We start from the raw sequence: 144,179 nt of genomic DNA on the forward strand, positions 1-144,179 counted from the left end.
TTTATTAATGGCAGGATAAGTGGGAAGAACTTGTTGACAAGAATGTGTGGAATTTTCTCTTTTGTTACTGCCACCACTCATTCTCCTTGCTTCCAGGCCTGAATTCATTATTTCCTTTCAACTCAGACCTCTTATTCATTCACTATTGGAATAACTGCCATATGTAGCATTGCCGCTGATCACATTCACACAAATAAGCACCAGCACCACAGGCACCATATGAACTGTTCCAGCTCTGGACCTCAGCCGAAACTATCTTAAATATCATATCATAAAGAGATAAAATATGTGTGTTGTCCCTGTTAATCAGCTGGCTCATTGGTAAGAATAGATTTAAATCAGAAGAAGCAACTATCCAGGCATCTTCAAAAATCTTGTCTAAATACACTGTTGCATTCAAGGGCAAATTGTATACTGCACACAAGAACTTCTATATTATAGTATACAGAGAGAGAGAAGCAGCTGATATGATCTATTTCAATGAAATGATGAGAATTGATTTTTAAATCATGACAAAGAATAACAATGGAAATGAAGAGGTATCGATATCAAAAAAGAATATCAGAATATCAATCAATAAAGGTATGCCTCTGTTGTCCTGGAGCAATTGGTAAACAACAACCTGCTTCATCCGGAAGTGATGCAGTAACACGTCCCAGAGCGATTCCACTGCTTTTCCGAAAGCTCTTGTTGCATGCTGGGTAAGGGACTAGACTCCGAGAGGGAAGGGGAAAACTGCAAATTCAAGCCGGTTGTGTTAACCTTCATCTAGCTACACTGAAATAAAGTCCAAGAATAACTCATCTCACTTTCTGTTTTTACTGTCAGCACATGACGGGTGTCTACTGCATCTGAACCATGAGACGTAACCTCCAAGGTCTGAAGGTACGCTAAAATGTTTCTTTGTGTACTGTTAGCCCGGGCAGCGTAGCCCCGGAGAGGTAACGTTAGCTAGGTAGCTATCTCGCTAGCCAGTGTTAGATTGGGGGCGAGTGAGGGAGTTGTCGTTCCCGAAATCTGACCTGAAGAATCTCATTAAAAATGAAAGACATACTCCTCTGTTCGGAGTTTAGATTTCAGGTTGAGGGAAAGGCTTTATTGTAGTGAGTGCCGAGTTTCTTTGCACTGTCTACTGCCATTAGTTACGTTTTGCTGTACGTTAGCAAGCTACGTCGTTAGCTATCCCCTTCCCCATCCGAAGCGAGGTCCTGATCTGGGCCTATTCTCACATAGCTAACTAGGTAGCTGAATTGGCGTACGCTTCCGCTTTTTGTGTTGTTCGTTGTTGTCTGTGCTGAAAGGTTAACACAGCAAGTTAGCCAACTGCGACTTTATCGTTTTGTAGTACAATATCCACTGTGGTTCGCATGAGTGCTAAATGATACCATGTAGCCAGCTAGCTATGACAGCTGTCACCGAGTAGGCTAGCTGGCTAGTTTCTTGTTTTCGTTAGCAAGCTAACTAGCAAGCAAACCATAGATGCCTACCTGTGTGTTAGCTATATATAATTCTTTTAAGGAACTGAAATATTATTGAATTTTAAGTAGTGTTGTCTTAATTGGCGACAGTTAGGTCGCTAGCTACCCAGCCAGCTAACTTGCCAACTTGCCATTAGCCAGGTAGCTAATGCTTTCGGGAATGTTTTCCTTAGTGTATAGCTAACGCCATGACTAGATAGGTAACTGAGACTTTATCTAGCGAGCTATCTTGAAAAAGTGTCAAGGGGGCACATCGTCTGACACTTCAGTTGAATAGAAATGTTCTCAAAGAGGAACTAAATATCGTAGACACATAAAATGATCTCGTTATACATGGAAGACATTTGTTTACATACGGCGTGGTGTCGTACAAAATCTATTGATGTGTATTTTACTTGTTCTACTGACAAATCCAGGTGATTCTATAAAAAAATAACAGTCTAAAGCAATTTATACATTTGTCTACCGAATAATATGAATATGTCGATATCCAGTCTTGTGTGTTTACAACGAAGTCCTTCCCAAGCGACTGGAAACCTATCTGTAATAATGGAAAGAGTTGAGGTTTTTCGGTAGGCCTTTTTGTTTGTTGTTAGTCTACATGGTTCGTAAAACGTAAATGGGGGGCCTCTCCCGTTCATGTTAATAATTACTAGGGAAATGACTGGAATCAAAATCCATGAAGTCAAATACGAATGGAGTTTTGCGTGTAGAGGTTTTATTTCTTCTGAGGTGCCTTTTTAAGTGATCGCACCTGTTAGTGTTTGCCTCTGAGCAGAATGATTTTTTTTTTTCTTCCGTTTTCCTCATCCTTTAGCAGGGCTGATGGCTGAAGACACGCAATGTAAGACCTATTAAATGTTGGAAAAAAAACAGCAAAATCGCGAATGCAGGAAGTTGCACGGCACTTGTACTGTAAGCTTCAAAGCCACATGCAGTGCATGTAACTCCGGCAAGTATCCTGTTCCAGGATTCTCCCCTGCGCTCGTTTTCATCTCCCAAAGCTGCAGAGAGCAGTCCTTAGCAGACGCAATGAAGTCATCCAGCACTTCCAGATACTCGAAGACGGGTGTGACGTGGGAATCTGTTAAACTGCTGGCATTTTAGATCACTGGAGCAACACCTTACCTGACTTGCCCCTATGAAAAATGTCGTTATTTTCAGCTTGTGGGCATAGCTGCAGAACAGATGTTGCCTCAAGGATAACTGAACAGAATAAAGGTGCAGGAACAGAACAAATGTATTTAGTGAACAGTGAGCTTACTACTGGTAATGAACTACTACTGATCCCTTAGTAGAAATTTGTAGCAAGTCAGGTAAACCATAGTAACCACTATATTTACATAGTGTCATACATAAATGTCTCGTGACCTCTGAAAACTTCTAAAAGAACAGTTTGCTCCGTGTGTTTGTGTAGGCTAATCTTTTATTCCACAACGTCTAATGATAACGTGCTGATGTCTTAAGTGGCCATTGTGAAAGGTCTATGTTTGAATAATTACTTCTGCAAATTTTAATACCAGTATTGAAAACTTGAGGGCAGTCCTGTCAAGGTGTGATCTGTGTTATGTTTTTTTTTTCTTTCTTGCATCTGTCCTTGGGCACATAGGAATGAGATGGCAGGATACTACTGCCTCCTGGGAATGCATATATCTACCAGATGATCTGCTGCTCTCTTTCTTCTGAACTTGCTGTAGCATGGAAAATGCCTTTTAAATCTCAAGTGTACAAAGACAGTCCTGTAACCTAGACAAGCAACGTGCAGCAGTTATGACCATGGAATGAAGGGCATTTTTTTTTTGTTTCGGTTTCTCTCCGTGATTGGCAGTTACCGCGGTGATTGTGTTTTCTGCAGTCGGTGGGCAGTAAACAGGAAGTGAGGGGAAAGTTCAGCTGCAGCAGTTAAACGTGACGCTCACCCTGGTGTCTGGGCTTTCACCACTTGATAGCTCTTTACAGAGTGAAAAGGCCTGTTGTATTGATTGTTCTCTGACCTCATTTGCTTCTTCAGTCCCCTGTTCTGCTCCTTGCGGGCCTGCTACTTCTCGAGGTTTTTCCACTTGAGCACAGAGCTACCGCATTATCACTTAATTACTGTCTAATTGAAAACAATCTATCTGTTCCCTAGGTCTCAGGGCTTCAGGAATTTAAATTGAGCACAGAAAAATGTTGGACCAAGTTCAGAATACAGAATGGCATCAGGAACCCCCTTCTTTTTGGTGTGAATAAAATGGGTGGTGGTTAGCTTCAGAACGGGCTGTCATTTTGTACCTGCAGGAAGTGGACCTCTTATGGGGGTAAAGTGCTCTCCTGTATGTGCCTCATTGTGCCTCTCTTGTACCAGACGAGTCTCCAAACCCACAAAACATCAAGAGAACAGCACCATTGTAGTCGCAAAGTGTGCTTTATCTGGATTGTCTCGGGCGGGTGGTTCTCCCGAAGCACAGATTCAACGACACTAATTTTAAAACCAGCCATTTTGCCCGAAAAAGCAGAAATGATGCAGGGCTTTAATGCAGTCAGAAAAGGCCACTGTTCCTTGTCTCAGAAACTGCGAGCAGCCTAAGTCATTTGTCAGTGTGAACAAAAAGGTCATTCCGGGACGGGGGGGCTGGACTGTATTGCAAAGGTCTTGTCAAGATGGATTTTTCTCGCTGGCACTCAGGACGTACATGTGGGTCTTCTGTTCTACCTCCCGAAAATAAAATGAGCTTCCACAACAATCTTTAGTATTATTATTATTATTATTATTTTTGTTCAGGGGCATCGCTCCTCGCTCTCCCCCTGTGAAACAGGAGCTGCTGGGTTCCTGTTTTCCAGAAAGCGTGTTAGTGAGAATGTGACGGAGCACAGTTTGGGTTGTGCAGCCAGCCTGTGAGCCCACACCTTAACCGCTGCCATACACTGCCACACATAAAATGACTGCTGGGGTACTCTCACGGAACGCCAGGGAATTTCGCATACTCCACGAGCTCGGACATGGCTGTTACAAAGTGTCCATAAGGCATGCCTCGTAGCCCTTTCCTCAGTCCAAAGTCCGAAGCGCTCCAAGGCTGCGAATCAGCTACTGCTAATCCTCAAGGTTTCTTTTCATTATCTCATGTACGTTATTGGGACACTCACTTTTTTTTTTCTGAAAACCCACAATATTTTTGCTGCATATTCCATCAGACATTGGGAAAGTCATATTTATGTCAATGTCAATTTCACCTTCATCTTCTGTGGCCATGTTCCAACCTTGTTAGGTTTATATAGGCTTCAGTATGAGTGTTCAGTTAGGGGGCAGGGCAACTTCATCAGGCCTAATTGAAGTGATGGTCATTTTTGTTCACTTGTCTGCACTCAATAAGTATGTAGGTACCTTTTAAAATTAAGTCAATGTCATGGAATTGTCAGTTTGTTTGGCAGAATTAATGTCATACATATTATTAAAATGTTGGAAATAAGGGTAGTCATCAGGCAGTCGTGTGCCAACCACATATAAAGAGATGTTTTGAAAATGTTAATAGTTGCCAAAACATGTAACTGTTTTCGCCACGCCACAAATTAGGTTCGAGTGATAAAACTAATAGCTACACGGACACATCCACACTTAACCACAAAATGCCCAGGTGTCCCAATAATTCTGGACCCTAGTGTATATACAGTGTGTCTTCCATTGGGGAAGCGGTAGTGCCCGTTGACATTATATGACGTGACGTGTAGCCTAGGTCTGTACCTTGATGTGAGGGCATGATCATTGCTCTGATGGCTCCAGCTCTTGAGCTCTCTTTTTCTTTTAAAGCTGACGGGATGACACACCGTCCATGCACACTCAGCACTGCTCGGCTTTAAAGGGAAATGGATGATGCGTGCTTCCTCTGTGGAGAGAACACAATAGCATGATTTCTGTTTCTTTTCTTTTTAAAGGGTAACCGTTTTATGGTTTTTTTTTTCTTTTTCTGATGGCAGATGCAGGTCAGGGCCTGTGGTGGAAATGACATTAGATAAATACAATTTGGAGATTTAATCTGACAGCCCTGACCAGTGCCGTAGAACAGATTTGTTCTCGAGGTTCCTGTTGTCTGAGCATGCCAAATCATGCAACCATCACTGAGTCATGTCACTCAGCTTCCGGGGCCCTGCGTGACTCTACGGTCCTGAAGTTAGAGATTGTGTTGCTGGAATTGGTATGTTTTTTCAAAAACGTTGGAACAATTTTGAGTTTTTCTTGGTCATGCAGAGAGCTGGTGTTTTCCAATCCAGCTGGTAAACATTAATTCTGTGTCGATCTGCTGTAATGTAGAAGCTCAGCCAGTAATAAAAAGTTCAGTAAATAATGTGATATGTCATGCCTGTTTGAATGTTCCTGCTTTGGAAACATCACACAGGCTAAGCTCTGGAATGAAGATGTGTCCTCCTGTTGATTTGGGCTAAAGAGCACATTTGGACATACTGCTCCAACCATCTGTACAAACTGAAATGTCCAGTCTTTCTACCATTTGCAAAACCCGCTTTACATTTTACCTGTAACAATATTCATTAATATTCTTGGCACAAGGGTGCTACGTGTAGTATTTTAATGCCACATTTGGTATACCGTTTCATTTTGGCCACAAGGGTTTGAGATGAGTGAATATGACAAATACATAACAGGTATTATAGACTTAAAAGACTTTTCAGTTACACAGATCAGTCAGTTCCAGCACAGAGTTGAGGCCTGTTATTACTTACATTATTTTAGAATTGGATTTGTAAATTTCCAAGCTCATATTCAACAGTCTTTTTGGCCTTTTAAGTGACTGCTTCCTGTGACTTCCTTGTTAAAGAAGTATACATTTATTAAAACCAGGTTTTATTACTGAGTCATACATAAGATCATGGACTTTGGAGTCTAGTTGTGTCAGTTATTAAAACAAAAAAGATTTACTTAAAATTATTCCTAAAGCACTTTTCTGAAAATGAAAGTAAGGAATGCTGTCACACAATTCAAACGCAGTGTCCGATTGTTTAATTTTCCATTATCTAATCTGAGATAATTCTTCATGAAACAGAGGAAGGAAAGCCCAAAATGCTTGCATTTTGTGTGCGTGTGTGTGTGTGCGTGTGTGTGTGTGTGCGTGCGTGCGTGCGTGCGTGCGTGTGCGTGCGTGCGTGTGCATGCGTGCGTGTGTGTGTGTGTGTGTTCCCATGTGTGCGTGTGTGTGTGCACCATTTTTAAGAATTATAACCGATGGATGGTTAATGAGTGATAGAATGGTAGTGGGAGTGTTAGTAATATGAGGTTACTTGTGTGTTGTGAGTGATTGGATGTACTTCTGTGCTACCCTGCTGATCCACATGCTGTCCCCGCAGGTGTGAGAGTGAGGCCCTGAGAGACCACCGTGGGACCATGGAGCCTGATGTGATCCGCCTGTACTCCTCCTCCCCGCCCCCCCTGGACGATGGGGCCGAGGAGGACGACGACGACTTCGGGGATTTCGGGGGCTTCTCGGGGGTGCCCTCCAGCGTCAGCTTCACCGAGTTCGACACCCCGTCCGCCTTCGGCCAGTCCCAGACGGCGACAGCGGCAGACACCTCACCTCCAAACCACTTCGACAGCAGCAGCAGCACCGGGCTCACAGAGCTCAGCCCAGGACCTCTGGGCAGGGTGTCTATAGAGGACGTTTCTCCGTTCCCAGGCCCTGACAGCCAGGGGCCGGAGTTTGACGGCAGCCGCGATGGCTGTCCTCCTGGGAAGACCGTTAGTGCCGAGGAGCTGAAAAAGCTGGTTGACCAAACCAGACCCGCCCCTTACTTGAACTCTTCTGACCCGGAGGCGGGCAGCGGTCGGACTGAGGTCGAGGCCTACGACTGCAACGGCGGTTTCGCGGTTGCAGGTGAGGTCCTCACGAATGGGTTCGCGGCCTTCGACACACAGGACGCCCCCTCCTGCCCTGAGACCGATCACCCCAAAAACAAAGGGACCGCCGCTCCCACGCCGGACTGCTCCCCTGAGGACGAGTTTGACGATTTCTTTGCCTTTTCTGGCACTGACGCTCCTAGGGACGATGGCCAGTCCGCGGGCGTGAGAGAGCACAGAGACGAGGGGGCGTGGCCTGCTGCTGGCGAGGGCGGGTCAGCAGGGGCAGGCATAGAGGAGAACGGGGTCAGGGATTCTCACTCTGTAGGCCCTGACCCCCACGATTACCCCGCCGCGGAAAGCCTGGCCAACGGGCACAGTGACTCACTCGTAGACGAGGACTCGGAGCAAAGGGACGTGAAGCCCTGGGGCGCACATCGGGAATCCGCAGCGGAAGGCCATGCCGAGGGACCCGCTGCCCAGAACGGCACTGAGCAGGCAGAAGAGGGGGTGGAACAGGAGGAGGAGGAGGAGGAGGAGGAGGAGTCGGGCATGAGCGAAGGAGGGGCATCGCCCTCAGGCCCGGAGGACGGAGGGGAGGGCACGGAAGGAGGGGAGTGTGTCGCCCCCTCTGGCACGGGCGTGTCGGTCAGCGAGAGCTTTGCCTCCTTCTGCCAGGCCGTGTCCCCGGACGGAGAGGAGGACTTCGGGGACTTCAGCACGTCAGGCTTCGTCCCGCCGGTGTGCCCGGAGGAAGACCTGACAGAGGAGACCGAAGACTTTGGGGACTTTGGGGACGCCAGCTCCTCCGGCGGTCAGGGCTTCGCCGACTTCGAGCGGACGGAGCTCAAGCGGCCGTCTGGGTCCACCGATTCCGCCAAGGAGTCCGGGGACGAGGTGGACGAGGGGGACTTCGGCGACTTCAGCGCCCCGCAGGACGGCAGCGAAGGGAAGGACAGTCAGGGTTTCGCGGATTTCCCCGGCAGTGACAGTTTCGCGGACTTCAGCTCGGCGCCTGCAGGGGGCGCTGACGTGGACGCAGGCGCAGGGTGGAGCGCCTTTGGGGACCAGGAGCAGGAGCAGGGCGGAGACGATTCCTGGGCTGCGTTCGGCCAGGAGCAGAGCACTACACATTCAGAGAGCGAGGAGAGGCCGCAGGACAGCGCCGCTGCCGCAGCGCCCCCCTCTGGCAGCCCGCAGACCTGCAGGAGGGACAGTCTGTCGGTAAGTTCTGCTTTCTTTGTTTTGTGAAAGATCTCAGAAGATTTTGTAGCTATGAGGTTAAACTTGCCCTATGGAATGCGCACGAGTTGCTGACATACTACGCTTATTGGACCTCACAGATGTGAAAATGCAGGTCTGACGTAAGCGAGCAGCACTGACGCGCTGAATGGATGCCAGCCCTCTCTCAGGTGCCTCAAACTGTCACTGCACCTGAGGAATGTGGCCTAACTGGCTGCTAAAGGCAACAAAACCATGCAGGCACACCTTACTGAACACAGCAGGGCAGGTTTCCCTCATGGCTTTGTGAGAGCCGGAATGAACCGTTTCACCCTTCCCCCTCCGGCCGCTGGAGCAGGTTTGGAGCGCATCCGTTTCCTCATGAATGATCTTCTGTTAGGAGGGGAACCCAGTTTTTCTAGAGGCTGATTGATTTGTATTTGCTTACAACACTAAAAAGAACCGCTTTCCTTCCTTTCCTGTTTCTGTTACAGCAGATTTGATTTTGGAGTCAGACTGAATCAAGCTGAACATATGAACCGTGGCTAGCTTTTTTATATCTGAAACGGCAGCGTTGAGAAGCGGTTTGAAGACCGTGTCAAATTGAACAGACATTCCGCCTGTTAATGAGACTCTCTGTCAGCCACAGGAGTGTATGTTAGTGGTATTTGTGTGTTGGCACTAAAGAAACACACCTGTTTCTTAGACAGGCAGCGGCCCCTTTATCACAGACCTTAGCTACATTCAGCAGGTTGAGTGAAACAAAGATGTGCAGAGGGAATCGTGGGAGATGCAGTCCAGTATTATTTAAACGTACTCCACAACAATCCCGCTCTGGGCTTCACCTTCCACCAGCCCTCTCTCCATTGGGCAAGGTCCCAATGGCGGCATTGATCTGTTGCCATGGCAGCACGCAGTCATTGACATTGTCCCACTCTTGAGCGGCAGTGACGGGCACCTCCAGTTCTCCCAGGCAGCTGACGAGGCTAATTCTCACATCCCATGTCTTTTCAGCGCCTCACCAAAATCATTAGGTCCCTCAGCACAAGCCGTTCTCCATTTTCCCCTGTTCGTAATTATTTTTTTTTCTGTTGAGCCCTTAACTCTCAGTGAAGTCCTGTGCCGTCAGATACAGTACCTCCCTGTTGTGGAGTCATTTGCGCCTTTTTCCTCATGAGTTTGGGGTTTAAAGTGAAAGATCCAAGAAGTACAGAATGGCAACTTAAGACTGTAAAGTGAACAAATCTATTAGATTGTGCTCCGAGGTTCAGTCACGTGAGGAGTAGGACACAATAGCAACAGGTTTTTAACGTGCAGCGCCGTTGAAAAATGCAAATGCCTTTTTTTCTTGATATTTATCTGAAAGCTAGATGAAAGATGAAAACGCCCACATGGTTTTTTTTTTTTTCCCATATCTCATTATCAACTTAAAACACCGTAAAGCACTGCTTTTGAATAAACAAATTCCTGCCAGTTTGAAACATGAGGTCTCTCCAGACCCCGTGGAGGTAGACACTCCCTGCGGGAGGGAACATTTCGCACCGAGGGTGTGGAGGTTCAGACCGAGGTGCGCACAAAACTCAAAACACATTACACTAATGTTAGCCTTCTTACAGCAATTTACAATTTGGACATGTCTGTTTTTGAAAATGGATGTGCCCCCTGAAATCATAACGTTAGTGGTATAATTTATCAAGTTTTCAGAGAGCAGGCCGAGCAGCTGTGACCAGCGAGTAGGCCTCAGACATGGAAGGCAATTTTCTAAATTTGAACGGCTTTACAAACAGACGTTAGAATAGCAGCTGCCGACATCCACTGAAAATCTACCATTTGATTACGTGTAAGCAATAATCATTATCAGCATTCCTCAGCCAGACAATCATGATTTACAGAGACATCAAGACTTTCATTTTTATATATGGCAGCCAATAATACAATTAACCCAGCATAATAACCTTTTAGTGAAATAAATGACTTCCTGTAACCCAGTGGAGCATTTCATTTGCGTGCAAATGTAACTGCGTAAACAGTGGTAGAAATAACTGTGAACAAGAGGGCAGTAAGCAGTTAAAATCAGCTGCCCCTACCATTCTGTGCACCCAGCAGATAGGCTTTTCTGTAGCTGGTCTCGCAGCTGTGTAGGTTGTGTTTCCAGCTTTTTCTGCGTCTGCACAGATAGGGTCAGTATGGGGAGCCCAGAGGGACAAAACTAGCAGGGATGACTGACATTGCCGCATTTCGAAACGCACGGCCTTCAGAAAATGATTAGTTGTCCCATACTGTTGTTAGTAAAAGTTCGGAACACCAAAAAGTGTTTCGTTACGACAAGAAGCAGATTTGAAGTTCGTAGCAAAAGACAGGAAGTTTATTAGCACAGCCGGCCGTGGGAACATCAGCATTGAGCAGAAGTTCAACAGGTATAGAATTCAGTTCATTTTTTATACAGTTAATAGCAGTCACATTTGCATATGAGCTATGATAACCAGCAGGGGTGCTGTTTCTGATTGGTCTTGTGGAGCTGTGCATAGCTAAACAGCTCCCTCTCTAATTGGGTATTTCCTGAGCCCTGTAACCTAATTGGCTCCATAGGGTTCACAAGAGGCGCCGTTTGGCTCCGGTCGGATGTAGCGACATCGCTTTGTATTCAAATCCGGAACAAAACGCTATGCCATTCCACAAAACTGTCTCCTAACACTGTGATGAGGCTTTCTCTGGCTGTGGTCTCTTTCTTGTAATGATGTCGTAGGGGTTCTCCTGAGTTAGGAGTAGTATTTCCTGCTCGGGGGGGGGGGGGGCATGAACACTCGAAAAGCACAGCGGAATCTGGGAAGGAACTCTTCCGACGCTGGTGTCAGGTCTTTCCTGAGTCCTGGTTATCACACACCAAGCAGCATGCCGAGGGCCTGCCCCCTGACAGCATTCTGTGGTGTTCGCGGGTGGAGATAAGCTAATTGACTGAACAGGAACGTTTCACTGCAGCTGAACTTTGATAATAAAAGGAAGGGGGGTGTTTGAAAGGACTCGTTGAGAAAACACTGATAAGAGCTGTTCCAGCCAGCTGAGCGTCTGCACTCTGTCACTCCCAGGGGGATGTGGGGGATTCACCTGTCAGCGACTCCTGACCCATGGCTGAGGAGCATTCCTGTATCCGCCAGCTCATTAGGACTGTTCTCCTTCCTGTTCATTCACAGCCCCCCTTAAGCAGCCTGTTCAGCATATGCCATGCATAAGCATTTTCATAAAGTGCCTTCCATGTAGCGTTAGGTACAGGGTAGCCGCTTCACTGCTCTCTGATGGATAGGTACGTTCGATTTAAATCAATATTCATGGATCAACAGCGCAATTCAAGGCTTTTCTGTGAACAGAAAAGATCTTTACGTTTCATCTCAATTTAGATGGAAGTTGAGATGCAAGGAAACGGCAGTGAAATTAAGCATAGGATATAAAACACTTACATACACAGGCAAGATATTCTCTGATCATACCCAGCACCAGCATTTCCCTGCACACCCAGAGAAGGGAAATGAGAGTAGTATGTGATTATGGCCCTCTGCAGGGCTCTGCTGTGTGTTTGCTCTGTCCCCCCCCCGTCACTGCCCTGATCCTTCACTCCTGGCCCCGATCAAACAGCCTTACCGTTGCCAGCCCAGATGCACTTCGGCATTTTTCAAATCAAGCCATAAAAGAAAACCCCGGGGGGGGGGTTGGTGGCCGGGTAATATAAATTGAAGATCGTCGCAGGGTTGGACTGGACCGTTGCACAGAGCTGAAGAGGCAGAGAGGGCCGGGACGAACGTCCCACGCTGACGGGAGGCAAGACTGCTGGGGGAGCATCGCTATGACAACCTGTAGCTAGCCAGTTAAAATGGCACCAGGAAAGGATTTCTTTGTTCTTTATTTCCGGAACATCTGAATAGCTGCTGTGCGAAATGGGGGGGAGAAAAGAAACAGGAATTATTTTATTAATGAACTGGTCAATTGAAATGTAAATTATATTTTGAAAAAATAAGCTACCGTTTTGAAATTCTGCTGGTGAGGACATTGAGGAAGTAAACATTGGGAGCACACAGCACAGGACAGAGTCTTTTTGCCTGCCTGGTTGCTGCTGAGGGAGGTGAGATCAGCCGGGTCAGTCCCAGGAGTCATTAAGAGATTAGGGATGGGGTGATATAAACAGGCATTAAGCCCTGTTCACACCACGCTGGTTTCCCTTAGATCCCCACAGTATCTCTTGGCTTTTTACTCGCCTCACTAAGTGTACATCCGTTCTAAGCAGCCAGTTAGGAAAGCTTCCTGATGTTGCTCCTGACAATTTCACCTGCTGTTTTTCCCTTGTGAGCGGGTTTTCCTTTTGCCGCTGCAGATACGTGTTTTGCTTGCTGCATTTTCCTTCATCAGAATTAGATTAAGGGATGTGAGGAGTGTGAAAATGTCCCATGAGAGTGCCAGAGAAGAGAGAATTGATGGACGCTCGTGTGTTAATGTCATGCAGAATAGAACAGGACTCTCCCCCACAGCCCTGTCTCAGGGACCACCCAATTGTATTACTCCATGTGTGGGAGATTACAGGGGTTACAGTTTCTGGTAAAATACATTACCATGGGGGCAGTAGGAAAAAAAAAAACTGTTGTATGAGTAGGTTTTCAGTATGGTGTCAGATAAACAGACCGACCACACGCATAGGTGATCTTGGCTCTCCCTCTACTATATATAGATTCAAGGATAGTTGGTGCCCCCTAGTGGCTAAAGTAACGGCTCCTTGATATGATATTGCTGTGGAACGGATGAAATTGCGTCAGAGGCGGACGCCAATAAGCTGTTAATGACCTGAAGATAAAATGGTCTGTGGCTTAATTCGTTTTATCTCCTTGTTCTTAAGAACATTACAAACGCACGCTGCCGTCTGATTATTTCATTCAAATACGCATTTGGCAGCGAAACACTTTTTTCCTCTAATGCAGGCTTTGGAAGTAAACCATTTTTCCTTCTCATGCAGAGTAATACTCATTTTTCTGTATTAAAGCGGTAAAGTAGGGATTACTGCAAAGGGAAAGAACAAATCAAAACTGAGGTATTTTCTTAAAACGGCCAATGGTGTGTTCTAATCTAAGTGCATATTTTCTGATAAATTCTGTAATTGGGTGAAAAACAAAAATGTGAAATCTTAAATGTGGAATTTTAAAAGACTTTTAAAAGTGTATTGTCCAACTGAGAGATTCTAGGCTTAAACCGACAAATGTGCGGATCTCTCAGCTATATAATATTTTGCAATAAGAGCAGATTTAGGACTGATCGAATAAGTATCGACCCATATTGAAAACGGCTATACTACTATAATGTAGCTGTTCTGAACCTGTGAAAACCTGGGGAACCTGCACTTGGCTCTAGTGCTACAGTGTATCTTAGCTGATGAGGTCTGTGGGAAACCTACATTAGGCTATAGCGCTACATTGCAGCTTAGGTGTTGATGTCTATGGGGACCCTGTACCAGGCTATAGCGCTACATTGCAGCTTAGGTGTTGATGTCTATGGGGAACCTATACCAGGCTATAGCGCTACATTGCAGTTTAGGTGTTGATGTCTGTGGGGACCCTGTACCAGGCTATAGCGCTACATTGCAGCTTAGGTGTTGATGTCTATGGGGAACCTATGCCAGGCTATGGTGCTACATTGCAGCTTAGGTGTTGATGTCTATGGGGAACCTATGCCAGGCTATAGTGCTACATTGCAGCTTAGGTGTTGATGTCTATGGGGAACCTATGCCAGGCTATGGTGCTACATTGCAGCTTAGGTGTTGATGTCTATGGGGAACCTATGCCAGGCTATAGCGCTACATTGCAGCTTAGGTGTTGATGTCTATGGGGACCCTGTACCAGGCTATAGCGCTACATTGCAGCTTAGGTGTTGATGTCTATGGGGACCCTATGCCAGGCTATGGTGCTACAGTGTACCTTAGCTGATGATGTCCATGGCAAACCTGAATCAGGCTATAGCTGCTACAGTGTACCTTCGCTGATGTTTTCTGTGGGGAAACTTGCATTAGGCTGTAGTGCTAGAGTGGTTACTCCGATGCACAGCAGTGAACTGCATGCATGCACACTGATGCCGCCGTGCAGCTCCTCCCTCTGTCCCTAGAATCCTCCTTGTCTGTTTACACAGACGGGATGCCCGCTCAGAGCCATTTATAAAGTGTAAATGAGTCCATTCACGGCATCTACTGATGGGTGATGAAATTAGCTTATACCACAATGGCTAAACATTATCCCTCAGGATGGGCGGTGGGTTTGGTCAGCAGCAGTTTTAATTATCTCCCTTTGCTGTCCCAAAATATTTTGTAATCGAATTTACTGAGTACCGTTTAAAATGTCAGGCGGTCTCAAAAAAAAAAAAAAGATCAGCTGAATTCATCATCACCAGATGGTTGGGTAAAAAGAAGGCACGCGTGTTCATGCCCTAGTTTGGCCCCTGTAACCCAGTTTTCCAGGCATCGTTCACCCAGCGCTTTCCGTGGGTGTGGGATAGAGCCGCGGGGCAGCGTGCAGCCTAATGACACACCCAGGGGCAGGATGCGGAAAGTCCGGCTACCCCAGGGGAGCGTGGCATTTTGGGGGCTCCCTGCTTCCACCCCACTCTCCCCCCTTCAGCCTTTAATCCCCATTAAGCCCGTAGTCCTGCTGCCCCAATCCTCTCAAGCTTGTCTCTAACGCTGGAGCCCTGCATTTCCTCCCGTCTCTACACTGCTGGCTTTAGTGTGGAGGAGGTAGATTGTTGGCGTCTGGACTCTGCCATTCAGTACAGTAACAGATCGCTCTCCGAGGTTTTTGCGGAGCTCCCTCTGGCTTTGTGTGTCGTTGGTGATGCCTTAATACCCGTGCTCTTGAATTGCACCGGTCGTGATTGCTTTCGTGTGGCGTTCTGTGTCTGAGGTCTGTAGGAAACCCGCAGCGTTAATAAGGCACGTCGTTTTTCTCATCCTTTGGCTGCCATCAGTGCGAGCCGCACGTCAGCCCACACGCACGGTTTCCGGTGCCTTCGGTAATCCGCGCGGTCTTTGTTTCCGGAGTTAAGCGGCACCGCTCGCTACCAGCTGTCTCTCTCACATGGCTGCAGAAGCACATTGGGTGTAAATCTTCCGGGGGTTTACCGGGCGGGGATGGAGAGAGCCCCTCCACAGAGCAGGGCAAGGCCCCAGGATATGTGCACCGATCCCCTCTGTGGGTCTGCTCCCCCCAGGCGGCGCTGGCCAGCCGGCTGGAGCGGCTCTTCCGGGCCAGTTTCCCCGAGGCGCCCGCCCCGGAGGCCCAGGAGGAGGTGCTCTCCCTCAAGGCCCTGCTGGAGCCCCCGGAGTCGGAGGAGCAGAGGGAGGAGGCGAAGGAGGAGCAGAGCGTCGCGCCCCACGGGTGAGTCTGCCACGCTCCTCTCTGTGACCCTGCCCCCCACCCCCCCAACACACAAACACACACAAACACACACATCATATTATCCACAAGCTGATGCGGAGATGAGGCAACACCCTGCTCTCAAACCAGCGTTCCCAAGATTTTTATGTTTTGCTTATAGTATAACGCATACAACATGCACCCCCCTAGAGGCGCAGGGCCGCTAGGTCTGACAGTGCTGCAGACACTCTGAGATGGGTAAAGCAGGCTCTGCATGCTCTGAGAACCTCTGGCTGCTGTAGTGATCACATGATGTCAGAAAGGGAGTGGGATGGATGCTGCTTTGGCTAACACTGACACCACACAAGGAGTTAGCCTAAGCGTGACAGTTTCTTACCCTGACCCACCTCTTGGGTAAGAGCTGTGTGCGTGTGGTTGCGGGGAACGCGGGTCATGTGACCGCGCTCTTCTCCCTGGGTTGCTGTGCAGGGATTTGCGGGCCGTGTGGCGGCAGCTGCAGGAGATCCACGACGCCCTCGGCCTGAGGTACCAGTGGGGCGGCTCCCACAGCAACAAAGCGCTGCTCTGCTCGCTGGGCATCGACACCCGCAACATCGTAAGTCAGCCCTCAGCCCCGCCCCGCCACTAAACCCCATATTTCAGACATTGCACTCTAACCCACTTAGACATCAGAGGGGCCACGTGGGAGCTGGAATGTTAGCCAGTGAAAACGTTCTAGCCTTTAATCAAGTTTCGCAGCGCACGTTTCATCAAAGCAAGTTGGACAAGAGTGTATTTTACCCATTTGAGAGGAATGAGGTGATGCCTTAAGTTGTCTGTCTCCACACAGCTGTTCACAGGCCAGAAGAAGCAGCCCGTGATCGTGCCCATGTATGCTGCAAGTCTGGTGAGTTCTGAAGCGGAGAGCTCCAGTATGCCACTGTGTAGAAAGCCGACCTCCGTACCCCTGCCACTGACTACCTGCAGCGGATACGCTAATTGCACATCCTTTACTTTCAGCCGTTAGCGCAGGGCTGTTTGACACTCCCCTATTTCTGGCTCGGTCTTTCTTCTCTTCTCACTCTGCCCGTTCTTTGATTGACAGGGTATGCTAGAGCCCACCAAAGAGCCCGTGAAACCGATTTCGGCGGCGGAAAAGATCGCTTCCATAGCACAAGCACCTCCTGTGTCCCCAGAGATGAGCGCGTGTTCACCCGATCCGAGCCAGGTGTGACAGTTTAAGTAGACTTAACTAGTCTCTCCTTCCCTGTGTCATTAAACGTCGTTTGATGCCTTTGTATCATGATATGGTTCACGATTGCATCATGCTGGTGGCTCAAAGCCTCATTTTACACTGGTCTTATGTGAAATTGTTTTAGATATGACAAAAGAAGGCTTGTTACAGAAACCCACCGGTGCGGTCTCACGTTTTTTTTGTGTGTTGCTTTTCATTTCTCCCTTGACCAGGAGGTGCTCCCGCCTGTCCAGTTTGACTGGAGCAGCAGTGGCCTTACTAACCCCCTTGATGGTACGTCCCCCGCATCGAGCCTCCGGTTCCAGGGCTTTAACTTTCCTCAGTTTGGGAAGAGCTTCCTCTGCTCTCCAGCTGCGGAACCCAGGCTTTCCTTCCAAGCACCCTGTCAGTGTCGCAACCTTGTGCACCTGTCTCTCCTGTGCATCTCTGCACTCTTTTAAACCCCTTGATCGCTCCGCCCCTGTCAGACCAGATAGCACCAGCTATCCTCCCATCTTAGCAATCACGTGCTCTGAAACATTAGTTGTGGATATACACACACATCCCGTCAGCGGAAGGAAAGCCTGGGTTATCTCATGTCTTGTGTGTTAAAAATACTATCTTGAGTTCTGTAACAAGTCTGTTCTCGGTTCTTTTAATCTAGATTTGCATCGTTTCCTTTTAATGATACGAGCGTAGTCGTTAGGTTCGCCAAGTCCAGTCTCTGTAACTGCGCGCTCTCAAACGCAGCAGATCCGAGTGGCTTCGTTTCAGACCGAGCCCTGCAGCTCAGGCCTGGGCTCGAGTCTGAGGTGTGTCCTTTGTAGCAGCAGGACACAGCTGGCTCCATTCTGCTGGGGTTGGGTGCATTTTGCCGACTAGGGCTCCGTTCCGGAGCCCTGCGACTCCCCAGACACCTCAGAGTCACTCAGTCAATATCGAATCGATGCCAAATCCTCCGTCCAGCATTTGCTCTGCTGTAGGTTGTTGGACTAGTGTGGAAAAAACAGCCACAGCTGGCGACTCCAAAAAGTCAGGGGCAAAAGGAGAAGTGCTAATCTTAAGTATTGAATCGTATTATCTTTGTATGTGTGAAAATCTTTAATAACACGTGATACAGAGATATCATGACTTCCTCTGCCTTCTGACTGATGTGAATGTTACTCAGCACTAATGAATTTTCTTGCTGCGTAGAATCTTCTTGATTAACATGGCTAGCCTGTCTTTGTTGTTCACCCGTTCTTCCTGTACTAATGACAAGCTGCATGTGTAAAGTGCGTCTCTTCCCACTCTTCTGCACATAACCCCTCTCCATCGTCCTTGTCGCCCGCGCTGGCCGCTCAATCTCCAGCTAGCGGAGGCTCCTCTCTGCTCAACCTCGATTTCTTTGGACCTGTGGAAGACTCTAGCTCTAGCAGCGCCACCACTATCCCAGGTCAGCAAGCGTTGTTCTCTTCCGTCTCTTCTCTACCCTCACAAGTCCCGTCTCTGTCACGTCCTCCTCTCAAACTTTGTGAGACCTCACTTCATCTGACAAGCACATGGCCTCTCCACAGCACAAAGGTCATTGGCTCTTACCATCAGACATGACAAAGCATGACACTCGTTCTTTAAGTGTCATGACCAAAACAGTTGCTGTGCACGTGTGTGTGTGTGTGCGTGTGCGCGCGTATAGTTGACTTAAATTTTACTGAGGTCATGTAGTTCTCTTGAAGTGAAGTCTCGGTCTCCTTAATGATGAGTGCTATATTCAAACTAACAGTGCGTAAATTTGGACAAATTGGTTGTTATAGCTTGTTACCCCATTCATGCTAGACAGTTTGAAGTCATAAAGTTTTGGAAAAAGAATGGTTCCGCTTGTTTGTTTTTTTTTTTAATTAATGGAAATGTAGTGTGTTGTCTTGATTATGGTTCTTTTTAAATGAATAGGAGTTAATTTTCCATTCTTTCCTGGTAATTTAGCCCAGGCTGTAATTGTTTAGCTTTCCATGTTGATGTTTCTGAGGGTCATGAATCAATGAAGTCTTAGCTATTCGGCAAGTATATACTCTGATTAATAAAACAGCTGTTTGATCTGGGTTTTAAAGTGGCACAGCAAAGATACTGCTCTGTGTGTGTGCGCGCCTCTTTCCTGAGTGCTTATTGGATCCTGGCCCAATAGGCAGTAACTTGCATCTCTTCTTGATTTTTCTGATTGAGATATCCTTGCACCAGCTCTACGGTACAATGAAAGAACAAAATCAAAATGAAGGTACTTGATGGGTCTGTGTAGAGACAGCAGTTGGGTTTTTTTTTACTGTTTGTTCTGCAATAATGTAGCAACAGCTTGTGAATAATCTTTTTTTTTGGATCTGGTGAAATATAGCCTATAAACGCGTGTGTGAAGAATGTGATACTGGAGGGTTTAAATACTATGACTTCACTTTATGCACTCATGTAAACACATTCCTGATGCTACTTTTTCTTTGAACTACTCATAATACAGACACAGGACTATTAAGGTAGTTTGGTTGCAGGAAGATCTGTGTAACGTGTTTTTTGGCAGTTGATACTGAAAAATCCAGTCAACATGTGACATGACATAACATATTAGAAAATTAGAATTCTTTGTTTCGTGTCTTTTTTTGTGATTGCAGGGTCAATACCAACAGTGATTTACATTGAGAAAGAAAGTGCTGATATTTTACTGTTAAGTTCCCAAAAAATGAGCATTTATCACCTGTGTTGCCAACAATAAGAATCATAAATCAACAAAATTGATATTCATCCTCAGAAAATTCAGGGATTGTTTCATATTCCACCTGGAGTTGCAATTTTAATCACCCAGTAGAATTTTTTCAAGTGTTAGGTCATTGAAATTTCCTTTTCCCCGCAGGAGTTAAGAACAGTGTTTGTGTCAATATTATACTGTAGTTCTAACATTTGAATGAAATTAGATATTTGTTTTCCTTCACATCATGTTGTTAGCATGACACACAGCAGTGTACTCACAGTATGCAAACTGTGTGAAACCACGAGACTGTGTAAAGGTGTATACGTCATGACTGAATCAGTAACCTTGTTATTCTATAAATATTTTACGTTCAAGAGACATTTTTATGTATTTATGAATCTCTAAAGCTGTTTCCCTTTACGCCTCGAACGTTTCTAAATTGCTCTCAATAAAGTTTGCCTAAATTTAATATCTTTGGAAGCTTTCTTCCATTAAATACCAACTAGTTTACATGTCCCTCCTGTGCTGTAGCAAATACCCCTTGGAATGAACAATTCATCACCGGCTCAATGCTTTTAAAAGCACAGTGCAGTGTGTAAGAGAAACAAACATGTTGGTTACGTTTGGGAGATAATTAATTAAGGTTACACACACTACTGTTTCTGTCATACCGTAAGTTTGTTCTAATGGCAAATGGTATAATGCATAGTTAATGGTTCATGAATAGATATTTTTGCTGCCATTGTTCTTGGAAGCAGGAGAAAGCCCACAGTGTACAAAAATATCCCTTTTTATAAACGAATAGTTTGCAAGGTCAGAAATCCTTCTTTCTTAGCTTGCATTGTGGAATAACACATTATAACATATTTCATCCTTTTTCATAATATGGACCAGGCAACCTAAGGTTACCTTTCTGTTGATTCGCCAAATGGACTGTAATGTTAAATTCGTACGGGGGAAAGACGTTGCAGTATTTAGTTGTTGATTTGTATGGGATGCAGTTTGTTTAATTTAGCATCTAAGGGGCGTTATTCTTGGATTGTGTGAGAAGATTGCGAGGGAAGAAAGCATCCCCACGGGCGTGTGGTGCTTTGTGCGCTGTGTCCTGCATCTTGTGTGGTTTGGCCTGCGAGAGTGGCATCATAGCTGTGCCCACGAGCACTGACCGTGTCTCTCTCCCCCCCGCCCCACACGCTGAAGGTGTGGACCCAGAGCTGTACGAGCTGACCACCGCTAAACTGGACACCAGCAACACGGGCAGCCGCATAGCCGACGCCTTCGCCCGCCTCATGTCCACCGTGGAGAAGACCAGCACCTCCACCAGGTCAGCCTCCTTCACAGCACGCCCATAAATACACCCAAGCAAGGTGTTGATAGGGAGGGGAAAAATCTGTACTAGGGTCACGATTCAAGCTGGATTTGGGAATGTTTTGGTTAGTGCGTTATGTCATTCACATGGCCAGCATTAGTCAGCGTGAATGCATGTGAGTCATTCATAATGTTTGGCCAGTTTATCATCTTATCCCTGGGTGGCCATTGTTATTGAATTTCTACAGCAATTGTTAATGGAGTCCTGGATGCTTCTTAAAAAATTTTTGAACCCCCCCCCCCCCCTTTTTTTTTTTGGTGTTTATCTTGATCACAGACACATTCTTGCTCTTTGCGGTGCTGTTGGTTGAGCCACTGCAAGAGAATACTTGCTGTGCGCTGTTTAACTGTTGTCCACTAGGTGGCAGCAGACATTAGTTAAATTCCCATTGTGCAGTGGCGCCAAACATGGGCTTCCGCACACCAGAGAGAAACGAGGTGTTTGTGAATTCACCAGAAGCAGCAGACTCCGGAAGAAAGGCGAATGAAGACGCAGAATTTCGATCCAGCAAGACGAGCGTGCAGGAGAGGGAGGGGCGGGAAGCCCGGCTCGGGTTCCAAAGGGATTCATAATGTCTAGCGGAGGTGTAGAAGAGGGTCATGTGGGTGGTCTGCAGTGCACTTTCAGGTAACAGCAGGGCCTCTCTCTCTCGTATTTGCTAACAGGAAGCCCAAGAAGGAGGAGCACCTGAGCGAGGAGGCGGCCAAGGTGATCGCGGGGCTGCCAGACCTGTCCTTCATGCAGGCCAAGGTGCTGATGTTCCCCGCTACGCTGACCCCGCTGGGCTGCTCCGCCCCCACGCCCGACTGACCTCCTCTCCTCCTGCCCGTCACCGTCTCCCCTCACTCGCCTCGCCGGCTTTCCCACCTCATCCTCCTAACCCTCCACTCGGCCCTGTTGGATTCAGTTTCTGCTTTTTCATTCACAACATTGCTTTAATGAAGTTACCCACTTGCCCATTTCGCTCTGAATGAAGAAGGGTAGGGCAGAGACCCGGGAAGTGTCTGTGTCCTTAAACAAGCTCTGCAAATGATGTAATAATGATGATCATGACAGATGAAAGCATATATTTATTTATAGGTCGAAGTCCTACGAAATAAGTCTTGTTTATAATAGGGGAATCAATCTGTAAATAATCAGGGATGAACTTCAGTTTTTTTTTTGGTTTCTGGAGTTTTTTTGAGAGATTGTTCATTTTTTTCTGTGCTGGGGGTGTGTAAATGTTTGTCATTGTTTGATAACACTGGTTGAAGTCCTTGCGAGGCGCAAGTAAAGTGAATTTGAAATATATAAAGACATATGACAACTTGAAACCACACTGCCTGCAAAATCCAGTTGAATGTTTCCCATCGTGTTGATTGCCTTAGTTTTTATTCCCAACTTGTTTTTGCCCTGTGTAGATTTTTATCCCTGAAGTTTAATTTCTTCATCTGTACAATTTCCGTCTTTAATCATATTCTTTTGTTTGTTTTGCTGTTTGTCCGAGTGTGTGTCAGTTTAATACGTGAATAATGGTCCGCCCTGTGGCTGTGAACACGGCCAGTTGGTACGGATACATGTTTTTGTGCTTCGTTTTTTTCTCTTTTTGGGGCGGGGGGGGTCTTTTTATGGTTCAAACCACTGACATAGCGTACTTTAGAAGAATTAAAATTTGAAGGAGCTGAAGGCAGTGATAATCAACCCAAATCACAAGGAATGAGGGACCAATATCTGCTTCCATGTTTCCGGTTACTTAAATGTTACAAGTGCTTTTGCTCTACTTGTTTTTGTTTTTTCCCCCCCACATTTCTTTCCCTGTTTTACCACTGTAAACCTGTTAAAAGGAGGATTTTGCACATTGTAAAGATGAAATGGATGTAATCATAGTTCGCTGTGGCTTCAGACTGTGTACAGTAAAACTATGGACTGTAAAATGTATGGGAAAATTCCTATGGAAAAAGACAATACACTTGAAGAGCCTGTAAAAAGGTTAATATGCATGCCCAGGTTCTTTTCAGACTTTAGTGTGTAAATTTACTTTTAGTGTACACAACAAATTAAAATAATTTAAGAGAAAGTGACTCCTTTGCATTTTTTTTTTAATTTCACATGGTTATGAAATATTATCCCCTCCAGCTCAGCCCACGGCTTCAGCAGTCGTTTTGGGTTGCGCTACAGAGGGGAGATTAAGATTCCCCTTCATTTCATTACCGGCGCGGGACATCCTCCCTCACGCGAGCTCACCCCCGCCCGTCGGCTCCCCTCAGCTCCGTGCAGCTCGGTGTAATGTAAGCTGCAAGAAGACACTGGGCCTCTTTAAATATTCATGTGCGGACTGGAGGCTTGAGCTCCAGTCTGACAGAAGCACCGGTAATGCTGGAGGAATCCTCCACCCTGGCCCTGAGGAGGATGGGTGCAGAAGAGCTCTCTCTTTGCATTTTAAGGTGTGCACCATGCCAGGTGTATAGAAACTTATTGCCCTGTAGCTGCAGTTCTACTCACTCTCTCACTCTCTCTCTCTCTCTCACTCACTCACTCTCTCTCTCTCTCTCTCTCTCTCTCTCTCTCTCTCTCTCTCTCTCTCTCTGTCTCTCTCTCTCACTCTCTCTCTCACTCTCTCTCTCTCTCTCTCTCTCTCTCTCTTCTCTCTCTTCTCTCTCTCTCATTATGCATGCGCACACACACAATACTTTTATGTATAACCATACAACCTTTACAGATTTACTATTTTGTATTATGTGCCATCTGCCACATTTAAATATATTGCATACAATGAGTATGTGTAGCACACTTTGGTGTGTGGCTGCAATGCAAATTCGGATGCTCAGCTGAGGAGTCTGTATGGTGGACAAATCCTCTTCCGGGGGCAAGAGGACTGCTCTTTGGAAGAGGGGAAACATGATTCCACAGTGGAAAATCAGTGTTACATTGATACGTTTATGCGTTGTCAGGTACAAGTATTGCTTGATGGCTTGGAGGACAAACAATATTGAGAATATACTATAGAAATACAGGCTCACAGATAATCCCACTATGATGATTTCTGTTAATGAAAATTTGGGACAGAAATGAAATGTAGAAAGCCAAAACAAACAGCTATCTTCAAATATGGCACTCAACCTACAGCCTTTCTATTTTATGTAAATGCAAATGCAACTGTTGTCTATATGTATATACATATACAAAATAAAGGTATTTTCAACTTATTACTTTGATTGATAGGAACTGGCACTTGAAGTCCTAGTTGTGCCTGAGTGTATTTAGGCATGCAAATTTAATGTGTCTGCTTAACTAGAGCACAGTGTAATTAGGCTAATGCCACAGCCAGGGCGTGCATGCTCTCCAATGCTCCACCCTCACCCTCATTCAGGTAGAAGGCCTTTACACTTGCCTGCAGAGTGGTGATGGCTTACACAATAGCCTGAGTCGAGCATCTGGAACCTCCCCCCCGTGATGTGGATGCCCAAAGACCAATCTCCCATGGTTCCCGAAGCGCATGGTTCCTACAGGGTGCCTGACGAGGGGAGTGCATTAGTCTTCCCTAAATTACACTGCTGGGTCTTGAGGAGAACACCACATCACAAGTCAAGAAGAACTCTCCAACCACAGTTTTAAATGTCGTATTGTACACGTATTTACACACACTGGACACGCTTGAATATAGCTTGATCACTGTGGTCTGAGTAGCGCTGACCTGTCTGGTGCCGAAGTGGTGGACAAGAAAGCAAGCGGCGGCCGAACAGCCAAGGTTTGTGTGGCGTCACGTTTCCCACAATGCATCCTGTGAGGTTCCTGCTCCCGGCGCTGAGAGACAGCGGGCCCTGTGGTTACTCTTGAGTCTTTTCTTGTGGTTGGCACTCTTGAGTAAAATTGTTCCCCTTGCCGCCTTCCTGCTCTTGAGCGAAACCTTTCATAGAGACATTCTGTTCTTTGTTTTTTTTTTTTTTTCCTCCTGCGTTCATAAATGAAAAAAGGGCTGGTTGAGGGCCCAGGTTTTCTGCCCGACAATATTGTGTTGTTTTCTAATGTGAATTCGCTGCTCCCACACACATCCGCCACCCACGGCCGAGCTCCCACAATGCACCTCTCTGGAGCCTGATTTCCCTTACACAGCATTCTCTCCTCCTAAGCTCAGTCCCTCTCTGGCCCCCTCTGTGGTGTCATGCTCACACATTAGCACAGTAACTGCACGCAGTGAGAGCATGCAGCGGCATCCCTGCCGTTTCCAGTGCAGCCGCACGCTGCTGAGCTTTAGCGTGCAACAAAACGGGGAACACAGGAGTCTGCACAGCATTGTGGGATAGCAAGGCCATTTGTCATGAAGACTACATGTGCTCTGCAATACCTATGAGCCTGCTAGTCATTGCTAGTGTCTCTCGGCCCCAGGCACAATCGTACGTGTCCCTTTGAATGATTAACTGTAACTGAACTTTAGCACAGGCCCAGATTGACTGTACTTTGTGTTGCAGGCTGTCTCTTCCAACTGCCAAAATGACGTCAAAGGCAGTGAGCCACATATCTGAGGTAGCGGGAGAAATATGCCTTCCTTTTGCCATGGATATCATGGAATCCTTTGCACACCTGAGTGTGAATATGTTTGCGGTGTTTTCTGAAGTAGATTGGAAACCGATATTGGTCTTCGCAGTTATATGAGCCATCCAATACACACTGAATTAAATTCACCTTTCGTTTGCATGAGCCCACATATATACGTATATACACATATATATGTAATTATATATTTTTAGGTCATTTTGACATATTGCAATATTTTCTGCTGTATTATTAAATTATAAATGTATTCTTATTCTTAGGTTGATCAACATATTTCTCAGTATATTACAATATATTTAATTTCTGTATGGAGAAGATCCTTTTATTACACCAGTCTAAGCCAAAGTTGCTATGTGTACATTCTTCTTTCCAGCTATTGAAAATAAAAGCATTCTATCCACATTGATTTTATTTCCGCATATCTATGCTTAGGTATATTAATAATGTATATCAACCACGCTATCACCGGTTTCATTGGCTGTTGTTTACTGTATGTAGTGAGTGTTCATATGTGCATAAATTGCTGTGCGATGATTCGGTGGGTGATTATGCAAGATAGCTGAGATGCTTGTATTGGTGTTTAAAAATATGGCAAAAAAGCAAATCAGTGTTTTTATTTACTCACAATAAATGTTTATAATCCCGTTTTCATGTTTCTGATATTTTTAAAAATGTATTATTTTAGAAGCCCATATCTAAGGTTTAATTAACTAGGATACATACATGTTGCATTTTAATTATTTGTGGGAAAACCAAATTCCCCCCCAAAAAATCTAGGAGGTAACACCTGCAGATGTGATGATATTTTATGTCATTTTGCTCTCCACAACAGCGCGACACAAGGCGCTTCTCTCTTTATGTAAAGCGATTGTTCCTTTTCTGGCCAGCAGAGGCAGCAGTGAGTCAGAGAGCGCGTTACATAAACGTACGTCTGTGTGGGTCCGCTGAGTACAGACACGGGCTGCCGGCAGGGCTTGTGGCTGGGGAGAGTGGGAGTGGCTCTGCTCCCTTATCAGCTGCTGTTGGAGGAGAGGTGTAGGATCATTCAGAGATCGGCTACACAAAACAAGCCTGACAGCACCAGGAGGGAGGAGTGGGGGGGGGCGAAAGGGGTGTGTCGGGGGGAGGAGGCAGGCAGACTGTTAACTGCTGAAAGCTGTCTCCACACAACCAAGGAACCGAATGTCTGAATGTCAGACTACTTTTCCCCCTCAATGAATTGTTCCGAATAAAGAATTAGCTGCTTCTCTCCACTTCTAAAACTGTCAGCACAAGAAGACTTGCTTCTTCCTTAGGAGTGCTGGTGGTGTCCAGTGCAGTGTGCACTGTCAATATGGTAGGACAGGGGACCCCAGAGGCAGTTATACCAGCTATTTCTAATTTGCTAGTTCCCTAGTTGTGGAGGAAAAAAAAAACTTGTGCACACGTGATATTCAGTCTCTAGGGGTAAAACTGTGCAATAAGCAAACTTAGCTGGTGCCACCGCACTTGACTTGATAGCTGAGCTGTGTCTTATGGAGTGATGTCTAGAGGGACAGGAAGGAAGAGAGCAACTGACAAGACAGGTCTGTTTGGTCTGTGTCGAAAACTGCATAATTATCCAGTTGTCCATTATCCATTAAATGGAATTCCCATATATCAGAAATTACTGGTGAAATTACATTAATTTATTTTACTCCTTCCAAAAGAGAATTTGTGGAATTTTTTTAAAACAGAGAGAACTAACAACATTTCGCTTTTAAATCATACAGACAACACACGTATAAAATTCAAGCTACCAAATGTGACGAAGGACAGTCCTATACATACCAGCAAAGTGGCAAGATGTTGTACTATGTACTGTTGACCCAGAGACACACACTTAACTGGACAGGCCAACCCCTGCAAAAGGTGAACACTTCATACAGAAGAGCATCTTGATTTTTATACACTGTGTGTCTGGTCGTGGTCATCAACCAGTGTGAGACTGAATCAATGACTCGCCTTTGATTCACTGACATTTTCGGTCTGAGAGATCCCCTCCCACCAGCCTCTGGCTGCTGCTTCTGGAACAAGTGAGACAGCCAAACCACCAACAGCACAATGGCATAAAAAAATCAACACAATACTTTTTTTTTTTTTTTGCCCGTTAAGCACCCGTGTTTCTTTAATGTGTCTGAGAGACAGCTATATATAAGGGGTCCCGTAAGCAATGCAATTGACAGAATTTCCATTTTAATGCAGGGTCTCGCAGCCACAAGACAGAGCTCACAGTAATGAATGGTGACAATCTCAACTCTCCTGCTCCTTGCTCCCTCCCCACATCAGGTATGCCTGGATTTATGCATGGGATGAAGGGGGCGATGGGGGCTCCCACAAGACGGGCTTAATTTATTTCCATTTGGAAAAAAAATCATTCATAGGTGCACGCTTTGAGACCCATAAGCAGACTATCCCAGCACTGCTCTCTCTTATAATTTTTAAAAATGAGAATAATTGGGTCATGTGACTAGTTCATTTCCGTAACTGTACCGGTACTAGTAGGTACAATTCTAAAATTCCAGATTTCAGAAAAATTCGCGGACTTCCTGTTCAATTAAGGCAATCTGATCATCAAAACCTTTGCCAAAGCGCCGCCAGAGAAGAATGATCTGATAACTCGTGACCAAAATGGCACTGATGACCTCAGAGCACTGCGTCAGACCCCACAGCATTCCTCAATGTGGCGGAATGCACCTTATGACATTCTGCGTGTTATCTGAGGCCGCTCTTCACGCTTCTGAAACATCAGAGAGAGGGGGGGGGGGCTGCACCCTCTCGTTCCTGTACGTTGAAGTGGCCACGTGCGGACGGCTCCGAAACGGTCAGCTCAGGCCCAGCGCTAAGGGCACGCATCTCCCCGACAGATTCTGGGTCAGGTTTACTGCTCTCCACATGCCTGCCTGAGTAAGACAGTGAGTAAGTCAGTTGAGAAAGCACTTAACTGCGACTCTCACTAAAAAAAAAAAAACACTCAACACAATCCCTTCAAGGAACAATGCTGGTGACTTTGAGTTGTGATCAAGAATACCTCTACAGACAATTTTTAAAAATGTGGGAAATATTAGTTACATGTGAATGTCAATCAAACTCATGTAAGAGTCTTGTTTAGAAAATTAATGTATGTACATCTAGAGACAATAGTGGTCTTTATCAGAGTGGGTGTGGCTAGGTATGGTCAGGGACATAAAGCTGGTATAAACAGTGCATCTATGGTCAATACCTGATGAACTTTTTGAATGTTTGATGATGTCAGATGTTATTGAGTTTGCCTTGGGCTTGGGGCAGTATTAACTATTTTATGTACATTGGATGACTATGCCAAAACTGAGGAAATCAGGCAATGCTGTCAAAAATTACAGGAGGATGGCAAACAGGAATATGAAAATTCATAAGGCTTCCAAACTGAAATATATACTAAATGTATGAATAACATGTATGTAGTTAGGCTATCAAAGCATGTGTTCTAGCCAGAAGATATCTGTGTCACATGATGATCATATCCAGAAAATCCAAAGGTAATGTGTCAGTGCATAATTTGACTGACAGTCTAAAGAGAAATTCAGTTCCTTTGAATATATATTATTGGCATTTTAGCACTTATTGGCATTTTAGCACTTTGGCACTTACATCAGTTACAACGTTATCCGTGAATACACCTGGATATTTACTGAGGCAATTTGGGGTTAAGTACCCTGCCCAAGGATACAGCAGCAGTGCCCCAGTGGGGAATCAAACCAGCAACCTTTTGGTCACGAGTGCTCCTTAACCACTATGCTACACTGCCATATACATGTATATATTTATAATATTTATATTTCTCATACACCATATGGTTACCATAAGTTTCACATGGTTTCATATATATATGGGTATACCCCAGTAAGTGTAGCATCTAAGAATAAAGCCCCTGTATTACAAAGATATATTTTTTATGATGTTTAAAAATGTTAGAGGTGTTTAATCCCCAGGAACCACAGGAAGATTCCAAAGTAGTGCAAATGCATTTGTTTTTCAAGGTAATTTGTTTGTTTACATTATTCAACTCCACCCAGTAACAAAGCTTGCTGTTTCTACCTTTCACATCTACATTCATTCATTTTGCAGACACTTGTACCCAGAGCAACTTACAAAAAGGGTTTCAGTACAGTTAGGCAAGTAGCCACAAAGATAAAAAATCGTTAGTGCCATCCTTAAAATACACCTTAAACTTCCACATGAGGATATGAGAAACCCACATTAGATGAATTAAACTAATGCCTGCTGTCTCAGTGCTCACTTTAACATTTCTCAACAGCTGTGTTAAGTCACTCTAACATTCAATTTGGAAATGTTACATAATTAATCTCTTTACTAGATATAAGCTTATGCAAGTGAAATTATCATGTATTGACCACACACAAGATGGTTGTCACATCACATGACACTAAAAAGAACGAAAGTAATAAGACAGCCACCATGTGAAATACTTTCTATCACTAAAGAACATGTCACAACAGAGCAACCATTACATTACTGGCATTTAGCAGGCTCTTATCCAGAGCAACTTACATAGGTTAGTTTTTTTTTTAAACAACGCTATCCATTTACACAGCAGGATACTTAGCAGGCAATTGTGGGTTAAGTACCTTGCCCAAGGATACAGCAGCAGTCCCCCAGTGGGGAGTTGAACTGGGAACCTTTTGGTTATGAGTTCTGCTGTTTAACCACTATGCTACACAACCCCCCACCCAACCCTGGGAAATGCTTTCAAGCATTAATAAATGCCAGAAAAACAGAGTGCCTAACGTTCAGTAGGTTGCTGTGTGTCAAGGGGCCTGGCCACCACACAGACCACACTCCAATTTTTTGTTTTCACTTTACATCAGGTCATCAACAATAGTACAGTATATAACAAGCGAGAGAGACAGGCTTGTGTCACCTTCCCCTTGACAATACAGAAGGCAACGGGGGGAAAAAAGGAGAGCCTAAGGTTTCCAGCCACTTAGTCACAAAGCCCCTTTGGCCCAGAGCAGTGCAGCCGTGGTCTGATTGGGCCTCCCTCCTCCCTTAAACAGTGAGCTGATGCCGCTTTCTAAAATCGGCCACTGCACTACCAACAGCATGGCCCCAAAGCCGAAAATAGACGCCAGCATGCAATGACTCATGGGTGCAAAACGGTAGCAACTGTTGACACTGGAAGGGAGGTGTGTGTGTGTGTGTGTGTGTGTGGTGTAGTTATGAGACTTACATAGAGTACACTCAGAAATGATGGAGAGTGTAAGGTAAAAAAAAAAAAAATCAATAAATCCCTCTAAGGTTTTTTTTGTCAGAACTGTGACAGTAGAAAACATAAGATGATGCTGCTTGCATGTGAGCTTCTAAAACTTATTCTCACTAACACTATGCAGCAAAGAGGCCATCCCAGGAACACCAAACCAATCACAGCAACTTACTCTTTTTTTAATAGTTTATTGTATAATATAAAACTACAAAAGTAAGACTGCTTCAAATTCATATACACATCTCCATATATATATATATACATATATATATACACATATATATATACATATATATATACACATATATATATACATATATATATACACATATATATATACATATATATATACACATATATATATACATATATATATACACATATATATATATATATATATATATATATATATATATATATATATATATATATATATATATATATATATATATATTTATTTATATAGTACAGTCCATACCTTGATGTGAGTACAGTATTCAGTTTTGATGTCTCTTTTCTTCAGATGAATATGTTGGTAATATTGCATAGAAAAAGGCACAGCTCAAAGGTCTGTGGAAAAAAATACAGCCTTTTCAAACAGAAGAGGAGCCCCCATCCCCCACCCTGACGTACAGAGCGCTCTGGCCCGGTGATCACACTGCCCCAGTGATCCAGCGCACTGCAGCCCGCCAAGTTCGGAACACAAGGAAACGCAGCTCAAAATGAGAAGGTAGGGAACCAGACAGTATTTAGATATCCTCTCCTTTTTTGAACACACAGTTTGGCATCAACGTCTGACAACATAGTTTTGTTTATATAAGCTTTGGATCACGAACCTCTTTGAAGTCTGAGAAGTGAAACTGCTTGCCGTGCCAACCTTTTCCCCAAAAGTGTGCACATGCGCACTTGCGCACACTCTCTCACGCAAACACACACACCCTCACACGCATAAACACACACACACACTCTCTCTCACACACACACACACACACACACACACACACACCACACACACACACACACACACACACACACACCAGGGGTTGGGCATGTAAACTATGAACACCGCCACCCCCAAAGAAAAAAAAAAAAAAAGAAAAACAGACAAAAAAATGACACAGTCATAAACATGGCTTCCACCCCAGTTCCAATACAAAATATACATTCCTAACAATACATTCCTACCATACATTCTGTACACATTACAATCCGGATGTTAGCGTCACATTAAAATAAATATATTTACACAGGAGATGAAGAATAAATAACAAGACAAACAAAAAAAAAATCACTTCAAAACCAAAGATTTTAAAATCATTAATTCTGAATCAATACATTTGTCTGCTCAGCTCCCCTTGCCCTCTGGCAGAGATAAGTACGCCCCGGTTCCCTCAGCAGTTTCACTCCCTTCTCTCTGGCTGCGCCGTGTTGCGGCGGCCTTGGGCTCGCTGCAGGCCGGTACTCCCTCTTCCCTGACTTGAATAATGCATGGTCAGGTGGTATGCTCCGTCTCTCAGCTAGCGCTAGCGATAGCGCAGGTATGCTGCTCCGTGAGGCCTGCCAAGCCCTCCCAACGCCGTGGAACTAAGGCAAGTGGCAGGACGGACGCGTGTGCTGGTTCATGGGTAGCACGGCTTCCCAGCAAATGATCACCCATTCCCTTGTCACCAAAGGAAGTGACAGCTACACTTCTGGATCAAAGGGAAACAAGTTGTTGAAAAAGTAGCTGAGAAAATTTTTTACATTGAGTGAATTAAGCGATTTGAAGCTGCAGCTAAGTGCTGGCCTTTGGTTCAACTTGGAATGGATGACGCTTGTCAACCCACGGCGATTGCTGGATGTGTGTCACAAACTGGAAAATGGTCCCTGGAACACCCTCTACGCAACGGCGACACACAGCCTCTGAGACCGCGACCGAGGCAGCTGACGAATGCCTCTGACGCATGTGGTGACTGGATGATCGCCAGATCTGTTAGTTGCTAGCGTGCTACAGTTTTCATCCCTATGCAAACACTGCGTGATCGAGCAGCAGAGGGTCGGGAGAACCGCTTCAGATATGCCTTCACTGTCTAACACAAGGAGCACCTTAATTCCTGATCTCCCCACAGTCCTTCCACTGTGAAACAGCCCTAAACCAATCTATGACAAGGAGAGCAGACAGCATTCCTGGATAACAAAAAAACAAAAAACAAAATTTGAATAAATTAATATAAAAAATTCCTCCTACAGAAGCCATATTTAATCTTCCACAAGAATAATAATAGGTTGTATTCCTGCACAGAGAATATGCATAAGTACCGATAAAAAGCTACAAATGCCAGAGCAACATTTGGCAACAGGTTTGAAGAGATGTTACAAAATGGTTTCTGGAGAGTAAACGGAAAGTTTTTTTTTTTTTTCCCCCTCGTGTCTCGAAGAACAAAGCATGTTTTGGTGCAGCTGGGAGTCGAGAGAGGAGTTTCTGCTTGTAGACGAGGGTATGCACAGGACAGCAGCGGTTTGCAACACGGGTTCAGAAATGCACAGGAAATGCATCACCGGAAGAGAGCTGCAGACACTGCAAGAATGTTGCCCCGGCTCTGGCTAAAACAATTTAGCGCAGTGGCGTCGCGCCCGTCCTCCGAGGTCTGCACCCCACCCCTCACCCCCAAACCCCACGACAGAGGTGCAGCCTTGCCGCTGGAAGAAGGCTGGGAATGGTTGGAAGGGGGAGGGAGGGCTACCGTGTACTGCCGCCTCTTCTCCACGCTCTTCACAGCCGCCAACCTCTCTGCCAACAACGGACAACCCATCCCGGGATTTGCACTGGCTGTAATGCTCCGTGAACGGAGCATCGCTCACACTTGTTTCAAACAAGAGACAAAAAAGTGGCAAATTCAGTCAGAGTCTGCGAATGCATACTATATATTCCTTTTATATTCGCATATTCTTAACTTCTCTGGGGAAATGGGAAAACAAATTGTGGTAAATGCAAATAAATGCAATGACCTTATGGCTCACTTTTTTTTTTGGAGGGTGAGGAAATTAATCTCTTAGCTGATCAAAAATCACTTTCCACAAAAAGCTGTTTTTGTGGTGATTTTTTTAAATCACGGCCAATTTAACCTACAATGCAAGCGCTGGCTTCTTATAAAAAAGGAGATCATTGACATCATAATACAATGGCTCAGGAGGCACGGGGGCCTCTCCAGTGAGGGATCTCCTGTCCGTTAGTACGGCGTCACAGTGACAGGTTGGTGGGTGAGCGTTTATTGCCAGGTGAGATGCAGGCAAACCGGGCGTCGCCGGCTCCGTCCGTCTTTCACAAGCCGTGAGCGCTCGCGGATTACCAGCGACCATCTGACTGAACTCTCCTGCGTGGCCGAATGTGTGAAGATCGGCACCCAGTAAAGCTATCACAGATTCCTTTGCGCCCCCAGACACATCTGTCCAGCACTGTGTGTCTTATTGTACAAACACACAGGAATTATTCGCACACAGGAAACCAGGATCTCTAAGAATGTTCTGTCAAAATACTTAATCTATATGTGTACTTCTTTCTTATAGAAAATGACATCAGTTTGGAGAGCTGCTATAAATATGCAAAATTTGGGCAGCAGTTTGGAAAAGCTATTTCATGTAACACAACAGTCCATAATATCATGCCAGTGTTGATAGAATGGATGAATTGAGAAGAGAACAGCAAAAAAAAGACCTTCCTATACACTTCTCAAAGAAAAACTATATACAGAAAGGCAAATGTAACTCAATATGCTTCTCTGTATACATCTTTGTGCTTAACAATTAAATGTTCATTCTTTGCACCGCTAGGAAAACTGTCCATACATAGTTATGAGTCTTTTTGCAGGTAATCATGCCTGTTCAAGGACAATTAGAAAAAAAAAAAGGAAGAAAAAAAAGAAAAACAAACCGGAATTTACAAAGTGGTCATACATGGATGAAGGCACTCAAATCTGCTAGAAGCCAGGTGTGTTCCTCATTTTCTTTTTGGAAAGGCAAGCAAAATGCATGCACAGTGTTGTGAAGTAGTACTGGGTGTCATCACCATTCCTTTTCTTACAATTGCCAGACATTTAAAAAACTGTACAAAAAACAGTCAGAGAAGTATTGATTTTTTGTTCTTGTATAAAGTTTTCTTTGATTTGCGTCTGTTGAAATCAAGAGCCGACCAAGACCTCCATGATGTGGTCCAGCTCGGCAAGGTCCATTTTGAAAGGCTGGCTCGGGGTGACCGAGGACGCGCCGCCACCATAGGGGGACAGAGTCTTGACGAGGTCGTCCGCCGTCACCACGGGGGCCATTTTGGAGGCGGTGGCCCCCGAGGCAGAGGTGCAGGGGTCAAAGTCATACATGGAGGTGTCGATGTCCGCGAACAGGATGTCGTCCAGGGCCAGGTCTGTGAGGAAGCCCGAGGAAGAGGAGGTGGACGAGCTCATGTCCAGGCCACTAGGGGGCAGCGTGTCCATCAGCCTGGACTCGTCCGTCGCGGCCCGGCTCTCCGGCTGCGAGACCGGCCCCTCGAGCTTTTGGCCACAGGTCTTGCTGCAGTCTTTTGAGTCTATCCCCGGGGGGGTCGAGGGCAGATGGGGCACGGCCTCGGGCGAGGGGGGGGGGGAGGTAGTTGTCGTCGTCGTAGCCGGACAGAGCTCGTCGATCTCCTCCAGGGCCGAGGAGAAGCTGTCTTTCGTGGCCGGGGGGGGCGACCTGGGCGGGCCGTGCTGCTGGTGGGCGAGGTGGGGGGACGGAGAAGTGCAAAACAGGGAGGCGTCGTCCTCCAGCAGGGAGGCGGGGGTGAGGCAGGAGTCCGGCGGCGCGGGGGCCGAGGGGGGCGGCGGCGGCGGGGGCGGCGACGGTGGCGGCGGGGCCGCGGCGGACAGCGCCCCGAAGGTGGGCTGGGCCTCCCGGAAGCCCTCGTCCACGGGGTCGTCGGGCGGGGCGGAGGCGGGGAAGAAGAGCGGCCGCAGGCTGCCCTCCTGCTTGAGCTCCTCCTGGATGCGGCGCAGCACGTTGTTGATGAGCACGCGCCTCTCCAGGCTGGGCTCCGTTGGCGCGCGCTGGTTGTACAGCTTCATCAGCGAGATGTTGAAGATGGTCTGCCTCTGCAGGGTGTAGGACACCTTGGACGGCCCGTCCGCCGCCTCCGCCGACGCCAGCGCTTTGCCTTCCAGCCCGTCTTCATCCTCGTCCAGTTTCCGCTTTTCACCTTTACCCAACATATATCTGTAGCGGAGAGAGAGAGAGAGAGAGAGAGAGAGAGAGAGAGAGAGAGAGAGAGAGGCGGGCGTCAGACACACTGCACCAAAAAGGACACAGAGAGGATAAACACCCCAGCCCACCCCCAATCCAATCCAGCCGTTTGAATGGACACGCCAATTTACACACCTGCCATTAACCAAGTCAATGATCCAATCACTGCGGCTCCCCAGGGCCTGGGTCTAGCGCAGCATCACACACATCAACAACTTACGCGATGTAGAAAACAGCAAAATATTGACAAAAATACATACAATCCCATATGCACTGGGAGCTGAATGTATGTCGAATGTAAAGTAATGGCCAAACAAACACGCATCTGGCACACCTTATGTAGCACAGGATCCCCCATCCCGAAGTGAGAAAACCAACCTCCCCCCGAGCGTCACCCCGCGGACATGACGCGACCCGAGTTCGACCCTCACCCATCTGTCCCTGTGGCTGCCGCGCAGGAAGCCGCAGGAAGCCCCAGTCTGCTGCGCAGATTCTGAAGGACAGCGGGCCGGGGCGCGGCCCGACGCTCTCAACAGCCCCGCCGAGTTTCCTGAAAGCCAGCGCCCTTCCACTCAGCGTGACTCAACACGCATCGGGGGGGGGGAGGTGCGTGCCGAGAGCGGGGAAAGCCGCGGCCAGTTCGCGAGCGCCGCGGCTTCGGCCTCTGTCTCGCGCAACACGCGGCTCTCGTCTGAACAGGGACTGACGCGTACCGGCGACGAGGGCCCGTGACAGACCGCCGCTCGGGGGGGACTGCCCTCGAGACTTCGACGCGCGAACCTGGGTGCAGCCGCGGCGTCGCAGTGAGTCACTGTCTCAAGGGCCTCGCAACGGGACCGGAGCCAATCAAACAAAAACAGGAAAATAAGCAGGCTTTCACTGAGGTCATGTGACTTACAGGACAGCTTCCCAGAACCACAGGCTTTTTAGTTTGAGTTTTGCTTCTCTTTCAAGTAACATTACATGCAGACGAGTGGGAGACTTTTTTTTTTTTTTTTTTTTTTTTATAAAAATGATGAAACAGAGAACAGGCTTTCAGTTTTAACATTCTACAAATGCTGTTAAAAATAAGCTTAAAAAAAAAAAGAAAACAACTCAACTCTTGAAGCTAAAAAACTTCCAAAAGCTGAAACCCCTTGTCCCTACCCCCAAATTTTTCTCCAAAATGATATTCAATCCAAAAAAAAAAAAAAAAAACTGTCCTTACTAGTCTTTCCAAAAGCATCTCTGGTGAGCGTAGCCCTGTACCAGCGGCAGTGCTGCAGCATGCATGAAGCTAATCCAGGCTGACAGCCTCACGCTCTCTGCCCCCGTCTCCCCCCCAGTGCGCCTGCGCTGCACCTCCGGGCTGCCCGCTTTTTCAGGAAGTACGAGCGGCCGGGCCAGTTGCCCCGCCGCCTGTTACCATGACAAACACGGTCAGCTGGGAATCCACCCAGAGAGGTGGGAGCAGGGGGGGGGGGGTGGCAGCGGAGTGCGGGGTTTTACAGAGAAAAGAAAGAACGAACTGTTTCTGCGCTTTGTGCTGCTTGCAGTTGCGGGCTGGCAGCTGAAAGGAGTGCAGGGCCGGTGGCCATCCCCGTCCAAAATCAGAAACGATCAGAGAGCAGACTTCTTTTTGCCTGTAGTGACTTTCTGCCTCCTGGTGACAGCCCGACCGCACTGCCAGGTCCGCGCCTGAGGGGGGGCGGGGGGGAGCGCTGCTGAACTCTGCCCTGGCCCTGCTGCGGCAGGGTCCCTACGCGAAAAGGCTGGGACGCCCCCAGAGCCCCACCCCGAAATGGTCTCTTTGCTCCCCCTGCGCGCTCTGCCTCCTTGTGCATGTGGGGCCCCGTCACACCCCTGCTGTCTGACAGGGTCCATGCGCCGGGGTGGTGGTGGGGGCTGCCGGAGCGCTGCCAGGAGCGGGCCCAGCGCCCCTGCTTACGCCCCCTCCCTGATGGAGAGGAGCAGGATACAACGACAGGACAGAGGATCTGCTGCTGAATCATTTCGAAACTCCGAGTCTCGTTTCCAACTATTCTGCAAGTGCACATTGTACTTCCTGTCATGATCCAGAAGATTACTGCTTCTGCTCCAGATGCAGCCTGAAGAGGGTTTCAACAGCGAGATGCTGCTGCTCGACTAGCTACGCACATCTACGAACAGAACAAAAAGTGTTGTGTGCCAATTCTTCTGATGTTTTCTTTTTCGGAGGTTTGCAGGTAGGCTCTTGAGGGTAGATCCCAGTTTTCCTACTGTCAGTATGTCAGTGTGCAGCAGGAAAACTCAGCTAAATCTGATCTCCCCCAGTGCAGGGCAAAGCCACGTTCAAAGGAAACCCAGGGCAAAGACACAGCAGCTGAGAGAAGTACAGTGCTTATATTCAGTGCATGCCCTGTGAACGAACGGCAAAATGAAAGGGGCAACCCTCTGTGTCAGCTAAGCGGAGCCAAGCTCGGCTGTGAAAAGCTGTGCGCGAAAAAAACGGCGAGACTTTTTCTGCAGGACGATGAAAAACTATTTTTAAATTGGCGCGAGCCCTTTGAAGAGCATTATGAAGCGCTTGGCAAACGCCCAAAACTACAGCGCAGTACAAAAGCACAGCTAAGCTCCCTCGCTTCCTGGACAGAATCTCCAGCGCCCCCTGTCTGATATCTGGGACCCGACACAGAACCAAGATGTGGAAGGCACTTTCAGGTGCCGTTCTGCACAATGCTGTCTCACCCTTTGAAACTCACGCAAGTTTTCAACAAGGCCCAGTTTGTGTTCGGCCAACGCTGTGGCAAGGCACCCGCGACACTCTCCGTTTCTGTAGCTGTACAGAGCTACGCTGCTACATCCTGGCAGCTGTACAGCGTTAGCACCAATAAGCATTTACTAGGCAACCGGACAACACACAAATACAAACGCTTTTTTTTTTTGGACGCGTTTTGCAGAAGACGGCTTTCTGCAGGCGCTTCCGAGGTGTGCTGCCGGTTAGACGACACAGAGGCAGGACAGAAGATGGAGCTTCCAATGATATCATGATCCAGTAACTGGATATCCCTGTTTCCATGCCTGCACGGAGGCCTCCCCTCCCCCTCCTCTCTGGGCTGTGCTATTTCAGGTCCTGGGGGCACATACAAATACACACACGCACGCACACACACACTCCCAGTGTCGTTCCACAGTACTGCACCCTACTGCACCCCCCCCCCCCCCCTTTTTTTACCTCCCTCCACAAACACACGTGCAGGCAGGCCACGGCAGCTCCACACCGACTGAACACACTTTACAAATTCTGGCACTAGAACAGCCCGTACACGCAGCCCTATTAAACAAAAGAAAAAAAAAAAAAAAAAAAAACACCCTCCCGTGTCATATTACAGTGCCATTATGGTCACACAATGCCTCCTCATCCTCCTGTCCTGCGTCATTTTGTACTCACGCTGCAGGCTTCAGTCACACCGCTTGAAGACACAAAGAGAGAGTGCGTGCCATTAGTGCAGGAGCCCCCGGTGGACCCTCTGCCTCTGTTCACGGGGAACAGGGTTCAGGACGTGCTGTACGCAGGAGCTCCTGAGCAGCAGCTCTGAAGCCGATCGCAGAAGGGCCGGCGTTTATCTGGACCGAAGAGCAGATCCGCACTCAGCGGCCGGCGGAGGACCCTTCAGGGCCCCCCGAAACCAGCCAGGTATCCACATCCGCGAAAACTAACATCCTGGGGTAAAGGAAATCCGCAATCCAAAGACGGGGCTTACTGTCGGAGTCCGGCCACGCCGTCTATAGCGCGCTCGGTGATCCGTGCGGCCCGGTAAATGCGAGGTTAGCGCTCCTGGCTTCCTTGGACAGGTAAACGCAGCAGCTGGCTTTGATTTTAGTCTGTTTGTTTGGGATGAGTTACAAGTTATTTCGATTCTTCCCGGCGCAAATGATTTTGAAGCAAATCTGCCAAATCGTTTTGCTGGCCCTTCCTCTGGCATTTAAAAAAAAAAAACAGGAACTGAAACTGCCCCAGCTAGATAATGCGTTGGAACGAGGGCGAGAGACAGGAGGTACATCTTAGCTGTTCAGGAGGAGTTGCGGAGGTCTGGGAGAGAGGATGGCTCTGAACACACCTGACAGGCTGTGTCACTGAGCGAGGGCTTTACCACAGGTCGGCGGCGCCAGCTCTACACCAGAGGGCAAGAAACACAAAACAACCAATGAATAATTAAGACCAGGGAAGGCTGTGAATGAGAGAACGACAACGCTAACGAGAGAAGTCGACTTAGCCCACTCCGCCACTAGTAGCTCGCCCGATCCCACAGAGACTGAGTTCTGTACCTCGCCTTTAATGTATCTCAAATACAACCCAGTTGTCTTCTAGGGCACAGGGTTTCAGGCTGGCTGAATTGCTGATGTGAGACTATTTTTGGGGGTGAAAAACCACGTTTGAGCTGTGGTCCATAAAACAGGCAAACACCGTAAAAAAGGCAAATTACCTTCCTCAGAACAGTCACGCATGCAGAACTTCTGCTTTTCTTTTGAATAGGACTGAACTATGTAAAACAGGAGTCAAGAGTCTGGTGCAGGGTTAGTATTTGCCTAATTGAAACAACTGGGGTCAAATCATCAATCAATGATTTGCTGATAAGAAACAGCACACCATACTCCCATGGCAACCTGATTTTCTTTGTGAACCCAGAGTGCAAATCTGTACCCACAGCGAGTCCTCTGAAGCCATGCGGCTTGAGAAAGGGAAGAAAGGCGAATCTCTAGCAATACACTAAACTTTGAGGCAAAACTGAAAAACACTGGCATTTGAGCTGCAGTAGATGCTTACAGTCATTCGTAATTCTACGGTTTAAGGAGTGCTGGCAGCATGAAAATTGCATAAAACCATACATACTCAGTGAGTAAGAAACACACTATCAGCTCCATGTTTTAGCTGTACAATGTTTCTTTTTAATCATCAATGCAAGCATACTAAAATCTACCCTAAGCGCACCGATGCTAAGCTCAGAAGCAGCTGTTCACAATGCCGTAAACTCCAGATACTGACAGTGATGCCACAGTCCTATTCAAATCATGATACAGAGAATGTGGGAGGCTACCCTGTCATGTCTGTGAAAAGACAGGGGCGCAGCCATGATCTGATAGGGTTCACGGCATTAACGATAATGTTCTTTTGTATAAACCACACATGAAACCAAACCCAGCAAACAGAACCGCTAATTAAAGGGCCGGGAGCAGAACAAAAAAAAAAAAAAAGACTGGCGGCAAGCTTGAGGAACAGTTAACGCACAACATACAAAGACGAATTACAACTCAACGGGGGCGGGACCGAAGCTCCAGTCTAACAGGTCCTTTGGCTGCGGTGACAAGTGCTCTGCGTCGCGCCGGTGATGGAGCCGGCGACGGGGACGCGTGCGCACGCAGGTGTCCCGTGTCCCCCCTCGCGGGGGAGCCGGGTTTGGGCGGCGTCCAGGTCCCGCCGTTGCCAACGAGAGGGGAACGCTGCTGGAACCGGTCGGACGAGAGGAGCAGGCTGCGGGGGGGACGCGGCGTGTGGCGGAGCGAGAGTCGCAAAAGCTCCGATCCCTACCACGCTGATCTGAAGTCGCCTCCCCCCCCCCACCAAAAATTCATCTGCACTGCTAGCTTTAACCTTTAACCTAACCTAGTTTTTCCTCCAGGACTGATGAGCCGATATTTTCTCACGTGCATTTCAGCATACGCCGGAGGAATTCGGCCAATCGGTTTGAAGGCCGCAGGAGCCACAAAACACACGGCTGGCAATTTTAAAAACTTATAACTTCCATTTGCATTTCATTTGGTGATGCAATTACAAGCGTGTGAAATCTATGACCTATACCTGACCGAAGCACTGAATGAAACCACACTGTGCTACTGCTGGTGTCACCAACCCATTTCACAGATTTCCTAAGCCAAGGCCATTCATGATGCACATAAACATAACACGAACATTAAAAACCTGAAACTGCTTGAATCCGATTTAAAAAAATGAAACCTTTGGCAACATACTTTTAAATGGAAGACTCAATACCCAAAGGGAATTTTGACTGTTCAAGAACAATGCTAGGAGAAAAAAGGCTTTAATAAAAGAAAAATCAAAGTATGTAAGAGACAGAAGTAAGCAAAATAATGCGTCTCAAATAAAAAAAAGAAGTATGTCTAAATGAGCTGAGTCTTTCAGAGACTGTGACCTGCATTTCTTTTGCACATACAAAATATTCTGTGTATGGATCAGACTCCCCAATGCTTGTGTCTATGCTGAGCGCAGCTTTGAGGTGGAGGTGTATGAAGTGTAGCACTTGATGGAATCAGAGCAGCGAGGCAGAGAATATGTGTCAAAGTCCTCCGCGGTGACGTGCGTGGCTTTCCTCGAGGGAACAGGCTGGAGGAAAACATGCAATCAGCAACATCCATGACAGACTAGCATCTGCTGGCCTGAGCTGGCCCGCTGTGTCACACTACAGTTACATCACGTATCACACACACACACACACACGCACACGCACGCAGTGACACAGTCACGTCACACCACACACAACAGTAGTGATTCTATATCTACGCATTACAAAATCCTCCTCACAGGGAACTTGAAACGTCACACAGTAACCCTCATCCCCGCTGAGAGAAAGCCTTTAAAAATAGAACTAAAAAAAAAAAGAACACAAGCCTCAGTGCAGGGAAGCATTTTGTAAAGTGTGAATCGGTGAGATCCTCCCTGAACGGTGGAATGTTACTACAGAGCATATTATGACACAGAACTCTAATGTAACCTTGAACCCGCCGACAACCAAACTGCTTCTTGCTGCCCGTTTTAATACAAACTGCTGTTGCCTCCATTCTTATCCATGCCAGTCAACTGCAGCACAACAACACCCATAAAGTGTGCATTTGCAGTGGTGCAAATGAAGTAAGTTCTGAAGAAAAGCTCGCCCGGGGTACTGTCATAAACTCGTAATGGGACTCCAAAAAAGAATTTCAGAAGGAGGAATGCCAACACTGTCAACTATTACTGATGTGATATTATCTATCTATTATTATCTATGCCATGAAGTAGTTCGCAACATTTTTTGTCCTAGGGACACCAAAGTAGTTATTTTGAGGTGCAGCATCATATTCTGTCGAAAGACTGAATCATACTTTCACATTTTCATGCGATTATCTTGTTACAAACAGCAGCCCCCACCCACAGTTTCTGCAGAGATCTGTAGTAATTTTGGGTGGGGCTTGTTGTTTGTTGCATTACCGTTGTATTCAGAAACTACATTAAAAGCGGGATAATTTGACAGTAGTTGACAGAACTCTGAGAAACCTAGAAAACGTGTTCCAATGTTCAGCTCTAGGAATACTGCTGTTTTGGGGATTACTTTGTGCAATTATGTGCATGTGACATATAAACAGGTGTAAAATCTGTATTTGGCAGACTAGATGATAAAACTGAAAATACATACACAGCACACTAATGAGTTCTGACCCGTATCCAAAGAACTGAACACTAAGCCCGGGGGGAGGAAAAAAAAAAAAAAAACAACTCGGTCACACTGACTGCCAGCAATACAGGAGTCTAAATGAGGTGTTGATATGTGATCCTATTTCATACAAATTACTGTTTCCATTAGCAATATGTTACACGCGCTACAATGCATTCACAGTCCACAACAGACTGGATGAGACTTTGTGCTCCTTGTTCTCACTGGCTACTTTCAGGTGGAGGTAGGCCATGCCATGTCGGCGCAAAGCCATTCAAAATGGTCAAGGTTGTTTTTGTTTTTTTTTTTTAAACAGAATTTGGCAGGTACAGACCTACTTGCCCTCGGATCCATTCCAGCATTGTCAGAGGTAAACTGCTCCAGCTGTTACTACTACCCAAATGTAACAGAGCTTGCAAATAACAATGTGCCTGCGTATCATTTACTAATACGCATATTACAATTATAGCTTCTATGTGGAGACTAGCTTGAAAATGAACAAGACCTGGAAACTGAAGGTCATGAAATGAGTATTCTAACTCTCCTCTACGATGGTTTTCCTAATCTTCTGATAGCCGTTTTCTCTTTATTGACTACAGCCACCATACTCCAGCTCTTGCTAGTGGTATTTAAATACGTGGAGACGAAAATCACACACAGCATTTGAATTCAGCGCAACAATATCTAAGTCAATTAAAATGTGTTTAAATCCGCTCGTTTGAGGAAATTAAAGGTTTAATGTTAGGCAATTAGTTACGTCAATATGTTATTGAATGACATTTCCCCAGCGGGTGTGAATTGCGCACTGCCTACAGCAGTTGGTTTTCACTGCATCTGCACCCCCCCTAGCAGCACAGGCCCAATCCATGGGAATGCAGCTTGTTAAGGTGCGCAGTGCTCTCGCATGTGGTCAGGGAAATGTCATTCATCACCATATAACTCTGGAATAGCAGAAATGGCAGTTATCAAACGCATTTCCCCCATACATTCTCCTTTATTTAGAGGTGATTCTGGCTCTGGGGCTATAAAACAAACAGCAAAACCCATCCTGAATTATCATCCAGCAAGGGCAAAAACACGCCCGCCTCCACCCGGGTCACGCTGAGTACCGTGTTGAAAAGTGAGTCAAGGGAGGTGGGTCCAGGCATGGGCCAAGGTATACCTGGCCGTAGACAGCACAAACATGACAAAAACACTGGGCGTATTGAGGTTTAACTGAATCCACTGCGATGTGCAGGGTGACACAATGCACAAGGCTGGTTTGAGAGACGGCCTTCCACACAGCGCAGCTGCTCACACTGGGTAGCACTGCAGCAGATCCATAGGTCCACTGGGGGCGAGGGCCAAAGGTGAGGGGGAGTGTCAGGACCACCAGAGGGAGGGGCAAGGCCTGTTCAGCATGGAGACCAGGGGGAACAGTGCACCGCTATGCTTGCTGGAACGGATCAAAAACCTGCCCCCAAATCAGAGCCGTCGGAGCATTGAGCACAGACCGGGAGGGGGGTGAAAAGAGCACCAGCTCTGTCGCAAAACGTTGCAGCAAAAAAAATAGAACTAATAGGGAAAAATAGAAAAAATAGGGATTTTTTTTCCCCCTCTCTTTCAACATATTACAAAAACGACCGTGTTTGAAAGACACTGGATGTGAGGTAGTCTGATGGACCTAGACATGGGGTGTGTGTGTGTGTGTGGTGGGGGGGGGGCGGAATAATCTCCCTTGGTTCGGAGGCGAGCGTGCTGCTGGTTAGCCAATCTCCAGGACCCTTGAACCTGCTCTGACATGTGCTGTGTGTGTTCTTTGGACTGTGAAATCGCAGGTCGGTGCGTCTGACAGGGACCCTGCCTTGCTGCCAAGCAACTTTTGCAACCGCAGATCTCCCGAGCCCCACATATGGAGGCTTCCAGAAATAAGAAGCAGAGGGGGGAAAAAAAGGGGGAAAGTAACCTGGAACATAATTAGGTCACCAAACGCTGTCTCAATCTGAGCCTTACAATTGTTCTTTAAGAGGAATAACTAATCGGTGCTTGGAATTTAATTCTCTAGAAAAAGTCAACTCATATTTGAGAAAGTAAGATGTACAAAGCACGCACCAATTCAATGGTCCTTACAAAGTTGAGTTACAACCGTGGTATGTCCAAACACAGGCCCTAAGTTTCATTTTCTCAAAAAGGAAACGTAGGTGGATTTAAATACCAATGAAGAGCGGAGGTTTCACTTCGGCCAGCTTTATCCACCATTTGGAGTGAGCGAAGTTTTTGGGATTCCAAACATGTCAACAAAGGGGATAGATTTATTAAGCCCTTCTCAGGAGTTGCAATTTGTAAGTGTTCTCATACTATAAACAAATCATGTCTATGGAGCCACTACAAGATAAGCAGGGACATTTTCCTGTACAAACACAAGAATGTTTGAGAAGAGAATGAATTCCATAGTGGAAATGCAAATAAACTTTGACCAAATTCTTCTTGCGCACCTACAGTTGAGTGGAACAAGTCGTCTACAGAGAAATTTAACCCATAGCTATCTGGAACAACAGCCGCTCTGTAACCCTGCTTGCCCTTTCTTAGCCCTTTCCAAGGTAAGAACCTGCAAACTCTCTAAAGCTGCACACAGCAACACAAGCAGCACTGCTTCTGAGTATGACAGGCTGCTTTCAGCTGGATTCCTGGCCTATGCTTAGTCAGTGAGCTGTTGCCTGTAAAGTGTGAGCTGGCCTCCACAACCCAAGCTTATCTAAAAATCAAAATGACTCATACTACCAAACGCCTCAGCTAAGGTCTGGGCAGTCTGTCTCAACCACCTTCAAAAGGTGAAGACTAACATCTCACCACTAGTATCTCCTTTATTTGACCAAAAAAAGAGTAACACGGCGGTTTTATCGATCAGTTTTAGCAAGTCAATATACCCCAGGCGTCACCACAACTTCACATGACATTTATGCTTAACTTTTCCTGTATGAAAATACGGCGGAACAAGATGATGAAAAAAATCAAACCACACGCCTACACTTCTGTTTGATTTATTTTATCCCCATACGGAGTTAAGTAGTCGGTAATAATAATATTTAAGGTGAAAGAACAGTCTTCTAGAGCTAACATAATTGTCAGTCTGCAGGGAGAGAAGCTGCAGTGACACGCTCCTCCTACTTCCACCAAAGTTAAATGTCACGGAGAAACTTCACAATAAGGTTATCGTCGTGCGGTTCTAGTACAATTAGCTATACTGAAAGTAACGTCTAGCAGTGCGTGGGCGTATTTCATGATTAAAAATGAATTTGCGATAGAATACGAGTGAAACGTGACAAGTCCATGAGCTGGAAGTGCAAATGTAATGTCACAGACGTGCACAACAAGTTTGGCGCAGAAATCCGCATATAGTCAGATGACAAAAGTGTTCCAACGCTCACGAACAAGATGAGCATGAATCATTCGCATTCCACAACCTTCATTACTCAAATAATGGCACGATCTATTTTCAGAAGCCAACGGCAGAATGAACGTGTTAAAAAGGCACACCAGAACTAAAGTCAATAGCCATTGACCTACATGCGGCTAAACTTAACACACCAGCTGTGCTTTGCGAGAATCGTCTGAAAACAATGTTTGCTAGCCAGCTTCACGCAACATCGTAACAAGTTAGATTTGGGCTTTAGCTTGCCAGCTAGCCAGCTACCTTTAGAGCCGATTTACGCACGACAAAGGGAACAGCCAGCTGGTTCAAATGGTTCTGCCTTCATTCAGTCTCAGCCTGCTCGATGTGTTGAATTAGTATTGCTTTGTTTCACGTTCGGATGATCTAGCTACTGGGCAGTTCGTTTCAAATAGGGATCCAGACTACAGACGAGAGACCGGCTTTCGTTTTATTCAAAAACATCGACTTGAGTGACATTAATCATTTCTATTCACATGCTAAAATAAAAGCATCCTTTTCCGATATACATTTTTTTACAAAGACTCGGTGGGTTATAACATAAATATCAACTTACCACATGTAGTTGCACCTGAGGTTTTAAATAAAGCATCGGGTCACTGTCTCACTAGACTGGCGTTAGTTCCATGTCTAGAAGGGGGGCATCAACCAAACTCCTCACACCGTCTTCGGCACTTTCATTTTCCTCGGGTAAATTCCTATCGACTGAGGGAGGACCGTCACACAATGGCGTGCTGGAGAGGAGACAGACAATTCCCAGCCACTGCTTACCAGTGATCGAAAAAAGCCGAGACACTGCTGCCCCTGTTCCGACAGCCCTGCTGTCCCTGAAAAAGAATGACGTAAAGTGAAGCTTCTGCTACGCCGCGAGCCGACTACACTGTCTAGCTCCGGAGAGGTCCGCCCCTCGCACACACACAGGCACACGCACACACAATCGCGCAGCGCACTCCGCTCTCGCCCTCCCTCATCCACCCCCACCTCTATCTCTCTCCCTCTACACTTGGCAGCTGGGACCAAGCAGTTGCTAAAGCCAGCTAGCTAGGCTACACATGTACTTACTTCAGATAAGTAGCCAATCAGATGGAGGGCTCCTGGCTATCCGCTTCTCGTCTCTCATGGCTCCTGCATGTGCCTTTCCCCCCCCAAAGGGAACAGAAACGCTAATAAAAATTAAGTGCCACTGCCAAAAGCCCAGTCTGCGCAATATCAGGGTTGTGCAAAAGCTACGCTGGACGCCAAAACAGGTATATACTTAGAGTAAATATGCATTTAAATTAAACAGACCGTATTACAAAAAACACATATCCCTGCATGACCACTCGTCAGCGAAGCACAACCCCGCTGTTAGAGCGAGCAACCGCAAATATTTGAAGCATTCAAGTTATTCAACAATTTCAGATCGGTCCTCACGACTTCACCTAGTAGACAATACTTTCTGTACGACGTAGATCAGCCAAATCGTAGCAGTCATTTAGGAAACAAATTTGTAGGCTACTTTTCTTGTTGGTTTATCTGCAACTGTGTGTGAGGAATGTTTGCGTTTCAGTAACTTTGAAGATGTTAAAATAGTGGATAGTCTGTATATTGTGCCAACAGTTTACGAACGTTGACAGGATCCTGCCTACCGTTTCCGACAGAAGAAAAAGACTAAAATACTCATACAACGATTCCTGCGACAATTTTCTTTTCGGCCAAACGATAACTCATGGATATCTTACTGAATGGTGTTAATCGGACTTTTCTGATCAATACAGACACTTTTCCATACAACGGCTACGTTAATTCGTTGTGTGAAGAAAAAAAACCATTCACATTGCTCAGCCTTGTCTTGTGCCTTTCCCTGTTAAAATGTCTTCTGTCTAGGCTCAATGCCTTTGGGGTTATGATCAGAAGACCTCAGGCTACTAAAATTGTCGAAGTGGACGTCCTTGTTCTGATAAAACCGTTGCATACACGAGTTGAACACTGAACTTCAGTAGGATGTGCCATCATACTGATTAATAGACAAATACGCCTGTCAATTCACAGCCCATTTTGAAATGGCTGACCATATCTGTTTTACAGGTTATATCCAAGTACAGTAATGAGGAAAAATATGGCCTTTCACAGACTTGCGTTGATGAGTTGGGGTTACATGTATATAAGTGCGGTTTGGTTATAAGTGACATTACATTACATTATTGGCTAAGTGTTCTTCCGCTTCTGGAATAAATATAATAGACTGAAACATGTTAAGGAGGTACTGATAAAGTTTGGCAACACTGCTCTCATTTGCCTCGCTAATTAATTGCTGTGGTGCTAATTATGCACAACTGAACTGCGAATGTATCATAAATCCTGAGACAAATACAATAGTACGCAATTGTTACATTTACATTTATTCATTTGGCAGATGCTTTTATCCAAAGCAACTTACAAGTGAGGCAGAGTACAACACAAGTGAAAGCCATACATGGAGTCACAATTAGAAGTGCTGAATGACCAAGTTTCAATAGTTGGCCAGAGCACATGGTGTCTGTAACATGACAAGATACTTGCTAAAAGAACAAACTTCCAAGAAAATATTCATTTTAAAGTCCAAAGACTTTAAAATTCAAGGCTAACCCATTCACAGGGAGAAAACAAAAATGGAAATTCAAAAAACAAAACCAGTTCAAGGCACTATTACTCAAAATTTATTTCTATTTTACAAAAGTGTAATATCAATTATTACAGAAACTAAAACACTGTCTTCCATGTGATGAACAATTTTTGCTTGGATTGAATTGTCTACCACAAATGATGTTTATACAAGTTCATCAGTATCCATCACACATATTGTGATACCAGTTGAGGAAAACAACATTTATGTATTTTATATTTGTTCACCATCTCTGCCAAACAAATCAAGGACAGCTGCCGTAACCAAATAAAACCATTTATGAAAACTGAATAAGTCTTCATGAATTGATGGTGGCCTGAAAATATGTGCAACCATATGGATGTCAGTCCTATGATTTATCCTTGAATAACAACAAAAACTATGCAGAGAATGGTATCCCTCAATACCTCAGTTATCAATAACCAGTTTGCCCAGACTTAACTATAAGACTATAAACACAGAGACGTCTTCATTCTCTGGTCTTTCAAAGAGCTCTTTCTCTGCACAGCTCCCATGGCGACTTGCATGCGCTGTCCTCACAGGTATCCTGACACGTGTCGCACCTGGGAGAAACTGGCCGGACAGGTATTTTCCAAGCGCAGCGTTTCAAGATCAATGCTGGCTGAGGCGCAGGATCGAGCCCATGCAAATGAGACACCTCCAAGACTCCCCAGATGCAGACGACAGGGTGTGGGCTGCTTCGATGTGCGCTGGAGTCCGGTGAGCTTTACTTGGCTTCCAACGGCAGGTAGATCCAGAGGGCTTATGGGTTGGTGGTCAGGAGGTGCAAGAAGCAGAGCTGACAGCAGTGGCAGCAGTGGCAGAGACAGCAGGGTGCTGATCGCGCTTGTCGTTTCGCTGTATGGTTTTGTCAGTTCCTCCTGTTCTTGCGGAGGTCTGCAAGAAGGTGGACGGTGGTTTGGCAGAACAGTAGAATTTATGTTTGGGTTCAAGGAATGAATGTAAACTTTGTTCTCACAAGGTTGCCACCTTGGTCTGCATTTATTTGGGCTTTGAGAAATCCAGAAACCACATTATCATTTCTACTCCAAGATGCGTTTTCCAAGTCATTTCCACTGCAATACGGAATGAAATGGTGTGAAAGGGACATTGTTTCTCCCATTTTGCTTTGCCAAGTCCAAGTTAAGTATTTTTTCAACATGATCTCCAAAGTGTTGCTGAGCACGTATTTGCTGCATTTTAGGTAGATGTCACCACCGCTTTTTACCTTTTCCGCAATAATTAACCACTATTTTTACTTTCATCACAACAAGTTATAAGATTCGGCTGAGAAATAAATTGTTTTCAAAATGGCATGTTAATTACCTTAAGGCTTTCATCTGGCATGAGAGCACTTTAGAGCAGTGCCGAGCTGAGAGCGTGACAGGGATTTGAGGAGGGGCGTGTACTGTGCGCAAGTGTTTATTACGCTCTCTAAATGCTGTACTGTCAGTGGGCTCCTCTCCAGGCCCGGGCAGGGTGCGTGTCCAGGAGCATTGTGGGAAGAGAGCCTGCATGCATCACCTCGCCCCATTCACAGACATCTGTTCAGTGATGTCAATCGTTAACCCTGGGCTATGCGGACCAGGAAATAAACTGCAACCAGATGGTAAAAAAGAAAACCAGCACGCTTTCGAATAATGGCAGCTGATGCCTCACTAATTAATGTGTGAACACCCCAGATAAAAATCGCCCCCCCCCCTCCCCCTGTAAACTGCACGCAGACCTCTGCCTGGACACTGGTCTGAAAACTCAGGAGGAGCAGAAAGCGTGAAACAGCTGATCCACTGCAGGGTTCTGGGCAGCGTGGTCACCACTGAAGGGGCTCTCTACCTCTACAGTGTAGACTGTGGCATTCCCGCAGTCCGGTTTCCAGTGTGCCGCTACGCGCTCCTCTCCTGGGAGGGTTTCTCGCTGCTCCGGGGCCACAGGCACGAGCCGTTTAACAAGTTCTGCCGCCGTTTTGTGCCTCACTCTGACGGGGTTGGGGGGGGGTTGGAGGGGGCAGGCGGAGACAGTCTCCAGACAGCAGGACTGTCGCTCTGGCTCCTCTCTCCAGCTTTGCAGTGGATAATCCACAGCAGCAGGGACTGCCAGCTGCGGCGTGGGGGGGGGGGGGGGGGGGCGTCGCACATCGGCGCCCTCCCAGCTCGGCCGCTCAGAACGCCAGCATGCCGCCGGGCGCACAGAGAGACACTTCACTGTCCCGCCGCACTAGTAAACCCATTCTTCACGAGGGAAACACTCAAACTCTTCTCTTGTTGCAGCTGCTGAGTGGGTCAGATCATAATCAAGACTTCACCAAGGCACTACAGGGGTAGGGGGTTAATTCAGCGCAGTGCAAACAAAGCCGGTCAGTCAATCTGCGCATCGCGATAATGTGTGCGCCGTGTCTGCGGCACACTGCCACACTGCTGGCATCGGTATTGTTTGCGCGATCCCCCTAATGACGGTACAGCTCTAATAACAGTGGCAGCAGGAGTGCTCTGTCAGGTCTGGGACTGTGTTGTGTCTCGTGCCGGAGCGTGAGAAAGGCCGAAGGTGCGCTCACCTGTCTGCAGCCTGGCTTGTTCTCTGACGACAGGCACAGGGCTCCAGCTCCCCTTCTCTCTCCTGCTTCAGCGCTCCTCAGCCAGATCTGCTCAGAGGATGCGACTCCACCAAAGCCCATAACTCAAACCCAATCAAAGCACTTTCAGGCAATTACCGTGCTGTGAGCTGCTTTAATTACATATAAAAAGGGAAAATTAAAGATATATGAGCTTGAAGCGCACAGCCTAATAAAACACTCAAAAGTATCCTGCTGGTGCTTTTTTTTTTTTTTTTTTTTTTTTTACAGGGGTTTTGAATAGGATGCCTTTGTCTGGGAAAGGTTTCCCCGCTAATTTTTACCCCTGCTTTTTTTGCCTTTTAAACAGTCAGCAGCTACTGTATGCATGTGGCTACTGGAAGGTGGGTCTAAATAAAGAATTCAACATTGTAACAACAGGAAATGACTCGCTGAGCAGACAGGGCAGAACTGAGAGCCATGCTGGCTCCTGGGTTACACTAACAACAGCTCTCTGTTACCCATAGCCATGGTGTTCTGCTTCATGAGGGACCTCCGCTACTGGGAGACTCGCAAATTTGCACGTAATTCGAATGTTCCACCAGAGCTGTCCGTCACATGACTGAAACCACTGACTGTTTCTGAGTGGTTAGGGGATGGGTCTGATTGCCACTCACTAACGTCTTGCAAAGGCACTCCCAAAACCTACAATATACAAACTTGTTTTTTTTTTTTTTTCAGTGACAGAATTTTCAACAAACTCGGCTGACATGAGATTTCTGGGGCATCTGCTAGTCTTATTAGATTTCCACCAATTAAACAGGTTTGCTGTAGGGACAAGGGAATTCTACCCCACCAACATTCGCACTAAAACCACAAGAGTTTCCCTGACAAAGAGACTCGGTTTGATTACGGTGCACATAATTACATCCCTTTTCAGGGCGCAGGCCTGTCACTTCTCTTAAGGCTGGGGACGTTTCGGCACCCCCTCCACCCTAGCAAACAGCCGTGGCACACCTCATTCCCTCATTATCCAATTAGAGTCAACAACCGCGCAGCCACAGAGGGGACTGGAAAGGACGCCCCAACTTTACGTCAGAGACCACCAAACAAAAATCAGCAGCTCTGCCATGGGAACTCTGAGTTTATGGAAAACTTCCAGAATTTTATTTCATTTAACTTTATCCTTATTTATGCTTTACGTATTAAGTCATCTGCAGAAAATCCCCAGTGTGTGGGATGATGAAATTTATGCGGTAAATGGACTCTCCGAGACTCAGCAGCAACATGGCCAGATGCTAGGTCAGGGACCACTGACCGGTTGGCTAAGGGTACTCTTACGGACGACTGGATCATCAGCCATGTGTGTGATACAGTCACCAGGTTTTGTTTAGGAGTTAGGAGTTAGTTTAGAAGCCACAGACTGCACAACACTGACACAATAAACCCCGGACTGTGGAGCCAGCTCACAGCACGGCCTCCGTCCCCAGGCTTACAGTGGCTCCAGTCGGAGGGGGCTTGGTGGAGGCACGGTACAGGGGAACGCGGACCGATCTTCACCCCAGAGGACCTGCTACTGTCCCCTCTGGCTCTTGGAGGCCAAACACAGACCCCGTCTATTTCAACATTCCCTGCTCTGGCTCAGACAAATAGCAATCTGAGCAAATAAAGCCCAGGGGCGACATTTATTCAAGGCACATTTTTACATCTGGGTGTCCTTACATTGCCTTCAGTCTCAAGTCCGGACTTTCTGTCTGTACTCTGATTATAACAAAATGACTGTAAACAGCCCGTCTGGATCCTTATATCATACAAGCTAGCTTGCTCACTCTGCACTGTAAGTGCACTCCACCACTTCTCTTAAGGCCCTAACAAAACCAGCAAGACAACACGAAGAAATTCAAGACAGTGGCATTTTACGGTTGTCAGAGATGATAAAGTGTGAACATCCAATTCCTTTTAAAACCCACATACCGCAGAGATGTTAAACTGTTCATTCATTGGTCATTCTGTGTTTCTTTAGGCATTTTTTCAGCTTTAGATTTTGATGATTGCAAAAAACATTCAAAGCTGACTACCTGCTAAGATTTATGTCGAATCACCACAAACTGTTGAGAACGGTTGCTGAAAGTCATAAAGCAATGCTACACTGGCTCGATGTGTGGATGTTCTAAAACATCAGCACACATACTAGAGGTATGGAGGTACTATCTGTGCACCCTGCATGCTGGGATGTTAGTAGACAAGGGTGGTTCGGGGCAGCAGTGGCAGCAACAGTTAAGCTGTTCCTGGCACCCAACTATTTGCCATGGCAGCTTCCAGGCAACCGACTTACTCAATGACTAACTGACCGACCGATAACACAGGGGAGACAGGGGATGGTCTATGGGACAGGGAGAGGACGTGGAGAGACCAGAGATATATACATTCAGTCAGCAGAGACAAGCAGTGAGAAAGGCAGGGAGGTTATCAAACAGCTCAATCAGGCAGAGAGCCAGTCAATTGCCGTGACAGAAAGACAGAAGCCCCTTTCACACATGCACTGGACGCCGGAACGTGTCCGACCCTTACCCGGAGGAGCTGTATGTGAGAACGCAAATGTCCGGATCAGTCGGACCGGACATGTGACGGACTTCTTTCTGCCAGCTCCCTAGTAAAAAGTCTGCCTCATGTCGGAGTGAGCCCATGTGTGAACAGAGCAGGCAACGTTCCGGAGAATCCACCGCGAGCGAGTGGGCGTGTTGATGACGTTTCTGTCATGTGACTGGCGTGAAACCGGAAGAACACAAACATCTGCCTCGTACTCTTTTCCGCGTGCCTGTACATTGCTTTCTACTCTTTCGTTGACATTGCGGATGTCCAAATACATGTTATTTTGAGTCCAATGATCATTAAAGAGATAGTTAGCTATAGCTATACTGCCAAAACCTGTCTCTTACGATGATTAATAACGTTGGTTAGTAGTTTATTATCTGGTTAGTAGCTAGCTAAGCTGTAGCTAAGTAATAGTGATAGGTATAGTGAGATAGGTGAACTAGTGACCTAACATTACATAGCGAGCAACAAAAACTTACCTTATTGTTATAATAATTGTATAATTCATAATAAATTATGTGTACCAGTAGCACCATTTGGATGGTTATGTGATTTTTTTATAGGCTACTCAAAAGTATAATAGCTATGTTCGCCTTCTCCTCCTCTGTGCCACATTATGTACCCATACCACCAAAAGGTAAGACATTGAAAAGAAAAAAACTGAAAATACTTCAACTCGCGAATACTTTAGGTGATCTCCTCAATACTTTTCACTTGTGAGAATGCAAGTGGCGTGGAAATTGGAAAATACCACGAGGAAATCTGGACGTTTCTAAACTTGCAATGATTTCAAGCGACAATGTAATATACTACAAATGTAATTATTAATGGTCACATACTGGTTACTACACTGAAAAATAGCATGCAGTGTACAGTATATAGCCTACTTGTGTAGCACGCAGTACACAGTATGCAGTAGGCGGTTTCGAATACAGCCACTGCGATTTCTGCAGCGTACTTTTTGCGTCATGTCCTCCCTCCTGCACGCTCTACCCAGGCGCCGCCCCTCACCTAAACCAAAGCGGAGTATTTCCTGTAGGTGAGAACGCGTCTGTCACGGACAATCTCCTGTTGCATGCTACATATGTGAAAGGGCAATTCCCGCCAAGTTGCGGACCTGATTCTCCGCACTTTGTCCAGAGTTCATATGTGAAAACGGCTAGAGAGACTGGCAGAGACACCACTACTCAAGCTCTGTTGAGTTCAGACTGACTCAACCCCCCAAAGCAAATGGAAACAATTTAGAAAGTCTTTTTTTTTTAGGGGGGGGCATTTCTCTCACAGCCATAGCACAGAGCTTCACTTGCTAGATACTCACCCTTTCGTTCAGAAACAATAAGGGAAAGAGAAAATAGAAAAAAAAAAACAAGGAAAATGATAATGGAATCATCTTTACAAGTACAGCAGCCCTGCTACAGGGAGCTATTTTAGTCCTTGTGCCGGCCACTGCTTCCTGACTTATTACAGTGGGTCTTGGCTGCGACCAAGTGTTTGGGGGTTTTACGGAGACTCGCTGGTGCCTGTTCCGCTCAAGAGGAGAGGTGGACGACATAGAACACAATTTTATTTCGTCCTGTTGTCATGGTTATTAAACAGAACACGAAGATGACTTACCACCAAGACTGGCCTTCTCCCAACTAACCCCCCCCCCCCCCCTTTCCACCAACCCCACCTCCCCCGGCCTTCAAAACACTCGCTGGACTGGGACCAAGAAACTAACGGTTGTGGTTTTGGAAGTTGACTCCTAATAAGACAGCCGTACATCCATCACTGTGTTTTTCTTTTTCATTTCATTTCTCCTGGCGCAGTATCGTAAGCAACCCTTTATACAGAGCTCGCCTTTGGAGACCAAATTTTGAGAGGGGACAAAGAGGGGAAAAAAAAGGTTTTACACGAAAGGAGAGGGGGTAGAAAGGGTCCTGGCACAGACTTTAATGTCAATACCATGTTGAAAAATACAAGGAAGGAGGCTTCCAATTAAATGTTTGCTGAGCTAGAATAGGCCATTTTATGCTTCATGTTTTATCACTGAGGGAATAAGACTGCTCCCAAGGCGAAGGAAAAGAACAATGATTTTCTGTTGGGGGGGGGGGGGGGGGTGTACACGTGTTTGGAGTCTGATGAATCACATGGACACTCTGTCACTCTGCCCTAGACACACACACACGCACACACATGTATCCACACGCATGTGTGCACACGCACCTCATCCTAACAGGAAATTCTATTACCATTTACTCACGGTAGGCAGCCTGACTACAAGAAGCCAACAGCCTGTACAGTGATGAATCAGTTAACTGTGAGAAGCACACAGTATGCTATGACTGGGAAAACTGAATGCCGTAGTACCATGATATCAGGCGTCATTCAGAGGCACTGGGGACAGGCAGTGTATAGGCTATACAAACGCTTCCGTCGACACAAAGGGTTTCTCTGCACTTCGACGGCAGATAACATGTACTGGGTTAATTCAGGCTGCTCGCTTGCCCTACATTCCACAGCACATGAAAAGATAATAAGTGTCAGTTGAGGTTAAGGCAAAGGAGTCAACATGAGTCGCAAACACTGTCCCTCACACAGCGTTTCTGATGTCAATAGTGGTCTCGACGGGACCGTCTGACACCTGGCAGAGACCACAGACATGTAGAGCTGGTATGCAGTAAATAAACGGACATTCAAAAGCCTTCCACACGGAAACACATTAAAGGCTTACGAAGCACTTGCATTTACTCAAAATACTACAGTATCTAAGTAATTAATATGTACAGTTTGAAGAGGGGGAGCATGGACCGATAGTTTTGGAGCTGGGCTCACTGGAGGTTTGTAGGGTCAAATCCTGGATGGGCCACTGCTGTGTGCTTGAACCATTTAATACATAACCTGAACTGCTTCAGTAAATGTGCTACTGTATTTATAGATAATGTATAAAATATAAACCCTGCAAAAGGTCACCTATGGAACAATGAGCAATGACAATGCTGCCACGCACTTCTTCGAAATTGGCTTACTCCACTGAAAGAAAGGGGCAAGATAAACATGTTGGTTTCTTATTTTCTGAGGTTCAGCGCACTATTTCACAGGCACTTCACTGTCTATTTACAGTCAATATACAGCATTCACAGTGTCTGGGCTCAGCTATATACTGTGTGGCACTCGGTACTCTGCACTCTGCACTTGCCACTGGTGACAAAGTGGAACAGACAAAACAGGAGCAGTGGACACAAATGAAAAAAAGAGCAAGTGTCCTGGTGGAAAAAAAAACTGCTCACATGGAAGGCAATGGCTGTGGTATTTATTGGTCCTGGAAGCCTCCTCCTCCTTGCTGAAAACTGTTTCTTGTGTTTCCAAACTGTGGGCTCCGGGGGAATGCTATTCATGCCCATTTTGACTTGCCCTCTGTCTGTTTTGTTTTGCTACTTTGTGGTCAACCGTTCCAGTTATTTATGCACTTGGCTTGCTGCAGTTAGCCGGCGTCCTTGTGCCTCGCTGCACGGTCACGTGTCCCTGTCCGGAAGGGCGTCTGTTCATCGCTGTGATCCGGCCTCACCTTTCACGGAGATACGGAGTCTCGCCCACTGCTTTGCGGTGGAGGCGCAGCTCACGAAACGCTGAGCTACAGCTGCACACACTGACCACACCCCCCAACCGCCCCCCCCCCCCTTTTCCCACTCCCTCCTCCTCCTCCTCCTCCTCCTTATTCGGTTGCTGTCCTGCAAGCTGCTCAGCTGATCCGGGGACACGTCTGGCAGCACAATAGCTTCCTGGGGGCTCGGCGGCCGGAGCAGGGCTACGGCATGTGCCGCGCCGTTGGGGGGGGTGCAACCCTGCGGCGCGTGCGGAGGGAACGTCTGCCATACGCGTCTGGGTCTTGTGCGGGGCGGCCAGCCCACCCGCCACGCCACTGCCTCTCTCCCTCCATCTCCCCCTCAGCCAAAATATTCCATCCATGTCCTCCCCAGACAGCTCCTCTCTCTCTGTCACCGTTATTTGCTTTTACCCCACTTTTTGAAAATGTCCTTTTACTTTGCGGAAAAGAGGAAGGGGACTTGCCGTGACAGCGACAACGCATTAAAATGATGATTCCCAAAAAACGCCACGCGTAGATGATGCAGACCAAGCAGCTCTGCGGTTTACAAGGCACAATGTCTGTGTAGTCAAGTTAAAACGAGAAATCGCTTGCTTGCGGTCAGCTCTCCCCGAGTCAGTAATCCAGCTCTCTCTCGCTCTTCTCCCTCAGTGAGCCGGGATGCGTGAACTTCAGAGAACTCTGGCCCCTGGGCTAACCCCCCCCCCCGCCCCCCCGCCTCCGGGTCGCCTTTGCTCTCTACCTTCAGGGTGTCTCCAGCAGAGCAAGCGAAAGGCTTCGGCCCCCACAGCTGTTACCGAGGCTTTAGCCCCCATCGCCCAGCAACAGAGAACAATAAAAGCCAGCAAATGTCCAACCCAACCCCCCCCCCCCCACCACCACCACCACCTCCCCAGTCATATCTACACCCCCCCCACTCCTGCCCCCTTGCACCCTCCCTCTACTCCACACCACAGACAAACACCAAGTCCTTTGTCTGCATTTGCTGGCTATATGTGAATTCCAAAATAACAGCGAATTAGGGGCTGGCAGAAAGAGCAGTGGTTATGGATGAAAAACATGAAATCATAACACTGCCTTTCTACCAGCAACCCAGTAAGCACAACTGATTTTTAAATCGCATCTCCCTATGACTCATTTTCAGCACTGGATTTTTCTTTGCTGGTGAAGTGCAGTTAAGTTACATAGCGTGAAACTCTCTCTCTTTATTAACACAGAAGGGAATTGGTGGAACAGTTTCAGCAACTGATACGTTAAGAGCCAGGAGAGAAAACCCTTTGATAATAATATAACAAAACAATATGGCTGATCCGGCAGTCATTTCCGAAAGATGTTTCACTGAGCGCTGTCCACGTTCTGCAGCAGCTGCCCTGTGGAACAGGCCAGGGTGGGAGTGGCGGCCGGGCAGGAGTTTGGCACAGTGGACCGGTCGGCTGAGGCGGGGAGCAGGCAGCTGGGTGCGCGTCCTTTGCCCCTTCCTTAACTGCCGCAAGCTCCTTAATTTGCAGTCGTGTGACTGAGACAGACAAGCTGCCCCCCCCCCCCACCCCCCACAGCTGTAAGGCACTCGAATTTGGAACAGCAGCAGACAATGGCACGGAGCTGTCGCTGTTAAGTGGAGAAAGACCACTCCAGGTGATCGGATACCCCCTTCTCCGTGGCAGCCATGAAACTGACTGTGAACCTGACAACTGCCTGAAAGGAAAAGGGAAGTGTGTGTTTTTGAGGGGGGTTGGAGTTGGGGTGCATATTTCTTGTAGCAGGCTGTAACCATGGTTTCTCATGCAAATCTGGTCATTTTGTCAAACTCACTCAACAGTCACTCATAGAATGTCCCTCTCACACAGCTGCTACATACACAGAGCTGAGTGTAACTTAAGTGAATAGAACATGGAAACTAATTATAGACATGACTTGTTCAATGGCATCTTTTAAAAAGTTTTATCTACTGCTAGCATAATTTTAGAGATTATGAAAACCAATGTAAACCAATATAAAACATTTTATATGGCTAGGCCTCCGTTGTGCAAGAAAAAGCAACAAACTTACAATAATTATATTTACAGAAAATACACTTTTTTGCATTGCTAAACCAACCTAACATGACAGAACATAACCTATAATGGCTTTTACTGAAGAATCACCCTTGTGTTGAACAGGGTGTTCAACCACAGTAAAAAAAAGAAAAAAAAAAAACTAGTCACAAGATCTGTCCTTTATTACTGCAAAATAGACAGTCATTGTATTAAAATGTGAGTTGAAAGCTGGCGCTCAGGAGCCGGTTTATGGCAGTGTCATAATGGACAGCTTTATGATAAGGGTGGAGCAGGGTTTACTGCACTCCATTGACATAATTGGGGGGTACGGCTCATGCCAAGGGCTGGAGAATGTGCCCTTTCTTCTGACCGAGCCCTGCCTGAGAGCGCCTCTGTTCTGCGCTCCTGGCACGCGCTCACAACAGCGGGCACCCCACCAGAGGTGCCCGGGCAGCCACCATTACACCAGGGAGGACAGATGTCGATGAATGGGGGGGGCACAATGGGCGCCAATCGCCGGCAGATCGGGAGGTGGCCCGGGCAGACACCGGTAAGAGCCGCCGCGTATGGGGCCTTTTGTGCCGCGGAGGGCCGTGCTCCTTTGAAGCGGCCGAGGGCTGAATTACAGCCAAGGTATTCCAGTGCGCGGCAGTAGCGCCAGGTAGCAGCACGTTCTGTTAACTGCACCTGACCCATCAACGCACCTTTAAGACTCCCGGCACGAGGGCCGTCCAAAACAGTTATCAACACAGCGTCCCCAACGGAGCTCTCCGGAAAGATTTACCATTTTCCCTAGGGGTAAATAATTGAGCAGAACAATACGGGGAGCACAACGGAATGGAGAAGCGTTACCTGCGCTCACACTCGGCTGTAACCTCGCGAGGCACAGCTCTTTCCTACTTAATGTCTACACCAGAGGGCAGCCACAGGTTCACTCCCTCCTGATGTCAGGGGTAAGTTGAGGTAAGTTGTGTGTGTACGGGTGGAGTGGGAACATGAAGAGAACATGACATAGCAGTTTGAGACACATCACAAATTTCATGTACTGTCATCCATTTGGCTGGCATTGTTATTCAGTATTCATTCTCATACTGTGTACATGATTGATGATACATGCGGAAAAAGACAGAGCACATCTAGATGCATTTCAGACTAATTTAATGACTAAAGAAAGAAGTGAGAACATCATCTCCTCAAGCAATGGAGGATGTCAAGGCATTACTGACTGATCCATACACTAATACAGATCCATTACCTCCTTATTATGGAAGCCTTATGACATGGTGGTACTAAGATCATAACCAGGTTTCAGGCTCAAATACTGGCTGGGGGTGTTATTGTTGTATCTTTGAACAAGGCACTTGATCCAATTTGCTCAGGACACATCCAGGTGTATACATGGATAATATATAAACTATGTGAGCTGCTGTCGTTAATTTCACAAGATGAGAACAGACACAGGTTATGCGGTGTGCTCAGACCGCCACTGCAAACTTCCCTTCCCTACTTCTTCACTGCCCGTTTACGCCTTAAGTTATGGGGAAGTCAATGTCATTACTGACACAGAGAAGAAAACTCCCCAGCAGGTTTCACCTAAAAGCCCTGAATATCTCGGAGCTTGTGACAATGAGGTCACTTGACTAGGGTAGCCATGATTAATCCAGCGTTACAGTGAAAGCATGACCCTGTGGGCTGGAAATAGCATTCCTTTAAATACCAAATTGCATAATCGTAGTTGCACTGTAGTCAGGACCAGCAACATACCCTCCACTTGTACTGTAGATCAATCCAAATCTGCTTTCACAAACAGGGATTGTTCAAGCAAAGCTCGGACTCTAAGAAACCACTTTTTCATCTTAATGCCTGCACTACTCCTGCTATCAAATTAACCTTTACCCCTCTGGGAGCTGTCAAGTAGAACTATTACTGTGAAGGCCTTTGTCAGCCAGAATTTGCACAATTATTAACAACTAATTTGAGTGATGGTTTCATTCATAGCATGATAGTTGCATTTTTCATCTTGGATACAGTAGGGAAGGTACTCACTGCACAGGTGCAGTGACCTACCCGTCATTCCACTGCGACTCCACGGCTAACAGCTCCTTTATGACGCTTTAAAGGTTTTGACAAAGGCAGTCTGCCAGGACACTGGGAGTGGCAGGGGTGGCTCCATTAGATGGTTCTGTCAAGCGGGCCTCAAGATACAGGCAGGTTTTCAGGCCCAACGATGGGAACCACTTGGCCACAGACCTCATAGCCATAGTCTAAGCCCAGCTACGCCCATCCCCCACACAGCAGTGCCTCAACAGCAGCTGCACCCTCCCACGTTGAGCTCTGCCTCCAAACGCTGACCTTAAGCCCCACCACAAGGGTCAGAGAATAAAAGGAAAGCGTGAACACTTGGAGCGATCACATGAATAATCACCGGTCGTTCCCATATATTACGTATGTGGATATATATGTATATCCATACTACTTTCCATATATATCCATATTACAATGATGTACATCCACACACAGACACATGCATACCGACATACATGCATCCATGCATCCATGCATACAGTACATAGCTTGAGCTAAATATATGTGGAGTTGGGTTTCAAAGAGACATATGTCTGGCAGCGCATTCACTTTTTAGACTGTCCCTTAATGTTTGGCAGCATTCATTCATTCATTCATCTATCTCATGCTTGGCATCCCTTTCTTGGATGTATTCTTGGCCATACCTCAAGGTCACCAGCCATTTGGCCTGAAAGCCCTGCGTTTGCTTGCAACCTCCAGTTATAGACGTTCCATCCCAACACGCTGTGGAGGGACTCTCCGGAAGGGCTTAGTTGAAGTTTGCTGGTGTAGGTTGTCGGTGCAAGATCAAGAATGTCTGCATAAGAGTGCATGCACTCTGCATGTACAAAGATTTACAGCCAGTATATCAGCCTTAACCCATCCCAGGCCTTGAGCCATCGCCAACAAAAATACCCATTACTAATACAACCAAAGTGCAGCTGCGAGATGGATTTCGGCCTTCCTCCGCCCACGTTCCTATGATCTACAAAAGGCCGTTCTGGAGCTGGCAGGCACTTCCTGCCTTCCGTTTCCCCTCCATTTCCCCCCACCTGCCCCGCCTTACCTGCCCTGCAGCTGGTGACACTGCCCAGTGAAAAGCAAAAGCAGGCCCTTCCTCCCCACTTCCACTCTGGCAGACGCGGCGGGAGCGCGAGGGAGAGGGGAATTCCAGGGCAGAGCCCGTGCGACGGGGCCGCGTAGTTGGCCGAGGATAGAGGAGCGTGATGCAACGCGGAGCAAGCAGGGCGAGCGCAGCAGCTCAGCACTGTCTGAGCTCACCCCCCCCCCCCGACTCCCCCCGCCCCGCCCCCGCTGCTGGGGTCTTCCTGCACGCCTCCACCTGCTGGCAGCCTGTTCTCACCCAAAAACAGACAGCGCATAATGAGACCTCGAAGTGCTCAAAGAGGTTCACCAGGAGGAGAGAAGGGCAGGAGGGGATGCTGCACTAAGGACTTTCTCTATGCAGTGTGCACTGGTCCATGTTTACAAACATATAATAGTGTGGATGTGTATATAGATGTGCCTATATACATGTCTTTCTACACATTTTATTGTGAAGTGTGCATGGATGTTTGGCTGTGACTACCATAATGGTATGTGTGTGTGTGTGTGTGTGTGTGTGTGTGTGTGTGTGTGTGTGTGTGTGTGTGTGTGTGTGTGTGTGTGTGTGTGTGTCTGCCTCTGCCTGCCTTTCACAGTCTGGGAGTATTCCTGCAGGACCAGGGAAAAAGAACACAGAGTCTCTCACTCCAGGGCGTCAGCCTCTGCCTCACTCCTCTCCTTGTTCTTTTTTTTTCTCCCCCCTGTTAAAAGGTGGGTGTATGAAATATTAATGCACCTGCAGAGGAGGCTAACGCTGTGCTGCTGGCTCTGGGAGGTAATCCTTGCGTGCGGGCGCTCTGCCCCCCCCCCCCGGGCTCTAACGCTGATGCGCGGACACCTGATCTGCTCGCTCTCTCCCTCTCTCTCTCTCCCTCGCTTCCCCTTCCCGTTACACTCTGCCACTCTCCCCCTTCCGCCCGTGCAGATACCCTGAAGGCATGCTTCGGGACAGAACGTTCGCCGCGGCGACGCCGGCTGGGCCGCCGTGCAGAGGACCGGAATCCAGCTAGAGGCCAATCAAATGAACGCAGCAAACCGACGAGCTACACACCCTGATGCAGAGCACACGCGTGTGCTGGGGTGCGACTGTGCGAACGCGAGGGGAACCTTCGATCAGGGTGTGCAGGGTGGCTCCAGGTGGTTGCTGTGAGATGTGCGCTTCAGTCAGTAGATGGAGGCTCTATAGAGAAGGAGATTGGTACACTAAGTGCAATGCCGGACTGGTGCACAGGCTGAGAGAGGGCTGGCAGCTTGCATATTTGTGCTGTGTGTGGCCGTGTGCAAATCTCGCCGGTCACTGAGCTGCGGGGCTAACGAGTCCACTGGCCCTTGCTTTAACGGCACTCTCAGTAAAACACTGACCTTACAGCTGACAACAGCCGGCTAAACGGCGATGAGGGCACGAGCGTCATGCGCTACTCCGGCCGTGGGTTCATGTTACAAGACTGCGTGCGGCAGAGTGCAGCCCCCGAAGCAGGGAGCAGGAGGAACATGTCAAAATGTCAGGTGCCACGTTAACCTAACTGTCCTGTGTAACAAAGAGGATATCACGATCCGACATCATCGCCAAATGGTTAAACCCCACGGGTGCATTCAGTTACACTTCCATCCAGCCTCAGCTAAGATTGAAACGTGCAATTCACACAAGCAGCAACACTGGAGTGAAAATGAGGCTGTATAAGCATCAGTAAGGATGGCGGGAACTGAGGTTAACGGCTGGACAATGAATAAGTGAGAGCAATTTACAAGTGGGCTGAAGGTGGCAGCAAACTTGCTCTGAAAAAACTCAGGGCTACTGCAGGGGTACAACAGTTTCATATGTTGTTCTGTTACCAACAAAACAGAAGAGGACTTCAAACATTTTGTCCTGCTGGCAGACTGTTTTGCCAGCTAAAGAAACCAAGTGAGCCAGCTACCAAAACTGAGAGCTACAAAAAAAAAAAAAAGACTTGGCTATACTTGCAATTGATTGTGGGTTTAAGCTTAGTTTAAACTGTGTTAAATTCAATTAAATGTAAATTTTAACTTAATGGTGAGTTAAGCCTCGGTTTGTGAACATGCAAGCACCTATATACAAAAAGCAAGGCTTGCTAGTATGGCAAAATTTCAAACATTAATTTTTAAATCAGTAACTACGAAGGTCAGTTCGGATGGTGATGAAATAAGAGCTGTGGTTTGTTCCTTTTTCATACTTCTATGGTGTTGTGCCACTGAGTTTTGTTCCAAAAACTAAAGACATCTGAAATTACTTTTTGTCCCTGTGCGACTGTTTTCTCAAACTGCAGAGAATTGGGTGAATGAATGAATCTAAGATTTTATTTTAAGTATCAAAAAGAGCAACTTCTGTTCTTATCGTTCTGCCGTTTAGGTGGCGAGCCCAATTAAAAAGCCATTCAAACCAGATTACAGAATAGCCAACAATGGCCAGCAAACTAACCAACTAGTTAGTTATAAAAACAACTACAAAGCTGTCATAATGTACTAGCTATCAAGCTATAACAAGTACAAACAAACTATATGCAGCCGCAATTAACTATAGCCAGGAGATAACCACATACCTAGCCGTTTACTATACTTGATCTGCTATAACCAACAGCTAGACATTGTTAGCTGTAGCTAGCCAGATGGCTATTGCAATGTAGCACATTCATAGCAAGATAAACCCTTGCTTTTATTCTACCTGGTATCCTAAGCGTGTTTAGGGACACAGCAGTGGCACGAAGCCATTGCAACAGTGTTCAGTGTGCCAAAGGATGTTTCACTAGTTTTTAGTCTAGCGGGGCCAGCAAATAAGACCCATTGCTCCTGTTAGCTGTTTGTACACATATGGTTAATAACCCTAGGGCAAAGACACTTATTCACACAGATGCCAATCTTAAAGAGTTGTAGGAGTTCAAATTTCAATCGTGTAAGCCTTCAAAGTTAAATGCAATAGTTGCCCACATAGACATGGTTTTTACGGGTTTGCTTAAACAGACCCAACAGGGATGTTTTTTGGTGTTTGTAGCACATTTAAAAGCACAGTTTTTTTAATGTGGCGGTCAATGCAGTGTGTTTGTACGGGAAGAGCAAAGCAGGGCACAAGTAGGACTGTAAACACAGCTAGTGTAATAACACATAAAGATCTTCACTACAAGGACTTTACTGAGTCAGGCTGTAAGACACATACATACGCGTGCTGAGCAAACTAAACTGTATTAAAAGGGTTTTTGCACCTGGCTCCTTGACGGTAGTCATGTCCACTAGTGAAGAGCAGAGGGAGGTCCTGTGTGCGTGGACAGAAAAATATTTAGTATGAAAAGGCATGGAAGAATGTACTCTACATGCATTTAGGTAGGCGTAAAACATCATTATTGTGTGATTGATCTAATTTCACCTTAGATTTGGTTTACCTTCACACTATTGGGACCAGGAGTGTAATGAAGTGTAAGCACATAGGCTGACAGAGTGCGTGTATTAAACCAGATTATAGGAAGAATTCTGCTTGGCAAAACATTCCTGACGTTATTTTAAAGCAGCTAAGAAAACCGAGAGCTTGAATGTGCATTTCTCTTCCACCGTGCAGTGCGCCATTATGGATCAATCACAGATGTCACTGCGACCTACTAAAGCAGGGGCCACTAATTGTCTAGGAGGTATTGGCCTCATAAACCATTCTGATCTCTGCTGATTCAGATATTAATTTCATTTAATTAATCCTACTGGACTCATATTTTATCTTAGTCAGAGGAAATTCCATGGAAGAAGGGAATGCAAAATCTCTGCACTCAAGAGGCAGTGGACACCTATTACGCTTTTCCTAGTTATTCCACAAGACACTGACAGTTAGGTAATAGCAGGGAAAATGTACAGTTGCAATCTAGTTTCACCCAGTTTCTCATGGCACATTGCAGAGTGTCTCAGCGACTTCTTAGACATTAAAAATGTCCATCAAATATTGCAATAAATACAGGGTTGGGGGGGAAAGTGTGTTTTCCAAAGCCTGGTCTTTATATACTAGCATCCTCAAGGTAAATCAACCAAAAACTGTTCCCATTGACTCACCTTAACTAAAGTTCAAGGTATACACAACACAAGCTGACAATGTTCCCACAGCAAATTTACACATGCAGACTATATTGGTCAAACCCACATATGCTGTTAGCAAGCTCTTACGATATCATCCATAAACTGGAAAATTAAAAGTATATATTATATATATACTTATATATATATATATGTATGTATATACACACACATATATATATATATATATATACACTTTTATATATATAAAAATATACATATATTTTCCAGCCATATTTTATGCTAGATCTTTACACAGAAAGGAAAGTCAGGCTCTAGGATTTCTTTCTCAATAACATTGAGCAAACAAACTAATCTGGGGAGCCTTGCCCCTCGCAACCAGCCTGTACATTTCAAGCCCCGTTTTCATCGCAGTGACTGGGATAATACACACTGGATGGTATGTGCAGCATACTAAAATCCAAGCATTTACAAACACTATGACAGAAGCCGGCAAATGGTGTCCATTACCAAAGAATCCACACTTCCTGAGGATCATTGAGCGATCTCCTCCTTTTCCTCCATTTTGATTGTACAATGCCTGAAAACCTTGCAGAAAATGCAGGAGGTAATTGTGACCATTGAAAACAACTCCTGGCCAAATTAAAGACAAGTTAATGAATTATGCTTTGCAAATCCTGAGAGAAATCATGGACGCACACTCAAACATGAGCATCTGAACATGCATAAGATCTTCACATTGACACATTTGCAGGGCAGCAGTGTGCCAACCCAACAAATAACCAACTGATTACATAGTTACATAACTGAATACATAAAGATGTCACCCTGGATGAGATTGTAGGGTAAGAAAAAAGGAACGGCCTTTGAGATTTAAAAAAAATGAAGCTTCAGACATTCTATGCAATGATCTAACAGCGATGCAAATATCACCTTCATATGTAAGGTGATGCAGCAGTGGAAGGTGTCCAGAGAAGCTGATGCCAACATTCTCAAATTCACAGCCATGATTCCTTGAATGCGAGTTCAAAACACAAACATATCAGATAAAATTCTAACTGCTACTAGCAATTACACATAATTCAATTGCTCATTTAGTTGCCTCATTTTCCTTGATTGTTGCATCTCTACAGAAAGCAGTAGAGACTTAATATAGACATAACAGTCAAAGTGTACATTTAATGTACAGAAAATAATATGTAATTCCATTCCATTTTTCACTGCCTGTGTTATTAAGCCATATTACTTTCTCTTAGCATGTACTTATTCTAAGCAGGCTTTCATTGTAAATAGTTTCTTTTTTAAGAGATATTTACTTTTATTAAATGTACGATCTTCTTGACATTTCAAATGCAATACAATGCAAATGCAATGATGACACAAATGATGTACACTATATGGACAAAAGTATTTGGCCACACCTGTTTTTCAGGGTTTGGGCTAGACACCTTATCTCCAGTGAAGGGCAATCTTAATGCTTCAGCATACCAAGACATTTTGGACAATGCTATGCTTCCAACTTTGTGGCAACAGTTTGGGGAAGGCCCTTTTCTATTCCAACATGACTGTGCCCCAGTGCACAAAGCAAGGACTATAAAGACATGGTTTGATGAGTTCGGTGTGGAAGAACTTGACTGGCCCGCACACAGCCCTGACCTCAACCCCATCCAGCACCTTTGGGATGAACTGGAACGGAGATTGCAAGCCAGGCCTTCTCGTCCAACATCAGTGCCTGACCTCATAAATGCTCTACAGAATGAATGGGCACAAATTTCCACAGAAACACTCCAAAATCTTGTGGAAAGCCTTCCAAGAAGACTGGAAGCCGTTATAGCTCAAAAGGGGGACCAACTCCATATTAAAGTATATGTATTTGAATACAATGTCATTACAATGTAACGGTCAGGCGTGCGAATACTTTTGTCCATATAGTGTATGTTGTTAGAGTCAGTCTTGTGAGGGCAGCCATTTTAATCTACCCTGGATAAGGGCCTTTGCAAAAATAACAATCTAAAGTAACAAAACAGACATCTAATGGAGTTAGGATGTCGTGAAGTAAAAATTTCTAATGCTTGTAGCCAAAATGAATCATGTGTACATGAAAACCAAGAGTCCTTAAATTTGCAGTGACTTAAGCAGTGGCAGCCTTTTGAGGGCTTGAAGTCTTAGCTATGCATGGCCTCCATGCAACAGCATCCCTACAGCACACACAGCCCTAATCTGGATTAACAGCAAAATTAGAAGTGCCTGTCTAATCTGCCATTGACCAGCCCTGGCCTGAGCTATTTGACAACAAACCATTCATAATGGCCTGTACAGAGGGACAGGGTAGGGGTGTGCTTCTCAAAACCACCTGAGCTGGTTTAAAACAGTATTTTCAACCATGTCCTGAAGGACTTGGTGGTTAAGAACAGAAGCTCCAGTCTGAATGCTGTGTCCTGGGCTATATAAACACATATTTGAGGATTGCAAGCTTTGTGAAACTACAATGGCCCGTTATCAAATTTAACCTACAAACTTATAACAATGGGAATTTTCCTGAGATAGAGAGGTACCCAGTTCTAAATAGTAAAAACACCTTGTTTAGTCTATGGACCACATTGCTGTTCTCCTCCCTTCTCCTCCATCTACTGGTCATTCAACAAAACTCACATAAGGCAATTCTAAACAGTTACAATGTAAAGAGTATGGTTACAACAAGAGATACAGAGCACTGCTGAGCATGCAGTTGGGATCAGATCACAACAAGGCAACACATACTGCTGTTAATCTTAGCATAAAAAATACAACAGCTTGTTTGCAGCCCTCTGTCACAAGTAAAACAATGTACACAAAGGATAAATGGCAATCCCAACATTATGGATGTGATATTTCCATTCAAAACACGAAAGGCAAAAATCTATGGGGAAGGAATAATTTAAACATCAAGGTTGACATGAAGGAATATTATTGAAATGTATATTTAGAAAAGTGAAAAAATTAGTATTTCAGTCTTATCAACTTTGGGGAAAAACGTGCAATTTGGACATGGCATAATACAGGAATTCTTAGATGATCCAATAGTGTATTGTCAAAAGCCTCATCTTCAACCAATACATTTCACTTAATTTTACAGGGAGGACTTGGCAGTACCCCAGAATTGTGTATCAACGACATTATTAAAAACGATCAAGCTAAAAACAGGAAGTGAATATACAACATTTATTGTATGATCAAAAAACGGAAACTGAAGTTGAAACAATTTTAAATCACTTGAATGCAAGGGAGACATTGGAGAAAGAGAAATAATTAAATACCTAAATGTGAGTCAAAAAAGTAGGGTATTGGTTCTTACTTCTAGCAGTTAGTGTGCATAACAGAAGTAGTGTTATGCTAGCTAAAATACCATATTGGCAAAGTTTTTGTCCGTTTTAGTTTCTGAGAGTTCTAGTTTAGCCACCTCAGTTCACATACTATATTCTATTTTTCACATTAGCTTTGTAGTTTGCCCTATTCCTTGAATGTTACTAATCAGCAATTTATTAATTGGCGAATACAGTAAACAAAACCATCAACCTGATGCTAGATGCTAACTTACATGCTTACTTGCTAATGTAACACAATATATGTCAAGGTGACAGCTGCTTTAAAAATCTATTTCTTGCCATTCACAGACTAACCCCTGGGTTGAAGGACATACAACTAACTTACTTCATTTTCAGAACTCAACCCCAGCCACGTGGAAATAAACAGCAGACAGTCTGGCGATATGGATTTTCAGTAACATACTGTAGGGCCAAATAAAAACAAAATAAAGACTTTCTCAATAACCCCTGCCCCCTATACTCAGAGCTATGTCTCACGTGTCTCCCCTCCAAATCCACACCAACAACCATGAAAGACACAAAACAAAGGGACGAGGAGACAACGTACAAATACAAAGAGATTAACAGTTATGCCAGTTCCTGTGCATGACATTAAGGGACTTGTGTATTAAACCCAAATTAATTTCTATTAAAAACTGTTGTCAATTAAAACATCAGTTGATTACCCAGTCTGCTCAATCAATGAATTGCTACTGCCGTCATATACATGGCTCGACAGTATGAAAATGATTCATGTCATCTTTTAAGTTCTGCTTTTTGCCTATATATCTGGATGAAATTACTGTTCCATAGGCAGTCTAGCCACACTATGTTATTAATGTTTGCCAGGTGTATAATATGCTAGTAGTATGCAAGCTAGCTACCATGATGAAATTACTGTTAAGCAGGCTTGACAGTTTACCTTGACAGCTTATGATAAATTTAAATAGTACATCAGTACTTCTAAGAACATTTTCTACCTGTAGGTTAGCTATGGCCGTGCTATGTGCCATTTGTAGCTAGTTAGCTAATTAACCATTGACATCGTTGATATTCACTGGATAACGCTGCTAACTTAATAGCCATCCATAATAACTGACAAAGCATGGCAGAGTGTTGCAAGTATGGGTCCATAATGACTGATATTCAGGTTCCTTTGGCACAGCTTCTAATATGTTTGTCCATTATGAATTCCCGTACTGTGATTGGACAATTAATTTTTGTTCTCATTCCATGACATTTTACCAGAAGTTGGCTTCACAAAGAAATTTTGATGAAAGTAAAAAGCCTTGTAAAACACATTTTTACAGCAGCTTTTCAACGGTAAAATATTTTGGATGTGACATTTAGCATTGCAAACATTTTCATCTGAAGAACCATAAAGCTTGAGACGAAGTACAATTTAATACCAGAAGAATTTTGAGACCCATTACAACAATCCATGCAAAACACAGTACATCCTTAAATTTTACTTAATTTTTGACATCCATAACTTTCAATGGCAGTAAAAATTCAATTCAAGCACAAAATTATCAATTAATCAATTAATTCTGCACAAATATGTGCACCAATGTAAAATTAGAGAAGGATCTACATTTGAAGTACACAACTTTTTTCTTCATGTTTAAGATCGCAATGGAATTGCTCAAAAATACATACACTTCAGCTTCCCATCATAGGTTCACAAAAGGAAACAACAAACAGCAAAATAATACAAGTATCACATTAAACTAAATTAAAGACCCACTTTGGAGTGCAGATGTCTGTTGGCTTTTTAGACTTTCTTCACTTTGCTTTCACTGGCTCTGCTTTTTTCTCATTCCCCCTCCCCTAGACCTCTTGAGCGTACAGAACATAACTGAACTGAACAAGGTATACACATTTAAAGTGTTTTTTTTTTCTTGCCTTCTCGGATTTACTGTAGGAACAGGGATGATGGTCCTGGTTCATCAGAGTCGTTATCAGGGCGGGATTCTGCTGGCGAGTTCTTTGGGAGAGTATTTGATGCTACTGCAGGCACCCTGAAAAGCATTTCCAATGATGTCTGAACTGCTGCCTTCTTTTTCTCCCTGTAGATCTCCCTGTAGCAGGCATAACCACTCCTGATGATTTCATTTGCTGTGGAGCTCCTCTCAAAGTTTGGGTCATTTTCCTCAAGCAGGGCCATTCCTGCCTCAAAGTGCTTGAAAGCTTCACTCAGGACTTTTGTCGACAAGGCAGCCCGAGGCGGGGAGTCATGCGTGCGGGTCTTCTCTTCTTCTTCAAGTCTTTGCTGCTCTAACTGCAGAAGGTCTTCATCGCTGAGCTCCTGAGAATGAGACGCCAGCAGCTGAGTAACGTCCTCTGCAGTCACCTCTAGCTGCAGCTGGCCAGCCATCCGAACCACGTTTTCCGTCACGTCTTCAACTGTATCAGTGAGCCCATGAAGATCAGTGACAAATTCCGGGCACAGGTTCCACCAAACCCCATTGAGCTTCGATTGTTTTATCTCTTTCCATGATGTGGCAATGTTTTTCACAGCATCCAAAATATTGTAGCTCTTCCAGAACTCTTTAAGCGTTGGAGCGTCTTCCTTATCAGCTGCACTGATAGCCTGAGCGAAGGTTTGCCTGAGGTAGTAGGCCTTAAATAATGACATAACACCCTGCTCCATAGGCTGTAGCAAGGACGTGGTGTTAGGAGGCAAGAAAACAACCTTTATGTTTGGGTCAAAGTCTTCAATGGACACAGAGTGGCTGGGAGCATTGTCCAAAATCAGCATGACTTTAAATGCAAGGCTGTTAGCCTGACAATACTCTTTGACAGCAGGGACAAAATGCACACTAAACCACTCCTCGAAAACTGTGCTGGTAACTAAAGCTTTGGGATTTGACTTCCAGATGGCAGGAAGAGAGCTCCTGGCATAGCCTTGGAGTGCTCTTGGGGTTTCTGCATGATGCACCAGTAGAGGTTTCAACCTGAAGTCTCCAGCTGCATTTGCTGCAAGGAGGACTGTGAGTCTGTCCATTGCTGCTTTAAAACCAGGCGTTGAATTTTCTTGTTTGGAAATATAAGTTCTGGAAGGCATTTTCTTCCAAAACAGACCCGTTTGGTCAACATTAAAAACGGTCCTGGCACAGTACCCACCCTCCTTTACCATTGCAGCTAATTTTCTAGGAAAATCCCCGACTGGTTCCTCCTCTGCACTTGGGGCTTCACCGTGTTCACATTTGATATTATGCAGCTGAAATCTCGATTTAAACCTATAAAACCAACCTTTGCTTGCCTGGAAGGTTTCTTCGTGGGAGCCCCCACCATGCCTCTCTTTCAGCTGTTCGAACACGTTTTTCGCTGTAGCCTGTATTACTGCAAGGCTCACGGGGACACGGCGGCGAGTCTGATCATCAATCCATACTTTTAAAATTTTCTCCGTCTCTGCAATAAGACCCGAGCGCTGGCGAATGTATGCTGCCTGCATTGGAGCATGGCTCTTGACCTCCTCCAATATTCTGGCCTTATCCTTCAAAATTGTCACCACAGTTGTACGAGGCAGTCCCAACTTTCGTGCGATTTCGGTGTTTGAGTTTCCATTGTCTGACAACTGAATTATTTTGTATTTCATTTCCAAACGTACGGACTTTCTATTACGTTTCGGAGCGGAAACACCACTCACTGATGTAGCCTTCCTTTTACCTGTCATTTTAACGGAATTTTTCTAGCAAACATTAAGATAATATGTTTGATTATTAGCCTACAAGACATGACATTCAAGCTAATCCTAATGTCTATAAATCTGTTCGCAGTTTCCTTAAAACGTGTCGGAAATCAGGATTTTGTGTCGTGAAACAATCAATGGCGGCATTTTTACAGTCGTGAACGCGAATCGTCGTAAACCGGATAGTTGGGAAGCAGCTACCGTTAAGTTCCAGCCTTTTCGCTAACCAGGTAGCCAACGGCATGATATTTACAACCACTAACAGACCGTTTTAAATTACTGACAGAACGAACGATTAGGTACAAGACTAAAACACACGGCGTAAACCGTCCCATCCAAATTCCTTGCCCCAAATCACATCCACACACTGTGGTGCAAAACAGATGGCAGTACTCACCCTTTTCGAGGGATCTGTCCAGTCCGGATGCACAGCAACTAAACAGAAAACATTAAATAAAACGAAAAATTAAACAGTAACTTTAAACTTCAGCCGTCGCCAATTATGTAGAACTCATGAGTCAAAGTCCTGGCTGAGTGGTAGCCTATCACTCGCCACTTTTTAAATTTCCTTAAACTGTACCGCCGTCGGAGTGATATCACTTGCTCATCTCTGCACAATGCAACAAATCCTTGCAACACACATACGGCCATGGAGCAGCCGCTGAGAATCGACCGCGGCAGAGTCCCCGGCTGCAAGATCAAGACATTTAACTTGATTGATGGGTCGTGCGGTGAGTCACAGCGCCGAGTCCCGCCTACTTTTGCGTCGACGACAAATGGAATTGTTAGCCAGTAGTCTCGTACCTCCAACAGTAAGCCTATCCGAGCTCTGTGAGATACAGACTACTTCTCTCCGTCTTAGAAGAACAGACCCAGCATCAGTCCAGTATAATATTTCATTGTCTTGCGATTATAAATATGATGTTTCCCCTCACTGGGAAAATATAGCGTGTTAATATGTGGTATATTTAGCATTCGGTGAAATATATGACGAAGGAGTATAATTCCACATCCAACTTATTGTCACGCTGCCTGTAGGTGGGCGAGAGAATGATCCAGGCAGAATGACTAAACCGGAACGTTGCTATGTAGGCTGCCTAGAACGTCGTGACACTCTCTAGAGAGAAATAATAATTCCGTCATTAGGATTACATTTCTGTCATTGTAAAGGATCATACGCTGAAGCAAATGGTGAAACAAACCGCAAACTCCGGTTTATCTGCAGTTCACATCTGTTCTGATCATTTCGCTCTGCAGTGGACCCACAAGGTGACTTGTGTAAAACACCTGTCTAGGTGACCTAGGTCCTCTTAACTTTACCCTCAGGAAACCTTGACCTCTTTGGATGCATACAACATTTAAAAGGTGTAATTCAAAGTAAAGCATCTAACCATCATAACTGAGGTTTTATTCAAATGTGGGTTTATTTAATGCGACAAAGTTATGAACCTCCTCCATTTACAGGCTACACAGATCACTATGACTCTGAATCTGACTCAGAGAGATCCACCTCCTCCAAATTGCCAATGCAACCACTGCTGTTCCCCTTGTTCCTTTCTTTTATTAAATGTTTTTTAGACATGATGCAGATTGAATTTATGACATACATGTGTGTGCCTTGTGTCTGAGTTTGTCTCATGGGATTACCACTCAACTAGTTAACCAGTTAGTCTAGTTATTTGGTGTCAACATGGTTATCATGTTTTGACTTCTTTTATCATAATATGCAGGGATTTGTGGGAGTTTGTGTTTATGTATTGCTCAGTCAATGGAAGAGAAAGAGAAATCAAGGTAGTATGGTACCATCTTATCCCCAAATAAAGTGGTCAGGGCCTGTCTGATGGTTCTAAAAAACAGTAGTTGGATGTTGGCATAATGCCAGCAGAGTGCTGGGCTGGCGTTTTTTTCTTACAAGTTAAATCTGTACAATATAACAGGAAATGGGGAGCTCAAGTTCCACTGCAGAAAATCTGCATAACTAGAGCACAAGGTGGGGGGAAAACAGTCATCAAGGAGATGTTATTTTGCTCAAATTAAACATCTGTACTTATGCAGAGGGAGCATCGGATGAACAGCTGGGCAAAGGGAAGAAACAGCCACCAGCTAGCTATGTAAGAAGGTCGAATAGCAGGAGTGGCAATATACAGCTAACCACATGCAATTCATATGTGTGTGGTATGTACGTTCGTGAGGGTGTGACCCACAGCTGATGGAGTGTGTACTGACAGGGTGTGGAAACTGGGTAAGTGTGCTCAGCCATTAGTCTGCTCCCCTGACAGCTGATTTCAAGGTAGCACACCAAACATTCTACTGTGCTGCATATTTCCACCAATCTCCCCAGGAAGGAGTCCTCTTCATAAATCTGAAAGGACGCCATCCACAAAGAAGAGCTATGGATTGAAAATATACTTTGTATTTTGCACTATCAGCGAAATTTCCCCTAGTGTGTCAGTATGTCATACTGGCACGTTGCTTTCACATTCCTGCAACATTCCAGCAATGTTGCAAGAATGTTACGTGTCAAATGGGTTCAAGCAGTATTTAATTTGGAAGCATTCCAAGGAAATGCATTTACAGCTCTTTGAAATGCATTTGATTAATATGGAAAACGTTGTGGTTGTTGTGATATAATCAGCTAGAAGGAAGGGACAACAAATCCATGCAGAAATGAAGGAAAATGTGAAAGTGGGATGGGCGAAAGCAGGGTAATTAGGAGCAGTTGTCTGTGACAGGGGGATGTCAAGGAATCTGAAGCTAAACAGAATAAGACAGTAATGAGATCGTTGTGCACATGTCTGGTGTGGAGCCGTGGGCGATGAGACACGTTGAAGGGGGTCTGCTCGGGAAGATTCCTCAGTGAATGGCAGAAGTGTCACTTAGCGGCTTAAAGATGAAGAAATACGGCAGTTAAATGGAGTTACCTGCGCAGCAGTGAAGCTGTGAGGAGCCATACAAATGCAGTGTTGGTACATAGTGGGAAGGAGAGAAAAAGTTGGAAAAGGTTGAGTAAAAAAAAAGCCAGCCAACAGAAAGAGATCCAAGGGGTATCAGGTGGAGATGTGCAGTGAGCTTTGGCATCGTTGATTGATACCATGTAACTGCCCAGTACTTTCTGGTGAAATGCAAATGAATAAATGCCAAATGAATAAATGTAAAATAATATAAGTAATAATATATAATATATACATATATTTATTTGGCCTAACATTTATTTATGTAATTTATTATGTAAATGTGTATTTATGTACATTTATGTAATGTATATGTTTTTTCCCACAAAAATAATAATGGATCTGTTCTGCAAGGAGGTGCTGCCCGAGAAGTACCATTACTGAATAATTATAATGAAATATTAATCCATATCAGAGAACAAAGAAACAAAGTGACGCCCCACTTGTGCATCAGGATCCCCTGCTTGAACACGTCATTAATCCACCCATTTCCAGACACTGTTCTCTGTATCAGAATAATTTCGTGCTCTTTAGCGGCACAAGCCGGCGGTCTCTTTAATAATGCAAGTTGACACGGACCCTTGAGCAAAACCACTCTCATTAACTTGTGGCTTGAGCCTTTGCGTCTAGCGCCCCGTAGCGTTTAAATCTTACATGGCAATTGCATTATTCATCTGTATTTCTGAGTGTAACGATTTCGAAACCCCTAGTACAGGAATCTTTTATTTCTTGACAAAGCAGAAGTGCCTATAGCCTACTTAAAATCGATGAAATCATAATGCATTTGTAGATATGAAGCTAATTAGACATTTTCTCTCTGTAGAATCAATCACTGAAATCAGAGTGGTAGACGTTCAATGCAAGGTAAAAAGGAGAATTAGGATGAAAGCGAAACTGAAAGACTTGTTCGTCGATACAGACTTTTTAAATCACTTCATGCTTTTTACCTCTGGATATTTCATGTCGTTTTACTGTGAAAAGGGTGCCCTCTAGTGGTGAAACTATAGACCAGACACATTGAACGAATGATCCTTTGTTCTTTCCAAAAGCGATATTTCAAACCTGTACAGTCCTACCGAATACATTAATTCGATTCGTTACTGGAATGTTTGATCTGAGATACAGTTAGTCAATACAAAATTCTTTCCGGTGAATATTTATTCATTTTAAATTGCTCAGAAATACACAAATCACACAAAGCAAGAATGACAACATTAGGATTCTTTAAGGTCTTCGCTCTTTGTCGCTCTATTTGTAGTGCTGAGAAGTCTTCTATGTTTCTTTATGGAAGTAACCTTTAATCTTTTGCTTGTCATCGTTTCAATATATGATTGAATTTTTATTCCACAAATGGTCCGTAAATAACTTAAGTTTTCATTTTTTTCATATCACAGCTATTGTGAGCTGTCCAACTAGACTAATGCAATACATAACGACGGTAACATTTTGTTTAATTTTACAGCTGCATAAGCTTTGTTAATCGTTAACACATGTGTGGCATCAGCGCTTTAATAGGCCTAATCATGCATCTTTCAACATGCTTCTGCAATGTGACCTTGTGCATTTTGTTCAGCATTAAAAACAAAGACAGACTTAAGCAAACAAATAACGGTTATTTCCCACATGCTGTATTCCAGATATTTTGTCAAAATAACTGCTTGTTCGATGACATTCTCATTGTTACAATGAAACAACCTCAATCACACACGAAACAGCTATTTTTGTTTATCACAGATCGATGACGTAATGTGACCAATGTAACCGTGTGTCTGTGGCATAGATGTTTGACAATTTGTTCGCTGTAACACCAAATCATTTGACACTTCGTGATACATTTACGTTAACTGTCCAGTAAGCCACCACTTTATACTTAGTTAATTGAAAGTAGGTTTAATTTATGAATAATCTAAGGTGTAATGTAGACACCAAAACAGTGAGGTGAAATCGACTTCATTCATAAAATTCGTGTTTTCCCCCTATGTAGGCTGTTACGCCTCCACGCCCAGTTATATAAGGTAACGACAGCTTACTCCTTTGAATTTCAAAATGGGCATACGTATTTCTTAATTCAGTTTTTCATCATTTTAATTTAGAGTAATTCTGGAGTAATACACCACTAGTGCTGCACCGTTCCATCACTTCTGCCTGTTGAACCGTCGGTAGCGGGAATAGCGCGCATGCTCTGCATTCACTCCTCTCTCCCTATTCGCTAATACGCGATCGACAGGAAAAAACGTTGGCTTGACTGTGAATTAGTATTTGGGGAGCTTCTCTTTTGCAAAACGTCAGCCGTGGCTGAACACGTCGCCCCGCACCGAGAGCCGAATTTTCTTAAAGTCAGAACCGACTTGTGCTCAGTTTAAAAAAGAAATGGAAGGGAAAGACGAAAGAAACGGGTACCCTGTGTCCGAGTGCTCGGTGTCCACCGCAACTAAAGTTGCAGGCAAAGGCGATCCTCAAGCATGCAAAGAAAAGTTTGTGGTGTTTTTGAAAAAGAATCTTTTGGTTATACTGACAGTGTCTGGGGTTTTGGTGGGCGCCGGACTCGGCATGATGGTCAGGAATATGAACCTTACTCGAGCGCAGATGACTTACTTCGCCTTCCCCGGGGAACTGTTACTGAGGATGCTGAAGATGGTCATCCTCCCCCTGGTCGTGTGCAGCCTGATCTCGGGGGCAGCCAGTCTGGACACCCGATCCTTGGGTAAACTGGGCGGAATTGCCGTGTCATACTTTTTGGTGACCACCCTCATCGCTTCTGCCATCGGTATAGCTATGGCCTTCATTATCAAGCCCGGGGTTGGTGCAGGTGCGCTGAACACCAATAGCCTGGGTTTGGAAACAGTCACTACCAACAAGCAAACTACGGATTCGTTCTTAGATCTCCTCAGGTAACACACACTGGCATCGTACGACATGAGGGTACTTGTGAAAAGAGAGGCAGTCCTTTCAATAGAAGCAAAATTAGTGGAATACGAGTTAATGTGTTAGGAATAGTGCTTATTCAGGCATAATAAATTTAAGCAGTTACTCCGTCGTTTCCCTCGGCTTGACAGAGCGCAGTTTGAGCGCAACAGCGTATCAGAGCGAACATTGCACCACTGGAACCCTGAGCAAATGGCCTGTGTTCAGAAAATCTGTTATTTATGTTAAGAAAACAATGTTAACTTAATGTTATTCAACTTAATAGAATTGAAAATTGATGATAACTTGAGTAATTATGCTAAGTTAAGACATTCAGTGGCACATTGCCTCCGTTGTTGACTGTTGATTCAAACATATCCAACCATAATAATAACAGTAATTAAATTTGTGTTGTAAAAAAAAATCGTGACATTAACCGGCACGGAAACGGATTCCATTGTTTATATTAAAATTGATTGAATGTCTGTATAATTAATACTTTCATGAAGTTCCGTGTTAAACGTGAGAGATAGATGTGCATCAGATAAAATCCACTTCTTGTTTTATATGTAGTGGCATCCTCTGCGGACGTCTAGGTACGGAGACACTCTCACACACTTTCAACAGCCCTTGTATACCAGGTCAGCGTTTTAGGGCGAGCAAACGAGTAATCATGCTAACACGTTCGTATATGGTGGAGCTGCAGGAAGAAACCCACGTGTGGCCTTGGCTGACCGTTACGACTGTCTTCCTTCCTGGCATTCCAGGAGACACCTGCATGCTCACTGCCATTGACTCAGTGCTACTCACAAATCTGCACATGGGAAGTAATTGTTGCAGTCACCAATCTCCATGCCAGGATATTAGTATGTTTACTATTAGTATTAGTTAGTATGCATGGAAGGTGATTCATTGAAAATAAATTCAAAGTGGCAGGTTGGAGGTAGCACTTATGAACAGACCTTGTAAGGCTCTTGAAATAATGTGTGATCAGTTTAAAGACTATGATTTCAAAACTTAGTGACTTCTTAAAATATATATATTTCAAATGCAAATGAATTTATTTAATGAGACAGACATGTTAAATAGTGTTTGTAAGGCAGGTAACTGCGAGCATCCCAAAGGATCTTGGCAGAAACATGATAAAGCACCAGTACAAGCAAACTATATCTGAAATTAACCAGCCTCTTTGTGATTTCAATGGTCTGATTTGGGTTTCTCATATCCTGTGTCCTATTTACCAGTGATCATGCTTTTGAGTTCTGTAGCTTTAGGAATAACCAATACAATTACGTAAAACTGTCTTTAAAAATCACTTCACTATAATCCGCTTATTAGAGCCCTTGAGAAAATCACGCTGTATGCCGGAGCCTTGCAGAAAGTAATCCTGTTCCTTGCTCCCATGCCATGTGATGGAATTGTGTGTGTGTGTGTGTGTGTGTGGTGGGGGGAGTAGCAGGAGGTGTGAGTGTTTTACTGAAAATACTGAAGTGAAAGTATGTATCTAAAGGTTTATAGCCAGTGTTTGAAAAAAAGTTATAATGATCCAAATATCTACAGTATCTCTGATGCCATTATTACTGAAAAAATTGTTAACTGCATTTAATTTGTTTCAGTTTAGAGCAGTTTTAATGTAATTCCCTGGCCCCCATCCACTATGGGTCAGTTTAATTGATAACTCGCCTGTGATGGTAAAAGCAATACCGCTGCCACGGATCTTTTGAAGCTGTCAGGGCAGAGGTTAGGGCAGCTATCTGCCAGTGCGTGTTGTGTGACCAGGCTCAATGGGTTCAAGCAGCGTGCAGCCAGGAAACGCATACAGGGGCGTGCAGCTCTTTTCGCGAACCTGCTCACCTTACGGCAAGACCCTGCCGGGCCCCAGAACCCCACCGGCCACCCATTGCTTCTCCCCGAACCTGACACCCACAACACTACCGGGAGCTTTACTGCGGGGAAAATCTCATTCTCTGCGCAGCGGTGCCTGCATGTTTCAGACATTTCACGCGTTTATTCTTTTGTCTGGGCACTCTCACCTTCTGTATTTATGACCACAGCAAAAACTGAGTCTGACTTGATGGGCTGGATGTGATTGAGATGGCTGGACTCTCTTAATAATGTTGCTTTTGTCTATTCATATTTTTTCCCTCTCTCTTTTACAGGAACTTGTTTCCGGCTAACCTTATTGCTGCAGCCTTTCGCACAGTAAGTCCATACTTTCCTGATTTTTTCACTCCGGTTCAGCCCACCAGACGCCACAGTACTGCTCCAAAGGACGCAACACCCTAGCACCATCCCTGGCTGTACGTCTCTGCCAGATAATTATCGTCACCCTCACATTTACCACTGTCCAGTTTCAGATACCGATGGCAAGATAGTAAAGAGATTCAAGAACTGGTGTCTTCCAGGTCAGACAACTCTACCCTTACTTCACCACACAAGCAAGCCAGCGTTTCCATAGTGAGCTCATTCCAGTCCCAATAGCTTGGTAACCCCCCGCCCCCTCTTTTAAACTTTTACTGCAGCTTGTTCTCAGGCCACGGAATTAGAAAAGCTGTCTAAAAGGGGGTCAGGGGTTCACTCTGATTGGCTGGAGTTGCATAGTATGGTCAGGTTGAGTTGTGCAGAGCCTGGAGTGTGCTACTGCTGACGGATTTACAGACTCCAAACAGAGCTTTTAGTCCACTTCCAAAGTACACTACTTCAGTAAACAGTGAAGTGATAATTGCCATCCATCTTATGGTGAATGCTGAGGTCGCATGAGTCTCTCAGTGAGTCAGGTCATTGTGTGGAACAGTCAATTATTCCTCTGTCCGGGCCCTTTTCTGAAGACTTCTACCTGGACAGGGTCCAGCGGGGGGTAGGAGGAGAAGCCAAGACTGCCGTTTTCTGGCACGGGCAGACAGGCTGTCTTACAGATGTTCCAAACAATCAGAGGTCAATTTAGCTCTTTCATTTCGAAGTGGGGTCTTTTTCACCTTCTTCCAGCAAAAGCCTACCTCCCTCAATTGATGGTATTGCTCTTTGTCTGTGCCCCCCAAATCCCAGCTTACCGCTTAAGGCACCCTAGGTTTGGTGTCCCATGGGCCCTCAGCATGCTGTCCCTTGTAGGATGTCCTGCCACTGAGACACTCTCTGCCACTCTGCCACTCACCCGCTCCGATAAACACTCCACAAAACTCTGTGAAAATCCCAGGCTATTTCTGCCATTTTGCTTAGGAAGGTCAGAGGAGGGTCATTGTCCAATTCTTAATTCATTCCATTTATTACCACAGGATGAGAAAGGAATGTGGCCCCATATGATGTTAGTGGGGCAACTGCTTTTCACACAGTGCAATAAATAAAAGTAATTAAAACTGTTAATCCTCAGAGAGTAATTGCATTTATTAATACTGCTGTCATAAACTGTATGCTATGGGTTTAGCTTGACTGTTGTCCTCGTGACCAGCTGCTTGCACCCATATGTAAAGAAAATATTTAAGACTAAAAGGATTACCTCACTCATTCTGCCATTGCTCCAGTTACAGGAAGAGGCATTGTGGCATTGAGGCATCTTACAAAGCAGGAAAGCCTTTGAGTGGTCATTATTTGACATGTTTCTAAAAGAAAAAATAAACTGTGAGTCTCGCCCGAATTGATCATAGCCGTGCCTGGTAGCAGTGATAAGGCACATGGAGGCGGCCCATGGGTGTGTGTTTCAGGGTGTGGGTGTACGCCTACGGCAATAAGGAGGGAGGGGTCAAGTTGGACGCGGAGATAGGCACCTTCCATTTGTCTCTGTGTGAATTTTGCCGATAGTTTTACATTACCACCAAGAATGATGTTTTCAGTATGAGCAGTGGTGGTAGTGTTGGTGGGGGGGTACTGGTGGAGTTTAGAATGTAAGGAAGAAGCCACTGATCACTGGAACACACAGTAGATGTTTGTAGTTGCCAAGAAACATCAGCATCAAGTAGCCAGAGAAGTGGTATAGTGTGGTAGAACTAAAATCCAAATGACTGAATCTTGACACGCCCTTCCCATGTGTCTTTGTTGTTACAGTATGCCACCGATTACAAGATCATCACAGTGGGGAACTTCAGCAATGGGAGCCTTACCTCCCAGATGGTAAGTTCAGCATATCTAAGCACCATGACTAAAACGTGCAGATTCAAACCCATGGATCCCTGCTCATGACCAACTTGACTGCAGTCTGTAGTTTGTTCAATTCACTAAATGAGTTTAACTGACAACCCACTGAAAGCCCTCTCACATTGAAGGTGCTGTATTACGGCATGCATTGTGTCAGTGCAGTGCTTTGTACCAGTGAGCCGCCCTGGGCAAGCCCCCCTGGTGACATACTGTATTACATGAATCCTCCTCACCCGGTGTTTAACTAGCCCCATGTATGAAACCAGCCAGAACTAGTTTTAGGGGCAGTGGAGTGATGGAACGTGGAGCCTGACCAGATGAATAAACACATTGTGCTTAATGCGAAGGAAGTTAAGGGGCCGAGTCAGCGTACTAGCCTCCGCTAAGCATTCTGTGGTCATAGCTTTGTGTTGTGCAGGAGAGCAAAGAGCGAGGTCAGCTGTGCTGTGCAGAGGAGAGTAGACACAGTGTGGAAGTGTGGAAGTAGGGCAGCGAGGGTGGGGCAGAAGCAGGAAGGAGTTCTTTTTTTTAAAAGAAAACAGTTCCTACCCCACTGACATAATGACATGTCCAAATGCATGAGTACATCATTTGTGGTTAGGAAATGGGTAAAACATTTTTGAATGTGTAGTTGGAGTAGATGACAATGGCACAATCCATTTATCTGATGTGGCTGAACCAATATTTATTTCTTTATGTGCTTTTGACCAGATACTTCCACACAAGTTTATGCTTGTGCTAAATCTTTAATTTGTGCTTGTCTCCTTAGTTTCCTCGGCCTATATAAGGTAAAGGTAAAGTTTCTTTATTGTAACAAAAAAGGAAAAAGCGTTCAGTTTCTTGTGATATGGGCAGAGTGAGGTTTAAGTAGGTTTTGCTCTTCATCCAAAGGGCTGCCATTGTCCAGCAATGGATTCACAAAGCGCTGCTTGGCTTTGGAGCAGTCGGACGCGAAGCTTTTGTGCTTTGTGGAATGACTGTAATGTGTTGGAACGGGGCATGGGTGAGGCCGCATGGATGGCTTTGTGCAATGTTGGCTGTGCCCTCCTGATAGCTTCAGCAGCTGGGTACAGCAGAGTACTGTTTGGAGCACTTGCTGGAACGTGTGCTTCAAGTGATCCCTCTACATGTCTGCCACCCGGACATGTAACTCTGGGCATGACCGTGTAGCAGGCATTGTGACCAATGTGCTGTACAAAGATAAAATAACTTCAGCGATCTTCAGCTTTAATGTATTCCACCACCATTTTTTTGGGTGGGGGGGTGGGGGGGGGTTTGGGCTCTGACTACAGCAGGGCTTAAACATGCCAGTCAGAGAGCAACTCTAAAAGCCAAACAATGATGCAATCAGCAATGTTCGATAGAGCCCAGAACAACGGAGGGATTCCACTGCGAACCGCCCCTGTCTCCTTCTATGCTTGTCACTACCCTCCTCTCTGTCCTCCGCTTGCTGTTGGCTGAGCGAGTTCGGGGCTGTTGAACTCACGATTCTGCTGATAACCAGGCCCAGTTCCGGACTTGTGTCCAACGCAAAGCTTTTGAAGGCCACTTATCCGCACACAGTGGAATCACGCCCACACCCGTGCTGGCTTGGTTGTGCGTCACTGGGTTTGAATAGTGAAAGCAGACACTCTCACTGCAGTACACAAAAAGAATGGATGGATTTTTTGGGATATTTTTTTTTCTGATAATTGGATGTATAAGTAAAATGAAGGTAATAGAATAAACATTAAGTCTACATGAATACCTTCTTGTTCCTGGGACAAGCACCCAAATAACCATGATGTTGCACAGAGTGATATACCAACTGGTCACAATGTTTCTGAGTGCATACCTGTGTGCTCCAGTGTGGAACTACATGACTGTCATTGTTTCACACTTTGATGTGACATCAGAGGATGAGTTTGTGACATGGGATTGTGTGATTCTGATAAACTGAAAATTTCAGCTGATAATTGTAAATGATATCATTAAGAGAGAAGGTGAAGTTGGAGTTCTGATGGAGTTTTATCTCCATCAGAGATATCTTTCTCTCATAGAACAAGCTTCTTGAACCCTTTCAGTCTGGCTTCCAGGCCGGTCATTCCTCAGACACTGCCCCCTTTTCCATCACGGAAGCTCTTCAATTAGCCAGAGCATTCTCCCACTCCTCAGTCTTAATTCGTCTGGACCTTCCTGCAGCCTTTGAGACAGTGGACCATAACTTACTTCTATCCTGGCTAGACTGGGCATCTCTGACACCGCTCTTCTTTGAGTTCAATCCTACCTCTCTGGACCCTCTTTCAGGATGTCTTGGAACGGTGGTCTAGACCCCACAGTCTGCTTACGGGTGCCCCTCAAGGCTTTGTACTCTGCCCCCTCCTCTTCTGTCTTTAGATGCAGTTGGCTCTGTCATCTCTTCCCGTGGCTTTTCATACCATTTCTATGCTGACGACACTTTTCCGCCATCTGATATACAGGACTCCGAGTGCATGTCGGCTTGCCTGAAAGACATTTCCACGGTGGATGGTGGACCGGCACCCAGAGCTTAACCTGACTAAGACTGAGATGTGCACAGTTTCCTCCTCACCTCACGTCACCGGCTTCCTGTTATTGCTCATGTCAAGTTCCTTGTCGCTGGCATACAGGACAGTGAAATGGGACGGCCCCCGTCGTAACTACGGTCGGTTTTCAAACCGTATGTACTGGCCAGATCACTACGCTTGAAACTTTGGGACAGCTGACTGTCCCTTCCCGATGTGGTCACTCCTCTCAGCCACGGTGCCTGTCTGTACTGGTCTGCCAGTGGTGGAATGACCTTCCCTCAGGGGTCAGGACAGCAGAATTACTGACCATCTTCTCACACAGACTGAAGACCCACCTTGTCAGACTGCATGTTGGTTCCGCCTAACACTTGCTACTGGTATTATTTGCTGATAATTTTAAATGTAGTACCCCAATGTGTTACAGATACTGTGATCCAGTGACTTTGTCATGTATTGTAGTGTATGTACTTGGCTTCCCTTAGTTTCTAGGCTGTCTGGTTTCAGGTTAGCAGAACTTAATTTGTGGTAGTGCTTGAATAGTGTTGTGCTCACAGTCACTGGTCTGGACGTGTTGTTAGCCTGGTCCGACACCGTTGCTCATTTAAGTTGAGTGGATACACTTCTGATCTTTTGTACTGGAAGTTGCTTTGGGTAAGAGTGTCTGCTACATGAATGTAATGTAATGACGATGTTCTGGTTGGTTCTGCTGGGCTTCAGGTCCCTGTGGGAACAGACACCGAGGGCATGAACATCCTGGGCCTAGTGCTGTTTGCCATGGTCTTCGGCGTGGCCCTGAGGAAGCTGGGTACCGAGGGAGAGCTGCTCATCCAGTTCTTCAACGCCTTCAACGAAGCCACCATGGTGCTCGTCTCCTGGATCATGTGGTTAGTGGCTCGCGGATTTAGGCCATACCTTCTCATTATTTTTGCTGTGGCTTGGCAACCTTTGGAAGATGCCTAGTCTGTGTGAACGCGCTGTACACGCAGTAGGTAATTGGTAATGGATTGTTTGCATTGTGCAATCCTGCAGCAGATGTAGAAATAAAAGTTCACTCAGAGTGTAGTACGTGAGGGATGTCGTGTGCAGCTGCTCTTTGGATTTAGATTGGAAAAGCACATACTGGGGGGTCATACTGCCCTTTAAATCGCACATCAGTGTAGAAAGGACAGCATTTTCTGTATTCAGTCTTTGAGAGATAATACAAAGGTAATCACTATTTAAACACAGAAAATATATGAGCAGTCGATGGCTATTAACAGGAAATGCAACTCCAGGGTTCAAAATTATCTCTCAAAGACTGAATACAGAAAATGCTATCCTTTCTAGCTAGTTAGTTGTCAGATCAATCTTCCTGTGGTAGACTGGGTCTACTATCGATTAAAAAGGGGAGACACTAACTACACTGAGTGAACAGACGACAGACAAATGAAGACAATGTTCCAAAAGGTACATACCGTACCTCTGTCTGATTTTAAGTGCCTGTGTGAGTAGGTTTGATGTCAACTTAATCAATTCTTTATGTATTTTGATAATGAACTAGCTAGCTAATAGTAGTAGCATTAGCTGTTGACTTCAGCTGTAATGTTATGTTGCTGGCTAGCTTTTTTAGCTTTTTTAACTCATATCAAATTCCTATTTAAATCCACAACTATGCACTACACTAATGAACAGCGTTATAATGAATGCTGTTTAGCATAAATATGCTATACAAATACAATTCTCTTCTCTAACCCTATTTATGAAGCAGTAGTCAGGAGTCTTCATAGAGACATTATTTTGTGTTTGTTGCACCTGTTTTATTATTGGCACCTTAGGGATGTGTATAGCAGCTTTTAAATCTGTCTCCTGAAATGACCATGTGGTCAAGTTGTGAGCCACTCTGTCCGGGTTCAGGTACGTGCCCGTTGGCATCATGTTCCTGGTGGGCAGTAAGATCGTGGAGATGGAGGACGTTGTCCTGCTGGTCACCAGTCTGGGGAAGTACATCCTGGCCTCCATCCTTGGGCACATCATCCACGGGGGCGTTGTTCTGCCCCTCATCTACTTCACATTCACCCGGAAGAATCCCTTCAGCTTCCTGTCCGGCCTCATCACCCCCTTCACCACTGCCTTTGCAACATGTTCCAGGTACAGAAGAGACAGTCATTGTCTGTACACCTGAAGTGAAGTTAAGCTGGAACTGCAAAGCCCCCCCGAAGACAGTGCCTTTTAGTCCCATTCTAACCAGCAGCACCAACCGACCCACCAGCCAACCAACTTTCTAAATAAATAAACAATAAATAGTTACACAACCCCTCCTCTGGATCCGCATTGTGTGAATAATACATAATTATGACGATTTGTCAGCTGCCGATCATGGATATGCATTAGGCTGGCATTAATCAAACTTGTGTCTGTGTTTCCAGTCTAGTTACATATTACAATCCACGCTCTATTGGCTGAGGGCCGTGGGTCCTGACTTAGACGGGCCCAAATAGCCTTGAATCCTTTTGCCTTTCACAGGAAAGAAGACTTTTGTATGTATTTGTATGGTCATACCAAACATTTTATAAATGTTTGCAAGGGTCATTTACTTTACATTAAACATGTTTGCTTTAAGTGCAGAAGTACACATTGTCCCTGGGATTATTTTTCAAGTACATTTCTCCCTTTTATAGTTATATTTTTATCTACAATTAGACAGATTCAGTGTTAATTGTAAAATAAACCACTGCCCATTTTCAGAGGACAGTCCAAAATTTGATTGAAATTTTTTTGGACCTCTTGGCACAAGAGAATCCATTGTCCTAGGCTGCTGTAGTGGTTGTGTCATGTTGATGTATCCTTATGGAGACAGTGGGAATCCTGAATTTCACCCCAGCCGTGGTTCTCCCCAGCTCAGCGACCCTGCCCTCCCTGATGAAGTGCGTGGAGGAGAACAACGGCGTGGACAAGAGGATCAGCCGCTTCATCCTGCCCATCGGCGCCACGGTCAACATGGACGGAGCCGCCATCTTCCAGTGCATCGCCGCCGTCTTCATTGCGCAGCTCAACAACGCTGAGCTCAACGCCGGGCAGATCTTCACCATCCTGTAGGTACACCTGGGGTCAGACCCGGTGCTATGGGGGTGCTTAGGGGTGCATTGCACCCCCAGATGGACCTCAGTGCACCCCCTGTTGTCTCCTTATATCCCAATGTCTATATGGTATTTATGATTTTTTTGTGCACCCCTCTGTATTTTCTCCTGCCTGGCTGGGCTACATCATAACTCACCTGTAAAACCCTGTTGGAGTGTCCAGAAAGTGGAGCTACCAGAAAGCCTACATAGCTGTTAATGGGATTGCAGAACACAGGTTTGCGTGCATGCTCTTCTTTGGCCCCCCCCTCACGCTCTCCTTTCTGTGTCCTGCCCACAGGGTGACCGCCACGGCATCCAGCGTCGGGGCAGCTGGGATACCGGCCGGGGGGATCATCACGATTGCCATCATCCTGGAGGCCATCGGGCTGCCCACCAACGACCTGTCGCTCATGCTGGCTGTTGACTGGATTGTGTGAGTTTCGGTTCAACTCTGAGATGTCTGCATCCACAGCTGAGATGTATTGCCCAATATAAGCCACCACATAAACTACAAATTACAGCCTATACTGCAGAGGTGGACACCCCGGCTTCAGAAATTAAAAGTCCTGCCACACATTTGTTCCAGCCATTCATTACACCAGCTGAATTTAATTGGCACAACTCTTCTGCCAGGTAGAGGAGCTAATCACCATGTTTAGTGAATGGCTAGAACAAATACGTGGCAGGACTTTTACTTTCTGAAGCCAAGGTGTCCACCTCTGCTATACTGTGGCCTTTACTTACAGAAGTATACCTGCTGCAGTTTGGCACAGGGGTTATACAAGGTCGAAAGCATTATCAAAAACTCTGAACATATTTGTATTTTATTTTTCGTGTTATTACTTTGCGAAACCACATTCCCATCCCTTTTGCGTAATACATAGCCCTGCTGTAGGTGCTCTCTTTTTAACAGTGGAAGGAAACCCTGATAAAAACACTGTGCTGTCTGTGTGCCTGCAGGGACCGCACGACCACAGTGGTGAACGTGGAGGGTGACGCCCTGGGGGCTGGCATCCTCCACCACATCAACGAGAAGGAGATGAAGAAGCAGAAGCAGCTGCTCCAGGAGGGGGGCGAGGAGCTGGCGGCGGTAAGGGTGGAGGCCGTGGCTAACGTTCGGGCTGAAGACGAAACGTCGCCGCTTGTCACACACCTCAGCCAGGCCCAGGACTGCTCTGTGGAGATGTTTGAGGAGAAGGAAGCCATAGAGTCGGTTCTCTGAACTGGAAAAAAAAAGCAAGCTTCCCCTCACATCAGAAACACCCCACAGGCAGTTAGTTAACACCACTACCAAGCCATTTTTACCTCTAACTAGAAAGGTCACTGACTTGAACGTCCTCCCAACTATGTGCCATAGTAACAAGGCATAGATGCTGAACTCTACTATGGGTTTGTATTTGGGTTAGTCATGCTGTCTAACTATTTGCCTGTGGAATTTATTGTCAGTTCCTTCCTATGGGAATACCACACTTTTTAAAAGGGAACAATCCCTACAGTGGATAAGCTAAGAGGTGAGGATCAATGAGAATATACAGACTGACCAGTCTGTTTGCCTGTTACATTTTCACTTGGCACATCAAATATTAACACCATATAAAAACACCTTTGTTTGCAAGGAGAGGAGGAGGAACATGTAAATATTTAAATATGGTACCTCTCCAATCGGGAACACAAAGGATTTGCTTGACTGACTCATAGTGAACCACAGTGCACCAAGATGAAAACGCTGCTTCTTCTGTTGTTCAGTTCTGTTTGAATTTACTCCAAGATCAAGGTGAAACATATATGTACCTGAAGTCGTTCAGTGACAAAGACTCAGTTCCTTAAGAGGTTCAAAACAAAATAAGACCAAAACAGGTTTTTATCTCTGTTCTGTTCAGAAAGAGAGAGATGTCTGTCAGAAAATGTTTGAGCAGAGAATTTGCTATCTGGAAATGGCTGTTTTCCATGAACAGGTCCAGGCATTAGATGGCAGTTGTTTTTTACAGTTGGTCTATGTAGTATATTGCCACCCAGAGGCTAATTTCAGTTTTTGTAACTTTTTCCATCATTTTTACAAAAGGAAAATAGCAAAAAATATAAAATATATATTTGGACATTTCCTAGTTTAGGTGGCCTATTTCATACTAACGAATATGTATTTATACAAAATAATAAAAAGCAATAACGGTAAACAGAAAAATGTTAAAAAAAAAGGTTATCTTCAGTAAACACCATTCTCCTACTCTTGAAAAGGTGCTACTGGTATTTAAAGGAAATCATTTACAGTCATATTACAACACTAATGCTGATACAGTTAATATCTGTGATAATACTGCTATTATTATTAGTATTATGTAATACCATTTAGAGAGTCTTCTATACATTCATTAATTGAATGTATGAATAATTCAAAATTGTCTGCCAATATGGATTACACTGCTGTCAGTTATAACTGATATAATGTGACGGGATTCCTGTAACCCTCCTTTTATAAGAATAAGTCATATGTTTCTAACAATAAGAGATTACTTCTTTTGAAATGATAATAATTAACCACAGATAAACCATACAAGAGAAAGGAATCTTTTAAATTAATTCTAATGCTCTTGATGTGTTATATGATCTACTACTATATTTCAAAACAAATTGCTGTTTCATGTGTATTTAATTTATTGAAATAACTGACAATTCTGCTTGTACCATATTTGTATTAATACAAATCTGTTTCCTTATGCAATAACCTTTCTTATTTAGGAGGCCACAGTTGAGAGGACTAGACTTCCAGCATGTGTTTATAGTATTTTGCTGGACTCTTGTGAAAATCTTGCTTATATATCTGCTGCCAGCTTTAAGAAAAAGTATGTATTCTCTTTTCGTAATTTAAGAATTATTTTGTAATCTTCTGAAGATTTTTAACATTAAAACTGTGAAGAAAACAGTTTCTTTCTAATATGTGTTATTTATATTACCTATACATTTTTGTATTAATATAACAATAGTCCCCTTTTGTAGTAATTATGGAAAATTAATTTAGTAGTTTATAGGAACTTGAACAGTTTTGTAAAATGACAAAAAAAGCAATGTAAATATTTCTTAAGTGTGACATAAATTGCACATTTAAAATCTGATAAAGATGTTTCGTGTTAACAAAATTGGATGCAGTCTGGAATTAAGAGGTCAGCTACTACAGATTGTCCATACGGTGGCGCTGGTATGCCATAAAAATTAGGTATAATAACCACAGTGTCCCATGATGGACATGGCAACTTCAGGCAGCCTTTCTACAGTTTGGACGTTTACAGTATTGGTGAATATGTAAGACATGTCCTTATTAAACACTTGCATGAAGTCATCAACCCATGACATCCTGAATATATGAACAGAGAATTCTGACACAGAGACGCACCTGCATTTTGACATTCGTATGAACAGCAGCAACATGTAGACTCTGGCTTTATAGTTTTTTGGTTTATAAGTATTTATCTATTCTGTTTGGAAACTATTGAGCTTTGAAATAAAGAGAAAAATGTTTTAAATAACCGGAAAATGTGGGAATGTATACGTATACTGTATAATGGATGCCCTGGCATGACAATAGTTCAATACCAGGCAAGATAACAGACTTTATCATTTGCACAGACACTCCACCTCTGTATATGTTCTGACTTTGCTTTTCTTACGGTGCATTGCATCACTCCGAATTTGATTTGGTGGGTTAATTTGGTATTTTGAAACAACAGTCTGAAACCAGTTATTAATCTTAACACTATCAGACTGCTACAATAAATCATTGTCATTTTTAAGAATTACTGGCTGAGTTAGAATTAGAGTCTTCCTCACACCTGTCACCATTGTGCATTTTACACAGTTCTGTGTCATCCCAGCCAACAGAGCAACCAGAGGTGAAAAAAGCGAATTAGTCATAATTATATCAGACACCTGCCATTTGTGGATTGAACACAGCGTGCTTATAAAGTGTGCAAACTGTGGAAAAAATCCCTGGGCTCCTTCCTTATGAGTAGAGCATTTACAAGTAGCTGTAATCATAAGCTTAAGTTTTCACAACTGAATTATTATAAAGGTAACTAGGCTAGCTCTAATGTTAGCCTGGCTATGTGCGTTTCTTCTATGGCTCCATTTACATTTATTCATTTAGCAGACGCTTTTATCCAAAGCGACGTACATAGATTACAGTTCTTTACAATGTTATCCATTTATACAGCTGGATATTTACTGAGGCAATTGTGGGTTAAGTACCTTGCCCAAGGGTGCAGCAGCATCCCAGGGGGGATTGAACCGGCAACCTTTCGGTTACAAGTCTTGCGCCTTAACCACTATGCTACACTGCTGCCCTACTCCACAAGTGTTCATTTGTCACTATCAGTTCCCTGTTCCCTGTATCCTATTTGGATACATTGATATTTGTGTCTTACCTTAGTATACGTTGGAGCTCATGTACTTTTGATAATGGATAGAATTGGATAGGCTTGGATAGAATTCTCATGAAGTAGTTTTGGTCATGTAGCTGGATGTTAATTTGATGTTAATTTTAGCTTTAATGGGTCGTATTATTACTGAGACCCTATTCATTTCGACAATAGAGATGTCCAAAGCTGAATGCATGAGAAAGAAGTAATTATCAATGATAACAGAGAAATTGGAATTTGTCCATGAATACTGAGACAAACTGTAATTGAGGATACAACTCAAAATCCTAATGAAGTGTTAAGCGAGATTAATTTCCCTTTCACATTGTAGCTGCTTTCAGTTAAATTCAGTTCAATTAAGGACATCTTATAACGTATCACATGTCTCATCAGGTCCCTAATATAAAAAGTGAGCATATTGAGTGTATTCTATTGAATATATTTGGGAAGGAAGGCTGTCGTGTGATTATATGATTGTTATTCAGGGTGTTGTCTAATGTACCAGCGGTGGTCATTTTAGTACACTCTCTCTAGTCACTGTGTTTAGAGGTCCAGCAGGATGACCTCTTGGTTGTGTGCTGTTTGAATGTGCTGCCCACTATGGGAGTCATATTCCTCTACAGGTAGCATTGGCAAGCTACCTGTAGAGGAATGTGACTCCCAACATTCGACTGTGGAAAAATGTGGGATTACATATACACACTGTTATTACAAAAACACATCTGTTCAAATTGTATCTTGGTTCAGCTAACCCCACACTGATTCATACTATATCCTCAAATGTACTCTCTAAGTAAAAGCATTATATTATCCAGCTTGCTCCTGTACCTTCCATGGCACTTAGCAGAATGCTGTGTGTTAAGTACTGACTCCTACAAGTGGTTGTGACACTGATGATTTGGAATCCTCTCTAGCCTACCCTTTTGTATGTACATTTGTAAAGTCACTCTGATGACTCTAAATGTTATTGTTATCTATACAGACTGAATCTGCCATGTTGTCTGTGTCAGTCAGAAACAGGTGGGCACAGCACATGAGGCTTTCACATTTCAAAATGCAGTGTCTTTAGAACAGATGACCTGGAAGAAACAAATCGTTCTTGTTCTGTTTGGCACTAGGTCTGTTTGGTCCACCACAGGGATGTGGTTACTCTGGAAACCTACGAGGAGAAAGAGGCGAAATCACCTCAAAGCTGTGACTCAAGACACTGGTCGTCAGTTCGACTCTTATTTTTCCAGTTACATTCGCACACTATTTGTGTCTTTTTTTCCCCCCGACAACCCTTACAATTTAATGTGTGGACTGACAAAACAGATCCTTTGCATTGGGGTAATGTGGTGCAGTGAGTGGAGAGAGGACATCTTACTCAGACACGGTTTCTCCATAATTTATTGCCTGCAATCACTGTTACATAGTTCTTGTCTGCATTCCTGCTTATCTCTGCCATGAGGTTCAGGTCACATGTTGGCTTTCAAGCTGCACAGTAGCCACAGCGGGGTTACTGACCACATCCATCAAGACCAGGTCAGAGGAGGAGGAGCCTATCATCCAAGCCCCAATCAGCCCACAGCTCTCAGAGCATTAAGCAAAGTGGAAGATCTTTGTCAGTGGTTCAGAAGTGCGTGTCGAGTGAAAGTGGAGACCTTGAAATCTCTCACACAGAACGTGCAAGCCCTGAGTCATTCTCTGACTGGTCTACAAGAATGAAACTCTTCTGAGAAAGACTTGCTGAAGAGAAGACGTAGCATGAATAAATCTCTGAGATCTGAGTTTATTTGTTACTTTCTGCAATAGTTTCCTCAGAAACTCTGTGGTGTCAGCACAGTACTCACTTGATGTGTGAGGAATGTAGATTGTGAAGGAGCGAACATCAAGCATGCAGATGAGGCGTTGAGCAGGAGGGCTGCTAGAAAAGGCCTCTAGTACAAGATCCATTCCACCTGCACCAGTTTCCTGTTTATAGCCGCTGTAGGTGCTGAGTAACCCAAGGTCTTGAGTTTAATGGAAATACTGCCAAACTAGACAGGTTGAGTGACCTTTGAGCCCTGGAGAAGGGACATGTTCCCCGTTCTCCTCAGTCTGAATATATTTGGTGAGTGGTGTGGAGGCGTTTTCATAGGGGAGGAGCAGACACTTGTTCATATTGACAGATTTCCTACAGCAAACACTGGAGTTGTATCACTGTAATACGTAGTGCTGATGCCAAATTATGTTTGTCCTCCCAGGCGAAATGATGAGTGAGAGGTTTGTTGTGCATTAACTTAAACAAATACATTTGCTTTTTCTGCTGTTACTTATTCCCAGAGGCTTGTACTTTCTCCATGTGCCAGTGAGTTCACTCTGTGTCTCGCTATTTTTATCTTAGTAATTGAATTGTAAATATGGTCTACTGATTTTATGTTCGACTGTGTATGGTTGAGCTCAGAAAGTTCTTTTAAGTTCTGTTTGCTTTATAATTGCTACGATTGACTTTTTCGTCATGTTAATATGCACATAAACATAAAACTTGAATTTCTACCGATCATACTTCCTAATTATGTATGTTTGATTCCGCTGTTATTTGTACTTAGAGGAGATCCCTGTTCAAAATCTACAGTTTGCGCTGTGGTATTGTAGACTTCAAACATTACCTTGATAACTGAGAGCAAGCCTCAGAGCAGAGCCCCCTTCCCAACTGCTACGTATCTCTGGAACTAAATCAATTCTGAGCTGTTGATGCAAGTCACTGGCAGAAAAAAATACATCTGAATAACAAAATATTCACCATTAAAAAAAGAAATGCACTCAATCAAAGTATATCTGTAACTGGCTCGGTGTCTTTAAGAGATCAGAGACTCTTGTGTGTGGAGACAGCTGATTTCTGTCATTAACTGTTTCATCCCATCACCTGTTTTGCAATCTATAGCGTCACAGATTTTCACCAGAGGTCCACCGTATCCCACTGCTTGTAGCAGGCTTGTGTGCAGCACTGTTTGCTTGTACAGCTTTGTACACTTGCGATTATACCGACTCGAACTGTGGTTCTCCTTGGCAAGTACTGTAATCTCAGAGACTCAGGCTTTTTCTTGTCTGATTTTGGAAGGATGGCAAAAGCCCATCTTCACCTTTTACATTAACATTAACAGCCCATCTTTGTCTGTTGGACCAGCCAGCCCAACTGTGACTTCTGATCTCAATGTGACATTTTGATGTGGCACTTTAAGTTTGAAAGATCACATTGTGCTCAGAAGGTAAGATAAGAAAGCAGAGCGCTATGCTACATGATAGGCAACACAATTTAGCCAGCATTGCTGCAGTGTAGTAAGTGTTTAGTTTGTATGAGCCCAAGTGGCCCAGATTGTTTGTTGTAACTTGGTGCCATTTTGATAAATAATTTAAATGGCAGACCTAGTTTTTGCAAGTTTTCATGTACTGGATTATGGAGAGGGTATGTTTTGTACATGTGAGTAACCTAGCATTTCTTGATATTGAAAACATCTTATTTTTTTATGAGATGCATGCATTATGTATTTTTTCCACCAGCGATGCAGATTTGCAGTGCAGGCATTTTGGCAAAAAGGTACATTTTCTTGAACCATGTTGTTCATTTTTTATGTTCAACTTCCACGAGATACACAAGCAACTGTTCAACCCACAGCGATGAGATTCAGTAAGTCAGCCCCAGCATGATTCAGAGGGGGAAACTGATACCCCCTTGCTCCTGTAGAGCTGTAACCAAACGAACGTTCAGGTGTTTTTCCATCAGGTGTTCTCCTGTGCTGACCTATGACAGCTAAGCCCACCAGTGTTACAGGTGCTGGCTCCCTCACGGATGAGCTGTGGGCAGAATCTGCAGGCTGCGTAAGTGCCGCGCGTTGCTTCCGTTTGCGTCAATGCTAAAAGCCAGATGATTACCCTCCTCCTTTCCAGCATGTCAGTGGCTGTCTGTCTCTGTCTCCATGGTAACAAGAGGCAGAACTGTATAGGCCCCGAGCGAGGAGGAACAGCTGACCTTAGTACTGCAGCTGGCCTGTAAAATAGCTTTCTGTCGGCTGCGACCCCCGCCCAACTTAGCCGAACAGCTTCACCTGCCCCTCTGCCCATCCACAGCCACGGGGCAAGAGATGGTGTCCCCTCCCCCCATCCCAAAAGACACACGTAAACCCAGTCATACCCGCCATTCTGCAGGCTGTTTGTGTTTATCCGCACTCCCTTTAAGTGTGTTACCACAGTATGTCCGTTCTTCATTTTAATCAATTACTTCATCAGTCCTTTGCAATGCTAAACAATGTTTGCTCAATGTATTTTATTCTGCCCTGTGAAAAACGATAAACACAGAGCAGGTTAAGGACAGCAACCAGTGAGACCAACGGAATTGCCACTGCTGATGAAGGTGCACTGTCTTGGGAACACCTCCGCTAAACCTGTGGTAGAGGGAGAGTGAGTCCTTTCTGAAGCTGTATATTAACAAAAATGAAACAACGCCTTGCTTATGTGTTTGATCCTTATATGGTCACACAGTGTTACTTAGATTACTCTGACATTTTGTTGATACATTTAGTATTTTTAAATTTATGCATTTAAAAAAAAATAATAATAATTCATTGAAAAAACTCAAATGCATTCCAGTAATGCCATGTTATATTCAAGACTGAGCTGCTTTTGGCCAATCATTACACATGTATGTGCCACAGAACTTGGCAAAGGCAAGTTAACAGTTAAAGGTAGTTAACAACAGATTTGAATATTTCTTTCAGTCGACTGAATAAAGAACAGAAACACTGCTAATACTGTGGTTTGGGAGAGACAATGTAAAGGAGAGAAGTAGAACAGACATGCAGCACCACCAGAACGTTATGAAGAGACATGCCATGCATTAAAACACTTGGCTTGGCGCTGTACGCTGCTGGAGGAGTTACAGCCACAAGTATAGTTTCCATCCAACATCCAGCTGAACAGTACACCTTGGCCTTTGGAATATTCCGGTAAGCATGCATTCTGTCCACCTCCTAGCATTTCCCTTTGATTACAGGCACAGAAACTGCTGTTTCCAATTTCAAGATCATGAGATCGTTCACCTCTTTATTACCTTTTCCAGAAGTGAAACAGTCTCCATTAGCTCTCATAAGAAAGTTTGTCCAAAAGCTGTCTTCCCGAACTGTACCATACTAACACCTCTCACTGAAGCCCTTGTCTCCCCGACTGAACATAATATAACATTGCCATATAAAACAGGCTCTGCCTCAGTGCCATATAAGCAATCCCCAGGGGGCTCAGCGTTTGGTCCTCTCCCATTCTCCCTTGTTTTGGTTATCTCCCTCTTGTGGCTTTTATCATTGATGTGTTGATGATACCTGACTGTTTCACTCCTTTCTTCACTCCTGAAAATACATGTTGTCGTACATAAATGCACGCCTCAGTGACACCTCAAACTGGATGACTAATCCGCACCTGAAACTCAACCTTGCCAAATCGAGCTGCTCTGCCTCCCAGCCAAACCCTCACCCACCCAAGATGTCTATTACCCTTGATAACACAGCAGTGCAACAGTGTCTGCATCTCTGGCAGCCAAGAACATTGGTGTGACTGTGGACAACAAAGCTATCCTCTACTGTGAATATAGCACCAGTGCCACAGTGTTGTAGAATCTTCCTATATAACATCCGAACCGGGACATTTCTTACTTTCTGCTCAACCCAGCTGATGCTCCAGGACGTTATGCTCTCCTGCCTGGACTACTGTAACTATGCATTTGCTATTTTCCCTTTATGTATGTGTGTGTGTATGTATGTATATATTTATATACGGGTCCCCTGAGGCATTGCTGGAGCTGCGCCCATTGGTGTAGTCTGACAGAGAGAACAGATAAACACAGATGCCCTCTGCCGAGGATAGGGAAAGGAGCAGGGGGTTTAGAGAGAGAGGATATCGAGGCAGCAAGAAAGGAAAGGAGAATAAAAGCCGGCAATATGTTGAGAGCACTCCAGGGATACCCATTCTGGGTCTCTAGTAGAACGTAGGTGATAAAGGTGACGAGGAGTGAGAAGGACAAGGGAGAAGAGAGAGCAGAGACAGCCGGACCACATGGAAGGTGGACGCTGTGGCGAGCTGCTGTTGTTTCTCCAAGCCCTTGCAGGCCCCGGAGAAAGACAGCGTGCGAGAAAAATGACAGATTTTGACTGCAGGTGTGTTCCGTCTGTCCCCGAAAGCAATCAGCCGGACAGCTGCAGCTGATGGATCACCAGTGCGCTGACTCATCTTGGACGCAGAATATGCCTGCTGTTCAGGCAGGCACACACTCATTAAGCACATTAACACGCTTTTTATGATAGTCACATACAGCTCTGTACTCAAGTACTCAAAGTTGTTCACGGGGAACACGACTGCTAGTAGCCTGGACCAGTAAATTAAGTTCCTAGACAAAAAACCTCTCACAGCCTCCAACATGTTTCCATTAATAGCAGAAATATTGGGGTCAAACAAAGCCATGGAAGTTTCCAGTGGCAGTGTCTTGCTCTTTGTGGAAACGGGACACCCCTCCTCCACTGCTGGGATCTGGTGGACTAGGTATCTATTTGTGACAATGTTTATCCCTCCCTGGAGATCTGTAACGTCCAACTGGGCCATTCTCCTGGTCTCCTCCGAGGGAGCTGGGCAGCACTGACCTTCTTCAGGAAACACACAGTCACTGGCTGTTTGCTGAACTCAACTTTCTACAGTTCCTCAACTAACCTCCCCTGCTAAGAGCAAAAACAACAGTTTAACGACCCCGGCTCTAACAAACTGTTCATCGTGTACACATTTTTTTCAGGGGCTCTAACTGCAAAACATGGTGGAAAAGGGCCTCTCCAACAAAAGCATATTGTGGAACTAGATTTCGTTTGATATTAAATTGTCCCTTTTACAATGGTGGTAGTAAGTAATAGTCACAACCAGAGACCTCTGTTACATTTATAACATTCACCCCTGGTACGTTGTCTCTGATGGAATTTAATCTTGTGTGAATGAGGAGGTCACATAAACATCGTGGCATGTGCATGTTCAATACATGGAAATTCTGTCATGGCACTGTTAGCCATCTGAAATCTTTAATTTCCTCGCCAACTACCAGCATGTTGCAACATGTCAAAAAGTAGAATTTTACTTTTTGAATGTAGATATGCAGTTGGCTATATAGTATCCAGGTTTGCTTACAACCTGCCATATTTTCAGCCGCCACATTCCAAAGAACTGCCTGGATTGAAGGGTGCTGACAAAAAGAGGAAGCGAGCATGTAACAGGAACATTGGGGATTTCGAGATTTTTGCATCTTTCAAAGTACAGGGTAATCATAAAGTCGCTTTCTGTTTCTGTTTTGTTTCAGCACAAAGGTATATTCATTTTGCACATCAAAGAATGCATGATTTGGGCTCATCTTGGGTTATACCTGAAAGAGCGATAAGAACAGTGGTAACACCAAGATTTTGAGAGAGGTCTAGGCTTTTTAAACCAAACACATTGGGATTTTATGACTGCCCTAGAATGTAGATGTTTTATGACCCAGGTCATAAAAGCAACACCCATTATGGCCTACAATAGGCTTTTTTCACATGTGCAGAACTTCTCACAGCTATTCATTCATTCATTTTTCTCATACTTGGCAGATGCAAAGGTAACCTGTTCCCCCAGTAATGCCTGCATCAGAAATTGCTTCACACACATATGGTTGTATTATGTGTATTAGTTGGCACAACCTTCACCAGCATTCACTCCTTGGCATTGATAGCTTTACCATTTATCTCTAAATACACTCTCAACTATATCTTAAAATCAGGTGAAATTTGGTGTGAACACCTTGTTACTTGCATGCTCAAATTTTGTACTTCAATTGAGGTGGTACCTTACATTTTCCAGTCTGCATTTATATTCATTTCCACTATGTAGATAGTATATTGCACCTACCTTGCTTTGCCCATACTTCTGCTTGCTCATTTTTGTCTGGTGTTTCTATCTGCAAAAGCTATGAAGCTATGCAAATTGCCCTGAATAAGGAAGTCTGCTGAATTCATAGATAATGTAGATAAAGTCAGGTGTGTGCCTCAGTATTCAGCTGGGGGGGATGTCACAATAGGACAAGTCAGTACAAACAAGGAGAGAGCTCTTACGATCTTTATAACTAATTTCCATGGTAGTGCAGTAGCCATAATTTACCTTAGAGCCAGGATACAGGCTTGCATAATGCTTATTGTGTAGGAGTGTACATACATAAGGTCACCACCGCTGATTACTGTTATTTTGCCTTTGCTGTTTTTCCCAGCTGCCCTGACAACAGGTTGTTCTCCCAGTTTTTCTCCTCCAAGACCACCCAGTGAAATAGTCAAACATGAATTTAGACTTTAAAGTAGCTTTATTGTTAATTTCATAAGCAAAAAGCAACCCGGGAGTGGATTTATTTAGCTGGACTGGGAGGGGTTTAGTGCAATATTACACTGAAATGCTGGCTAAGCTCCATGAGATTTACTGTGTAGACAGTGCTTCCATTCTTTGCTCCACGTAACCCTTTCATCCAGGATTTCACTTCTGTGTTACAGAAACCATATACACTTGTAATGAAATACTTCACATTCACCATTACAAAAATTAGTTGCTTTGAATAACTGGTGCAATGTGTGTTACTACCCTGACATAATGTTTATTATAACATTTTACGTGTCAGATATCTACTATGTCTCAAATTTTAAAAAAATTTTAAGACTACTATTTCATCACAAGACAAAGGTAAAGGACAATAGATCCGAACAGTTTAGATACTGAAGCAAATATATGTATCCATAAGTATAAAAATTAGATTTGAAGAGACAGAGCACATTGATGCATTTGTTAACTGCAAATGTTCAGTGGTGAATTTAACACAGCACCCCTTAGGAGATAACAGACTATTTCAGCATTATAACAGCGTGTTTCTTCACAAGTTGCCCTAACCGTGATCTGCTACCCGCAGACTGCACAGGTGAACTGAGTGGCTGCTCTCGTGTTTGGCAGTCCTGTGTATAGGACTGCACAATGGAGAAATGCTCCATTCATGAAATTTTCAATCATAAGCACATCTCAACATCACGATCTTAAGCGCTGTGAGAGTAGAAAGTTAAACATTTGCATTTACCATTTGAAGACACTGAGTGTACCTGCGAGTGAAGAATATTTTTCAATACTTCCTCCTTCAGTTACTTCGGCATTACTCACACCAGAATTCCAAATGATCCACTTATAACAAAAGCACAAAGACATGTTGATAAATTGAGTACCTTTCATTTGGTGCTAACTATCCTTACTATTTGCTATAGTAAGGATAGTTACAATGCAACTATTTGCATCTAACTATCCTTATTGCCGGTCTTTCTGAATTGGAAAGTTAAGGAAGAGACTAGCAGTTTCCATCAGGGTATTACATGCAGCTGCCTCAACAAGCAGAGGGTGCCGTTAAATGGTTAGCCTTTGCGATGCTAAATTTACAGTTAGATGCAATTAACACACGAACCTACAAGCACCACAACTAACACGCTAACCTACCAGCTCACCACAATGCATTGCGAAAGAAAATTGTACCTTACAAGGAGGCTAAAAAAACAAATGAAGCTGAGTTGTGTCCCAAAAAATACTTTAAAAGGCTTTGTGTGGTACACTCTGGTCCCACATAAAGTGGTTTAGAAATGCATCTACTCCAACCTGCTGCCACTCTTGCCCCAACGCATCTGTATTTAATTCTCTTTAATTTAAACAGAAAAAGTGAGAAGACAGAAGAGTTAGCATAGATTTTGACAATCAGCATTAACCAAATGTCTACACAGACATGAACATCAGTGAGGCAGAATAAACAAAGGAAATTTACAGATGTGTGAATAGAAAATGTCTTGACCAACCTTTAAGCATCTCATTTCACCCATGTATGCATACTTCCCTTCAATTAATTACCACAAAAAGCATGCACATAAATTGAAAAGGCAAATTAGGTTCAGAAGCTCATTCATATAACAGCACGTATGCAAGTTTCAGACACTACCATTCCCTTTATTCATACGCATTAATGCAAAGTTGCTGTTTTACTTGGAATGTGGCTGTCAGCATAACAGGGAAAGCCTTCAGAAGATCGATGATACGTGTGAATGACTGAGTGTATACAGTCCGATTTCAAGATGCATATTCAAATAAAAAGGACAAAAGTAAAGGTCAAATAAAACACAGCAGATTAGCAACCACTTAGTAACATTGTTCATTTTGATGGCAGCAAAAAGAAGAAATGCCTATATTTTCTCTTTTGCACAAGTACCTGGAAGGAACTGCAGATAACAGTCAAGTGAGAATGTCAAATCAAAATGACCCTTCACTTAAAATGGCTTACTAAAACATAATTAAGATCGTAGTTGTCATAATATCAGCCTATGCACTGGAGCCCCAGTACCCAGATTTGGGAAACTGCTCTGCAAGATTTTCTGGACATTATTTTGGAATGTTCCTTTTCAAATGGAACAACACATCATGACGTATTATTTTAAATACTATCATACTGTATTGACATTGCAAGGACATTTTCCCCACATACACAGTCAACTGAAAAAGCTTTGATAAACACACAGCTGTTTAATTTTCAGCAAACTCAAAATGCTGTTGAAATATTCTCTACAAAATACAGATAGAGTCTATGGTCAAAAGACGTCCTCCCTGCGTAAACTTGTTTTAAGTGTTTCATAGATACACCACCAATAACTGACTCTGCATTTTTCTTTCCACTGCTCCGATACGCACACAGTAGATCTACCAGTAGAAACATCTGATACGTTAGTGTGTTGTGTACTGACCTTGGAGGTAGGGTAGTTGTTTACTGCTTTAAAAATAGATTTATGATATACCATTTCAAGCATGGGGATGTTTTTCATGTTTCTGTTCAGAGCAGAGAGTGAATGCATGGAAACGTTTATCTGGTCCCTCTCCCTCTCAACGCCCTGCACAAAGCTAGTTGAAACTGCATGCGTTGACATGCTCAGAAGATGGCAGTTCCCCTCAGTGAACTGAAATTTAAAACCCTTTTCACTGAATAACCATGGGAGTTTCACAGTGCCATTACACACAGGCTTGCCATTTAAACAAGCCATGTAATAAAGTACATAAAAATAAGCTAGGTATAGGTCTGCTGTCTTGAAAATGCTTTGATAATAGAATGCACACATATATAACGGTCTTTTTGTGTGCACTGGTCACCCTATTGTTACTCTAATCAACTGAAAATGGCATCAACCATCCCCTGAGGTGAAATGTGTTCACAAGCTACAGAAGAACAGCAAAATAACTGTAACTGCTTAATTTCCTGTTTCCCAACTATTTAAAATATCTGGAAAATGCTAACATGTTGTATGAACTAGGATAAAGTAAATATTAAATTGCGCAGCACTGACAAATAGATTAAACTGGGAGATTAAGATGGTAATGTGTATGATACTTTTCAAAGGGAAACAAATGTAAAAAGATGCCAAATATGTTCTTTATGTTCACTGGAAAGTTGCAAAAATAATTTTTTGAAAAAACACACATTAATATATGGTCAGCCCAAGGGTAGCCAGTAAATCTGGATCAACAATATACCAAGCCAAATAAATGGCTTTATTTGGCTTGGTTTAGGACAAAGAGCAACAGTTCTTTCTCACTTGTTGTATAGTGAAGTCTTGACAACATAATTATGACTTACTGTTTGATGAAGCATACTGCACCAAACTGCCTGTATGAAAGTTTCTTTATTATTAAAAGTAGTCTGATCAATGGGTGGATTAATCCAGCATTTTGTGAACAGCCTCATTCTGAACCTGACAGCAATGTGCAGATGCACAACCCTGAAAGCAGTGCAGTCATCCACAATACGACCTGTGACTATAACCTGTCATCCAGCTCATTTAAAACTGAATTCAGTTGCCTTTATTTTGAAAAAAGAACATAGTGTTTCATGTGACCCTGCCACTGCCACTTTCCATTAGGTATCCCACAGGTAATGGCCAAATTGCCAGCAGGATTGTAATAACCAGAACAGATTTTCCAAATAGATGTAGAATAAATAATTAAAATAAAAGTGTATTCTACATACGCCACTAAGAATTGAAGACCATGTTTATATCAAAGTCTAGTAGGAATTCCAGTAAGTACAATGTTTATTAAACATTTCTTCCATTCTTTAATGTAAGATATTGTGCAACAAAATTACAATAGCCTGGAGCCACAAATTAAATGCAGATTATGAAGTTAGCCTACTCATCAAATAATGTAATGTATTCCACTTACCTCTCTAAACGACTAGCAAATCAGATCTTACATATATATTTATATATATATATATAACATACATATTTTACTTGACTTTCTTGACGTTGGACAGTGAAACAGTGTTGTGCTGTCGGTTGAAAGACATTGACAAAACTTCATCTTCAGAAGACAGAAAGAAATGATATAAACAGCAAATAAATCAACAACAACAACAAAAAAGTTATGAAACCGACCACAGACCAGACCTGCGGTAGGAATGCAGTGAGATTTACACACATTATTCTTTCTCATATTTATAAACCTGCACAGGGAGAGCATTTTGAACAGTTGTGAAAATGATGTTTGTGGTCTCTGGGAGGCGGCGGTGGAGGGATGGGGCGAGGGGGGGGGGGGTAAAAGCAACCTGGGGTGGGAGGGCCTGACCATTATTGGATAGATGACCTTGTTTTTCGTTTTTTGGAGAATTTTGTTTTGGAGAACTGGTAGTGCGGCTACATACAGTACGATTCAGGCAACTTTTAATATTCTCTCTCGCTTTCCTTCTGGCTCTCTCTCTCTCTCTCTAACGGTGGAGCATGTTACATCAGAGATTCTGAGGGGCGGGGTGCAGGGGGGAAGGCCTCAGCAGCAGCCTCCGGAGGAAGGCTTCACCGGAGTGCTCTGGATTTTCACGTTGGACTTCACCGAGCCGCCGGCGGTGGCCCCGGGGCCCATCCTTTTCTTGATCTCCGCCGCCATGGTCATGAAGGCCTGCTCTACGTTGGTGGCGTTCTTGGCGCTGGTTTCCAAGAAGGGGATGCCTAGGGAGTCTGCAAATTCCTGCCGGGGAAACAGACAGCCGCTGAGGGTGAGCGGTCGGTCTTCGCCAATGGCGATGATTTAATAAGATTCTGTTTTAAATGTAAGAAACCGTTACCTTTGCCGTTGTGTAGTCCACAACCTTCTTTGTTGTCAGGTCGCACTTGTTCCCTACCAACAACTTGTTGACATTTTCACTGGCATAGCGGTCTATCTCCTGTAGCCACTGTTTAACGTTATTGAAAGACTCCTGACGGGGGAAGGAGAGACGTCATTTAACACATGATTCTGCAGAAACCATAGCCAGAGTTCACATCAGATGCGTTGCAGATGTCATCTGCAAAGGGGTCATAATTACAGAGAGGTGAACTCACCTGGTCTGTAACATCATACACTACAATAATGCCATGTGCTCCTCTGTAGTAACTGGATGTGATGGTGCGAAACCTCTCCTGTCCTGCCGTGTCCCACTGTAAAGACAGCCCCCATACCAATGAGTCGCACGCTGCATAAAATTAACAGCAAGAACTCTGACTGGCCCTCCATGGAGCCACTGGGCATCAATAAGGTCAATTATCGGTACAGCTGCATGCTGACCTTCAGCACAGAAAAACCGAGTTCCACTGAGACGAAACACCTCTTGAAACAACGTCGTTTGCCTCCGCTGAGCTACCGGCAGGGCTCATCTTCCATAAACAATGCGCTTCAAAGAGGCTGGAAGCACAGCTGCAGCAGCAAGACTACTGAGCACACGTGCTTTCCCCTTTGTCATTTTGAGCCGTTCGGGTCATTTGAACCAGGGAACATATACTTACGATCTGAAGTTTGATCGTCTTTCCGTCTAATTCTATAGTTCTTATTTTGAAGTCCACTCCGATAGTGCTAATGTAGCTTTCCGTGTATGTGTCGTCCTGAAACAGAAAGGGAAAAAAGCTTACCCCCTCTCTTACTGTCTAATGCCAGTCAACCTACCCATCTATCTATACCTATCTGTATCCATCCATCCATCCATCCATCCATCACTCCAAATACAAACACACCCACAACTGAACAAATGCTAGGTTTCCATCTAAACTGATCCAGACCCTGTTGTCTGTGTACAGAGAGGTCTGGTGGTGAGCCACCACCGTTAGGGTCACGGTGACAGGACTGTGCTCGCCCTCCCCGGTTACAGCTCCAACCACACACTCCTACATGTAGGGCAGGGAGCGCGCACACACGCTGATCCAATCTTCTCATTATTACATTTGGGCTGCTTTTAAGCACGGGGGCCTCAGGGGGGAAGAGGGAGAGGTCACGGAGAGGACACTCACTGCGAATCGGAGGAGAAGGCAAGACTTTCCAACGCCGGAGTCACCGATCAGAAGCAGCTTGAATAAATAGTCACTGGGGAGGAGAGGAGAAACGACCACAGGTTAAAAACTCTGTTAAAAAATGCTTCTGCATCCAGGGCACACTTCCTTACCCAACACCTCACACTTCCTTGTGTTAACAATACAGCTATCACTTATGTCGCAAATTACACACCACAAACCAAGAGGATGGACCGTGATGACATACTAGGCTTTTTCCAGTGTCCGTGACAGTAACATTAACTGCGCAACGATCACTCACAGTAAGTTTATGACTCAAATCCTAACGTGCCCACAGGGCTTTCGGGTAGCACAGGGACTGAGTGTGCGGATTCACAGTGCAGGCTGGAAGCAGCTCAACAGGTAAACTGTAGGAGGATTTCTGCCGTTGCCACTTTCACAATGCAAACCTCAGAGCTCACCAGCGTGTGCAGGTTACTGCTGCCGCGTCAGCACCCAGCACGGCAGGAAAAAGGCAAAGCGGTGGCCGATACTCAGGTTACTGATCTCTAATGTTTCCCTCATTACTCCCTCGGTCTGGCGGCCCCTCAGGTAAAGAGAAGTTTACACCAGATGTGTACAGACTTTTTTTTTTTAAGTTGAAGCTTTACTATCTTTTTCTACCTTTTTTTATCTGATTTTCCACTTTAATTTACACCAAAACATTCTTATATATCAAAAACTGATGGTTTAGTAAGCACTCAGAAAACTGGATACAGCTGTCCACTCACACTTGGTGACATAGCCTAAACCTTGCTAAGAGGCAGAAAGTGATGGGAAACACAATAAGATTCATAAAACTAGGGCACAAAAAGACAACGAATACAAGTAATGTTAGCTACATTTCCTAACTATTACACTCTGACTGACTTTTCTACTGTAAAAGTCTACTTGTAAAAATAACAAAATGTTACTATTACAAATTACATAACAAACATGCATTCCTAACACTGGGTAAAGCTAGATAAGGGTTCTCATAGTAACAAGTTTAGGTCAGCCAGATACTGTATCTCCTTACAACCGTTTTCAAATTTGGTGAGCTAAGCAGTCTTTAAGATTTTGAAAGAATAGCTACAGAATGTCTCTTGTTGCTGTTGTGCGGAGAAAAAAAAACCTTTCAACAGCAATTAGTGGGAACCGGAATAGCTCAAACTGAAATACGAAACAATTTCAATGCATACTGTAATTCACGTCTTGACTAGAAAAAAATCTCCACAGAATGACTCACAGAATAACTTTTTCTTCAAAATGTTTATATTAACAACTGTTGTTTTAAGTAACACAAAGTGATGCGACTTTTGATATCAAATTTCATCTCGTGTTAAATCGGTCCTATATATAAGGACATTTTATGTTTATGTTTCCTGTTGTAAAAAAAAGATTGTTACAATGCAAATTGAGGAGTCAGACGGCATCATGACATCTGTTGCTTGCTGTGCATACACCTTAGATAAACAAGTGAAGGCATTAGAGAGCTGAACGCAAAGATTGCAGTGATATCACCGGTTGGCAAGCACACTGATGCTCTTCTTAATCAGGAGGAAGTGTCTGTCCCTGGCACTTCCTGGCCTTCGAAAATCTGCCACATCACTGAGCTAACGAATGAACAAACACTTCTGTTCTAACTGCTGAGAAACCATCCTACACAAGCTCTTCTTCGTGTGCGATTGAGATTGTACGTGCGTGCATGTGTGACTGGTTGCCTTAAAAATATATTCATATCGATTTATCTTCCGAGACACAGATTCATAACAAAGTCTTACATTTACTGTTGTGTTTTCGCCGTTCCAGAGTCTACTCTCCACCAAGCCTTTTTTAAACACTGCTCAAATCGGAACACAAATATGCTCCAGAACGTTCTTAACATTTCAGGAAGTACCCCGTACCTCGGCCCCAAAGCTGCCTTATGCAACACAGGTCAGTGCTGTACGTGTGCTTTTGCTAAAGACTCCATGCTAACACTTCCTTGTGACAGGCCATTTCTTTCACTGTCCCTCTCTCCCCTCTAGTCTGTGAAGCAGAAAAGGATTAACATGCTCAGAAATGAGATTATTTTAGTGCAGACTCCTGCAGTTTTTCAGTTCGGAAACCTCAGATAAAATAAGCAGTTTTTCCAAACGCTTGCTCTTTGTCAGCCTTTTAACAGCACAATGACAGCTTACACTGTCAATGTTTTTGTAAGATGCTGCATTCCTGCATTTGAAGACAAATTCTCTGCAGTCGTTTTTTTTTTTTTTAATCACTGGCTTGCAAAAAAAGAGAAACCAAACACTGGATGTGGAAATGCGTTTAAACTAGCACTGACTATCAGATGAATTCATATATTCATCACATATGTATGTGTGTGCACACATACATACACACACTAGGGTAAATTAATGTAATTAAGATATCAATTTAATTCTAGATTTGTATTCAGATATAGCATCTAGCTGTGATTTCTGCCATCCATGACCCCTTCTTAAGCTGACTGCGGCCAGTGTCCATGATGGGCATTCCTCGTGTGCCATTAGCGTGAAGGTGTCATGCACGACCTCCTTGGAGGTGGCCCAGAATCCAGAGGGTGAACAGAAAGAGAACAGTGCAGGAAGAGCAAGCAGCTTCCACGCAGTCCACTGACCTGCATCCATTCAAACCTGACGCAGCTCAAACCGCTGTGCACTACAAGTGCTATTTCCATGCCTGTAATGACACCAGAATTATGACTGTTCATAAGCCTCGGGAGACCTCTGTTACAATACGTTTAGACAAGGAAGACAGTACCAATTTCAACTGCTCTAGGAAAAAAAAAATTGTGATGTAAGCGAGCAACGTCTACAACGCATGCGAGAAGTTATAAGGGATAAGTTTCGGCTCAGATTTCTGTTATGAAATGTATGCTTCCTCTTCTACGAATGATCACGTTTTACTGTAAATGCTGAAAAGATGCAAGTGTGAAATGAGCAGAGGAAACGTTTATGTGTCTGTGCTCACAGCCATCAGATGAAGTGATATGAGGCGGTGGCATGAAAAGAAGCAAGGTGAGGGAAAAAGAGCAAAAACAGAAGAGCTGGTGCCTGCAGCACGGTTCAGTGTGTGCTGTGGGCTGCATGCTGAGCACTGACAGAGAGGTAAGCATCTCATCGTTCCTGAGGATGACAGCGCTACACTAAGGCGTGTAAAGAAGGAGAAATTTGCATTCCGCGACATGCTGAGAACAGACAAACTACTCAAGAATCAAAAAAACTTGTGTATTTTCTTACTCCAGAGACTCAAAAGTCTATGGAATGTTCAGTGACTAGCTAAGCTCTTATTCTTTTATTTACAGTGATTTGAAGTAAGGCTCTTATGACCAGTGTCCACTATAATCACAATAAAACAGCAACGTCAATAACAACCGGATATAGCAGGCATCTGTGTCAGAAACTGCTGTATAGATGCACACATGAAGGATTCTGGGTGAGCACTTCAAACCAATGAGCTGTGTGTCTTTCACACACACACACACACACACACACACACACACACACACATACACATACACACACACTCAAAGAACCAGTTCTGTGCAAGCCAGCGAAGGTCACCAAAGGACAAAAACTGGTTTTGTTTTACGGCACCTGAAAAATTGTCAACCGCATCCCCAATTATCCCTTTGGCCTACATCTGATTATAGGCCTAGGAGATTAATGTTGATATAACTGTATTACCATGTACACGCACACCTAAATACAAACTGCCTGTGTAGCTTTGCCCTTTTGTCTGGCTGCTTTCCACTCAACTGTGACCAAGGTCAACACAGACAACCCCTTCCACACATAAGGAAATGGTGTTTTCTTCCTCTTTGACCATGCTAGGAAACAAAGAAAATGCTAGGAAAGTAGTGAATACAAATAAACAAATGAGGCATTTCAGTTAAGTCTGCTTGATGTTCTTAACTCTCTGAAACTTCATTTCTTTTTCCTAGTGAAACAGTATAAGGGTGTCCTACACTCTGCTCAAGCCTTGGTTTACAGCACCAGGTGAGCTATGGTGTACAATGACAACAGCAGTATACATGCTCATTCAAATACACCCACAGCATTCAAATTTCCCCAGCAAACACTGACCAAAATGATCAAAACTCCGCATGCGAAAATTATTTCAGGATGGCCTTAATTGTCATGTTGCGTTTCCAAACCAGAACTGTTTAGTCCAGCTGATTCTGAGGCAAGTCCATGGGTTTGTGATGCTACCAATGGATTCCTACTCGGGCAACACAGAAATTCATAAACTAAATGACAAGAAACTGCACCGAGCATTTTGATTAGATAGGAGAAAAATCCTTGTGGCGAAAGAACAGCTGGTGTGGAAGACACCATCGGCTAAAGCTAAATCTGACCATTTCCCTTCCGAGCCAGCTAATGTCATCTTTTGGTGTGAAAGGCATGTGATGTTAAACCTGCGCAAACAGCAGGCATATCAGCTGCCTGCCTTCTCTCTAGGAGGCAGGTTTTCAAACTAAGTCTGCAGAAAGCATTCAGGGTAAGAAGCAGTCCACTGTTCCTCACTTTCTCTATCCATTTCCCCAATACAGATGTGTTACTGTGACAAAAATGCAAAACAAGACAAAGTTGTGGGTCAGAAAAAAAGGCAACCACTAGAATTTGTTAATAAACTATCGATTACATATAATATTAACCATAAACTAGGGCTGTGCGATATAGCCGCTGCAATATATCGAATAGCTGTTTTTAGCGCAATAACAGCTATCCCCGGCATGTGGCGTTAGGTTTCTTCCCGTATTGTTTTCCCTTTAGCCATACCTGATGCGGGAGCACACCTCCAGTTTTCTGAGACCATGTGAAATGCTTCCGGGGGAAAAAACGCCACTCGTATCTATTCAATGTTGATATCACAGCAACAGCACTATGCTGCGTCCATGTGGTAGACAGAAACACATGACTACAAAGATTTAAAAATATGCGGTGTGGTTGTGGTTTTCAAAGCTAATAGGTAAGTTAACCAACATATAGATACAAGTGATATTTTTCTGTCCCAGAAGCATTTCACTGAACTTTGGAAGTGTGCTCCTGCATCAGGTATGACTAAAGGCTTCATTATGTTGGTAGAAAAATGTCCAACACATGAATTATTAAATTATCTGCCCATTGTTCTGTATGCAAACAAGGAATACACTGCAGTTTTAGGAACACTGCCTCTTTCATTACTCTAGGCTGACTTGAGAAGCAGTGGGTTTTCCATCTTAGTGCCCAGACTATAATACATCAGACAAAATTTGGACAGAAGTGGAATTATGCTGCTGCAAACTTTTAAGCAGAAGAAAGAAACAAATTCATAGATCAAGGTTTAATTCTGCGGCCAGACATGAAGAAATATCTTTATTGTTTCACTACTTTTTCACTACTTCACTACAGAATTTTGCAATTTATTAGCAGACAGCACCCCTGTGCTTCCTGCGACAACTATAAATTTAGCATAAAAATAGCCACAGCTTGTGCACCTAATTTTTCAGAACATATCAGAGGGCTTTTTGCACATGTGCAGCATTTCAAGTATGTAACTGATAACATCACATCACAAGATATTGACAACAATTATTTTAACGTGTCCTTATTCCAGACATTTTGGACCTTGCTGATTCAACACTATGCAGTTTAACTTCCCAATGACGTGCTTGTTCGTGGACCAGGACCTCATAAGTTGTGAAGCGGAGCTGACACGGCTTCATTCTAGGGTAATACACAATGCCTCTTCCAACGCTGGGGATTTCAAGCCTTAAACGGCTGCAAGAGCGCAAGGAAAGTCCCTAAAAGAACTGTCTTCTGAATAGAATTTGAACCGAAACCTAGTCCTCTTTGGAGGGATAGGTAAAGAGAGACAGAACTCCTGTGTTCCGGCGACAGGAGAATTTATTTTTTAATATGCCGTTGGAACAGCTTCGATACAGGGCAGGTTCAGGTAAAGTGCAGTGTGAGGGAGAATCAGCAAACAGCGAGGGGGCTGGGATCTCCTGGCTTGGATAAAAGGACCCGTTTGAAGTCTCACTACTGCATGCATTGCTGTGCAAATGAGCTCTGGTAAAAAACACCAAAACAAGTGTCTGCTGGACACAAATAATACATTCAGTAATGGAGCAGGTCTGCTTTGGGACAATACCTGATCATCTTCAGATTATGAAATAAATAAAACCCACCGCTAGTGCAGTTTTATGTGGAAGGTTGTACTTTACTATAATATCAGGAGTGTAATTACAAAATAACCCTGTGACCCTGTGCTTCATTCAGTTAAAGCCCAACTCTCTCCTTTAATAAAATGATCTGTTGGGGGGGGTCTGTTTTCTTTTGCCTGTTCCCCTACAAGGAAATAATCTCACATGCGACCATTTGTCCAAAGTTTCAAATTCATACACTGCACTACATCCATTTAAATTACACCACCACAAAACAAGGTGGATTTGTGGCAGGAATACAAATAGAAGGCAATTAACAGACTGTTTAAACTCCTCAATTAGCTGCTAGTGCAGGCTCCACCACCACAGATGAATGCTGAAAGTGTACTGAACGAGTGGGAAATCACCAACCTATACAGCGCAACCCAAAAACAAAAGGGTCCAGAGTCTGCGTTTTTACTGTACTGACATGATTATATGATAACATAATTAATATAGATATAAGACAGTACAGGAATTGAAACTGCCTTATTAGTCTTGCCAAAGGGCTTGGTGGACAGAAATCACATCTACCTCTTACAAATATTAAGACTACTGCCAAGAAGAACATCTTGATGCAGCTTCAAACACTGATCTATTACTGTTACAACTCAAATGTTTTGGGGTCAGAAAAAATGTGTTCTTGCCAATATGCTGTGGATTATTTTTGCTATTTACTTATATATTAAAATGGTACAAAGACATTGGTAATTGTTCTCAACTATCTGTCAGTTCCTGACATCATGCATGCGTGGCTGTGAAGTGACGTAAGATTACTGTGCTGGCCTACACACATGGAGTAGGGCACACAAAACATTATTCTATTCTTTTATGTTGGGGGTCTGTACTGGTCCATTTTATCAAATGCCTTCCGAAGGATGATCACTTGTTGAAATTACATATGATATGGAGCTGCACACTTGCATTATGGAAAATGTAGTCCTTTTCGAGAACTGTGTCATGTTTCCACAGCGGCCAGTACATAGCATTTCCCTGACATGAAACCAAATGAACTTCTTCCACCTTCATCATGACATTCAAAATGTAAAAGCACTCTAATGTATTCAAATAATTGCTGAATCAGTTTAAATGTGTGACAAGGGTTTTGCACAAAAAAGCACAAATACACTACTCTTATAGACCTCCTAAATGTATTAATAAGAGATTTATTCACACTAAGCACTTGCTACACGTGCATGGCCAGTATAGCATGTGTTATAAAAAGAGATGTTAATCTACACATCACAAAGTTGTATTATTCCAAGTTTGCAAGCATACAGCAATTCTGTGTTCTGACATTTACACTTTCATTTTGATTAAAATAAGAATGCCCATCTATGCCAACTTTTTTAACAATCACAACAAAGCTAGCCCCTGGCTCACACAGAACACCCCACTCTCGCCATCTTTGACTGTGTCATATCATCCGTCGTGCAAACATTTATTCTGAGACTGTAAGGAACCACACACTGTGAAGCAGGATTCTTGGACGTTTGGCACTTCCCAGACTTTTTGGATTTGGGGATAAAACAATGTTTTTCTTTAATACAGTGAAATTTCATGCAACAATTTTTTAAATTAACATGTAAAACATGTTGATTCATACTGAAAAGCCAGACATTTATAAAGGTACCTTTATACAGCCTAAAAAGTGACCATGGATATTCATTTGAAATAATGGAATAGAAAGGTTTGCAGCATGTAGCCTCTTGTTCCAGATACTTTGCTCTGAGTGTGGACACGTAAATTACTTCGTTCCATAAAACAATACAGAGCAACAATATCAAACTTCTCAAATCAATACAGGTACTTTTACAATGAAGTATGTCAACCAAGCTAACTGATAAAAATATATGAAACTACTGTACTTGGTCAAACAACCTAAGAATACATGTTTATGAATGACAGGAGATATGTGCCACGCTCTGACTGCTTCTGCTACCCTGTCAGGTTATCCTTCCTCTATTTACTTCTGCTGATAAAGGAAACAGGGAATCCAGGAAGTTGTGGGTGATGACAGATGGACTGCTTAATTCTCTTCGAATTACGAAACCAAGCAACCCAAGTTTTAAGTGAAATGGCGGAAGCAGAATAACAAACCACTATGACACACTAAAACTGTGCTCCTGCTTCTGTTTCAGATTCAAAGTTCTAAAATAAACCCCTCGTCGTTAACCTGCAGAAAGATCTCGGGTACACTCCACTGCAGCGAATTGCTTAATAGGTGAAAGCAGTGTCGCAAGAGGCCATGTGACCCACGCATGACTGTCGCGCTCCAGCGGATGGGTGTCTCTTGGCATTCAACTTGTTGATGAACAGATTTTTTTTTTTTTTTTTTTTTACAAACGTTGTTGACGTTCTCAGGCGTTCTTACTGTTGGTCAACCTGTCTGCATCCATCATATTCCTTTAACCTGGTCCATATTCACAGTAATGATGAGTTGTGCAGTCAGTGGCTGCATACCATCCACAGCCCGCTTTTAGCCAGCTGGCTATGGTGTTGTTTTCAAACAGTGATATTGCTAGCTTGTCGCAAGTAAACAAATGAAGTGTGGGGTCACATCTCCACCATATGTTCCAATCTTAGGTTTCACGGGGGTAGCTAGCAAGCTAAATCTTTAATAAAGTAGCAAGCGAGCTAACTTCCCACTAGCACCCTGCTAGCTACCTAGGTATACATTTTGGGTTTGCCAAACAATGACATTTTGAAACTTTTCACCGAATTAGTTCCCCGGCCAGCTAGCAAAGTACATTTTAGTGATGACAGGGAACCATATAATCTGTTTCACCGTGCTACTCATAACCCTTGCATACTATTATTGTGAGTAATACCAGGAATGTAGCTAAGCTACATGAGCGAGCTAGCTAGCTAATTAGTCCAACTAGCTAGACTTTTAAAAGACAATAGCCAGCTTTCCAGCACCTTTGTCGTCGCAAACGTTGTGTGTTAACGTTACCTAATCTTGGTACCTTAATGGAATATTAAATGGGCAGCTAACGTTCGCTTCCAGCCAGTCAACATCTGTCAACCAAACGTTTCCTGAAGCCTCCGAAAATTTCATGTAATTTAACTTACAGACTAGTCCGTTTTAACAGCTAAAGTCTGCTAAATGAGCCATTCAACTTACTGTTAGACTACTACAAACTTATTAAACTATCCAACGTAGCCAGCTACCTACATGTAAACTACCAACATGTTACTAACGTAGATAAGACGCAACGCTGTTGTCATCGGGCCTGGATAAGCCGTGTATCTATCTAGGTAACTCGGTAGCTGACTACATCATTATCGTTTTACAGCTTCGAACATGTGTGCTTATATTCTGTATTATCTTACGTCGCTACCTAACCAGCTAGTCCAACTATCTGGCTAACTAACTTACCGGGTACGTGTCAAATAGCTAGTTATGGTTTTGTAAAGAAATTTAGGTGCCATTTATAGACGCCAGAGGTACGTTAGCAAGTTGACTAAAACAAAGTCGGTAACGTTAGCCTACTCGCTGTATTAGCGTTATATCTCGTTATTGCTACTATGATAATATTCTTGGGGTATAACGAGCCTGCTAGCGACATAGTAACGTTATCTTACCAAAAGGCTAGCTTATTTGCCTAGCTAACGTTATTTATGACGTAAAAGTGGGTATTCTGTCGTATATACTGCGAAGCTAGCTAATTAACTACCTAGCTACATTCTTTTGTTTCTCTACACAGTCAACATGTTTTGCCTGCTGGAAAACTAGGCAGCTAGTTAGCGAGCTAACCTTCCAGTCAGCTAACAATCCAAAGGCTAGCCAGTTAGCTTGCTCGCTAATAGTCACTTTCATCCCAGACAGCCATCACCGCTCGCTATATTTCTACTTACTATTCTGGATTCATCGTTGACATGTCACAGTAAGCCCCCTCTTCTTGTAAAGCGGTGCTCCCCTTTGCAACGTTGAACTTGAAAAGAATTACTGCGGTTTATATCAAATTAAAAGTAGCTAACAGATCCCCCCAAATCCTAACGGCTAGCCGTCCAGAATCCAAAATGGCTGTCAGTCTAACCAGGAAATAGCAACTCCTTCGGCCCGAGGTTTTACACTGGCGTAAGCAAGCTGCGGTGCATGGTCCTCGGAAGTTGTAGTCTCAAACAAAATGCAGTGCGTTGTTCGTCGGTTTCCGATGCACCAAAAGTAACTACAATTACTAGCAACCTTTGCGCAGGAAAGGCATGCGCAAATGAAAATCTTTATTTTTCAACCAGTTCGCCATCTCCAGCGCAACCGTGCTGACTGTCAAAAAGATTACGTCATCAGTGAGACGTGGCAGAGGCACGAGCAAGCAAAGTTGAGTGGCACATTGTGACAAAGTTCCCCAGCGTTGGATTGCCACATTGTGCTACGTTGTTTTATGTCTCAAATAGCTGTGTGTTATACTAAGCTCTTAAATCATGGATTGTCAAAACGGATACATTTATAAGCCTACCAGATCACCTTTCAACCGCATGAATACATTAACGTAAATAACATTAACTTAAATACATATATACAAAAACTTAAATATAAAAATATTATTTTCATGTTACAATGGGTCTTCTCTGTGTTCCTCCAAACTATTTTAATTTGTCTGCCTTATTTTTCCTCACCATTGAAGTTACCCATTTATTTTGTTCTACAAATTCACATGTATATTCATTTATTTTATTGTTTTACTCTCCTGACTTTTAATTAATTGATTCCTTTATGAATACAACTTGTATTTTGTTTATGGGAAATGTGGATTGGGTGGATAAAAGTTCTCTTATTTAATTGTGTAATGTGGTAGAGAGGAGTGAAAAAGAAAACTAAAACAGAAAGATCTCTGAACCTATAAATAAATCAATAGATCAATACACTCAAACAACTGTTTCCGAATTCAACAAATGTTTCATTTATATGCTAATAGTCAATGAAGATAATGTGCTTTTCGTTTACGGGAAACAGTTACTCTTAGCATTATTGGGAAAAGAAAGTGAAATTAAACCATCCAATTACCACAGCTGTGCAAAACATTTTTTTTTATGTCAAAAGCGAGTTCAGAAAAAATCTGTGTTGAAAGCAGTCATACTACTGTGTTTAAGTGCTATACATGAATTATTTTGCTTAGCTAATCTGAGTGAGTAACATGTAATAATTCAATGGCCTTACTTTTTCCACAGAATACAATGGTCATGGTTTTATAGTTTAGGGGTCTTCCACCCACTATACACTGCCCTGTAGAATCCTTGCTGTGGTTCCAGGCTTTACCTTTTGAAACTAGTGAGAATTCTGCTCTCATTTCCTCCTGCAGGAAGACAATGTAGGCTTCCATGTGTCAGAGGTAGGTAGTGTTTCCAGAACAATGCCTGGCTCACAGATCCATGAAGCCTGAGTGATCTGTGGCCTTGTGGGAGGAAATGGAGACAAATACACCTCACTTTGCGAGAAGTAATTAAATAAACACCTTAGTAGAGATCTCATTGGTATGAAATTCACTTTAAGTGATATTAGAGTATAGGCACAAAGGTGTACTTACGTTAGGACTTCTAAAAAGCCAAGTTGGTATCTTGATCTTTGTGGTTCTTTTAAATAAAATATAAACAGATTTCCAGATCAGCAGCCCAAAGTCATCATAAGTTAAAACTTACAACTTTCAGTTCACTTGAAATCAAAGCAGGATTAAGGCAGGGAGAGATGTCACTGCCATAGTCTTGACAGTGGGATTCTGCAGGGTGTTAGAGATGGACCATTCTCTTGGAAGTGGACATGAGAAGAGCTCGGTATATCACACCTCTCTTGCCTCTAAGCTCCCAGTTGCTCCACTGCCTCCATCAGATCGAGATGTGCCCACAGCTGTCCGGTAACGGTGGAGAATTCCCCTCAGGTCTACATCCCGCCCTAATTTGTCATGTTAATGTCTAATACAGAATGGCCTCATCCATTGTAATGGCAACGACACAAGGAAGGACACAGGAAGAAAAAGAAAAGAGCTTTGGATTGTTTATTTGACTAATATAAAATGGATTTGACAGGTTACCTTATCCACTAGTAGATTCCATATTGGTATCTGGTCTTGACTTTTAACTGTCAAAGATTAGCAGTAGAGAAATCTGTCTACTACTATGAATTTCTTTTGATAGACACTCACTTAATATGAGCGTCTATCAAAAGTAGTTTGTAGCAAAACAGATAGAAAGAGGCACCTATTCGGAAATATTGCGGCAGTTATTAATTCAGTTTGTTAATTCGGTGTTCTTGGCCTAACACACCTGCAGAACAGCAGTGAAACTGGTGTTGGTGCATATGATTATGAGATGAGATGAGATATTTTACATTTTACCTGATAAATAAATCAGCCGGGTAGTGATATGACTCAGTTCCCATCAGGGCAAAGAGCAAGCCAGCACAGGTTCAGATGCCTAACCACACAGGAGGATTAAGCTGAAAAAAAGGCAGCAGCTTGCTCTGCCTATAAACTGTAACACTCTCCAGTGATGTCAGATTATGACTCATCAAGGCAGAAATCAGTAGACTGTGCAGAGACCAGACCAAAGCCACTTCAAAAACCTGCTGCAGTGATCCTGAAAAGCAGACACATGGGCAGAATTGAAAAAGAAATTATTCAAGGTCATATCTTACATGTTTATTGAACTCCTCCATTCACTTCTACCCATATTACCTGTATAATGATGTTCCCTGTTGACCTTCCTTTCATCTGCCTCTAGAGCGTATGGTGGTTCTTTTGTAACAAAATTCATTAAGGAGGGCTTTAATATACTCTTTATTATACCTTAGGTGAATAATAACTTTTAAAATCTATCAGAATTGCAGATATGCAGTAATATCACAGCAGACATGTTTTCGGCATGAAATCAATCATTCTGGGGTTCACTGATTCATTGCACCACATATTCTTCATTTATAATAACTATTATTGATGATCATAATAAAAGTAAATGCGCAAACAATTATTGGGTATAATGCACATTTTGCTTACTAGGGCTTGATTTGATACCCGTCTGCGTAGTATATTGAGAGAATTCATAACCTTGCTCAGGTGGTATTCACAATAACTTGAGAAGTGATGTGGTAGACCTTTTATTTGGGAGAAGGTTATTAAAATTGTGAGAATTGTTTATGTTCATTAAAGTATTGTGAGGCACAGCCATGTGGCTTTGTTCTCTGGGGCACCAGAGCAAGAAAAAAAGTGGCTGTGTTCAAGACTTCAGTGCTGTGAAATCAGGTCAAATGGAGACTAAGTTACAGGAATAACTCCACAATTATATTCATATCATATCAATTTTTAAAAAGAAAACTAACCATGACATCAATCTCAAGTCTTGAAAATGGTTTGCTGAACCTGCAGAGAGGTGAAAACATCTTTTATACTGTTGGTGTTTAGCCCCCATAAACTGTATCACAATTTGCAACTTTTACAGTGGTCTTTCAATGTTTTCACAAAGTTTGCTTTTCTGTCTGTCATAGTTAATGACACCACTACTTGAATTTTTATTTACATGCATTTAAGGTTCTTCTTTGTCTTTAATTCAGTATAATAACGTTTCATCTTCACCTAGGGTAATACAAATTTCAAATGAACAGAAGGAGACTAATTACTTTTCACAACATCTGTCTTCTGAGTGTTCTGTACAAGTAGTTTCTGTGGGATAAAAAATTCACAAATGAATCTGTAGCGTCTTTGTAAGTGATAATGGAGTATGTCACACTTTCTCCATGCTATATGAACCTGCTGTGTTTTTCCTAAGCACACCACAGCCTGGTTCTAATAGGCTGCCTATCCTCACAGGATTTTTAATTAAGCCCTGATGCGGACTCACCTGTTGAGCTACACTCACAAAGAACCTTATTCTGAGCACTCTCACTGGCACAGCCCTTCAGTGGTTTTCCTCTTAATTTTCCCACAGAAATCAATTTGTTACTTTGGGTAAATTTATCATTACCCTTGCTGTCTGTGGTGTCCCACAGGGCATAGTTTCGGTACCCATCTTGTTTATCATTAACATGCTTGCCCTTTGTCATGCAATCAGGCAGTAGAGTATCCACTTCTGCTGCTACGATGCAGATACTCCACATACAGACCACAATGGACATCTCTCCCTGCAATTTCCTCTGCAAACAGCGATCTCAGGGAGGTAGGGCAATTTGTGAAAGATATGTTTCTATACATTAACAGTAACAAGAGAGAAACCCATATTCTTCATCAGATAAAAAAACAGGTTCACCTGTCCCCCACTACTTCATGGTCTCCATCTTGGACATTAAATTCATCCCATCTCAGACCTCATCAAATGTGACTTCATCAAGCAAAATTGTCATTCTTTTACCTCAAAAACATATCTAGGCCTTCTTTCAACATACCTAGCACAGAGAAGTTTGTACATTTGTATGCACTTTGATGGCTGCAAGTCACCTTATGCTGGTGTTCTTGCCAAATTCGAATATCAACTGCAATACCGCATGCAAAGCATAATGCTGCATTGGCACTAACCACAAACTATATTACTCCCATCCCAGGGAGTAATATTAGAGCTCTGACTCTGGTAAAATACCAAGTTCTTTTTAAATTCCAATTGTGGTTTTTGAGGCCTTACTTGGCACAAACAGCACTGCTTGTCTTCCGTTTGTGGCTAGTTTGTGGCCCACTTTGGTGGGTCTGGTTCACTGTATACTGGCATCCTGTCTGCCTAGTTATGTTCAATGATGAATGTACCCACATCAATCACTCTGGTTTTATGAGACTTGTTTTTACTCTATTTCTCTTTTGCTCATTTATTCGTTGTGATTTTAATGAGTGATGTCCTGTCATTAATTTTTTACTCCAGCTTTCCCCTGATGTGTACTGATTCTGTATTTCCTGAATACATTTTTAACCTGGAATTTGTTATGTTCCTGAATGGGAAAGGTACTATATGAAAATGTTTTCATATATTAAATGCATAAAATATGTGTTGAAACTCACAATTTAAATAAATGAATAAAAAACTAGTATTGGTAATTTTATGTATATTAAAAAAACTTTGTTTATTGGAAAACAGTAGAAACTTGTGTTCATCTGTATTTTTTTGTGGGTCAGCATGATCTGTGTTACATAGAATCCAGGCTGGAAAATGAAGTTTATTGAAGAAAAAACTGATGCTGGATGTTACTCAATATAAACATCATATGGGGACCAAGGCTGCAAGACCCCTATTTCAGGTGTAGATTTTTTAAATGACAAAATTCTTTCAGTCATTTAGAGATCCCTGATACAGTCCATTTGCTTTGCTCTGTTAGCTCTGAAATTAAAAGGAGTACTTAAAGAAACTAAAAATGAAAAATATAAATAAAAACAGAAAATTACACTTGTTTGTGTTGACAGGCATCTCCACAGCTATATTTCCTTCTCCATAAGGTTTTTTTTAAAAAATGACAAAGGTTTAACAGATAGTGCCAAGATATAATCCAAGTACTATAGATATCAAACCATTAAAAAGAAATAAGTAACAACACAAGACATGTACAAGCCAAGTTCTTTAAATGTATGTGTACTGTTTATTAAGACCGATCCAAAGAGGAGGGAACCTTGTGTTTTGGCTGAAACAGACTCTGGGAAATGGATATCAGCATTTCAGTGTGATTGAATCAGTAGCCCAGTACAAATAATGTGACTTCACAATCCTAAATACGTATGCAGAAAGCTCCTTAAAAGCAAACACAGATCACCCATGTCAGAATACACAGGTAACTGCCAAAACACTTGCATAAATGAATACAAAGTATATTGAAAGCAGGTGTTTCCACACAGTTGTGGTTCTTGAGTCAACTGGACAATTAGCATCCCCTCATGCTTAGGCTCATGTATAAAAATCCTGGGCAGTGGATGAGTGCATGTGTGCAAGTAAAAAGAAACCTACAGGTCCAAGTGCAAGGGTTCTGCCCTCCCATCTTGAAGGAATCTTCCGGCTCTGTTATGGTGTGGGGTACATTCACCTGGCATGGTTTCGGCCCACTCAACCCCTTAAAGGGCAGGGTAAAAGCCAGTAAGCACAAAAGACATTCTGTGTGATCACCTTCATCCCATGGTGATGGGAGTAGTCACCTCCAGGATGACGCCATTCACAGGGCATGAGTGGTCAAGGAATAGTTTGATGAGCGTGAAACGATGTAAACCATATGCCATAGTCATCTCAGTCACTAGCTCTCAAGCCAGCTGAACATTTATGGGAGATTCTGGAGTGGTGCCTGAGACAGTGTTTTCCACCACGATCAACAAAACACAAAATGATCGAATTTCTCATCAAAGGATGGCATTGCATCCCTCCAACAGAGTTCCAGACATTTGCTGAATCTATGCTAAGGTGCACTGGAGCCTTTTGTGTAACTTGTGGTGACCAAACGCCCTAGTAAGTCACTTTATATTGGTGTTTCTTTTATTTTCTGAACTATACAGTGAACCACATTTCCCTTCTCAAGGGAAGGACAGGCTTAAATATAATCACAACAGGATTTCTGTCAGGTGCAGCTTTCCCCATATGAAATGCTTAGGACTAATATTGGGCAGTAGTTTGGTGTAGGGTAGTGTCTTTATAACCATATGCCCACAGATTTGATGTCCAGGAATGGGCAATGCAGTTGTGTCCTTCATGAACTGTGTCACTAAGAAAGAAGTTTGTAAAAAATTGACATCAGAGAATGCTGACTGTATGTAAAAATGTAAAATATTTAAGTCACACTAGATAAAAGTGTTTTCTAAGCTAAGTCAGAAGGTAATGTTATGTTGGGGCTCCCTTGTGTGGACACCTGACTTCACTACACTTTACAGGTGCCTTTAACCAGGAGTCCTTGACTCAGTAGAGGAGGTCATCCAGCTTTTCTTTGATCTCTGTTGTATGTTCAGAGATCATTTCTCTGTTTTGTTATGCATTCCATATTTAGCTATATCTATACCTGTAACTGACAAAGTGTTTAATCAGTAGGTGTAATGTGTATTATAAATGAACAATTGTATTATAAATAACTCCTGTCTTATTGTGTGTTTCCATTCCCCAACTTACTTGTGTTTGTAGGACACTATAGATCTAGATAAGTAAAATGCACATGCGGGTCAGATCAGAACAGAAATAAATGAGGACAAAATGGAAATCAGAAAGACTATAACCACCTGCAATGCAGACTAAACAAGCATAGTAATACAAGAACAGAGTGCAAATGTTTGTACTCAAATAAACAGCGTTGCCAATTCTTTCAAAAAGAAAAGAAAAAAAAGTCTCCAGCCTCCATAAACAGGAGTGGGTCTGTGTAAATGTCTGTGCACCAGGGTATCCCTGTGGGAAATGGGAATGCTAACTGACTTGCCAAACTCGTTTCCGTGTTTTGCATAATTCAACACCTCACACCGTGAGAAACCTGATAGGCGCTCGCCATCTCTGCTGTTAGCTTTCTGTAACTTTCTGTCACGGATGAAGCGCTAATTCTGGCTATACTGGTGTCCATTCGTCACGCACAAAAACTGAAAGCTGACTACAAATGATACTCTTAAATACAAACTATATATTTACTATACTATTATAATGACCAGTCTGAGGAGAGATATGCTCCCACGGCGCATATAATACAACACTGAGATGCACTCATTTGAAATCAGGTGTATTTCATATGGCCCGAATGTCCAACTTTCAAAAATTGTCTGTAGTGATGACTTATTGACACAAGAGGGCACTATAGATCTTATATCAATCCGTCTATTATTCTAATACATGAAAGGTTTGAATTTCTTGAATTTCTTTCTTTCGTAATTTACCATCATTTGAACCCGAAGGGAAATGTCGGTGTTAAATACTAAGCAAGGAACAGATAGACGTGTGGAGAGATGACCCGAATGACAAATATAAAATAAACGTCATTCTCAAATACAGTGCTATTTCCGAGATCCATTCAGCACCTCTGTAGATTTTAGTCTGTCTGGATTGGAGACCAGATCACAGTAAAATTACAAAAAAATACCCCTAGTGAAAACTACTTACGTCCGCTGTTCATGGCACATAGTACATTAAACTGACTAAGATTAATGTTCTACATAGGAACGGGTGAAAACAGTAAGCACTGAGACAGAATTACACTTAATAAAAAAGTAAATCACTCGTTTCATTATTGCTACTGGGAAAATCGACCTTTGACATTACTGTGTTTTTGATAGGCATAAATCTAAAGGGGTCACTCACGGTCCGTTTCATCTATCATCTGGGATACAACACTTCTTTTTAAATATTCATACCTTTGTTGCAGTTAAATTTGAATTCACTGCAGATTTAGTGTTAAGGCGAGGTTTGGATGTTCGCGGTATTCTCCAATTATTATTAGGTGCCCTGTTCATCTCCAAATAGATATTTCTCATGTGTTTTTACTATTGTGCAAAAGTTCATTCTCAAGACTGTTGCTGGATGCCTAATTCTACTTATAAATTAGCGAGTCACGTCTATTTTCTTGTGATGCATCTGTATTTATGTCAACATTAGCGATGGCATCTAAGTAAACATATTTTGATTCATATCAGTGCTATGCTAATCACTTACATTTCTTATTTGCGTGTTTATTTATTCGTTTACAATGACGCTTCCTGTTGCATTGTCAAAAAATGCACACGCCCTTTACTCTCCGAGAAGAGAACCTTTTTTGTTCATTTAAAGAAGAGAATCGACGTCCCGCATCGACGTAAAATCGGAAAACGCTAATGGATAAAATGCGCTGTCACTCAGTACAGTTATCAAATAAGAACAACCACGGAGGACATCCACACTCGCGATTGGCCATCTTCCCTGTCCGTACCTCGGTAGGCGGGGGGTAAAGCAGACAGTACACAGTCACGTGTCAGACATACCGGAAGAAACCCTTTCCGGGAGCCGGGGTGGCGATTTCCGGCTTGCTGAAGAAAGTTGAACAGGAGAGGTCTGCAGGTTCTTGGATTCCGAAAAATGGACAGTCAGGGAAGGAAAGTGGTGGTTTGTGACAATGGAACAGGGGTAGGTTTGAAGGCGCAATGTCAGATTTCATTGATTGCCATTCGTCCCGGTTTTTTCTACGGTGCATCTTGATGATGGAAAATATATTATCTAAAACAGGAAGTAGCTAGAGAGCTAGCTGCTAACTAGCTAACTGGGTGGGTAGGCAAAGGAATGTGTCTGTCAGCTTGTCAATTATGTATTCATTAGCTAAATGGATTGATGCTGCATGGGTTAAATTGGAGGGTACAGTATACAAGATATATCACAATTCCCTCAATAGACTATCCAACTCGCGCTCTTGTTGAATGGAAGCTAACACCGATTTATTGTATCGCTAGCTCATGCTGGTATTGTGAATGTTATAGCTAGCTAGCTGTTACTTAGCCAGTTATCTCAACGAATGTAGCCATCATTCGGTGTGATAACAACCAGGAACATCATTTCATCATATAGTGAGCAATTAAGGTAAAACTAGATTATTTCCAATTTTAGACATGGTTTGACTCACTGAATTTCGTAACGCCTCCCTTGATTCCTGTTAGCTTGCTAGTTATAGTGAACGCTAAGTGACCCGGTGTCTTGCTGAGCAACCAAGCGAATAGCAGGTCAAGGAGGTGGCACTTACCTGGTTAGCAATAGGCGTGTCGCAGATAATACTGTCGTCCAGCACTATGTCCATTCAAAAGAAGAATTTGGGTAGTTTCAGCTGGCTAGTTATTTTGGTATAAAATTAATAGATCCATCTCTGTCCGGGATCTCTTAAGTTACACTCATACTGGTCCTGCTGCGCCCTGTCTGAAGTAAGGACTGTCCTCTTTTGACACCGGTGTGCTGTGGCGCTGTTTTCGGATCACTATTAAAACCTGCGGTTGGAAATTGGTCTTTGTAGCAGCTGTCTAACCAACGGCAACCGATGTTCAGTCGCTTGGCCCACACTGCCTGCAGAAGTGTTCTCTTAAATCGGCATGTGAATGTTCCTTTCTCGGGAGGCGTAGTAGCTAAGATCTAAATATAATTAATTATACATTAAAGCGAGCTCAGTGTAGCGTAATTTTAGGTTGTACTGCATTATTTTCGCGTATACGCAGATCTCTCTGAAGGCTATATAGACAGAACAGCCAGTCACAAAGTGCACGGCTTTCACTTCAGAAGGGTTGCTAAAGTAAACGGCTCACACAGCATCTCGTGTACTTTGCTCTTAATAGATATGGAAAAAATATTTCAACAATATTTCCATGGAAATAATGCACACAATTATGGATAAATTGCGAAAATTCTAATGCATTTTAGGGTCATGTAAATATAAGGGCTGTTTAGCCTCTTTCATTGTCCTCATTTGCTAGTGGAAAAAGAGCTTTTTTTAAAATTGTTATCCCACGCAATTAAGGAAAGAAAGAGAGTGGATGTGGGTGTTTCAGCCCCAAAGCAGCTGGAGAGGCTCAGCCCATTGACAGTAGCAACGTGTGGCTCTGCTCTCTTCCTCTGATACAGACTTTGACGTGGAAGACCATCTCAATTGAGCAGTGTGTGTTACCTTGCAGGGAGAGGAAAGCTGTGTCAAGCAGGCCGAAGTTTTGCAGAAGTGGCAGAAAAGTGCTCATGCTCGCAGCGCTCGGCTGATGAGTCAGAGGGAAGTGAGATCACCTCCTAGACCACAGACTCGGCCTAGAGAGCCTTGACTGTTGGTTTGAGACAGAGAGAAAAGAACAGGCACTGCTACCATTTCCTCACATAGCTGTACAGAAATTTCTCTTTGAACAGCTTCAGCTGCATTGTAGCTTGTGAGGACGGTCAGAGCATCACCGCTGCTTTCCATCCAGTGTAACTTTTTGTCTTGAGTATTTCTGACATTTATTTTTAATTTTGTGTCTAGTTGCATTTCTAGGACTGATTATATTTGTCAGATTCTAATCAGAATCAAAGTACTGGAAATTCGCCAGTATGGGTAGCTTTATAGATAGTGAGTCAACACTTGGGTGAGTAAGTTTGATTTAGAATGGTCTAATTTGTTTGGGCTTGAAAGCAGTTGGCTAATGCAGATCATTTGAGACACAGGCATTTTTTTTTGGGGTGCTTTTCCTCAATATGTACTGTGGAGCCATACTCCAGTGTCTTCCTACAGTTCACTACCTTCCACTGAGTTTGCAGAGTTGTCATGGGAAGAAGTAATAGTTTGAATGTGGTGTCGCCAGAAAGCAAATGGCTACTGTTGCTATGGTCATTGTGGTTCCCCTATACTGTACATTGTAAATAACAGTTCTTCTTTCTTCTTTTGAGTCAGCAACTCCTAAAAAGGTGACATTCTACAAGCTGAACTATTTTTGAGTGGAAGCGGGAAAAATGTTCAGTTTTTCATACAAGTTCCACAAGTTTTTACACACTTTGATGCACACAACTGTCAGTATATGCCATGTCTCAGGATATAATGGTCACACCCTCAATACAGAGAAAGAGCACAAAGGGGGCGGGGCTAGTCCATCAGTTTGGTAAGACCAAACTGTTCTCCAGGCTATGGCTTACTTTCTCAGACTCTGAGGAGATGATGGCCGCTGTTTGTGAGGCGTTGTACAGCTTCAAAAGCCAAAGACGTTTGCTCAGCCTGTGCAGCCTCACGAGTCTGCTTAAACTTCAGACATGCTTGTTGGGGCAGGTCCGCTACATACTTCTCTTCTTTGCAGTGTGCCTGTGATATGACATCAGAAGGCGCACACTATTGTCGGGTGTCTAATGAGCATGGTCAGTGTTGTAATACAGTGCAGCAGTTGGTTAAGACCAGGTCTGCTTTGTTTGTTTTGGCTATAACTGTCTGCAAGCCGGAGCAGTCTTCATGCTGCAGCCACTGGCCAATTACAGTTAAAAAAGAAATCATCAGATCATTCTCAGTCAAGCCCGGTGTTTAATAGGAGTCAGAACAGTCAAAAGATTTGCACGAAACCCTCTACCAAAACATTTGCCATTTTCTCCTAACACTTATCTTTAAACGTTAGTATTCTTGGGGTTTGCGATATAAAAGACATGGACCTCGTGGGCTGCTGTATGAGGAAATAGAATTCAGGGAAAGCATGCATTAATCTGTCTTTTAGGAACCATGTACTGCATTCAAGATGCCCATCTACATATAGTCTCATTGGTTCCCAAAGTTTACCTTTCCAGAGAATGGCCCTGGTTGGGCTCAAAGTTTAAGAGCTGAGAGGACAAGTCACTGTGCAGTTGTATGATTTCCTGTGAATGCATTCAAACAGGATGTGTGCCAGACTCTTGTAGTAGACGCTGAATTTATTGAATTCTCCCAGAGTGCTTTACAGGGTCATATCATAATTGATCGTTCTGAAGTGGAGTGGTGTCTGCTTTTAGTGTCTAAATGGAGTTCAGACACTTAATCCAGGTTCATCTTTCTACATCAGGTTCTGTGCAAGACATGTCCAGTGGATAGTGTAAAAGGTGTCAGTTGCTCATTATTGGGTTTGTTTGTGTGTGCATGTGGCTGAGCCTGTTTCCATATCCTGTGCCCGCTGACCCCCCCCCCCCCCCCCCCCCCCCCCCTTCTCTCCATCTCTTTTCCCTCCGCAGTTTGTGAAGTGCGGCTATGCAGGCTCCAACTTCCCCGAGCACATCTTCCCCGCGCTGGTGGGCAGGCCCATCATTCGCTCCACCGCCAAAGTGGGCAACATCGAGATCAAGGTAACGCCCCCTCTCGCCGCAGCGCCTCCTCTGATTTTAGCAGCTGAGAGGTCGAGGCTCCCTTTCTCTTCTGCTCTGTTTCCCTCCTTTTCTGCCACCCCGTCTCTCTTGACCTCTCTTTTCTCTGACACGTGCAGCCCGGCTCTCCCTGGCGTCTGTAAGCGAAGGACGTCCTCCCGCGCTCCTTTGGCGGGCTGTGCCAGCCGGGGCCGTGCGAACGGGCGTCGTCAAATGGCCGCCGCGTCCTTAAATGGAGCGGAGCGCCGTGTTTATCTGAGGGAAGCCCTTCACGCTGAACGTTTTAAAATGACAAGTTTAAGTCCTCTCCTTTCTGTCATTTTATCTAATCCCCTTTCGTTAGTTTAATCCCAGCATCTCTGTTAGTGTTAGTGTCAATGCTGAAAGCTGCTGATTTTCATCTGGGTGTGGATGCAGCGGTTGAGTGACCACTCCTGGTTCATACGAAGGGGTGGTACACAGCTTGGTCCACAAGAGTCAGCAGCTCCCAGAGTTCATTTGTTCTGTGCTAGGTTTTCTTTGTTCAGTCCAATTTTCTTGCTGATTACTGTTATCAGGAAGCAATTTTCTGTCAAGCTAATTATTAACCATTTCCTTTTGTTTGCACTGCAAGAGTTTCTCAGTCCATTCTGTTACTGTTTTTTTCCCCCCCGGTCCTGCTGCAATGCGCACAGATGGCAGACATTAATGTTAGTCATTGTGGAGATTACTGCATTAATACTCTTCAGTCCACATTCAGTATTAAATACCAAACCCGTAACCCAAATTGTGGTATTTGTACAACAGGCCTGAAACTGGGTAAGTGCAACCGGACAACCGGAATAACTGTTCTAGCCTACACCAACACTTAGGCTGCCCTTGACTGTGACAAGCACAAAACGTGCAGGGCTGCATGCCATGTGTTTGTTAGGGGGGGGTAAGCCCAGGAAACCCCCTCTGTTGATACGCGCAGGCAGGACTCTGCCGTCCATTGCCGTTTCTCTCCAAGCCGACCCCTGGACCTCAGGCTCTTCTGGACTGTCCACCTCTCTCTCTCTGCCTCCTCTCTGACCTTATACTTTTGCCTTCTCTTCCTCCTCCTTCCTCTTTCTTCACCTGTTGAAGTAGAATAACAAAAAGATGGTAAGTGCGGACTGGCGTGTGCTCTTCCTCTCCCCTTCCGTGTGCTTGGCCTGAAGGAGAGTGGTGCCGTGCTTGATCTCTTCAATTAAAGCATCGTTTTTTTTTTTTTTTTTTTCCTCATTCCATTTCTTTTGCATTGAGTTTTTCTGAGTTTGCGTTTGCCTCTTCAATCCTGTTCCTCTTTCCTGTTTGCCTTGGTGAAAGAGTATCTTTCTTTCATGTTGAATTTAATATTTTTTTTATTATTATTTATTTTTTTTTCTTTTGTTTTCATTTGCCTGGCTGATCCACATAGGCATAGTGCTCACTCCCAGGTCAATGGTGTGCTTGTCCAAAGAGACAAATAGTGGTCCCCAAGGAATCTTGGTTTAGGATTTTTGAGGCATTCCATCAGTCTTTCAGACCCACGTCAAGCACACCTACTAAAGCCTAGAACAAACAGTACAATATCAGGCCCAATTTAGCCCCGATGACAACATTTATGAGTCAGATAGGCATTTCCTATGAGCATGTTTGCAATTTGGTGCATATGGACTGAAATTTTCCACTGGCGTAACAGCATAGAGCTTGCAGTGTGGTGTATCAGGTGATTACAAGCTACAGTGTAGGCCCTCCGAGCACCTGGAAGGAAGGAGGCAGCTTCTAGCAAGTCCCATATATTTGGCAAATTGGCTTCTGGTGTCCGGTTTCACGGGCCGAGCTGACCTGACGGCCTGCCAGAAACTAATGTAAAATGGCCATTCAGCAATGTAATGCTGCAGCAGCTGTTTCGGGCTTGAAGCAGTGTATGAAAATAAGAGCGGCACGACGGCAACAAATTGTGAGCGGCAGGGCGAATGCACCCATTGGACAGAAGCAAAAGAAGAATGAGCACGTTAAGCTGTGGCTAAGGTGTTCGTTTCCACCGTCACAGAGACCAAGCCACTATGATAAACAGCAAAGGCAAGATAAGACAGAATAAGTAGCCCTGAAGCTTGGTAGAAGTGGACAGTGGTTTTTCTTCTTCATGTCCCAGAGTTGTACTCTATACTTTCGAGCCTCTGAGCAAGCTGGCATGAAAGCAGTAAGCTTGGTAAACATGCCTAATAATAGCTGTACTATGTGCATGGTGAGATATATGACTGACTGAGCCTAAACTTGTGTGGTTTGTCAGCCCCGCCTCATGGCCAACTCACACAGCATGACAGGTGCACTGGCAGTAAACCTCACTACAGTTTTAGCATTGTACTATGTCTTGTGTACTTCAGGTTCCTTCTTCTCAGACTGAGATTAATTTAGCTGAAGCGCAATCAAACGCAGGAGGCCTGTGCCACAACATGACTTGCTATCATAAAGACTATGCTGTATGATTGCTGTAGAGAAATACAACTGGCAGGCTTTCATTCTTTGAGCACACCCAAGCAGGATTTGATAAGGGTTTGACCTGGTGCAAGGTAGTCATGTTCAAAGGAAGCACACTACATTATCCCAGTACCACACAGGCATACAGTTGAGCATATTCATGTTCTTGCACGGTATGTGTCTTTGCTTGTTGAATATGCAATGCTAAAGGTGTTTGCGTCACTCCAAGATCCAACTGTTGAAATCTGAAAATGAAGAAACAAATAAATGACAGTCCAATCAGAGACTTTTTTTTGCTACAAACTGCGTGTGTGATTTCATTGTGACACCTTCTTGCCTGTTCCTGTCAGAAGGTGATGTGGCAAACACATAAATAATTGCCTCACCCACAGTGGACAAATTTCCTTATTTTCTACACAGTTTAAACGGTTAAGTGGTTGATTAAAAGTTAAAGTGCAGGTCAACATGCAGGTTAGTTTCTGTCATGATAATTCTCTGCTGCAGGAGGGGTTGTTTTGGACAGTTTTGGAGTTTGCATATTGAACTCCAGTGGCCAGGAAACATTTAAGACAGTTAAGAGGGAGAGTCACTCTTCACTGAAAGCACTAGGGAAGTCAAGACCAGCACTTCATTAAAGCCATGGAACACATGGTGAAATGTATCTCTGAAAAACACATGTATATATGCAGGCACTAGCTACACAATTGTGGTGTAGTGCAGCCATAGTGAATTCACCAGTGGAAGTGGGGTACCATGGGATCTACTCAAAAGGGAGGTGTAGTATTTGAAGGACACTGGTGTACTGCTACAAGATGAGAGGAAATCGGACTCTTGTGGTTTCCGAAAGGCCAAAAAACCAAAATGAACTGCATCCTTCACCTGAATGAATGCCATCAGAATGTGCTGTGAAGATAACTTAACAGAGCACAACGCATGGGTGATATCCTGGCTGTGCATGCTGGGTAATTGCTGATTCAGATCTTGTCTGTCCTGTCTGCACCTGCTGTGGAGCCGTTATGGGCGCACCATCAACTCATCCTTCTGTGCTGGATGCAGATCAGTGAAAGCAGCATTAGCGCACACGGTGTAGAGACCTTTATGGTTTTTCTGAGTAAATCTCCACATATCTGGGTATCCACTATGGCAGTGTTTCTCAGTCCTACTCCTGGAGGCTCGCCATCCTGCATATCTTCTATCTGTCCTTGCTCTACCCACCTGACTGAACTCATCAGTGGCACTTTTGATTAGCTGAGCACACCTGATTTAATCAAGCAACAAGGATAGTTGGTTACATGGTTAAATTTGATGGGTTGGGATCTGACTTGGATATCATACCCCTAGCCCTCAGCTTTGAAGATGTGTTAAAGGAAGGATTTTCACCCTGTTACTGACTTAGAAAAGAAATTGGGTTTAACCTGCCTTTGCTGATAAAACCAGTCTTCCTAATGCCAAACTACTGTGGTATATCATGTCCTAGAACGCATTTCAGCGTTTTCCCCTTCCTCGCTCCTCAGTGACTTGTACGGAAGCCAGTGCCCTTGATATGTGATGTGTTAAACCAGTATTGTTATGCCTATTTTTGCCCCCGATGCCTCCATGTGTTGAACTGCAGTGCTCCCCCTATTTTATACTAATCAGACCTTTACCCAGTTCTCCTTCAGTTCTCCTCAAGACCCCTGACCCCAGACAGTCAACCGGTGTTTTTCATTTTGGGTGTAGCATGTCCTGTTGTTGCAGTATTGACTGTGTGACCCAGCCCACTCTGACCCTATTCCACCTGTGTCTGTTGGCCTTCTCTCCACTAGTGGTTTGTTGGGTGGGGGTTCAGCTAAAGTGATGGCTCATTTTTATATGTAGCCCATGCTTTCAAATTAATTGCAGTAGGTATTTTTTTCCTTCTTGCACCAGATATAAAAGTAAATGTCATTAGGCCCACAGGCTGGTTTAGAGCTCTGATATCTTAGGAATGATGTACAGGACATGTTCATGGCCCAGGTCCTGACCTCTGACCTCTGACCTCTCAGGACTTGATGGTGGGGGATGAGGCGAGCGAGCTGAGGTCCATGCTGGAGGTGAACTACCCCATGGAGAACGGCATCGTGCGGAACTGGGACGACATGAAGCACCTGTGGGACTACACCTTCGGGCCCGAGAAGCTCAACATCGACTCCCGCAACTGCAAGATCCTTCTCACAGAGCCGCCCATGAACCCCACCAAGAACCGCGAGAAGATCATCGAGGTGCGCCTGTCTACGACTGCCTGTGTACACGCACACGCACACGCACACGCACACGCACACGCACACACTGTGCGTGCGCACCTCCAAAACCTTTCAGAGGCTTTTAGGGGGGATCCATTGGGAGTAGTGGGGCTCTGTAGTTATGTATTATTTATTACAATTGTGAACTGCTTGTGGGCAGACTTCAAGAGGGGCTGTTGTCCGCTTTACTTCTAGTGGTGAGGAAATGCTTCTTGGAAATGTCCAACTGTTGTATGCCTGAGTAGTGTGGACATTTGTAGTGTATAGTGTTAGGAGCAACGTTGTGGCCTTTGTCTGACAAGCACTGTTTGAGTTGCCATTTTATGCTGTGCGCTGGTGTATTGGTGAATTCAGAAGCTGTTCATGTGGTGGTAGAAATTATGTAACATGCCTAGTAGTGTGCCGTGTTTTGGATGGTATCTGGAGCATTGTAACTCCCTGATACAGTAGAGAACTGATGTAAATATTAAACTTTGAAAGATGACTGTCTCTCCCTTCTTAACGAGAGATGGAAACATCTCCTCATCCACTCTAATGGCAGAAGCCTTCAGTGTGAAGGGATTTGCATCAGGAGTCCTGAATGAGACACAAGTCCCACTCAGGACACACAAGGAGCTTTTATATCCCTGCCAGCTCATGTGTGTATAGCAAACTCATGCAAGGGAGCTTCTTTTCTAGAAAATAAAATAAAACCCTGAATATAATACAAGGCGGTATTTGTACCGTCTCTGAAACACGACTGTAACTGGCTCCATCCACCTGCCTGTGTAAGGCTCTTTAACTAGCCCAGAGTAGTTTAGTCACGTTATGAATGGGCTTTTTTTTTCTGCACACTGCTGTGGGAGTCTGCCCTGCTCAACGCCTTGTCTGGACCACGTCACTCATACCCGTTTAACCTACTTTAGTGGCTGAGCCAACTGCTCTCCTTTCGGGGGTCGGTGAGGGCGCTGTGAGAGATTCGGGAGCGCTGAGGGGGGTGTTGAGCGCTGTTGAACACAGATGTCTGTCTGACCACTCTTTACCGGTTACCCCCCTACCCCCTGGAGCTCTGAGCCCCAGCTACACCGGCCTAGGCTGACGTATACCTCGAGCGTGAGAGCGTGGTATATAGAGCATGCTCCACACTTCCTCCTTACAGTTCTGCTTATAAGTCACGCTCAGTCAGAAACCGGGGCTCTCGAAACACAGGCGCCCTCACTGTTTCAGCATTGCATCTCTGTCGTTTTTGAAAAACGGGTTGTTTGGTGGCTGATGTCCTTTTCCCCACCCCCGGGTAATATTCAGCACAGTCAGATACTGGATACTTGTAATATATACGTCTGTGTTATTTCAACATTACTATGCTCTTGTATCACATGTTGTATTTGGTGGTTTTGGGCTTTTCCCTGATGCCCCCCTTGTTCCCCCTCCTCTGCAGGTAATGTTTGAGACGTATCAGTTCTCTGGGGTGTACATCGCTATCCAGGCTGTACTGACGCTCTATGCGCAAGGTAGGTCACCTATTCCCCGAAGTGCAGCACTGGTGACATGTTCTGGAAACAGCACGCTATTTTTGCAGGAAGTGCTTGTGGCCATTATTTCAGGTACTACTGAACATCAGGTCATTGGGCTAAAACAAATGGTGCCTTTTAAATGTTCTGTCTTTGTTCGATATGTTTGATAAAGGAAGATTTGTTCCAAGTAAGAGGATAGATAGACTATGGTATTGTCCCCAGGCAACATTATTGACAAAAGAACAGCTGCACTATGGGCTGGGACTGACAGCATTAATCACAATTTTTTTCCTACCTTTATGTCTACATTTTTGTTAAGTATGATAGTTTTCCACTAATAGCCTGACTGTTTTTTGTCATGTGCAGTATACCTTCGTGTGAAGCTGAGTAGTGTATTGCCTGGTGAATAAGCACATGCGCCACGTGATATGCTTATACAAATTAAAGCCTCACCAGCCTGATCAAGTCCTCTGACACCTTTTACCCTCAGGCTGATTATGTGTCATTCTAAAAGACTAAGTCTGCCATCTAGTGGACCGCTTTACCTCTCTCATTTCACATAGATGGTTCAACTTGGTGATTTATATTTGTCTTTTTTTTGCGACTTTTATCAATATCAAATAATGCCCCCTGGTTGTGAGAGGAGCGATTTCACATTTCTGGAGTACCTGCTTGAGGAGATCTGTCAAGGCTGTTGAGGAGTTCTTTTTTAGAGGAAAGGCTTGGTGAATTCTGGCCCCCTCAACACTGACACAGTGCAGGGCCCTTTAGGTAGGGCTTATTTTGGTTGGGGTGGATTCCTAATGTTCCTGTTTTTATTAGAATCAAATCTGTTTCTTTCCATTTAATGCGAAATGAGTAGCTCAGATTACAGACTTCAGACAGAAAGAGTGATTGATGCAGCGCAGAGTGTAGCTGTGGTTTCACTCGCATGCCAAGGGTGACTTCATACATTCATATGGTCCAGAGTTCCCCATAAAGCACAGTTCATTTTACCAGTAATAACACTGGGCGATTTAGCTTACTTGTCATGGAACATATTGTACAAATTGAGGTATTGGTTATTACATTAAACTAGGCTCCTAGATAAATGCTTGGGGTGGTCTGTGAAGGTCTGCATCCCTGATCACCCGGTTTTGACTGCAGCAAAGTGAACATGTCCCAGTTGTAGAGTGGTGTGTCGTCTCGCCGGATCGCTGTCGTGTCTGACCCGGGGCTGGTACTTTCAGGTCTGCTGACGGGCGTGGTTGTGGACTCGGGGGACGGTGTCACCCACATCTGTCCCGTCTACGAGGGCTTCTCCCTGCCCCACCTGACCCGACGGCTGGACATCGCCGGGAGGGACATCACTCGCTACCTCATCAAGGTGCGCCCCTTTCTGCATGCCCCGCCTCTGTCTGCACAGTACAGGTAGACAGATATGTGAAATTTTACCCTCCAGGAGAGAGTGTTCAAGTAACTTTGCACCTGTTTATGACTGGATGGATACTGGAATCGCACTTCTTTCAGGTCTCTGAGTGGAATGTGATTGGATGTCAGCGTAGGTGCTTGTGATAGGTTCTTTACCTCCCATTGGCCAAAGTCAGTGCCATAGCACATGCGTTGCTGGTCTCCTGCAGCTGCTGTTGTTGAGGGGCTACGCCTTCAACCACTCGGCAGACTTCGAGACGGTACGCATGATGAAGGAGAAGCTGTGCTACGTGGGCTACAACATCGAGCAGGAGCAGAAGCTGGCGCTGGAGACCACGGTGCTGGTGGAGTCCTACACGGTCAGTCCCAGTCCTGCGCGCACACACACACACACACACGCAGTGCTGGTGGAGTCCTACACGGTCAGTCCCAGTCCTATACACACACGCACACACACACACAGTGGTGGTGGTATCCTACACGGTCAGTCCCAGTCCTATACACACACACGCACACACACACACAGTGGTGGTGGAATCCTACACGGTCAGTCCCAGTCCTGCGCGTGCACGCGCACACACACACACACGCGCGCACACACACACACACACACACACACACACACACACACACACACACACACAGTGGTGGTGGAGTCCTACACGGTCAGTCCCAGTCTCTCACACAGTGGTAGGCTTGAATGGCATAAGTGTTTGCAGTCAGCTTTGGATTCAGTGTTAAAGGTTCTGACTGCAACTAAAAACTGAGGACACTATGGCCCTCCAGGACCAGGGTTGAGTAGCCCTGCTACATATGCTGTTAAAGCAACACATTATTAATTTAACATGTTTTCATTCTCTTCTTAGTTTTATATGTATAGAACTTCTGATATAACCTCTGTTATGCTAAGGCACCAGGATACCCAAGAGACATGTTTTTACTGAGGTAAAAATGAGTGTGAGAGCAGCCACTGCCCCCTGGTGGAGCTCAGCGTAGCTGTGCACCAAGTGTAAGACGGAAAAAGGGCAGATCTGGGGAAGGTTTTCCAGGCTCCTCCGTGAGGCCTCTCTGTTATACATGCTCTGAATCCTGACCAGCAGAGAACAGTCTCTCAACCTCATCTTCTGTTCTGTCCCTCCCCTCGTGCCTTCACTGGTTGTGAGGTCGGCCGGCTCCGCCCCCCCCCCCCACTCCCCCCCTACCCCTCCGAGGTGGGGGGGTGGGGGGAGAGGAGCTGGGGCTGACCCGCGCTGAGTCCCCGTGATTCAAAGTGCGGGGGTGGAATTTTCCACGTGCGGTCTGTGTCTCTTTCCAAAGCACTTAAGGCAGGAAAAACAGAGAGTGGCCAGACAAGGAGAGCACTGTGGCCGCCGAGCGCCCTAACCAGCGTGTAACATCATTTCCTGCATGGCCGGAGTCCTGCACACGCTGTCCCGCTCTCCGTTTCCGCCTCTGGACCCCAGACGTCACGCCTTCAATGGGCCCTTTATGCACTCCCACACAATGTTCCCTCATGCTCTTTAAACTACACGCGGTCATTATGTGCTGGATTGAGGTACAATGGAGCAGATGGGCTGCGCGTTATTGCTGTGTCATGACTCTGTGAAGTGGGTTTTGTGCAAACCTTGGAAGAGGAAGCCTGGGGCCACGCCGAGCTGGACCTGAGTTTAGAAACTGCGCACCTACTAATTTGACTTTTGCACAGCCACGGAGTTTAGCCGTGTCAAGTTTGCTTGGCCAACCTGGTGGCAGAGGCCTGCTCTGTTCGTACCCGTGTTCAGACGTCTGACCTCTCTGTCCCGGCCTGTCCCACAGCTTCCGGATGGCAGGGTCATCAAGGTGGGAGGGGAGAGGTTCGAGGCCCCCGAGGCGCTGTTCCAGCCCCACCTCATCAACGTAGAGGGGGTGGGCGTGGCCGAGCTGCTCTTCAACACCATCCAGGCGGCGGACATCGACACCAGGTAACGCACCGCCATACCCTCCCCCGAGCAGTCAGCCCCCAGCAACTGACACGGAGTCTGCTCGTGCACACTAATCGTGAACCCCAATGATACGTGAACAGAGCTGAAACTGGTTCTGGATCAGAGTCTGTACTGCGTCCAGTAGTGTCAAGCAGACTGGGTTGTGTTCCTCGCTGAAGCTGGGTCAATATTTTGTTATTAACATTCGTCTGGACTGCACACAACATAGTGGTGGTGTATGATGTTCCAATGTGCAGCTTGTGTATGAATATGTCCTTTGTGTGGCCTGTGACTTCATGTGATACGGGTGGTCTGGGCTGTGTTATGTATGGCTGTGCGATTCCTCTTCCACAGAGCTGAGTTCTACAAACACATTGTTCTGTCGGGGGGATCCACCATGTACCCTGGCCTGCCCTCCCGGCTGGAGCGAGAGCTCAAGCAGCTGTACCTGGAGCGTGTGTTGAAGGGCGACGTGGACAAGCTCTCGGTGAGTGTGGGCCGACCGAGGAACGAAAGTGGAGGACTGGTATCCAGCACTGTAGGGCGTGTCTTTGGGGGCGCTCAGAAACTGATTCGCTCTAAGATTTTTAGGTGATCCCACTCAGACCCCAGAAGCTCTGAACCTAGTAGATAATCTGCCACCAATCTTTAGCGCAAGTGCCACAGTGATGCATAATGACCACCAGGTGGCGACAGAGCTCTGTTCTGGCAGCGTCACTGTGGACGCAGACGGCATGGCACATCACACACACGCCACACACACTCTCCAGACAGAGTGTGTTTGCAGCATGGCAGATCAGACACGTGGTGAGGCCTGGGGCGGTTCAAGGCCTGGCCCCGTCTCACCATTTAAAATCTGGCCCTTAGCCTGGAAAACCTCATTGGAGTCGGTCTGGTTGTCACAGCTTTATATTTATATGATCGGTTACAGATTAAACACATGTCCTTCCAGCATATTGCTGCTGCGAAGGAGCATTCAGAGCACATCGCCGTACGCAAGGAGGACCTGACTAGCGTGTCTGTGGAAACGCGGGCCTCCTACCAGCTACAGCTGGGCAATTAGACAGGCTGTGGGTCGGATGACTTTTTCCTAATGTTTGCTTTAGATTATTTTTTCTGCAGCAGCCCTACGTCAACCTTTAACCTCCTCGCCCTTTCTCTGGTCTCGGCTGTCCGCGTGCAGAAATTCAAGATCCGGATCGAGGACCCGCCCCGACGCAAGCACATGGTGTTCCTGGGCGGGGCGGTGCTGGCCGACATCATGAAAGACAAGGACAACTTCTGGCTGACGCGCCAGGAGTACCAGGAGAAGGGCATGAGGGTCCTGGAGAAGCTGGGCGTCACCGTCAGATAAACTCGGACAACGGCCCCCCCGCCCCCCCCCCCCCACCACCACTGTTCGCTCCCGACCACATATCCATTGTGTCCATCTTCCACCTCTTCTCTTTCGTTCTGCTACTTATTCCTCTGTCATCCATTGGTAGGAGGGAGGGTAGGAGGGAGGGAGGGGTGTGGGAGGGTAGGAGGGAGGGAGGGGTGTGGCAGGGTGGTGGTGGTGGTGATGAGGGTGGGGGGGGTGATGGGGGGGGGGGGGCAGGGGAAGGGGGTTCACGTGTGGGCCGGGCTGCTCATGATTTTTTTTTTTTCTTTTTTCTTGGGAAAGTTTCTATGTTCTGCCCGCTGGTTCTGACCGCCAGTCACCCCCCCCCCCCCCCCCCCCCCCGAATCACTGTCGCGATTATCGTTCCCCTGGCTGAGGTGAACTGGAGTTTCAGCGTTTATCAGCGGCCCTCTTTAGTGCAAGCAGCTCACCGTCAGTGTTCCGTTTCTTTCACTCTTTTCTCTTTGCCGCCTCGGCACCGTTATGGCAAACACAGATCCGCCAGCTCTTAGCGAGGCACTCTGGGTGGGCGTGTAACGTTTCCCCTTGATTTTATTTCTTTCATTTCTTTGTGTTTTTTGGGGGTGGGGGGTGGGAATTAGGGAGGGGTCGGAGGGCATGCGAGTGTGGGCAAGCTGCTCTCTCTTGTCACACGGTCCACCTCCCCCTCGGCCGGGTCACAGGCTTGCAGTCAGCTTCCTTGACTCTAAATCAATTGGAATTTACTTAACAGAGCATTTGCCATTCCCTGCTAATAAAAAGGCATTTCATTCCGGAAGGGAGAAATCAGAGGTGTTCAGCTCAAATTAGGACATTTTTTTAAATGCTGATTTCTTTCTCTCTTTCTTTTTTTTTTAGGGGGTTGCTTTCTTTCTTTCTATTGGATGTTAAAATCTTGTTTTCTTTTTGTACTTTTTACACTTTTGCAGTGCATTACTTCCATTTTCTCAAGTAGAGAGCAAGAATGTGTAGTCGCATCATGTCCGATCACCACCACTCCACACAGAGCTTAGGAGAAGTCATCCTGTTATATTGAGAAATAATAACGGTGAATAAGGAGACAGGGCTTTCCTGGTCTTAACTCTAGTGACATTTTTCAGGAGT

General features: G+C 44.4%; 6 protein-coding genes across 8 annotated transcripts; 3 read left to right on the forward strand and 3 right to left on the reverse strand.

The window, feature by feature from the left end:
- The first annotated feature begins 714 nt into the window (after positions 1-714).
- On the forward strand, positions 715-23,237 carry aftpha (aftiphilin a). Of its 2 annotated transcripts, XM_036528209.1 has the most exons (10): positions 715-885; positions 6,813-8,523; positions 15,754-15,920; positions 16,389-16,515; positions 16,750-16,806; positions 17,005-17,127; positions 17,367-17,427; positions 18,485-18,568; positions 21,047-21,170; positions 21,881-23,237. In XM_036528209.1, exons 2-10 carry the CDS (start codon positions 6,850-6,852, stop codon positions 22,023-22,025), a joined length of 2,562 nt encoding a protein of 853 aa, XP_036384102.1. In that variant the 5' UTR covers positions 715-885; positions 6,813-6,849; the 3' UTR covers positions 22,026-23,237. The 2 variants fall into 2 exon arrangements, with proteins under 2 accessions (XP_036384102.1, XP_036384108.1); XM_036528215.1 differs by lacking the exon at positions 18,485-18,568.
- An 11,474-nt stretch (positions 23,238-34,711) lies between these two features.
- Positions 34,712-47,984, reverse strand: LOC118788138 (SERTA domain-containing protein 2-like). Its single transcript, XM_036544024.1, has 2 exons — positions 47,708-47,984; positions 34,712-36,249 (listed from the first exon to the last, which is right to left on the reverse strand). The coding sequence occupies exon 2, from the start codon at positions 36,243-36,245 to the stop codon at positions 35,187-35,189; it is 1,059 nt and encodes a 352-aa protein (XP_036399917.1). The 5' UTR covers positions 36,246-36,249; positions 47,708-47,984; the 3' UTR covers positions 34,712-35,186.
- LOC118793750 (tigger transposable element-derived protein 1-like) lies at positions 41,548-74,699 on the reverse strand. Its single transcript, XM_036551990.1, has 2 exons — positions 73,018-74,699; positions 41,548-41,767 (listed from the first exon to the last, which is right to left on the reverse strand). Exons 1-2 carry the CDS (start codon positions 74,697-74,699, stop codon positions 41,548-41,550), a joined length of 1,902 nt encoding a protein of 633 aa, XP_036407883.1.
- Positions 74,700-80,078: 5,379 nt separating this feature from the next.
- Positions 80,079-92,509, forward strand: LOC118778066 (neutral amino acid transporter A-like). Its single transcript, XM_036529399.1, has 8 exons — positions 80,079-80,634; positions 82,807-82,849; positions 84,686-84,751; positions 88,018-88,184; positions 89,194-89,427; positions 90,177-90,371; positions 90,697-90,831; positions 91,359-92,509. The coding sequence occupies exons 1-8, from the start codon at positions 80,114-80,116 to the stop codon at positions 91,618-91,620; spliced, it is 1,623 nt and encodes a 540-aa protein (XP_036385292.1). The 5' UTR covers positions 80,079-80,113; the 3' UTR covers positions 91,621-92,509.
- A 14,449-nt stretch (positions 92,510-106,958) lies between these two features.
- Positions 106,959-119,442, reverse strand: LOC118772456 (ras-related protein ORAB-1). The gene is made up of 6 exons (XM_036520809.1): positions 119,273-119,442; positions 109,183-109,255; positions 108,685-108,780; positions 108,244-108,339; positions 107,988-108,119; positions 106,959-107,890 (listed from the first exon to the last, which is right to left on the reverse strand). Exons 1-6 carry the CDS (start codon positions 119,293-119,295, stop codon positions 107,693-107,695), a joined length of 618 nt encoding a protein of 205 aa, XP_036376702.1. The 5' UTR covers positions 119,296-119,442; the 3' UTR covers positions 106,959-107,692.
- An 8,878-nt stretch (positions 119,443-128,320) lies between these two features.
- On the forward strand, positions 128,321-143,075 carry actr2a (actin related protein 2a). 2 transcript variants are annotated; one of them, XM_036541207.1, is made up of 9 exons: positions 128,321-128,425; positions 131,978-132,088; positions 136,594-136,809; positions 138,248-138,320; positions 139,553-139,689; positions 139,943-140,092; positions 141,549-141,694; positions 142,049-142,181; positions 142,878-143,075. In XM_036541207.1, exons 1-9 carry the CDS (start codon positions 128,378-128,380, stop codon positions 143,046-143,048), a joined length of 1,185 nt encoding a protein of 394 aa, XP_036397100.1. In that variant the 5' UTR covers positions 128,321-128,377; the 3' UTR covers positions 143,049-143,075. The 2 variants fall into 2 exon arrangements, with proteins under 2 accessions (XP_036397100.1, XP_036397105.1); XM_036541212.1 differs by lacking the exons at positions 128,321-128,425; positions 131,978-132,088 and adding an exon at positions 133,186-133,228.
- Positions 143,076-144,179: the final 1,104 nt, after the last annotated feature.

Source organism: Megalops cyprinoides, chromosome 1, assembly GCF_013368585.1.
Source record: "Megalops cyprinoides isolate fMegCyp1 chromosome 1, fMegCyp1.pri, whole genome shotgun sequence".
Classification (NCBI taxonomy): Eukaryota; Metazoa; Chordata; class Actinopteri; order Elopiformes; family Megalopidae; genus Megalops; species Megalops cyprinoides.

Excerpts from the sequence above, each read along its gene's own strand:
- LOC118793750 (XM_036551990.1), bottom strand. The coding sequence starts at position 74,699 with ATGAAATACAAAATAATTCAGTTGTCAGACAATGGAAACTCAAACACC. Across the intron at positions 41,768-73,017 it reads CCATCATCCCTGTTCCTACA|CCTGCTCCTCTCGTCCGACC; the intron begins GTAAATCCGAGA and ends TCCCCCCCGCAG.
- LOC118772456 (XM_036520809.1), bottom strand. The coding sequence starts at position 119,295 with ATGTCAACGATGAATCCAGAATA. Across the intron at positions 108,120-108,243 it reads TGTATGATGTTACAGACCAG|GAGTCTTTCAATAACGTTAA; the intron begins GTGAGTTCACCT and ends TTCCCCCGTCAG. Across the intron at positions 107,891-107,987 it reads TGGACTACACAACGGCAAAG|GAATTTGCAGACTCCCTAGG; the intron begins GTAACGGTTTCT and ends TTTCCCCGGCAG.
- LOC118778066 (XM_036529399.1), top strand. The coding sequence starts at position 80,114 with ATGGAAGGGAAAGACGAAAGAAACGGGTACCCTGTGTCCGAGTGCTCG. Across the intron at positions 84,752-88,017 it reads GGAGCCTTACCTCCCAGATG|GTCCCTGTGGGAACAGACAC; the intron begins GTAAGTTCAGCA and ends GCTGGGCTTCAG. Across the intron at positions 90,832-91,358 it reads CTGGCTGTTGACTGGATTGT|GGACCGCACGACCACAGTGG; the intron begins GTGAGTTTCGGT and ends GTGTGCCTGCAG.
- aftpha (XM_036528209.1), top strand. The coding sequence starts at position 6,850 with ATGGAGCCTGATGTGATCCGCCTGTACTCCTCCTCCCCGCCCCCCCTG. Across the intron at positions 16,807-17,004 it reads CCATGTATGCTGCAAGTCTG|GGTATGCTAGAGCCCACCAA; the intron begins GTGAGTTCTGAA and ends TTTGATTGACAG. Across the intron at positions 17,128-17,366 it reads GTTCACCCGATCCGAGCCAG|GAGGTGCTCCCGCCTGTCCA; the intron begins GTGTGACAGTTT and ends TCCCTTGACCAG.
- LOC118788138 (XM_036544024.1), bottom strand. The coding sequence starts at position 36,245 with ATGTTGGGTAAAGGTGAAAAGCGGAAACTGGACGAGGATGAAGACGGG.
- actr2a (XM_036541207.1), top strand. The coding sequence starts at position 128,378 with ATGGACAGTCAGGGAAGGAAAGTGGTGGTTTGTGACAATGGAACAGGG. Across the intron at positions 132,089-136,593 it reads TGGGCAACATCGAGATCAAG|GACTTGATGGTGGGGGATGA; the intron begins GTAACGCCCCCT and ends CTGACCTCTCAG. Across the intron at positions 136,810-138,247 it reads ACCGCGAGAAGATCATCGAG|GTAATGTTTGAGACGTATCA; the intron begins GTGCGCCTGTCT and ends CCTCCTCTGCAG.